General features: G+C 42.9%; 3 protein-coding genes across 12 annotated transcripts in view; 2 read left to right on the top strand and 1 right to left on the bottom strand.

Moving 5' to 3' along the window:
• Window positions 1–2,260: 2,260 nt before the first annotated feature.
• On the top strand, window positions 2,261–9,344 carry LOC309525159 (histone-lysine N-methyltransferase SETMAR). The gene is made up of 2 exons (XM_082210621.1): window positions 2,261–3,786; window positions 7,426–9,344. The coding sequence occupies exons 1-2, from the start codon at window positions 3,712–3,714 to the stop codon at window positions 8,224–8,226; spliced, it is 876 nt and encodes a 291-aa protein (XP_082066747.1). The 5' UTR covers window positions 2,261–3,711; the 3' UTR covers window positions 8,227–9,344.
• Window positions 9,345–11,896: 2,552 nt separating this feature from the next.
• On the bottom strand, window positions 11,897–88,269 carry SUMF1 (sulfatase modifying factor 1). Of its 3 annotated transcripts, none has more exons than XM_082210431.1 (9): window positions 88,003–88,268; window positions 78,000–78,173; window positions 76,142–76,216; window positions 56,083–56,165; window positions 52,698–52,820; window positions 51,281–51,395; window positions 47,871–47,984; window positions 31,488–31,563; window positions 11,897–12,281 (listed from the first exon to the last, which is right to left on the bottom strand). In XM_082210431.1, exons 1-9 carry the CDS (start codon window positions 88,228–88,230, stop codon window positions 12,277–12,279), a joined length of 993 nt encoding a protein of 330 aa, XP_082066557.1. In that variant the 5' UTR covers window positions 88,231–88,268; the 3' UTR covers window positions 11,897–12,276. The 3 variants fall into 3 exon arrangements, with proteins under 3 accessions (XP_082066557.1, XP_082066556.1, XP_082066558.1); XM_082210430.1 differs by lacking the exon at window positions 11,897–12,281 and adding an exon at window positions 20,680–23,661 and having other exon boundaries at window positions 31,504–31,563; window positions 88,003–88,264; XM_082210432.1 differs by lacking the exons at window positions 11,897–12,281; window positions 31,488–31,563 and adding an exon at window positions 36,141–36,817 and having other exon boundaries at window positions 88,003–88,269.
• A 38,463-nt stretch (window positions 88,270–126,732) lies between these two features.
• Window positions 126,733–132,862, top strand: part of ITPR1 (inositol 1,4,5-trisphosphate receptor type 1) — a 217,209-nt gene continuing 211,079 nt past the window's right edge. For 6 of the 8 annotated variants that reach the window (XM_082209117.1, XM_082209119.1, XM_082209121.1 and 3 more), the window contains exon 1: window positions 126,733–126,937. The gene's annotated coding sequence lies outside the window, so the exon portion shown is untranslated. Of the gene's footprint in view, window positions 126,938–129,855; window positions 129,963–132,862 lie in introns of all 8 variants that reach the window. The other 2 variants (XM_082209116.1, XM_082209122.1) reach the window with 2 other exon arrangements.

Here is a 132,862-nt window from a genome sequence, read left to right as displayed (position 1 = left end):
GGAAAATCTGGTGTCCATAATGAGATTAGATTATTTATTAGAGAATAGTTTGTTGGAGGAGGTGTGTGATGTTTGGTTTGTATCACATGTGGTGGACCTGTGATAAGGTGGCCACAATCTGGGAAATAGTATTCAAAGAAATTAGATAACTGGACAAAATATAGAAAAAGGACTTGACTTTGATTGGATTTGATGGGATTGTTTCTGCATTCTTGCTATTGTTGTGATTAAAGGTGTAAGTCCTATATACCTCGATTGGATTTACTTCTAAACAGACATGTCTAAGATTGCCCTAATAATTCTTAATGTTTAAATACAAGTAAGAAATTACCCTTATTTATGATTGTGATACCACTAAGCTTAGGGTTTTTTTAAGCCTGGTGTTATGGACTACTTTTGTGATGTTACACAGGATTTTCACTCCCCCCCCCCAAAAAAAAAAACACCACGAACAACAGTGAATTTCAATAATTCATGCATCCCCCATTAGTCAGACTTGTCTGGACTACTGAACCCTACTAAGTACAGTAGTAAACCCTTCGTTGGTATTACAGTGAAAATTTGAGATATACTGTTACTATGGCAATAGCAACTTGCAGAATTCAAGGTTGTTGAGTGTTATGTTAAAAGGAGGAAATCCAGTTGAGAAAAACACAACATTTGGGGGAAGAAGAGAGTGGGGAGAGGGAGTGGGGGTTGGACTCGATGGCCCTTGTGGTCTCTTCCAACTCTATGATTCTATGATTCTATGAAACATATTCTTTTATATAGTGTATGTGTGGGGTTTTGTGTCTGCGTCAACTGAGTAGGTTCTCTATTCACTTATTACACTTCCTTGACAGTGAGAGGGATTGGGGGGGAGTGCTTGGTTAGTTGTCTTTAGTTGGCTACATTGAGGTTTGTTTGCATATGTGAGGGGGATATTGTTCGGTCCAGTTAGCCGTATTGATTCATTACATTCGTATGCTGTTGGGTGGTTTTCATTGAAGCAAAATCCTTACCACAGGAAATATAATTTTTTTAAAAAAAATGATTTCTCCACGTAGGCCTATGTGATTCCAGCTTTCCTCCAGAGCAGACTGCCCAGACTTTCAGCTAAACTTTATGATGCAATGTGTTTGCTCCAATTTCTTGGGCAGGGATTCTATCTTATGTCAGACATTCTTAAATATTCATTATTGGACCAGATAACACTAGAATTACTTTCGGATGCTTTTTCAGCTGCAGAGTCCTCTAACGTGATCTACAACAGTGGTCTTCTGCTGCTTACATAAGCCAAACTGAATTATAAATTGCATAGACAATCTGATATGATTGCCCTCAGTTACAACTGGGACGAGTTTCTCACAAGAGGCAGACATTCTTCTCCATCAAGTGTTAAGATTGTTGCGAGTCTTTGCTTTAAGCAAAATGAGGCAACCAATAGTCTTGGGCTGCAATGGGGACACCTAGTTGGTTTAGCGGCTAGTTGGGAGTGGTTACCCTAACTATCATTGCTTTTGCCTTTGGACAAAGAAAAGTCAAGTGACATGCTGACTTATTTGACTTTGCTATATTCCATTAATTTGATTGTGGTTCCAGCTCTAGTTTTGTTCATTAGGGCTGCCCATCTCATTAGTAAACAGCAGGAAAGCACTATTGCTTGTGAATGCCTTGGAAGTGATCTTTGACTTCCTTTTTGCTTCTCAGATCAGGAGAAGCCAGCTGTGACCTACAGATAATGAGCTTGCCCTTTCAAAAGAGGGGCATGCTGACAGCCCAATGGCTCTGCAACATTTCACAGTAGAGGGACTACACAGAAGTTTATAAAATGAGCAGCTATTAAGTATACTTTCAGATACTTTGCGAGCTAGAAAATAATTAATGGAGCTAAAGGGTTGACTGGGATTGGCTTTGCAACCGAATTAATGTTCTGCATTAATTTAGCTTTTAGAGAGAACACACATCTAGCTGTGCTGGGAGCAAGAAAATGAAACTTTGAAACCTACTTGTAATAGCTGAGGCATCAAAAACTAGTAAAACAATTATTTCCTGTCATTCCTCCCCCTCGCATCTTCTCCAACATCTTTTCATGGTCTATGCAGTCTCTATCGCCCATACAGGTGGGTAACCACTCACCATTGCCAGAAGGAAGGAAGGAAGGAATTTAACACATCACCAAAAAAGGCAAGTATTTTCACACCAAAAAATGTTAATACGTATAGATGCAAAGTTAAAAAATAATTGCTATAATTTTAATAGAAATGCAATGTATCTTGCCATAGTGAAGAAGACTTTGAGTAGGTAGCCTGTGTGCCTGTTCAGTCTGCTGTCTAGGTGCTCCGTTCAAGGCCCCCCTCTCCCTTCTCATGTTTCTTTATCTTTAATTTAGATTTAAACCAGACAGCACACTTTTTTTGTTTAGGCTCACTACAAAATTTGTATGGTAGTTTCCAGAGGGTGATGCTTGGGGAATGCTCTTCAGGCCTATGGTACCCCAGATTAGATGGAGGTTGCTTGCTCTTGATGGGGTTATACTCCCTTTGAAGGAATGGGTACACAGCTTGGGGCTTCTTCTGGATGCTTTGCTGCCGCTTGAGGCTCAGGTGGCCCCAGTGGCGCAGATTGCCTCCCATCAACTTCAGCTGGTGGCCTCTGCCTGGACAAGGATAGCCTAACTTCTGTTGCCTATGCTCTGAAACTGTTGTAACAGAGACATGGCAGAGGGTGAGAAGAGAAGCGGGGTTACAATAGCCCTAATATAGCCGAGTAAGTAATCCAGAAAGTTTACAAGGTTTGGCTGTGGCTGCTTTGTTCCCCCCCCCCCAAAAAAAAACGATCACCACAGGTCCTACACACTGCCTCTCAATTTGCACCAAAGGAAAAATGTGACCTTCTTCTCTCCTCCCAGCCTAAGTTCAACACATGCAGACCCAAGTGCTCAGCAGACTTTTCTGAAGATGCCTTATTCTTCCACTTTAAATTTTGTGGGGGTTTTGTGTGTGTGTGTTTAAAAACCCTTTTTCTTTTGGTTGGGGTGAGACACACTGCTGCTATGCTTAAAAAGTACGGTGTTTTCCTACGCATACAGTTTTCTACAGGTAGCTCTCAAATGCCTTCACTGTACTCTTCTCAGTACCTGCAGTAAATATTCTTAGAAATCCGAGGTAATTTTAATTGTAGAATCACAGAAATGTAGAGTTGAAAAAGGGTCCCGAGGGTCATCTAGTCCAACCCCCTGCAGTGCAGGCATCTCAACACGCAGTCACCCATCCAATTTGAAATCAGCCCTGCTTAGCAAATGTGACAGCAGTTTTATTGCTGCTTTGTAATGTTTTAAAATACACCTATGGTTTTTTTAATGTTCTTTTATCGTTTTATCTTTTTGCAAACCTGCTTTGAGCGTTTTGTTTTTGTTTTGTTTTACAATCAAGCGGTGTGCACATTTTACAAAATAACTAAGGAGAATGCCTTCCTGCAACTTACGCCCGCAAGCGATATTCCATGCGCAACTCTCGACTCAAGTCTTTGGCTCTTTCTTCCATGGAAGCTTCCGGCGTCCATCTCCAGCTTGTCCTTCATTGGTGGCTTGGCCTTTCATTGAACGAAGCCTTGCGCAGAGCTGACCAATCCTAAGAGAGCAGGGCGGGGAAAAGAGTAGGGTTTTTTTTAAAAAAAAAAAAAAAAGCCCCGGCCGTATTGGCTCTTCGGGTTGACCCTTAGAGGCGAAGCATGGACGTGAGTGGAGGGCTGGAGAACTTCCCCGTGGCTGTGTGGCCGCGGCTGGAGGAGCCGCCGGCGTTCCAGGTGAGAGCGGCGGCCGTTGAAACGGAAGGGCGGGGGACTGAGAGGGCGAAGCCAGTTTCAGCAGCTCTGCGAAAGCTGGTGGAGGACGGCGGCCATGTCTCTCTCTCGCGCAAAGGTCGCTGGGAATTGTAGTTCTTTCTGGGTCTGCCACTTACTCTGGTAAAGAGAATTTCCCCAGGTCTCTCAGTACAGAGATGGAGAACCGCTGGTTCTTCTAACTGCTGTTCCTTCGGGGAGAGAGTTCACAGGGGATTAAATGATGAGGGTGGCCGAGCTGTGTATGCCACATTGAGTTCCTTTGGAGAAAAGGGGTGTGTATATTATTATTATTATTATTATTATTATTATTGTTGTTGTTGTTGTTGTTGTTGTTGTTGTTGTTGTTGTTGTTGTTGTTATCAGTATTTTTTTCTTAAAAAAACCTGTTTAGGGGTATGCTTCCCCCCAGAAAAAAGCACTGATTATTATTATTATTCACTTACACAGATGTACTCAGAAGTGTTGCATAGCATTGGGCTGTTCATGTACGGGTGTTGTACCTGCAATGTTTGGGACTGAAGCCCATGTATATATCACCCATCACTGCAAGAATAGTTCCATGCAATTTCACTTAATCGGTTTATTGCATTTGCATGCCCTCTTTTCCCCCCACCTCCAAAGGAGCTCAAGGTGGCACACATGGCCCTTGTGCTCCCCCACCCACCCTCCCCATTTAATCCCCCACAACAACCTTGCAAAGTGAAACAAAATAATAATGATAATAATTCCTTCCAGTAGCACCTTAGAGACCAACTAAGTTTGTTATTGGTATGAGCTTTCATGTGCATGCACACTTCTGTTTCAGTGTATCTGAAGAAGTGTGCATGCACACAAAAGCTCATACCAATAACAAACTTAGTTGGTCTCTAAGGTGCTACTGGAAGGAATTTTTGTTTGTTTCGGCTATGGCAGATTACCTACCTATAACTCGCAAAGTGAGTTAGGCAGAGATAGAGAGGTCACCCAGGGAACTTTGCAGGTGAGCAGGGGTTTGATCCTTGGTCTCCCAAGTCCTAGTCAAGTGCTCGAACTACTACACCACACATATATTTAGTTAGCACATTTATAACTTGCTTTTCTTCCACCATGGAACTTTTGCTTGGTTTCCCACCCAGGCCCCGAGCAGACCCAGACCTGCTTTCAGCAAGGTGTCCACTTCCTGTGGCCTCTCTAAAGTCAAGTGTGAAGTCAAATTACAGATAGGTAGCCGTGTTGGTCTGCCATAGTCAAAATAAAAAAAATTCTGAAGAAGTGTGCATGCACACGAAAGCTCATACCAAGAACTAACTTAGTTGGTCTTTAAGGTGCTACTGGAAGGCATTTTTTTTATTGTGAAGTCAAAATTTGTTTTACTTGGAATACTATTCCACCTTAGTCCTAAACATATTAACGTATAGAATCATAGAATGGTAAAGTTGGAAGGGACCCTGAGAATCATCTAGCTCAACCACCTGCAATGCAGGAATATGCAGCTGTCCCATATGGGAATAGAACCTGCAACCTTGGTGTTATCAACACCACACTCTTAACTGTGCTATCCAGTTGGTCCCAGTTAGAAAGATTCCTGCATCGCAGGGAGTTGGACTTGACCCTCGTAGTCCCTTCCAACTCTGCCATTCTATGATTCTAAGTAGGGCTGAGTGATGTAAGTTTAATTCACTTAGGTACAGTGGTACCTCGGGTTACAGACACTTCAGGTTACAGACTTCACTAACCCAGAAATAGTACCTCAGGTTAAGAACTTTGCTTCAGGATGAGAACAGAAATCGCGCAGTGGTGGCAACAGGAGGCCCCATTAGCTAAAGTGGTACCTTAGGTTAAGATCAGTTTCAGGTTAAGAACGGACCTCCAGAACGAATTAAGTTCTTAACCTGAGGTACCACTGTTTTGCAATCTCCCCTGTCTTTTAAAAGTATAGATGCCATTGTCTTCTGGCAGGTCTCCTATAACTTTAATCCTCCTGTTAAGGCAGAAGTTCAAAAGTTGAAGGTATTTGCACTGCTATTACCTCCAGTTCACTTTCCAGCTCTTGTGCGGATGCTAAAGCCGCTGGAACCCTTCCAGACACCAGCCCATCATTACGTGGAAAAGCAGGCAGGTTTCCTTTGCTTCCTCCAGTGAGTGCTAAATGACCCTGCAGTATCAGTTACATCCATGAGATGTCACTCTTATCTTTGGCAAAACCGTTCCATCTTATTGCTTAAATTATTAGTGTTCTTTGAAAACGTAATTCACAGGCAAATGTTTAGATTTCCTGTTGCTGTTTGATTTTAAAGTTTGTTAATATTAGATGTGTTGTTTGTATGAATGCTGACCTTATTATAAATTGATTTAAAAAGGGTTGCGATGACATGTTTTTCCAATATGTGTGTACAGTGTGTACCAAGTAAAAATATTCTTACATCAGTCATCAACATGAGATGCTACAAAAAGTGGGTGAACTTTTGAAATGTTTTCTTATTGAAATATAGTTTGAAATTACATAATCTTAAATTTTGGAATAGGCATGATACATCAGAAATTTATTCCTCCCAGTCAATTTGTAGTGAAAAATCATTACAAATTTAAATTTTGATTAAATATGGCAGGGAAAGGGGAAAAGAATAAGAGACTTATGGAAATATTTTATTTTTCAACATCAACACAATCCCTTCTGGACTATGTGCCATCTATTTCAGGGATGGGGAAACGTTGGCCCAGTTCTCCGAACTGTTAAGGTCATAGTGAATCCCGATTCTGTCTTCTGTGATATTAGCTACCCCAACTACACTCAGCTTTCCTTTGTCTCTGAAAATGAAACCTAAGAGGATATGATCACTTCCTCCCAAGGTTCCCAGTACTTACACTTTGTCAATCAACTCCTCCCTGTTGCTGAGCACCAGGTCCAAGCTAGATGATCCCCTTGTTGCTTCTTCCACCTTCCGGGAAATGAAACTAGCGAAGCTGTGATAAATCAGTATGTACATTATCACAGCCACGTATTGATGAAAATTAAATAGGAAACTTCATTAAGCTTCAGCCATCTCCTTTCTGTATTCTGTCATGTAGAAATAAAGCAAACTTTATTTCACATTCTTCTAATGTTCTTAAAGGATCCATTTGCCATCCCAAACACGCTGAATCATGGCTGGTCCCTTCAGATAAAATTAGAAGCATGAGATTTGTGTGGGCTTGGCAGTGTAATTTTATCCTTGCTTTGGCTAATGAGCTACTTTAGAGGAATTAAATTATTAGTGCATCCTCAGCCATTGCATGTGGACTAGCACCTGCATTGTAAAAATAGATCTCTGCAGAAATCCTCTAGGGAGCAAGGCAAAATCAAAAACGCAAATGCAGAAAAGCATTTAGTTGTGTATGCTTGTAAACATCAGGATGTTTACATTTCATATGTTGATGTGTATTTCAGCAAACATACTGGCAACCTTGAATGGAGAATTCAATTGTATATGTATTTACCCAAAAGTAAGTCCTGTTGAGCTCAGTGGTGCTTTCTTCTCAGTAGACATATATAGGAGTATGCACTATTTGTATCATATGCTATGGCTGATTTGTTTTTTTTAATGTAGAAGACACTACACAATGATCTGTTTTCTTTTGCAGTACAGCCCAGATCATGTGGCTGGAGAGGGAGGAGGACCGGACCCATCTGAAGTCTCCCTTAATGGCTGCAGCTGTCACTCCTCTTCCTGTCTTGCCTCCACGTGTTCCTGCCTTCATTATGGGGGAAACTATAACAATCAGTGCATTAACTGTGAAGGAAATGAACTTGATTTTTCGAAGCCTGTTTTTGAATGCAACACTATGTGCCATTGTGGAGAGTTGTGCCAAAACAGGGTGATTCAAAGGGGCTTGCAATTCCGGCTTGAAGTCTTCAGGACTGCCAAGAAAGGATGGGGTCTCCGCAATCTGGAGTTTATACCCAAAGGAAGATTTGTTTGTGAATACGCTGGGGAAATACTCAACTTCGGAGAAGCATGTAGAAGGATACAATCGCAGACCTCAAGCGATTCAAATTACATTATAGCAGTAAGAGAACACTTCTGCAATGGACAGATAATGGAGACATTTGTGGATCCCACTTACATTGGTAATGTTGGTAGGTTCCTGAACCATTCCTGTGAACCAAACCTCTTTATGGTCCCTGTCCGAGTAGACTCAATGGTACCTAAATTGGCACTTTTTGCCAACCGTGATATTTGTGCCAATGAAGAACTTTCATATGATTATTCAGGTAGATACCATAATTACTCACCTGAGAAAGATCAAGAAGAGCTGCAGCAAGTGGAAGTATCTAAGAAACCCTGTTATTGTGGGACCAAATTATGTGCAAATTTTTTGCCTTATGATAGTTCATTATTCCACAAAGATGACCTAAGAAGCCGTGCTGTAGAAACACTCTGAGAATAGAACCAGTAGCATCTAATGCTGTATATATATCAATTACATTGCAAAAATACTAATGCCCTATTCTGGTATGAGGGATCAGTGCATGGAATCAGCATTCCACACAGGTAGATGATGGAGGTATGTTTCCCTATCTAACATTGCAATGCTGATTGAAGTGGCTGGATATACCTTTTGATGCACATGGAACATGTGACTTCCCAGGCCACTACTAGCTGTCACATTTGACTAATTGCATTCAACCAGAGCTGGATCAGGGCCTCTCTTCCTGAAATAATCATTTGGGGACTTAATGAACTTTCAAAATATATTACTGTGGAATGAATGACTCACCATATTTATATCCAGAACCCAAACCTAGAAATGGGACGTGATGATTTCATTGAAACTTGCTTTTGTGTACATGTGATTAGCAGTACATACGTATAACCAGTAATTTTCTGGTCTTGGATTGTACAGCAATAAGTTATTCCCCTTCTATATCTTGTTCTAGTCATAAAAGGATAGTGCATGGCCCTCCATAGGTTGCTGGACTGCAACTCCCATGATCCCTGAACATTGACCATGCTCTCTGGGGCTTATGAGTCCAACAATATATGGATGGCCACAAGTTTCCAACTCCTGTTGTTAAAACATTAGGGACATAACAAATGAATGCCAGTGTGACTAGATTCCTCATCAGACCTAAAATCTATCAATATATAAAAAATTATGAAACAGTCTGTGTATACTATTAACCGCTTAACATAAGCTGCTGTCTCATATACCTTTGTAATCTGCCTGGGGTTATCACCAGGCCCTTGCCCCTAGAGGTGACTTGGTAATCTCAAATGACTGTCTAATAGGCAGTCCACTGAGTTCACACCCATCATAATATCTAAAGTAAGTTACCTCTATCACTACCTCCTTTAAATATCCTTTACTTTGCTAATAAAAGCATGGATGTGGGTTGAGATTTATTATCCATCCGGACCAGAAGGCATCAAGTATATGAGCCAGGTATTTTATTTTATTTAGGCAACAAAAGCAACTCTGAACATAAACAAGTGAAAATATGCAGCCATTCAGTAAAGAATAGGAAATAATTCTACCCAATAAACTGGCACAGTATATGACACTCCTTTCCACTCACCATCTTGCTCATCAACTTTCCCCCCTGCCCTTTTTTACTGACTTGTTTGACTGTCCTCAACAGATATTCTCCACTGATCACATTTTCTGAGTCTTCCCACCATTCCATCTTGCTCTCTTTGTTGCACTTCTGCAGTCCTGTTTTCAGAAACACATACTGCCCTTGCTTTTTCTTGTCTCTGTTGCAGTCAAGTCAACATAAATTATACCTAGTGATTATTCTAATAACTCATTCAGTGGGGACTGGAGGCAGAGCTCTGCTTCTGTCTTGGCCATTTTCCTGCCTCCTTTGAATCTCACATTCCTTTTTCAGAATGGAAATGTGTCAATCAGTGCCCCGACATTGCATACCAGTAGAACAAATACCCTGATACTGGTGTTGAATACACAAGAATGTATATTATTATGACGGTTTCCCACCCCTTCAATTTCGGCTCCCTCTAAGCAGAGAAAGGAAATCACTGTAAGCAATAGCACTGCTGCACAGTTATTTTTAGGAAGTGAAATATTCAGTCTCGTCCCATATATATATATATATGAAGCCTTATTTCTATGATCATTCAAGCCTGCCTTCAGCAAAAGCCAAGGGGCCTGTTTTCCTATTTTGTGAATTTTTCAGTCTGACTTGGAAGCAGCAACAAGCTGAATGTGGCCCTGTCTTGCTAAATGCAAGGAGCTTCTTTTAATGAGATTCAGAAGCAATACAAACACAAGTGAGTGAGAAGATTAAAGATTTTATTCTAAACAGCAAACATTACCAAGCAAGAACTTCGATCTGCCACTGGGAAGCCCTCAAGAAGTGGCAAAGTAACCCCCAGGTAGCCTTCAGTTTTTGCACGACCCTCTGGCCATTGGTTCATGCACGAGCTTCTCAGAACCATGCTCCAAAACCATCCAATTTATAGATAGCTAACTTGCTAGCCCACGTGCCTTGCCCGACTAGCTAGTGCAGATTATTAATTAGCTAGCCCCCTCTTCCGATACTGCATGTTCTTCCAAACAATGTCTAACATCAGAGAAGGTACCCTGCGTTACCACTTCTTCCTTCCACCAGATTATACATTAAAGGCTGATCTCAGCCACCAAATAAGTTTAACAAGAGATAGGGGATGTAAACAGAGGCAGGAAGAGATGACCATGTCAGATCACAAATTTATTTGTTTACACACACACACCCCATCCATATAGCCATCTGTTATCACGTCTAGTTATTCCTGAGACTGAGATACGGTTTATTATAAGGCATTAAAAAAGAAATGAATAAAATATTATACCGTGATGATGCCCATGTTTAAACCATTTGTGTTTCAAGCCTTAAAGACATGAGCCCTGCTGGATCAGACCAAAGGCCTCCCTCATCTAGTATCCTGGTTCCCGCAAAGGCCAAACAAATATCACTGGGAAGCCCACAAGCAGGACACTGGAATGATAGCTCTCTTCCACTGTTTCCCCCAGAAACTGTTAGGAACATTATACTGACTCAGGCCCTTTCTCCACCTGGCTGTGTATTGTCTACACCGACTGGCAGCAGTTCTTCAGGGTTTCAAAAAGGAAACCTCTCTCAGCTCTACATGGAGATGCTGTGGATTGAAATTGGAGCCATTCTGCAAGTAAAGCAGAAGCACTGCCTCTGAGCTATGGTAGCGTTACCAGACGTCCCTGTTTCCCAGGGACAGTCCCCGGACTTCATCTAATGTCCCCAGGAAACATGGCAGCGGCAGCCTCAGCAGCCCAGAGCCAGCCTTGTAGTGCAGTTAGCTCTGGCTAGCTTCAGGAGCTGCCCGCTACAGTGGTGCCTGCCATTTTGCCTCGCTGGAAGTCCCCATATGATGTGTTGTGCACAAGACACATCATATGGGGACTCGGAGTAGGGGCCGAAGACACGGTGCTGGGTGCCGTCGGCGGGGTCGTTGAGCTCGGTGTGCCGCTGCAACTTGGCGCTCAGCTTGCTGTCGGCACCATTTCCCAAGGCCATCGGCTTGGGCTCCAGTTCAGCCTCCGGGTGGTGCTTGGGCAGCTGTGGCTGCTGCTTGGCTTCACCATTGTGCTCCTCTACTTGCAAGCGGTGGCTCAGCTTGTTGGCCAGCTTGTCATTGGCCACTGCGTATGAGAAGTGAGCAGGAGAAGAGCTGATCCGGCCCAAGCGCGCCTCCCGCTTGCTTGCTGCCGGCTTTGCCCCAGACCCGCTGACTGGGCATGCCACGGCACGGATGGGTGGCCACTGGACAATATCTGGGCAGGAGACACCCAAACAGACAGGCAGGGCAGCAGCAGGAGGAGGGGGTTCTGCTAATGCTTACTCCCGAGTAAGCCTGTGGGGGATTGCAGTGCAGGGAGGGAGGGGGGAAGCATGGCTAGCGCTCCAAGAAAGGCTGGGACCCAGAGGAAGGCCGCGCAACAGAGGGGACCACAGAAGAGAAGATATTATTTCTTTATTTTTTTAATAACCTTTTTCCTCTTAAAAAAAATATGGATTGATTGTGTCCCCGGGATTCATGGAAATAAATCGGGTAACCCACCAAGAGCTATGCTAATTCTTGCAATGACAAGCATCATAACTAGCTCGGCATCTATCTGACTTTGTAAGATAAATCTGAACTGTCCCCTTGATCGCATCTCTGCTGCAAAGGCTTGGGTGAGGGTATGAGCTTGCCAACCTCCCACTTTTACCACCAGGCTGACTCCTGAAGCAAAGCACTCCCACACCAGCAATTCATAACAACTTCATTACCGCAAAAGACCTCGTGTTTCGGTGGATGGAAGGGAAGGTGGAGGTGGGCAGAGGAATCTCATTTTCATCACAACTCCATACTGTATATTTTTTTTAGCTGGGAGAATACAGTTCCTCAGCAGCCGAGTTCTGCTCTTCAAAATGTCATCTGGATCAGCTGTGCATTCCAGTTAGTAAAGGAAAGTTTACTCTATGCTTATACAGAGGAAACAAGGAACAAATTGGGGGGGGGGGGTGTTGGGGTAAAGAGAGAAGTTTGTTCTCTTTGAGGATAATGGGTGTTGCTCTCATTTCCGGTCTGCCTGTGACAGGTTTACTTTACCCAGTACCCTTTTTTTCTTTTTTGCGAGACAAGTTTGGGAAACCAACTGGGTCACAGTGGACAGATGAAGATTAGCTAATCTTATCATAACATAACTGCTACCATTGCCTTTTGAGGCGCCACGTAAGCAGCCTGAAATTCAGTGCCCTGTCAGACATTTCCCTTTTCGTTTTATACACTGACATGTGTCTATTGTATTACCTCAAGTATTAACCACTTTTGGGGAGGGACCACTTCCCCCTTTAAAAATGAACGTTCACTTACAATGTAACACTTTTCCTCTTCCCTTTTTGTGTCAAAATCCACAAGCACAAACAGCTTGCGTCGTTGTTATAAAAGCATTCAGAAGTATTTTATCTGCTTAGATTTTTGATACAGAATTATTGTAATCATAGAATCATAGAGTTGGGAGAGACCACAAGGGCCATCGAGTCCAACCCCCTGCCAAGCAGGAAACACCATCAGAGCACTCCTGACATATGGTTGTCAAGCCTCTGCTTAAAGACCTCCAAAGTAGGAGACTCCACCACACTCCTTGGCAGCAAATTCCACTGTCAAACAGCTCTTACTGTCAGGAAGTTCTTCCTAATGTTTAGGTGGAATCTTCTTTCTTGTAGTTTGGATCCATTGCTCCGTGTTCGCTTCTCTGGAGCAGCAGAAAACAACCTTTCTCCCTCCTTTATGTGACATCCTTTTATATATTTGAACATGGCTATCATATCACCCCTTAACCTCCTCTTCTCCAGGCTAAACATGCCCAGCTCCCTTAGCCGTTCCTCATAAGGCATCGTTTCCAGGCCTTTGACCATTTTGCTTGCCCTCCTCTGGACACGTTCCAGTTTGTCAGTGTCCTTCTTGAATTGTGGTGCCCAGAACTGGACACAGTACTCCAGGTGAGGTCTGACCACAGCAGAATACAGTGGCACTATTACTTCCCTTGTAATTATTACAATCGTGTGTATGGGTGCACATTCATACCTTTAAGAACACAAGAAGAGCCTGCTGGGTCAAACCTTGTAGTTCACTGTCCTGTTCTCACAGTCACCAGATGCCTGTGGGAAGCCAATTCCAAGCGACTGGTGTTCAGAGGCATGCCCCTTCTAATAGTGGAGGTAGCCATTGTTAGCCTTGTCCACGATTTCTTTCTAATCCTTTTTAAAAGCCATCCTAGTTTGTGGGTGGCCCTTCTGTGGGGGGTGAGTTCCATAGCTGAACTATGCAGTGTGTGACGTGATTTATTCTCTCTGTCCTGAATCTTCCGACAAATTGCTCAGCCACGATCGAGAGTGGCACTATGGAAGTACTTTTCAGATAGTCTCCCACCCCCACAAAGTGCAGAAACTCAGAAGACGTTCCAAAAACCTGTGTGTAATATGCCAAAGAAAATAGGCCAATGTAGCAAAATGAGTTAACATACAGTTAAAGGTAAAGGGACCCCTGACCATTAGGTCCAGTCGTGGCCAACTCTGGGGTTGTGGCGCTCATCTCACTTTATTGGCCGAGGGAGAGGGATACAGCTTCCGGGTCATGTGGCCAGCATGATTAAGCCACTTCTGGTGAACCAGAGCAGTGCACGGAAACACCATTTACCTTCCCGCCAGAGCGGTACCTATTTACCTACTTGCACTTTGGTGTGCTTTCGAACTGCTAGGTTGACAGGAGCAGGGACCGAGCAACGGGAGCTCACCCCGTTGCGGGGATTCGAACCACCGACCTTCTGATCGGCAAGTCCTAGGCTCTGTGGTTTAACCCGCAGCGCCACCCGTGTCTCTCAACATACAGTTAGGCAGGTCTGGTTATTATGATGCCTTTTCTGGAAAAACTGGAGCTCCTTAGTAGGTGGGAGCATCCCAATGGAGAAATGCAACTTGGCCGCAAATAGTTCTCTCAACTACACCTGCTTTGCGCTTAAGGGTGTAACCTATGACTGCCACTGAAATGAATAATGGTTTTGTGCCAGGACCAAAGCCAAAGCAATTTGTTTCATATAGCATTTGTAGTTGTGGTTTGGATTTCATTTTTTATTGACTGTGCAATTTGTACCTGGCTTGGGATCTCTTCATAGGCAGGAAGAAGAGATCTTTCAAACAAAGAAGTGATATGAGCAGTGCAGAAGTCATGTACTTCCCAGATAATGTTACAGTTGGAGTGAACGCAGCAAGTGTGATGAGCAGGGAAGGAAAGCAGCAGCTGAGTCAGCTGTAATTCTGCGCCATATTCAAGTGTGAGATCAAAAACACCCCCTTTATGAGCTTTGGCTTTAAGCAGCTAAGAGTCAGTACCAAAACTGCAGTTCTTCTGTGGTGTTTACTCCAGGCTTAGTTCTCAGCAATGACGTGAATACACTATTGCCTCTTCTGAACCACCAGTTTCCCTAAAGTTTCTTTACTTCTCAACCAGTCTTTTAAAAGTGTAAAAAGAGAGCTGCTCTTTCTGAGCACAATTCCAAGTGTTGGTGCTGACTTTTAAAGCCCTAAATGGCCTCGGCCCAGTATACCTGAAGGAGCATCTCCACCCTTATTGTTCAGCCCGGACACTGAGGTATAGCACTGAGGGCCTTCTGGCAGATCCCTCACTGCAAGAAGCGAAGTTACAGGGAACCAGGCAGAGGACCTTCTCGGTAGTGGCACCCGCCCTGTGAAACGCCCTCCCAGCAGATGTCAAAGAGATAAACAGCTATCTGACTTTTAGAAGACATCTGAAGGCAGCCCTGTTTAGGGAAGTTTTTAATGTTTGAAGTATTATTCTGTTTTTAATGTTCTGTTGAAAGCCGACCAGAGTGGCTGGGGTATGTATTAACAAACATAATAATAATAATAATAATAATAATAATAATAATAATAATAATAATAATAATAATATCAGTTCAAGGGCCCATCTGATCCATCTTTCTGTTATCCCATTGGCCAAACATCTGTCTGCAGGAAGCAGCTCTTAAGCCCAACAGCACTTGTGATTCTCAACAGTCATTCAGAAGCTAACTGCCTTCAATACTGGAGATTTGCTGTGACACCTTAATGCTGCCATTCTGCTACAGGGCAGCAAGACAAATAGTGCAATGCACTCACCTTCGTATTCCTTTCCAAACATAAGGAATATAGCTGTGTCTTTCATCTAAAAACTGCAGAGGTCATCAAATGAAATCTGAGCTAGTGGGGCTGAAAGCTTTCAAAACAGTAAAGTAATTTCATGGCCCTGCTGATATTTAAACATAGTATACCAGGGGGCAGTTCTAGTGGTATCCAAAGATGACAAATCACTTTGTTTATACATATCTAGCTGTTGTTGCTTTTTAATTCCTGCTCTGCAGAAGACTTCCTGTATCAGTGAACATAGTTTACTGAAAAACCATATGAAAGAATTGACTGCACTATGCTTTAATACCAGGTTTTGATTTGGCCATGCAGAGCTGGCTTTGTTCTAGTAAGCAAATTTTTAGCAATCTTTTCTCTGGTATGGACACCAGTCAGAATCAACAGTTAAAGAGGTGCAATGGAGCTCCTATTTCTACCATCTGGAAGACTTGCATATAGGTGCACCTTAGAGTTTGCTCTAAGCATAATAAATCTATTTGGAAAATACAAATTAAATGGTGGAATAATCTAGTGGCAGAGATTCATGAGAAGCAGCTGCGATCTCTCTTATCCCTGCCTCAAAATCGAAATCACAGCCCCTTCTCACAAATCTCTGCTGCAAGACTGTTCCACACTATCCCATGTATGATCTAAGATTTATCATGCTTAGATAACTGTTGTCCTACAGATGTTGCTAGATTCCAACTGTTACTGGCCTTTGGCTAATTAAACAATCTATGGCCTTTTAAACTGGGGGTGGGTATGGTTTTTGATTGTTACTATGGTATGTATTAGGGACGCGGGTGGCGCTGTGGGTTAAACCACAGAGCCTAAGACTTGCCGATCGGAAGGTCGGCAGTTCGAATCCCCGCGACGGGGTGAGCTCCCGTTGCTTGGTCCCTGCTCCTGCCAACCTAGTAGTTCGAAAGCATGTCAAAGTGCAAGTAGATAAATATGTACCGCTCCAGTGGGAAGGTAAACAGCGTTTCCGTGCGCTGCTCTGGTTCGCCAGAAGCGGCTTAGTCATGCTGGCCACATGACCCGGAAGCTGTACGTCGGCTCCCTCAGCCAATAAAGCGAGATTAGCGCCGCAACCCCAGAGTCAGCCATGACTGGACCCAATGGTCAGGGGTCCCTTTACCTTTACCTTATGGTATGTATTGTTGTGTTTTTATATTGTAAGCCCCCTGCAATCCTCAGGTGAAGGGCGGTAGTAGTAGTAGTAGTAATAATAATAATAATAATAATAATAATAATAATAATAATAATAATAATAATATCAGTCCCAGTCTTATGGACAACAGATAGATTATGGGATTTGCACTCCAACATCTGGTGGGCCACAGGTTCCTCAGCCACGTTTCCACTCATTTATTCCTAGAGTGTGATCTTATTATTATTTCCCCTACCTTCCACAACCGACAGTGCTACACTTTCGTCTTCCATAGGATTTTTTTTTTTTTAGGGGGTAAAATAAAAATGGCATTGAGATGCCATTTATTGCTTATAAATTCTAAGATGCATGGAGGAGGACCCAGAGGGATAGACATAGATCAGCACTGCTAGCCACTCAACCAAAAAAATAATGGCCTAGTCAGGGCTTTGGGGTGTTTTTTTTACCTGCTCAGATGATTCTTTCATAGCCATTTTCCATAGGCTCTGTTGAGCTGGGATAGCTAGAGTAGCAGACTGGAACGAAGAGAGGTTTACAGCAACAGCCGATTTGCTATACATTCCTCCCTGTGTTAGAACCTAAGGGCAGACTCATTGCTTCACAGCTGCCAGCACCAGCCGCAGGCAGCAGAGGTGTGTGTTTCGGGGTGCTATTGGAGTTACTGCTGCATATGGGGGATGGGGAATGATTGCTCCTTCCTGTTCACCCACATGGACTCGACCTCACCACCCTGCTGGCCCAACCGTGTCCAGGTAAGTGTCAGCAGGGTGCACCACTACTGGCACAAGAGTCTGCCAAGTCCTGCTCCCTGCTGGACTAACTCAAGATATTTTGCTGCCTGAGTCAAAGGAGCAGATAGTACCCTCACCCAAGCCACATACAGAATTCAAGCAGATCAGCATGTTAATGTGACCTGGGTGATCCTCCATTGTACCTGAGGGCAGCAAGTTAGCTCAGGGAGTGTAGAGCAGGCTACCTCAGGGGGAAAGAATGGCAAGCCGCTGTGGTCCCCAGCATCGGCTGTCTGTCTCATGGCCAAGCTAGCCCTGGTTCCCTTCCTTAGTATCAGTCTGCAAGTTTGCAACCTTAGGATACAGCAACAACCACAGAACGGAAAAAAGGATGAATTACCTACCCTTAACAAGGAGATTTTCAAAAAGTTCACTACTCAGATGTAAAATGTGACAAATGTCTTCTAGAATATTCTCTAGGTGAATGAAGTGTCTTTGTTCATTCCATCCCCACCAGTCTGTCCCCCCAATTGGTCCCTAGATGTTGGACTACAACTCCCATGATCCACTTCCAATGATCCACTAGTCAATGATCAGAGAAGATGGGAGTTATAGTCCATCAACATCTGTAGACCCAAGGCTGAAGAACAGCCCTGACCTACCAGGTGCTGCCACAAACTGAATGTAAGATCAACAAATGCTGAGGGACTAACTTGGTTTCTTTACCTACAGTTTCATTCTATTAAACATACAAATTTTCAAGAGATGAAGGTTGCAGTCCTATATTCACCTTAGGGTAAGTCAGTTTCCAATGTGTAAAACCGGAGCTGGGAGTTCCTGGATGCCAGAGAATCAGCTATCTTGCACGCCTCTGCTCACCCAATACTTACCATTACCAATACCTCTTTAAAAGCAAGATTGCAACTGACAGACACCAGAGCAAGAGAGAGATGTCATGCTTACCAAATGCATAGCTCTACAGGCATGAAATCACAAGCTACTGGTTCAGATTGCCATCCATTTCACTTGTGTTCTGATTTTACAGATGAGTGGGTAGATCCAAGAGCAAGGCTTTTCAGACTTGTTAATAAATATATTCAAGAGGCTTTAGTCCCATACAAGAGATTTGTTCAGCCATATGTCAGGAGCTTGAAGGGAACATTTTGTTTTGTTTCATACTGGTGGAATATTAAACAGCAGAAAGTACCAGGAAACCAATGCTTTGAACTATCTATAAATGTTCTAAAGTAGGATTTAGTGACAACTGCATTTCTTTCAGCACCCCTGCTTCCCAATTATCTTTCAAAATTAGATTTATCTGAAGAATTAATATTCTGCTCTGTTAAAAATATATATCTTCATAGTCTTGAAATCTACTAATTGTAGGGATTAAGCACAAAAAGGCACGTAGAAATTTAAGATTGGATATGATTAGATTAAATCTAAGATTGGACCTTTCAAAATACTTAATTGACTTGAGTTCTGCTTGTGCATAAACACACACTCAATTTTAAGCATAAACGGACAAAGTGGATCTAGATTACTGGTACATTCAGATTGGCTCATGCACTTCTCTTTGCTCTCTTACTGTGTGTGATTAGTACATAACATTGTAAACTGCTTTGAAGGGTTTTTTTTTTTTTTTACATTCAAGCAGTGTATAATTTTTATGAAATAAATAAATGGCACACCAATAACCAGACTTGTGCCAACAGTAAGGCAGACTTTCTGGCTTTACATTAATCAGAAATGAACACTGTCCACCTGCTTTGATCGTCCCCTGTCAAGAATCAGATAAAGCAGGAAACCCTGGCTTAACACAAACCAGGGATCATTTATTGTTGCTCCTTAACATGTCAGAAGAAGCCATGGCTTGTTGTTGGTTTGCTGATGGTGGCTTGTTCAGGAGCAGCAAACCAAGAATGCTGGTTTGGATGTACTACAAAGCCAAGGCTTCCTGGTTTGCTCATCTCACTCACAACCGGGGAGGAGAGAAACAGAAGCAATCAAGTACACTGTTCATTCCTGCTAACCCAAGATAGGGCAGAAAATCTGCATTATCATGGCATACAAAGGAACCAAGGTGAGAAAAGAATCCCTCTGTTTAAGGGTCTCTTACACCTAAATGATTTGCATATTAACTAGTCAGATTGAGCCACATCTGTGCTTATCACAACTGGGAAATTACTTGCATAGTGCAGGAGTAGTGTCCCCCACATCGTTGCCATTATGCTGGTACATTGTAGACATCTGTGGTCTAAACCAGTGTTCCCCAACCTTGGGCCTCCAGCTGTTTTTGGACTACAACTCCCATCATCCCTCGCTAGCAAGACCAGTGGTCAAGGATGATGGGAATGGTAGTCCAAAAACAGCTGGAGGCCCGAGGTTGGGGAACACTGGTCTAAACCACTGAGCCTAGGGCTTGCCTATCGGAAGGTCAGCGGTTCAAATCCCCGCGAAGGGGTGAGCTCCTGTTGTTCTGTCCCAGCTCCTGCCAACCTAGCAGTTTGAAAGCACGTCAAAGTGCAAGTAGATAAATAAGTACTGCTCTGGCGGGAAGCTAAATGGTATTTCTGTCCACTGCTCTAGTTTCGCCAGTCATTTATGGGCATACACAAGTAATTGCTAGATACACCAGCAGGAAAGACCAAGGAATGGTTTTAAGCTTGTAGATATGTTTTGCATTAACTGAGACAGGTTGCAGGTTGTGGGTATAGTGCAAAGGATCACTCTGTGCCAGTGGAGAAGCAGGAATTGTAATTTCATCCTGAAATCCTATTCATACTTGAGAGCAAACCCCACTGAACATAGTGAGACTTACTTCTGAGTATACATGCACAGGATCAAGCGGTTTTCTCAGATTTCAGGGTGTAGCTGAATAAACTTGAAGGATGGGATTCAAGGTTCTACTTACCTAGTCACTTCTCAGTTACTGCCGTACGAATCAGGGTTCATAACCGGAGAACTGCACTAGGCCACACTTCCCAACACAACTTGCCTCCTGCAGTGTTATGCCATAGCACAAACAGGAAAGCCTTTGATGATAGCTTTAGACAGCAAACTTTTGCAATCAAAGGCTACGGGATGATACAACAGCTGAGCACTTTCCGTTATGATCAAAACAACTCCCTCTGACATAATCTAACACAACAACAAAATCCCCATCTCCATCTTTCCACGTCTCCAAATCTTGCTGGGGCACTTCTTCCCTAGTAGAACACAGGGCAATTTGCTAAATTCACAGCTGGACTGACAACAATGCAAGAATCACAACTGAGAACAGAGTGTTTAATTAGAAGCCATGATTTATTTATTTTGATTTTGTATTTTCAAAAGAAAATTGCAGGACCAGGAAGAAAAAGAGAAAGCACTTTTCTTGCCCAAAGAAACATGGAAAACAAAACACATTGCTTGATCCAGGCAACAGTCTTTACTGGGTTGTCAACCTTTAAATGTATTTGCTAGAAAGCTGAAGATGGGTGAAACTGCTAAATAATTACCAATGGATTTCAATATGAGATCCAGTATAGCGAAGAAATCCCTGAGCAATATAGTGGCAGGAATGAGTGCTGGACCTGTTCAAATTTCTATGCTAAACTGCTGACATGGACTTCTAACTGCTTTTCTTAACAAGACAACTAGATAAAGAAGTATGTTACTAATTTCTCAGTGTGTATTTGTGGTAAAGGTTTGCTTCATATTCTGTGCATTTTGTGAAAACTGGCATCTGAAGATGCCCTTGCAGAGGTCGTTGTGGGTAGCTGGTGGCTTTAGTGATGATTAACATGAGGTATAAAGCAGTGCCACTCTTGCAAAAAGTTATCTGTTGCAACACAAGTTCATGCTACTCTTATCTGCTTAATAAGCTTCTCTGCTAACAATGTAGTCTAGACAGTACCAGATAGTCAAAGCTATTTCTTCTTCAGTTTTCCAGCACTTTGCTATAACTTGCCCCACTGTCAGCAAAACAAAAACAGGGCTGGCCCTACCATTAGGCAGAATGAGGCTGTGGTGATTGTTAATCCTTCTAGCACTTTAACATCCTTGTCTCATTCACCCCAGAGAAAATTCTTCTTACTTCCATTTTACACATGGGAACCAAGACCAAAACTATCCAAGTGTTTGCTGTTGATTAACTTAGTTCATCTCAGTTTTGTGCTATTTACTAGGCCACATCATGTGCAGGTATATACAAGCTAATACTGACAGTTTCCATTACACACAAGTCACTTTGATGGTTTGGGTTGGTTATTCTGCCAAGGTCAAAATCTGTACATTTACTACCCAGAACTCCAGCATAAATGGTTTTAGAGTGAAAATGTCTCTGTGGTATCCAGTTCTATTGTACCAAAACACCAAACAGATACAATATCCTACTTTGGAAGAAGAATGGAAAACAGTAGAATAGATAGGCAAAAATGAATTGAATTAAATTCACTTTTAAATACTTGAATTAAATGAATTTAAAAACCATGTATTTTACATCATGAAATGTGAGAAGCTTACAGCACACCAGCTTGCTTAGCATTAACAGATGCTTAATTCATATGATTAGAAACATTTTAAGTCAAAGGTGGGGAACTTGTGGCCCACCAGATGGACCCCCCAGCAGCCAATGGTCAGGCATGACAGAAGTTAGAATTCAACAACAGCTGAAGTGCCATAGGTTCTCTATCCCTAAGTAGTAATGGCATTTCAGGGGTTAACAACATGGTGCCCACCAGATGGGCTTAAGACTCCAACTCCCATCAGCCCCATGGCCAATGGTCATGAATGTCAGGAGTTATAATCCAGAAACATCTGGAAGGCACTCCATTGGTTATGCCTGATTTATTGTATTTCTTACCCATCATAAGGTTCCTAAGTAGGTTACAACTACCTGTATATAAAATGCAGAATCAAAATAAGTTAAAAGTTCAAACCATTTACAACCAGAAGACTAGTGTGTACACACACTCTCTCTCTCTCTCTCTCTCTCTCTCTCTCTCTTTATAGTAACTAGAAACAAGACAGAAATTTTAAATTCTTACAGCAAAATGTTTTGGCTTCCACCTTTATCAGTTCTCAGACCGAATGACATCAAAGATATTAGTTAACTGCTTCAAAATTCTATAGCTAGGTCTCAATATTAGCACATTTAAGCCTCACAGCTTATTTTCATCATCATTTTCCCTATCATTATTTTTTATGTATTTTCCTCCCAAAAGGGCCATTGACTAGAGAAAGAACTTTTTCCTGTTCTGCAAAAGGAGTATGCTTAGTATAAGTCAGTGATGTGCAAAAGTTCAATGGCAGTTTGGTAGGAAATATCCAAAGACACCTAGAGGGTCCAAGTTTCCCATCTCTGGTGTACACTGTGTCTGATTTTCACCCTACCCCTCCTCATTCCACATACCAACACTTCAGATGTCCCGTTCATTCAACCAACAATCACATTTGGTCCAGAAATGCCAACGTTACTCCTAACTAAATGTATATAGGTTTCAATCCTTAGTGAAAGTACCTTAGATTTGGCAACAAGGATAAACTGGAAACATTAAATGCATTGTTTGTGCACATTTTTCTAATTTGGGTCATTTGTAGCTCCTATAAGGATTCTACACACTCTATGAAAACATATTTGCAGCTAATTCAAACTGTATACACTGATGCCTGCATCTTTAGGACTGTAAACCATGAGGCTAATTAAAAAAGGTTGATTCCAATATTGCAGGAAGTTGGCCACTGAAGGCCATATCTGGTATTGGGGGGCCACTTGGAAGCCACACACTGAATTATTAAAAGAAATAAAGCAGCATTTCACTTCCTGCTTTTGTAAATCCATCTCCTAGTTGAAGCCAACTGCCTCTAAACATTTCTTTTCCTTATTAAGAGAGAACCCCCTCAATTCATGACCATAATTCTTCTCAGTTCTCAAACATAAAACAATCAAAGTTAATACTCCATACATCAGTGCTAGATTTCCGGAAACACAAATGGAAATCCAGCCCGTTTCCCCCCTTGCGCCGAGGTTCATTAAAGCAGAAAGTTCAGCATTTCAATTTTCATCTTTCCAAGCAAGACATCCTTCACTGAGCCAAGGTCCTTCTCTTCCTTAAGCGCTTCTTGCCTCGGGTGAGATCTTTCGGTCCTCCACAGCTGCCAGCCAGCCTTTGTCACTTTAAGTAGTCAGGCAGAGTGTCAGCAGCGCAGCGGAACCCCAGGTTCGAAGCAGAGCTGTCAGGGGTGTTTTGGCTTCGGGCTGTGCATCGATACCTATAGCAGTAGGACTGAGAGGGACAATAGTGACATTACCACGGGTGTCAATTAAAGTGTGCCAATTCATTAGCTGAACATGGCAAAGTAGCTCTGCACTGGGGAGATCCTATATCAGCAACAAGGAACATGTGTGGTAGCCTCCTAAAAAATTGGTGCCTGCCTGAAACGAAAAATCATAAACTAGATAAATTAGCCCGTCTGCTTAAGGGATGGTCTTGACAGCCTGCCTCTTTAGGATGAGAAGAAAAATGGTTAGGTTTTCTCCTGTGCACTACTGATGTAAAGGCTTGGCACCAGTTTCACATTTCATGGCTTTTTCACTCAGGCAAATATTACTGGAGCTCAACTCCAACAAGCAAAACAACACCTTCTGACTTTGAGAACATCCTCCAACTCTACAATTTTATGGTTCTATTTTGGAAATGGTTCCAGATCATCCAGTACCCTGACTCTCAAGCAGCCACAGATTAGACTCCTTCACTTTTTCTGCCATAAGTAAAGGGGCCCCTGACCATTAGGTGCAGTCGTGCCCGACTCTGGGGTTGCGGCGCTCATCTCGCTTTATTGGCCGAGGGAGCCGGTGTACAGCTTCCGGGTCATGTGGCCAGCATGACTAAGCCACTTCTGGTGAACCAGAGCAGTGCATGGAAACGCCGTTTAACTTGACGTGCTTTTGAACTACTAGGTGGAAAGGAGCTGGGAGTGAACAACGGGAGCTCACCCTGTCGCGGGGATTCGAACTGCCGACCTTCTGATCAGCAAGTTCTAGGCTCTGTTCTAGGCCAGCCACGTCCCCAAACCTGTAATGTTTTCCTAGGTGTATGATTCCCCTTGCCTAGCAGCAGTCAAGCCAGGGCTGCTTTTAATGCGTCTCTTGGCGCGTGATCTGAAACCCCTTTAGTAGTCAGGGGTCTTGGTGCCAATGTTTTACCACCTTTGAATGAGCCTCTAACAATTGTCCCTTTCTCTCCACTTTAGCTTCTTTTAAAATCCTCCTCCACACTTTTTGCCCTTTTTTTCAATTTTATTCTGTCATGGACTGCGCCTCCCTAGCAATCGTTTCAATCTCCTTGGGGAGGCCTGCCTTATCTTTTGAGAAGTGCAGCTGTAAGAGAATGATAGGAATTTTGTTGCCATAGTGATCTCAGCCCCTTGTAATCCTTTAGCATATCTGCTGCGGCGATATGTAAGGCAGCCGTATCTGTGTGATACAGTGATATATTTAGAGATGGGGAAGTGGTAACAGAGAAATGCTGTTGGTGTCCATACCTGATGTCCACAACCACATACCTAGTAGAGATTCTGGGGTCATGGGGTCTATCTGTAATATACATATACATATACATTCCCTCTAATACAGCTAATGGGACACAAATTTTCCCCCTCATGCTTACAGAGGACACAGTTTCAATATTTGTTACCTGCTCACCCCCAATCCACTGCAGCCATCCAAAAGATGTACTGCTGAGAGTTGGAGGGACCCTCTAGAACAGTTTGGGAAATGATACTGAAGGTGGTAGGAGTGACTGGCGAAATGCTTTTCACTAGTGTAAAGCACCCATTGGATACAACCCATTAACGCAAAATAAATCCCAATATTTTATTTACATATTTATAAAAACACATTAAAATCAACAAAGTTGGCAGTTTCAACAGGATGGAGTGTATTTATCTGAGAATACTTCCAACACATCTGTAAGTGTATCTGTAACCCTACTGTAGGTATGTGCTTTAAGAATTTGCAAGGCTGGCTCAGCATGTACAGATCCACTGAAATCAACTAATTTGGACTTTAATAGATAGCTGCATGCATTGGCTTCAGGTTGCACAAAGAAGAAAACCTTAGTTCATGGAGCAAAACTCAACCACCTATTACGTTCAGCCCGGACACTGAGATCTAGCACCGAGAGCCTTCTGGCGGTTCCCTCATTGCGAAAAGTGAGGTTACAGGGAATCAGACAGAGGGCCTTCTCGGTAGTGAGGCCCACTCTGTGGAATGCCCTCCCTTCAAATGTGAAGGAAATAAGCAGCTATCTTATCTTTAAAAGACATCTGAAGGCAGCCCTGTTTAGGGAAGTTTTTAATATTTAATGCTGTGTTGTTTTTAAAACTTGATTGGAAGCCGCCCAGAGTGGCTGGGGAAACTCAGCCAGATGGGCGGGGTATAAATAATAAATTATTATTATTATTATTATTATTATTATTATACAGCTAAACTCTTTCTATTGATCCTATTTAGAAGCTATGTGATAGTATAGCAAATTTTAAAATCCAATTATCCATTACCATTCACAGAAAGACATAAACCTGCATTTCTTGTATGTGTCTGCCATACACACACACACACACACACACACACACACCAATCTGCATTTCATGCAAAGACTAGGCCTGCTGTCCTGGGATTCTTGGGAGGAAGGGTAGGATACAAATCTAATAAAATAAAACAAAAAATAGACCGCTGGTTTGTTTGTTTTTTGCCCACAGAGGCTTATCTCAAAGTAGTACACACATTATCACAATATACCATGTGAGATCTTGATTAGAGGGGCCATCCAGTGCCTAATCCTGCAGCACATAATCACATGTGATCACAGCTGGATCACTCATAGTCTATAGCCAGTAACCCCCAATGGGATTTATAGCTTAATAAACAGATTCAACCTTTCTGTCTGAGCTGCAGCCCAAAATGTTTACTTAATGACAGTGATTAATGATAATGACCTGGTGCACTTTGTAAGGCAAATCCATAACTGGATTTGGTTTGCCTGTGGCCACCCTATTAATTTGTGGCAGAAGACAGAAACTTACCGAATAAGGCAGAGGGTTCTGCTTTCAGTTTTTCGTGTTTGGCTATCTGAGCAGCACTACATTTAGAAAAGCCAAACATTTCCTTATGTGACTGATTAAATTGATACAGTCAGCAGTTGTTGGGACGCATGACATCAAGATGACTTTTCCCATTAAACGAGATCAGTCATCAACACTGACTATTCATTTTCCTTCTGCATTAAAACTCGGCTCACGGGTCAACAACTGACTTTGAATTAAGATGACCTGGAACAGAGAGGTAATGACATATGTCTAGGAGAATCTTATTTAATTGACTGTAAACTTAAGAAAGAGGAAGGGTGGACCATACAGCTGTGCCCTGGGATTTCTAAAATTGCCAGTCAGTGTAGAGATTCAATTAATTTGATATAGCAAGGATGGGCTAAAAGTGACATGCCAGAATGTACAATACAACTATGAGCTACAAGACACACGTCAGTGTAATTTCATATCTCCTCTCAGCTACTGTTGATGCCGAGAATCCGCTTTCCCTCCGGAAGCTTCTCTCAAACTCATCACAGTCCCAGTTTTCTTCACTCCCTCTGCCCCTGGACACCCACTGCTTAATCTATTTCCCTTTCCCCATTCCACAATTCCCGAAGCTAGGCCTGCAGCCATAAGGTTACTGCTGCATTCCTTCTTCTGGCATTAATATTTCTGTACCCAGAACCTGTAGGCTGTTCACGTACCTCAATAGGCAAGCTCTGTGTATTATGGTTGTTTCCTTTCCTGACCAGCAAAATCTAGCTTCCCCTCAACAGTATCACTGTTGCTGTGCTCTCCCTTAGACGCTTCTGCTTCTCCAACACACCCTGCCCTGGGTTATTGCTGCTGCTGCAGTGGCAGCACTGACTTCCTTGCATCACCCTGCCACTTCAAGCCCCCGGTCGCTCCCTCTTCTCACTTACAAGTTCATTTCGGGCACGTCCCTTTCCATCTCTGTGTTGCTGTGGTATGTTGTCAGTGTGCCTTAAACGGCCTCCCGCAGTGCCTCCAAGAGACCACCTCCCCTATTTCTCTTAAGTGCCTCCTCCATGACAAACTGGGGGGCAGCTGCAGGACTGTAAGACCCCAGGGCCTCCATGAATTGGTGGGCAGAAGAGAGATTGTAAACCAGCCCGCCACAATTGGGCAGGTGCTTTACCCTCACACTGAAGCAAACAGGACGGGCAACCCAGGCAGGCAGAGGGCCTTTTCAGTGGTGGCGCCCGCCCTGTGGAATGCCCTCCCATCGGATGTCAAGGTGATGGACAACTACCTGACATTCAGAAGACATCTTAAGGCGGCCCTATTCAGGGAAGCTTTTAATGTATGATATTTTAGTGTTTTTTGGTTTCTGTGGAAGCCGCCCAGAGTGGCTGGGGAAACCCAGCCAGATGGGCGGGGTACAAATAATAAATTATTATTATTATTATTATTATTATTATTATTATTATTATTATTATTATTATTATCATATTCATGCACTGCAGAGGTCTTGAAGTAGATCACCCTTGGGATCCCTTCCAACTCTATGATTCTATGATTACTCTGAACAAAGTCGCAATGAATGAGTTCAATAGGCCCTTTAAAAATGTGTAACCTTCGTCTAGATCGTGTCTGACTTTTGTGTTTTGCTCTTTTTTGCAATTTTAAAATCCTGGCGCAAACCGCATATTATAATGTTAAGCTTGGGACTGGCAAGGTATAAGGTGGGAAAACACAAGGCAATACAAGTGCAAGGTTTGTGTGGTGCTCCTTACAGGTAGATCACTTTGATTGCTTCATAAAGGCAAGTCATGTTGAACTGTTAAACTTGGAGACATCTTTGGACAGCAAGGAAAAGTGTTGTATTAGTATGCCTGCTTTCTATCATAACACTTTGTCAGTTTCTCTGTTTATAGGTTGTTTTATTTTCACACCCAAACCCTGTTTATTGACAGGCAAAAGACAAAGAACAAATCTGCATATAAGATCTCTAAGTAAACTTATGCCATTTGACCTCTAACATTTATTGCTGGGCGTATGAAATCTTTTGTACAGTTGTCGTGCTGAAACAAAAGCGGCTTTGAAGAGTATTCTACTATAAGTAATAGGAGGAAAGGGAGGTTGGGAATTTATGGGCTCAGGAGGGGATAATTCAGGTTGGTACTTTCAGAATTCAGAGAAAGTTTCTTGGCTTATTTCAGATAATCTCCTGCAGATTTAGTCTCAGTTACCTTACCTATGTCTAAACCCTAGAAATGGATAGGCAATCCAGGTTTAGTAAAGGCTCTGCACTGCTTTGTTATACTGTGCTTTCCGACCCTGAGATAACAGATGACTTTTCACATCCTTAAAAAAAAGAAAAGAAAAAAGACTACACTATCTTCAGTAGACTCTAAAATGGGCCATATTACTCATCTGTAAAGAAAACTGCAATGCCGCTGTTAATTTAATCAAATCTGCTAATTAATGTGTGACATTGATTTCACCCCAAAATAAAACCTGGAACATGTGATCTGAAAGTAGGAAATGTAAGCTTCCTATGGAGGATAGGTTACAGATGAGAATCTTAAAGTGTGTTTTAAAACAGGACCTTTCAAAGCACCCAAATGAAAAGATAAACACAGTAAGATTAATTTTTAATTAGAATAAATAAAATTGGGGTCATAGCTGTGACTTAGTTGTTGTTTTTTTAAGAATTATGCTGTGTGGTTCACTGGAATTAGCCAAATGATGGAGATGGAGAAGCATGCATTTCCTATTACAACACTGTGCAAGAAGTGTTTCATATCAATTACTGGTTGCTAAGGACGTAGGATTTATTTCTTTATCATTAGCCTCACTTATATTCTCAAGTCGTTTTCACAATCTATTTAACAACTTCTCCCAAAACTTTCATATTTAAGATGAGAAGAATGCAAAGGTAGACTGCTTGTCTGTCTTGTCTCTGTACTCAATTCTTCACCATAAGGCAAGGAGGGGAAACCTGTGGAACCTCAGATGATATTTGAACTACAGAGCCCATCATCCCTGACCATGCTGGCTGGGACTGATGTGGTTTGGAGTTCAACATCATCTTGAGGGTCATAGGTTCTCCTCTTTTTTTTTATTTGAAGGTGAGTAGTCCAGCTCTAGCAAAAGCTGGCTTCATAAAAATTATTGGAGATCCCACAATCTTAAATTTAGCTTTGTGGCTGAGGTGGCTTACATTCCTACCTGCAATAACTTTCCAGGACAGAAAGCGTGCTATTTTAAAAAAGAAAAGAAGGGAAATTAAGCATTAAGCTAAGATTTTCTCTTGGTTTCCTCTTAGGTTAAAACACATCCCAACACCCAAGGATGGGTGTGAACTACTGTAGGGTCAGCTGAGGGCTCTGTTTAATTACATAACCCCTGCAGAATATAGTTCGCTATCATATAAAAACAGCTAGCATCCTTGATTTTGGAGGCCTAAAAAGTACACTATCACCAGGCTCAGCAACTGAGAGTCTCCGCATTAGAAAACCAATCGCTCGGCTGTCATCCTGGCATTGTAGTGGTGACAGGAGCCAGAATCTTAACTGGTTGTAAGACCATGTGTTAAAAAATAAAGTACAGGTGTCCTGGGATCTTCGAGAGGTGGTAGGTACATATACACAACCCACCAATAGCTTCTTCCCTCAATAGTACACTCCTCTTATTCCAATCAAGGGGCACAGGTGGCACTGTGGGTTAAACCACAGAGCCTAGGACTTGCCGATCAGAAGGTTGGTAGTTTGAATCCCCACGACAGGGTGAGCTCCCATTGCTCGGTCCCTGCTCCTGCCAACCTAGCAGTTCGAAAGCACGTCAAAGTGCAAGTAGATAAATAGGCACCGCTCCGGTGGGAAGGTAAACGGTGTTTCCGTGTGCAGCTCTGGTTCGCCAGAAGTGGCTTAGTCATGCTGGCCACATGACCCGGAAGCTGTACGCCGGCTCCCTCGGCCAATAAAGCGAGATGAGCGCTGCAACCCCCGAGTCGGCCACAACTGGACCTAATGGTCAGGGGTCTCTTTACCTTTACCTTATTCCAATCACCATAGCTCTAAATCAACCTGCCAAAGTAATCTTCTTCTTCTTCATCATCTCCTTCTTCTGGGGATGCGGTTGAGGACTCAGAGGGGGAAAGGAATGCAGTGCCATCCCCAGAAGCCCATCCACCAGATGAGTCTGTGGGGCTGGCTTAGATTTGTCAGCAGTAGGGAACCTCCAACCCACAGGCCTAATTAGCCGGCCAGGCTTTTCCAGTTGGCCTAGAACCCCCATTTTGGCCAAGCTACACCTACCTGCTCTACATCTGATGTAACATCAGGTACAAGGAAAGTGCAGGCATGGCTGGACCGTAAGAGCTGCAGACATTGCTGATCAGCTGGAGGACCTGCAAAGCCCAGAACTTGCATAGATCCACGTGACAATCAGAGGGTTTTTTGGGGGGAGGGAGGCCTTCAAACTACTGCACAGGTGAAACTGAGTTGCCTGGCATCCTTGTGACATCAGGTGGCTGACATCAGGTGGCCATAACTAGTTGTCAAACTGGGGCAGGGAGACAAGGATCTGTCTCACCCACCAGATCCAGTTCCTCACCCCTGAGAGTGAGATGGGCCTTGTTTGCAATTCAGCATTGTTCTCCTTATATCCTTACACAGTTGCACTTGAAGAGGCCTCAGCAGAAGCTCGATTTAAAGAAGCACTTGTGCCAGCAGTTGTGTGGGTTGGCCGCTGGAGTAAAAGGAAGATTGTAAAGTTCCTTGCTGTCTTAACTATGCAAAAGTGGGACAGCTAAATTGCCGTCAAGCTAAAATTAGGAGACAACTGATATTTTATCTCAGCTTAGATAAATGGGAATTCAAATTAACAGTTCATTGTTTTATCTCCCCCACCCCACCCCGCCACATTTGTCCACCCAGAAGTGCTTCTTTTCAGATGTGCACCACGAGATGCAATTCTCTCTGTGTGTCATTTTATGCCACTAATTCTCAGGCGCACAAAATAAGAGCCTATTGCACAGCAGCAGATTGACAACTGCCTTTTAGCATTACCTTGTGGCACATATAGGATCCTCCTTTCTTCACTCGGTCAGTCCCGGTCGGGGGTCCTTTCTGTGGATGGAAAAATACCAATGATTGATCATCTCTACAAAACTAGGAGCAAACACCACCCAACCGAGGGGTAGAAAGGAATTAAGAGATGTTCTAATCTATGTGTAAGCAAACTACAGCTGCTTGGCAGACGGGAGGGAGAGGGGGGTTTGAAAAAGCTTGAAAATAATTACATTGCTCAGGACTAGAAGACAGTCCAGTGTAATTGCTCCAGCCAAAGCACAGCAGTGACTGCATCAGTGTCTAATTGCTGCTTTCTTCTGTCAAGTCTGCAGCAAGCATGTTATTTTGGTTTCCCTGGGTAAGTTTATAACATGTGCTCAGAGCTCAGTGACACTAAAGAAATTGTGATGATGGATTGAAAACATATTAACATTTAGTATAATTCTGTCCAACTTGCTGTGCTCCTATGGCATATAGCTTTAAGATTTGTGCCAATTTAAGAGATGCATCACTATGATACGTTCACCTATTTGGTGGTAGTCCATATTCCCATTGCCGATCAGAAGGCTGGCGGCTCGAATCCCCATGACGGGGTGAGCTCCTGTTGCTTGGTCCCTGCTCCTGCCCACCTAGCAGTTCAAAAGCACGTCAAGGTGCAAGTAGATACATAGGTACCGCTCCGGCGGGAAGGTAAACGGCGTTTCTGTGCACTGCTCTGGTTTCACCAGAAGTGACTTAGTCATGCTGGCCACATGACCCGGAAGCTGTACGCCGGCTCCCTCGGCCAATAAAGCAAGATGAGTGCCGCAACCCCAGAGTCGGTCATGACTGGACCTAATGGTCAGGGGTCCCTTTACCTTTACCATATTCCCATAATGTGTGCCGCTACCAGCATATCACTGGTGGTGTAGTGGTTAAGAGCGGTAGTCACGTAATCTGGGTAACCGGGTTCACGTCTCCGCTCCTCCGCATGCAGCTGCTGGGTGACCTTGGGCCAGTCACACTTCTTTGAAGTCTCTCAGCCCCACTCACCTCACAGAGTGTTTGTTGTGGGGGAGGAAGGGAAAGGAGATTGTTAGCCGCTTTGAGACTCCTGAAGGGGAGTGAAAGGCGGGATATCAAATCCAAACTCTTCTTCTTCTTCTTCACTCGGGACCTGAGAAGCATATAGATCTTGCCCCACTCCCTCTTTCAGACAGGTAAAAACGACGTGCATTAACTATCACATGATTAAACAGATATTGTACAACTAGAAAATGGCAGAAAACTAAAATGAACCATGCTCCTGCGAGGAAAGGTTATCACATCTTGGGCTTTTAAGTTTGGACAAAAGGTGAGTAACAGGGGGCAGGGCAGAGTTTTATAAAATTATGCATAGTGAGGAGAAAGTGAATTCTCCTTTTTTTGTATCGCTAGAAGTCGGGTCATCCAATGAAGCAGAGTGTTGGAAGATTCAGAACAGACTTCTTCACACAGCACATACTTAAAACTATGGATTTCGCTCCCACAAGGTGTAGCGGTGGCTACCAAGTTAGATGGCTTTGAAAAAGTATTAGACAAATTCAAAGAGGATAAGGCTATGCCATACCTCAACTGACATAGGCAGTGTACTTCTGAATAGTAGTTTCTGGCAATTGCAAGTGAGGAGAGCATTGCTGCACTGAGGTCCCCCTTTCCCACAGGCCTGGTTGCCCACTATGCTGGACTTGATGGGTCTATGGCCTGATCCAGCAGGTCTCATCCTATGCTCTTAAACAGCATGGCTCTGGGGAAATTTTGTTTGCTTTCAAAAGTACTTGCTTTCTGAGATATCACAAATGGTCAAAGCCCTGGAAAGCCAGTATTCTACTACCAACACAACCTTGCTTGCCAAGGCACAAAATAAAAGGCCTGGAAAGAGATTATTCAGGAACAATTGCATAGCTGCTAATCAACCCAATTTTGAATTGACAAAACACGTCATTCCTCAAAGGGTATAACTGGGTAAGAATCATTCCCTTGTGATTTGCCAGGTGCACGTACTTTAGCATTCTGTGATTTAATAAAGATTACAGGTCAGGCAGTAGATAACAAAACCCTGTGTGGAGTTTAATTAATTAAGAATTAAGGTTTAAAAGGACTCATTCACCTCAAAAACATACTGGGCAGAAACTGTAATAACCAACTAATTCTGGAATTTATCTTGAGCTACCTTAATTCTGTCATTTGCGCTATGACTAGGCTACGTGCTCTATTCCATTTTTTAAAAAAATGACATTCTGTACTAAAGTAACCCAAATGATGCTCCAAGAATAGCCGAGCTTTACAACCTGTATAAACAAGGCAAATTAAATGAGCTGGTAAAATTATATTGGTTTTTTTTGGTTTGGGGTTGTTGTTGTTTTAAAAAAGAAAATCATTGCTATCTTGAAGATTGATTCAGTAGAAACTGCTGCATATAAACCTTTTAGTAAATATATCTGATCGTGTGGGTTTTTTTTTGTTTATTTGGCTTCTGCTAGTCAACATAGAAGTGGGAAGAGCTACACAAAGGATTAAATCCTTAAGCAGTGGAAATCTGACAAAACAACAACTGGCCCTTTCCTGCTTTGGCTCCTGGGACCCTCAGAAAGCTCTGCAGCCCTGGGGAACTGCAGCTTCGCAGCAGCTGCCAAAAGGTGATGTCTAAAGGAAATTACTAATGCCGGGAACCTACAGCTTTGTGTAAAAAGAGTGCTTTAGAGCTGAGGGGAAAATGGTGTGCTGAAAAATGTACCAAACAGGGCCAACAAAAAATACCAATGGGCTGCAGGAACTCCTCTGTGAGGAAAGATTAAAACATTTGGGAGTTTTTAGATTTTAAAAGCTGGGGAGTAAGGTGAGGACAGGATAGAGGGTGAATAAAATTGTACATGGTGTAGAGAAAATAGACAGAAGTTTCCTCCCTCTCCCATAATTCTGGAACCCAGGAGCCATCAAAGTGAAGCTGAAGGGTGTAAGATTCAGGATACAATAGAATTTTCTACCACAAGATGTATCTTACACAGCTTTTAAAGGGGGGAAAACATTGAAGGTAAGGCTGTTCAGGGGTAGCAGCCATTATGGTTGTGTACTACGTCCAGTATCGGATTTATTTGGAGATTTTTGCATAGTAGGGGTAATAAATACCAAGCGTATATCCCCGTAGAAATGGCAGCGTAACAAGGCATGAGGGACAGTTTCTACCTCCATCAAGTCGCAGGGGCAGACTTGTTCTGCGTATGGTTTACCCTCAAATCTGCCCTTCAATAAGGCAGATGGCAGCACGTTGAATCTTGCAAGGGTAAATGAGCTGTGCTATCATAATCATTAAGGCCTTAAATGATAATTTTAGGTTATATGTTAAGAACTAAGTTTTAATTTTTTTTAATATATATATATTAACTGTTGCTATATCTCTATTGTCCCTGTTATACCTAAATGCAAATTCAAATGTATCCCTATTGTAATTTATGACTTCCTTGATATTGTATGTGGGCTGGAACTGGTCTGTGACCAGAATACAGTGGTGCCTCGCAAGACGAAAAGAATCCGTTCTGTGATTCTCTTCGTCTAGCGGTTTTTTCGTATTGTGAAGCAAGCCCATTGACGGATTAGCAGATTAGCACTATTAGCGCTATTAGCGTTATTAGCGGCTTATCTGCTGATCGGATCAGCTGATAAGCGGCTTAGCGGCTTAGAAAAAGGGGGGGAAAGGGGAAAAAAACCAGCAGGAACTTGCAAGACATTGTCGTCTTGCGAAGCAAGCCCATAGGAAATTTGTTTTGCGAAGCACCTCCAAAACGGAAAACTCTTTCGTCTAGCGAGTTTTCCGTCTTGCGAGGCATTCGTCTTGCAGGGCACCACTGTAATAAATTCATTCATACGTCCAGTATCAAAGGTGGCATGCCTCTAAACACCAGTTTCTGGGGAGCACAAGGGCAGAGAGTGCTGTCATGCTTCAGGACTTCCCAAAGGCACCTAGTGGGCCACTGTGAGAACACATGGAATTCTAACATATGGAACACATGGGCCTTTGGCCTGATCTACATAGCAGGGAACAGTTCCCTTGGGAACAATTTGCAAAATGGTGAAATGGGATAGGGTTTAAGATGCTGGCAAGGCAAGGACTGTAACAGAACCATACTCTACAGTGCAGGCTACGGTGTTGTTGGGAATGGCAAGGAGGGAGAAGTAAAAGAAAGCTTTCTAATATTACAAAGTTAGGGAAACTTATGGGTGAAAATGATCAGTATGTTGTTATTTCATAATGTCATTGGAATTATTAGTAATTAGCATGGTTAGTACTATTAAGTGTTCAAAATGCATCCAGGGGACCAAAATAATCTCAACAAAAGCTTGTTAGCAAAATAAATAAATAAATAAATGAAAAGAGAGATCTATGCAGAAATAACTACATACTTCTCTCTTTTCATTTTTTACTTATAGGCATTTAAAATGCAGAAAAATAAGGCAGAGGAAAAAAATATGCACCCCTCTGTTTCTAGTATTATTTGGGAACTCCATTTAGGTCCTTTAGCTACATGCAAGTAGCTGGAGCATCAAGTTGGGTTTTTATATATATATTAAAAAAAAACGTAACAAAAAGTAAAATAAAGTCTGGAGTCAGAAAGAACATCAATGCTTGTCTTGCTTCTGTTTTTGTTTGTTGATGCTGCTGAATCATAGCATCTGTGAAGTCCTTGATTTCAGAACTGCAGGGAATGAGCATGATTCATGCTGCGGTTCCACCAAGACTGAGCTGGAGTCCTAAGAGTCAGAGGAGAGGACAGAGAGATACTGGGGCAATGGTTTCATCTTGAATAGGTGCTTCTGGTTTGGTATGCACACCTGGGGCTGGCCTTGAGGACAATTCCATCTTCCCACTCTGAATCCTTGGGCGGAATCGCCTGCAGAATGCCAGGATCACGACACCATACTTGCTTCAAAGGGTACTGCCCACACACTTTCAAGCCTACCTTCAGTCAAATGCTCTATATACAAGAATTAATACACTGATGTGTGTTTTATATAAGAAGAACCTGTGGGATCAGACCAGTAGCCTATCTATCCCGGCATCCTGTCCTCACAGGAGCCAATCAGATGCCTACAGGAAGTCCACAAGCAGGACCACAATGAGTACAACATTCCCCACTTCTGTGGTTTCCAGGGACTGGTATTCAGAAGCATAATGCCTCTGTCAGTGGACATTTGGATCCCATCTTTCCTTCCTTGTGACTGGCCCAAAGTCACTCAGAAAGCTTGACGGCTGACTGAGAATTCAAACCTGGGTCTCCTTTGTTTTCGTCTGGCACTGTAAGCAGAAACCAAAGCAAATTGTATAATTCTCTGCCTGCTACCACATCCCAATCTTTTTCTCCCCTGTACCCACTCAGAAGAACGGCAGTTTGTTTGTTTGTTTGTTTGTTTGTTTGTTTCACTGGATATGCGGAGGGTTGCGAGATAGTCTCATTGTTCCCTACAAAAGAGTTAGTTTAGGATTGTATCCAACATACAGTGGTACCTCAGGTTAAGTACTTAATTCGTTCTGGAGATCTGTTCTTAACCTGAAACTGTTCTTAACCTGAAGCACCACTTTAGCTAATGGGGCCTCCTGCTGCTGCCACACCGCCGGAGCACGATTTCTGTTCTCATCCTGAAGCAAAGTTCTTAACCCAAGGTACTATTTCTGGGTTAGCAGGGTCTGTAACCTGAAGCGTATGTAACCTGAAGCGTATGTAACCCGAGGTACCACTGTACTCAGAGTAGACCCAATGAAACTAATGGACCTAACGTAGCCATGTCCTTTAATTCCAATGTGTCTACTCCGACTAACATTTGGCTACAACTCTTAATGTCACCAAAGGTTTCAGGTTCATCCTACTGGTTTCAATCACAATCTGCTGAGATATATGAGTCAGGCAAAAGTCCTTCTAGAGGTACTTGTAGTTCTCAGGGTCTGTGCCTGTTAACTCCACTAATATAATTTCCGGGAGTTCTATTGCCATAAAGAACTCCCACCTCTCAAACTGTGTACAAAATGTGGAAAAGGACCTGACCACTGCCTGAAATGGGGTTCCCTGTAGAAACATTGTGCCGTCAACAAAAAGTGTGACTGAAAATCCAGAAGGCATGTCTATCAACAGCAACACTGAATGTGACCCGATCTTAGGGTAGTCAGTCTTTTGCTGGTGGAAGAAGAGCAACTGATACGAAAAGCTTTGCAGTCTCTGATTCCACAAAGGGCTCAATCTCTCACAAATATGGTACGTGCTCAGGATTATAAAAGGATAACCTCTGCTACTAAAGCACAGATACAATGAGCAGGGGGTTATTTGGATTAAGTGCCCCCTCGAAAGCTATTAATTATATGAAGAGAATGCAAGAGAAGAGAGTTTTGGCAGCAAAGCAAAAATTAAAGTGAAAACTGCCTATTGCAAAATAGGATTAGTACATAGCCACGCATTACTGAGCCACTTGAGCTGTACCTTCTTCAGGCTGCCTATTGAATTACACAACATTATCTCCTTAATGGAATCCCCTTTCAAGTACAAACAGTATTTATTACAGTAGAGGGAATTCACTGGTAAGTAGAAAATATCTCATCCTAACAGATCCACTCCCTCAGCTTATTGGCCTCTATTTATTTAGCCGCAAATATGCTTCTGTACTCAATCTCTCTTCACACATACCCTGACTCTAAAAAGAACGGTTAAGGGCTGGTTCTGGAATGGCTTACCTTTTAAAAATAAAAATACCCTCAATCATACATGTGTAGAAATACCATGCAGAATCTTAAAACACATTCTGGAAAAATCTAGGATTAAGCTAAGCCCTTAAAAGTTCGCCTAAATTTAAGAGTGTAATAACCACAACCGATTTATTTTTTAAAAAACAACGCTATTGTTTTATTTTGTTACCATTCTTATTGATTAAAAAAACCCCTCTCCCTTTCCAAAGACTGCCATTTCTCCCAGATAACACTTGCAGGTCCTCTAGTGTCTTTGGCGACATTTGCATGTAATACTGCATCGTGGTTTAATGGGAGGAGCTGCTGCTAGCCTCTCATTCTCACGATTTCCCTCTCCTCTTCCTGCATGGCCAGGAGAACGACTGCAGCAGTTTCATTACGGTTCCCACGAAATCTGGCTTTTCGTTAGAAATGGGACCATAAATCGTGGCTTAAAAACTTGCCAGAGCTTGCTTTAAACAAGCCAAAGCATGGGTTATGAAGATGGCATGTTGCAAGCCTATTATGGGCAGGCTTGTATATGTAGCTGTATCGCTGAATCTCCTGTCACCCTGACTGTTCCTTTCACTTGCTATCCATTAAACCATAGTTTACCCGAAGGGGTAGCTAATGTGGTACTCTTCAGACGTTGTTCGACTACGACCCCCATCAGCCCCAGTCAGCATGGCCAGCAGTCAAGAGTGATGGGACATGTAGTCCAGTTACAACACATGCCGTTAGGTTATCCGCAAGGTCACAAAAGCAGTGGCCTGAATACAGAATGTATTTGTTTTTCTGCTGGTTTTTATTTAAATTGCGGCGACAGATGGGCTTCATATATCAGTCATTCATATCAGGATGATCTGCCTGTAGTTAAAAGAAACCTGAGTAAACAAGCTGTTTCTGAAATATAATTTGCAAGGAACCCTGACAGAGTCGTTTAGATAAACAATCCTTGAACTGAATTGGCCTTTCCTTTTTAAAAAAGAGAGATTTTTTTCCCTTTGTTATTCTTTTATGCGGATTTTTTTTTTTACAATATTTACTAAAATTCCCACCAAAACTAGAAATCAGTGAAGACTCGGAAGCAGGACTGCTTCAGAACTGCAATGTGATCCAACAGATCCAGCAGGCACCCCCATCACTGGACTGGTCCTATATAGAGGCCCCAGCGTGCCATATGGGTAGTATATTATTGTTACAGCAAGCACTGAGTCAAGTTCCCACCTAAGTTTATATGCAGGTTAAGGTCATGAAAAGCTAATATTTACTTGTGCTTGCATCTTGCTGCTTGTTTGCCTTCAGTCATAACGAAAGCCTGGAAATCAGCCTGGCTGATTTGAAAGAGACAAACTAAGGACCCTATTTGACACCTCCTGAAGACCTTCTGATTATATGTCATTATGCATGCACTGTTATTAATTACTTCCAATTCTTAAGTGCCAGCTTGCCGCTGTACAAGCACAGACTTAAAAATAGTTCCCTGCCTGAAAGTGGCTTACAATTTAGCTCAGAGGAGGGAGACCAACACTGGAGGGACAGAAGTTAAGACACACGTTACAAGTACAGTACGCTCTGCAATAATCCTGGGAGAAAAGAACTATGGAGAGACTAAATTTGGGTTGGGGGGTGGGGAGATAAGGTGCACTCTAAGGGAAGAGCTGAAAATAGATACCTAAACTGAGTTGAAATACTTTTTAGAGAAAGATTTTTGGATGAAGAAAGAGTAAAAAGATAAGAAACAAAAGGTTGGGCGGGTAAGGAAAATGAAGGAAGAGTTTTGTTGAGTAAACACAAAGAATTTATCCCAGAAAGGAAAATTGGATTGAAAAATTCCACAGGCAATTTACTCTGGACTGGATTATTTTTGGGGTGAAAAGTGAGGTATAATTTATTAAAGAAAAAGAAGGAGGAGGAGGGGACTGAAAATGCCATCCCACTCCCCTGTCCAATTTAGGGAGGGGGTGTAGTTTTGCTTTTTTTTCAATTCAGATTTTCTTATGGAAATGGTAAGCCTGGATTAAATGGGGAAATGATGTCAGATGGCACATCGATGAGGATGGTGCTTCGTGAACATTGCACAAAACTTGCATGCATGTGATACGCCAAGCCCCAAACAAAACTGCTGTGTGGAAGTGCACCGAGTGAAGGAAACCAATGAATGATGGCTAATTGTGGCAGCAGATGAGAACAAGGAAGGCCAGGGAAAGAGGGATGCAGTAACCAAGGCAGGCAAATCGATCAGAGTCATCTATTGCAGATTTAGGCATAGCCAGATGTTGGCTATTGTAGGAAGAGACAAAAGAAAGGTAGAATTTTATATTTTATTGATAGAATTTTATTCCTCCTTCTGGTAACCCAGAAACTGATTCAAGACTCAGGTGGCAATAACCATACATCATCCAAGAGGGAGAGCTCCCCAGAAGATATAGCAAGGCTATACGGGAATTATTCCCCCTCTTGGGAATAACTCTACCCACGATTCCAAGGGTGGCTGGGTGGACAGATGCCTGGCACCAGGGACGCGGACTTATAAAAAATATTGGGGGGGGGCCCGGGAAAGCTCGTGAAATGTAAATAAGCTCATGAATATGCAAATAAGCTCATGAATATGCAAATAAAGTGGCGCCGCCCCCTCGTGAGCGTATAGGGGAGAGCGTGCTGCTGCCTATCAATCAGCTCCGGAACAGCTGATATGCGGGAAACCTGGGGCTAGAGGCAGGAGCCCCCGCCCCCGGGGATTCCCTAATCTCGCGGGGGACGGCCGGGGCTCTCCGGCTAGGGCGTGCGGCTGGCTGGCTGGCTGGCTGGCGAGGGAGCAGGTGGGGAGGAGGCGGGGACGGCGGCGGCGCTCTGCTGAAGGGCGCCCGAGATTATTGGGGGGGCTGAGCCCCCCCAAAAAAATTTTTGAGGGGGCTCGAGCCCCCTCAAGCCCCATGGAGTCGGCGCCTATGCCTGGCACTCTGGTTGGCTTCCTTTGAGAGAGGGATCCCATTAAGAACATAAAAGGAGCTGGCTGGCTCAGGCCAATGGTCCATGTAGTCCAGCATCTTTTTCTCACAATGGCTAACCAGAATCCCCAAGGATGCTTGCAAGCAGGACCTGAGTGCAACAGTGCTCTACCCACTTGTGACTCCCAGCGACTGGCATTCATCGGAACACTGCCCCTGTCAGAGGAGGGACTGCACAGCCACTATGGATAGCAGCCAATTCACCACTGGGATCCTATAGGACTGGGGAGGTTTCTTCTGCTTTTCCCATGTAGAATCTTGAGGCAGGGGAGTGCAGCTTTATCTGTCTGGCCTAGAGTTAGTCAAGAAGAAGAAGAGGAGGAGGAGGAGGAGGAGGAGGAGTTTGGATTTGATATCCCGCCTTTCACTCCCTTTGAGGAGTCTCAAAGCGGCTAACATTCTCCTTTCCCTCCCTCCCCGACAACAAACACTCTGTGAGGTGAGTGAGGCTGAGAGACTTCAGAAAAGTGTGACTGGCCCAAGGTCACCCAGCAGCTGCATGTGGAGGAGCGGAGATGCGAACCCGGTTCCCCAGATTACGAGACTACCGCTCTTAACCACTACACCACGCTGGCTCTCAACAGCGTGCTCTTCAGAAATTGTTAGACTGCAACTCCGATCGTCCCTGACCATTGGCCAGATGGCCTGGGCCTGGTGGGATCTGGAGCACAACAACAACTTGAGGGTACAACATCAAGCTGAACCCTAGGAGTACCCAACAGTGAGCCTAGAGACAAAATGGAAGCAGTGCAGAGCCACAGAAAGAGTTTTCTAAAGATAATTCCACACAGGGAGTCTAAGCAGCACTGCTGAGAGCTGGAGCCCAAAATAGATTGGGGGGAGGGGAGGTATCAAGTTGAAGCCTGGTCTAGGGGAAACAAAGCCGGGGTGTGTGGGTGTGTGGGTGAGAAGGCCAATGAGTATGTTTACTACAGAAATTAGGCAGGCTGTGGCCCTTGTTGGCAGACTACAGCCCTGCATCTGCTCGGCTTCTTTGCTGGTCACAGTGCATCTTGTCTGTGAGCACACCATGTATTTAAAGCACAATTAAAACTCTCTCAAAGAATCTGGGAACTTCGTCTATTAAGGAGGCTGGGAATTTTAGCTCTGTGAGGCATAAACTACAGTTCCCAGGATTCTTTGGAGGAAAGGTGTGTGCTGAAAATGCGCTTTAAATGTATGGCGTGCACACAGCCCTGGTTTCTGTGGGCATTGTATCCCTTCCATTCAGAACCTAGGTCCATCCCTGAGGCCTAGACTCAAGAAGGAAAACTGAGGGGAAAGTCTTTAGGCCAGAAGGTGGTACTCAACCTGGAAGCCTGCTTCCCTCCTTTAAACCTGCCCTGCTTCCCTCCATAGACCAGGAAAGGTCCCTGCTAAGCCTGGAAACTGGTTGAGGTGGAATATGCAAAGACAGATTCAAGGGAAAGCAAGTCTCATTACAGCACCCATAAAAGCTTGTTTTACAAGTGCTTCTTTAAACTGTCCCCCATCTGCTAACACTTATGAAACAATCCAAAATGCATTTCAAAACACCAATCTGTAACTGTCCACGTATAAAAATGGAGAGCTCTAACTTGCTGTGGCGCCACAAAGCTAATTTAGCCTTTCGGTGCTGAACTGCATACAGTTCTGCCCAGCAACCACGCATTTCCAAGAGCGGAAAAGGGCTGGAATTAAAAGCCATCTCTAGGTTAAGAAGCACGGTTCATTTATCACATTCATGCTTGGCTGCTTCTCTGCAAGCTGATAAGTTATAGTTGACAAAACAGGAGGAGACAGTCGTTCAAGTCCTTCCTTTTTCTCACATACAACGGTACTGTTAACCAGCCCTCGCTCCACTGGAACTATCAGGAAAATGGCTTGGTTTGCTGCTGATAATTCAAAGAAGCTATGCTGTTTCATTCACAACTCTGTTAGCAAGCATGATCAGGAAACACCAGAAACTGAAACAATGCCATGTCAAAATACTAAACTCCTAAAGAAATAACCTAGGGTCCTTGGAGCTATGCCAGCAGGTCTGCAGAGCTTTGCAACTAGTGCCCCTCAGCTCATTTTCCCCTCAAGGGGAAGAGACAAAGGCTATCCCATTGAGATTGCCAGATGTTTCCTGTTGTCCTTCCCCTGAAGGGGAAAACGGGTGGCTCAGAGTTGGGCAAGGGTACCCCAACTCCCTGGGGAGAGCAGCTGGCCCATAGTTTGAAAAGGGGAGTGGGGCAACTGGTTGGATGCGTGTGTGTCAGGTAGAGTGGCTCTCACTGCTTCTGTATGAGTGGGTATGAGGAGCAGGAAAGAGAAATGAATGGGTTTTCCTTGCACAGACACCCACATCCATCCGTCCGTCCATCCCCTTCTCCCTTTTCCTCCTCCCTGGTAAAGTGACAGATGCAACCCCTGTGAGGTTCTCCAACTGTATGATCCCAATGAGAGCTAAAGTTACTACAGTGGAGGCGGCCCTTCACAGTTAGTACTATGGCTCCCTTCTAAAGAAAGAGCTGCATCTCATTTGCAAGGGATGGGGAAAGAGAGGGAGAGAAAGAGAGAGCGTTCAGATAACCTGGAGAAGGGGAATCAAAGCTGAAAATCTGAAAGTTCTGTTGGCATTTGGAACCACTGATCTAGTCCACTCCCTGCCAAGGAAGTTGTCATGGACTTTGAAGACACTCAAACTCAGAACGCAAAGGAGAAACGTGCTAAGAGGAAGGCACACTTGGCAAACCCACACCGTGATCAACTCCCACCCGGGAACCAATGTCCCCACTGTGGAAGGACGTGTGGGTCCAGAATTGGCCTCCACAGTCACTTACAGACTCATTGTTAAAACCGTGTTTATGGAAGACAATCTTACTCGGCTATGAGTGATTGCCGAAGAAGAAGAAGAAGAAGAAGAAGAAGAAGAAGAAGAAGAAGAGGAGGAGGAGGAGGAGACTATGGAATCTCTCATAGGTGGCCATTCAGCCTCTACTTGAAAAACTAACTCAAACAAAGAAGATTGCACCACCTTCTGCGTCATTGCCAAGCAGCTTGTGCCATTAAGAGTTGTTCCAAATGTTTAGTCAAAAATTATCCTTTCTCATCATGTGAACTCATTTTTTCAGGGTCCTACCCTCTAGAGCAGCAGAAAACATAATTTGCTGCATCATCTAGGTCACAGCTCAGTATTTGACAACATCTTATCTCTCATTAATAGTAATCTCTTCAAGGCTAAACATAATTGGCTCCTTCAACCTGTCCTAAACTGATAACTTGTACAAAAAAAATAAAAATAAGGATGTAAATCTCCTCCACAGCAGAAAGTGAGAGAGATGTTGCTCTAGCCAAAGGCCCTAATCCCATGCACCTTGCTCTAATCCCATACTCCAGGGCTGCCTACTGGCCTAGTGTCACGAGGAGAAAACCAGCATGGGCTAGTGGTGGGAAGCAGAAGGAATCGCAAGGGGGTTGTTAGGAAGAAAAATAAAAAGAAGAAAGTCTTTGAAAGTGGGAGATGTGCATTAAATTTGGAAAGATATTCCAGTATTTACACAGCTGTGTGCTCCCGGTCTGTGCCGCAGCAGCCTTGCACCAAAATGAAAAGAGAAAAAAGACAGAAAAAGCTACTGTTCAGGATGGTGCTTAAGAGCCCAACTTCTTCCATTCCTCAAGCTCTGATGCCTTGACCCCAGCATGAAAACAGAAAGCCTCACAAAAACAAAGAAGCGGCCTGATGGAAATCTTAATTAGAGTAATGAAGAATTCTTGATTATTTAGGCCACCCGGAGAATTTGTGTTTACTACTTGACGGCAATAGTGTTTTGTAGGTCTGAGCATCAAGCTTTGCTTGCGCTTTCTGATTCAGCGGCTAATTAAAAGTTCCTGTTCCAAGCTAGCAGGTCTGCAGAATCTTTACACGTTGAAGAGGAACATGGCACGACAGGCTCCTGTTCCTTTGCAAGAAAAAAACCATTTTGAGCACCAGCTCATCTAGATAAAGCCTATCTAGTTTGCATCCTGTTTCCCACAGAGGCCAACCAGATGGCTCTTGGGAAGCCTATGCTCAGGGCATGAAGGCAATGTAGAGTCTTTAAAACTCGCCCTCAGAGGAAACAACAACCCCAAGGACAGACAGACCCCCCATGACAGGAAGGGTGAGGAGGGATGCCGCCCTCCACCCCCAATGTGTTTCAAGAGCAGCTCTTGACAAATGAAAAATTCACTCATGAGAGATAATTGGAAAATCAGCTAGTCCATCTCACAGAGCCCGAAGTTTTCATTTTTTTAAGTTTGGTTTAGTCAACGTGTCTAGAATCTGCAAATTTCTTCAAAACCGCTCTTAAGCAGATAAATGAGACAGGCTGGCAACTTCAGATATATTTTCAGAGATAAGCAGATTCTAACTGCCTCAAATTCAAACACGCATATAAGGCTCCTGTCTGTGGGGATTCAGACTGTTTTCATGAGTGAACTTGTTAAAAACCTTAACCCTGGGGGAGAAAAGAGAGTTGACTCTGAAACACATCAGGGATAAGGGATGTGTTCTATACAGCTGTTTTAACATTCTTTTCCCCTTGGATGCTTCTACAGATGTTTGTTCTCTGCTTTGTCTCCAGACTGGACCATCATTCACTTTGAAAGACGCCTCTGCAGTGTAACACCTTTGCAGGAAGGAAATAAACCCAGACAGGTGCCACATCCACTCTTTACTGCAGGACTAGCCAAGGTGGGGTGCCCTTCAAATGTTGGTAGACTACAACTCCTATCATCCTTGACCACTGCCCATGCTGGAGGAGGGCTGATGGGAATCCACATTTGGAGGCCACCTGCTTTCCTAGCTGCTGCTGCACTGGTGTTCCACCCCTAATACTGGGCTCAGGCAAACAATGAAGCTCAGAGCTGCAGGGAGGTAAAGCAGCCACAAACCCAAGTTGAGGTGATGAGGATCCTCAAAAGTATTCAAAAATGGTGCTTCTTTCAGATAATTCCATAGCATTAATAGGACACGGGTGTATCAACAACGATAGGCGTCTAATGCAACAGCCATGTTGAATAATATGAGCCTGCATATATATTTCAATCCAATGTCTGCATATCAAACAAAACAGTACAAAGGAAGAATGGAAGACTCTCTACATCGGGGGCTGCCAAGGTGGCACCCTATAGATTTTGTTGGACTCCAACTCCTATTGGCCCCAGCCAGCAGAGCTGTAGTCCATAGTAGTAGTCCAACAATATTTGGACAGCAACACCGTGGCTACTTTTGCTCAATACAGAGGTGGTTTTGTGTAGACACCCGCCCTCCTGGTTTGCCCTTGCTACCCACCATTGGCATGTGGCCCTGGGAAACTTGCCCAGCAAAGAATATGGCCCTCAGGTTGAAAAAGGCTGCCCACTCCAGGTGTATAGGAGTCCCTGCGTGACCTTCTATGCAGCTATATTTGAGCGTGCTGACTTTTTAACGCACCATAATCTCTAGAGGTGAAACATGACAAGGATGTGCTGCACTCCTTTTTCCAACACCTTCACTGCTGAAAGCTTTACACCCCAGATAGTCATCTGTCAAATTTTAATTCCATCAGAGATTTCATGCAGGAGCACAGACAGCAGGCTGGTATTTATACCACATTTCCCATCCAAGGTTTGTGAAGCTGCTTATAACTAAGCATACAAAAAGTGCCCTTTGTCCTCAAAACCACCATAGAAGGTAGATTAGGCAGAGAGAGAGAGAGAGAGAGAGACAGAGACAGAGACAATGAAATGTATGCCAAGGTCATTCACTCCAGCATGCAGGTGGGCAAGGATCTGAATGCTTGTTTCCCTGGTCCTTTTCTCACTATCTATGGTACCACTGGTCTTTAACTGGTGGGTCCGGACTCGTTTTCTAAGGCAGTGAAGGGGAACCTGTGGTCCTCAAACAACCCTTTGAGGACCACAGGTTCCCCACCACTGCCTTAGAAACGACACCTCCCACCCATCACCCATGATCATCGGCCATGCTGGCTGAGATTGTCAATCAGAGTATTAGGCTAACCATCTGACTCACTGAAAAGAAATCACCTAGAAACACTCAAACCTGAGGCTGCACAGATAGGACAATTCAACAGAGCCGTTTTGTGCCAACTCAAACATAAAAGCAGACAGACAAGTGGTGTGTGTGTGTGTGTGTGTGTGTGTGCGCGCGCACAATCTTTAAAAAGAAGGCACATGTATGATTGTTATTTGACTGCAGCAGATTTCACTTTTCTTTCTAAAAAATAAGAGGGAAGTGAGCATCCTTCTGGAAAACCATTCCACAACCTCAGGGCTACGAATGTAAATTAATAAAAGGCTTTAAAGGTCAATTCTAGCACCTTGAGTTGGGTCCCAAAGCAAATTACATATGGAGTGGGTGGCTGTGGAAAAGATCCTGGGGCTCCTAGTGTAGACACAGCCATTGTATTAGGCGCAACCTGTTGGGAATTTTCCATTCCACCTTTAGTTACAGACATGGAGCTGTTACATGACACGTGTCTGTTTACAATCCAGCATTGTTTTACAAGGCTTTACACCGGAGCAGGACCTGTACTGTCACATGCAGAGATATAATCAGAAAAGGAGCAAAGCAACAGATGAGTGCCTTCTGATATGCTTATCAGTAACAAAATGCTCACCGGATTGTATGTTTCATCTGCAGAATGCCTAACACCCCACCAATCCGAGGTCCACTCCCAGGCATTTCCCACAATGTTGTACAAGCCATAACCATTAGGAGGGAATGATGTTACCTGCCAAGAAAAGAAAAGAAAAAGAACAAAGGGTATTGGAGAACAGAGAGGTACACAAGCCAATACAATAATGTTGTTTTTATTTTCCTCTTTTCATTTTATTTCTCCCCTGATCCAGAAGATAAATAAATCTGGTCCCTGTTTGAAGACCTCATACCTCACTGGCCATTTCACTTATCCGTATATATGACATTAGTCATTAATGGGCAGAGCTATCCAAACCCACCATCAGCTGGGCAAGGTGGGGTGACTGGGGAAAACTGTCCCTCCAGCTAGCCCAACTGGGCTTTACTGGCATCTTATCGGTTGCTGCCTGCCCAGTGGCACCAGTGGCACTCTGCTGGTGCAGAGCTCTCTCTTCTACTTGCCAAATGTGTGGGCAAACGTCTCCTCTAGACCTGGGCGATTTTTCAATATATCGTTCAAAATCGGTTATGCAGGCCACAGCACGATAACGGTTTCATGTTATCTGGCAAACAGCGCAATTTTGAGAAAAACTGTGCAGCCGGCCCGTGCTTCTTAGTGCTGCCTCTGCCTCCTGCAGCGAGCGACTCACAAGAGCAGGCATGGCAGCCGTCACTTTTTGATTCTGCAATGAGCCCCAGCTCAGCTCCTTTGCCTCTGCAAAAGCCGGTGATGAATATCAAAGGAGCTGGGAAAGCAGCAGCCAGCCAGCAGCAGAACTTATCCACCCTCTCCTTTCGATTTTGAAGCATGGCCTGGCTCAGGAGGCTAGTAGCCTGCGTGACAGGTCTGTAGATATGGTTTAGGTATGCTGGTCTGAGCCTTTGCCCCTTCCTTACCCCCGTTAAAGAAGAAACTGGGGTTGCTTTCTTCAGAGTAAAAACAAAAAACATTGCCCTGTTACTTAACGCTTTTTATTTACTCCCATATCCTCTTCTGCCTATGTTAGTGTGTGAGTGCATGTGCTCTGCCCCTTCCCACCACTCCCGTGTAAAAGGACAAGAAACCAAGTTGCCCTGTTATTTAAGGCTCTGTATATTCCTGTCTCCCCTTCTGTCTCTGTGTGTACGAGAGTGAGAGAGAAGCCTTTCTCTCCCCTCCCTGAAGCCTTTTACTAGCATCGGAGGCTTTGATGGAGCCCCTTTCCCCCGTGTAAAAGTAAGAAGAAGAAAAACAAGCTGCTGTGTAAGACATTGTAAGACCTTAAATAGCTTCCCTCATATAAAAAAGGAAGTTAACAAAAATATTAAAGGATGTTATCTCATTGCTTGCTTGCCCTTCTTCCTTCCCTTTGATAAAAAGGGAGAGATTGGTAGGATGGGGGCTTTGGAGCCTTCTGTGGGTGGGTGGAATGGAGGAGGCAAGATTTAACAGTTGCTGCCTTATGCTGAAGTGGGAGATTGGAAGGTTGTTGTGAGGTGAGAATGATGGGGAGGGTGGGTGCTTATATTTAAGCAGTGCAAGTAAACGTGTGTCTGCTCAGAAGCAAGCTCTACTGAATTCAATGGGGCTTACTCCCAGGGAAGTAGACGTAAGTTTAGTTGAACTGAGTGGGGCTTACTCATACATAGAATTGCAGTTTGCCCTCTGAGTAGGGAAGGAGACACTAGTAAATTACTGATATTACTCTTAAATTGGTAGAAAATCATATGCATGTTAAAGTAATATTTTTACTAAATCTACTACTTCTGAAAATTTTAAATTTGCCCCTGAAACTGCAAAGAACATTAATATATTATCCATAAATCTTTAATGGTTTAGTTGAAGCATACTATCATTGAGTTAATTTTCATATAATTATATACATTAAATTTAGATTTTTGCTGTTGTTGTTCAACATTTTCCCAGATTATTTGTATTCACCATGAGTCACCACTGTATTCTGGATTGTCCTGGACCTGAATATATATTTGGTCCAAACCCCAAACCAAAATCCTGTTTGGATGCATTTTGGCTTGCCTGCTGATGAAAGTGATGATTTCATCAGTGTGTGGTGATTTAGACCCATAACTTAGTAGGAGTTCCCAGGACATTACCATAGCTCCATCTTATTTCAGATACCTCTACATAGCTCCATCTTATTTCAGATACCGTGATATATCAGTATAACGTGATGGTTAGCTGGTGATATACAGTGGAACCTCGGGTTACAGATGCTTCAGGTTACAGACTCCGCTAACCCAGAAATAGTACCTCGGGTTAAGAACTTTGCTTCAGGATGAGAACAGAAATCACACGATAGTGGCGCAGCGGCAGCAGGAGGCCCCATTAGCTAAAGTGGTACCTCAGGTTAAGAACAGTTTCAGGTTAAGAATGGACCTCCAGAATGAATTAAGTTCTTAACCCGAGGTACCACTGTATTGTGATACAGTGGCAGCGAGAGGAAAGACCCAAACAGGGACTGAACCAGCCTGGGATCTGCTGGATCCTGAGCCAGCCTCGCTGCCATCAAATGAAAGCATGAGAGCCAATCTTGGTCCAGTCACTGCACCAGTTCCAGGCTGCTTACCTGCTTTCCTGCCAACTGCGTATCTAAAAACCAACATTTCCAGATTGGGCCTTGGCAGAAGATTAGCAGCAGAAAAGCAGAAAGGAAATATGCAAGGTCATGAACAAGGACACCATTCAGGTGTGGAATGATGTCTAGGCGTGGGTTTGGCAATGTAAGAGCAAAACAATCGAATTACAAAATCCTTGACATTTTTTCTTCCTAAGCGACAATAGGCATAAATCACCATCATGGATTGAAACAACTTGTTCTCATTGCATTTACAAGAACAATTGTTAAGTTGTCAATCGTCTACTTGCTGATCCTGACATTTGTGACCAGAGAATGATTTGTAGAAAGAAAAATGACACCCTGCATAGGGCAAGCAGACAGCCGGATGTTTTCATCAACAAACCGGTTAGTAACTTCATTTGCAATGTAATAGGAATGAGGCTTCAGTCATCAGTTCATAGAGCCAAGGAGCCTACATCTTGAATACATGCCTTTTCTACACAAAAAGAAAGGAAAGGAAAGGGAGACTACCAACTTCCTGCTTCTCATCTTGTTCCAGTTTTGTCTCTTCCTGCATTCATACTAAGGATTAGTGTGGCATGTGGCCATTTTTTAAATGGAAAAGTCACCACAAAGTGACTTTTCCCCATTTTCAGGTGGGGTAGATGTCATGGGAAAGAATTTGTTCCTCAGCTTTTCAGCAGCAAAAAAGCGAAAAGGGCCAAATTGCACTCTATGCCTTTGCCTGAAATTGATTTATGTTTCCCATGATCTCCCAAGTTTATACACCTTTGCACTGATGCTTCCAGTTTATTTCATCCACCACACTTACAGGTGCAGTTCCTTGGTATCCATCTTCCCCAGTGTTGCTTGTAGGGAATTCTCCCTGCCAGATATTAGCATAGTGCCGACCACTTGGGTGAAGCTTGTTTCCCCAGGGGAAAAGTCTGTTGGGAAAAGCACAGGCAAGTGTTATTCAGGCCAACAGTGGGCTGCTTCTGGCTTGGTGATGAGAGAAGGTTCAAAAATGAGAGAGAAGAGTGGCTATGAATTTCAATGATAGTTTTACAGCTCCCAATGACGTACAGAGATAAGTGTTTTTAATCCATAAGAAGTAGGTCAAAAACATGTGCCCAACATTTTCTACCTATGTGACAGTTTTTGCAAGGCAACATTTTAACATATCAAAAAGCAACACTGTTGATCCTATTACCCAAAACGTATCTCTGAAAAGGAACAAGAACTGGGAATCTGGAACTCTTATATAGTTGACATCCTGGGGGTCCAGATGAACAGGATATACAAAGCAGAATGTAAGTCATACAAACAGGAGATTAAGGCTGTGCTCTTGTTTACAAAAAGGGGACACTGCATTATCCTTCTGATTTAAACACAAAGTGGCTTTAAGAAACAGAAGCAATAATGGGATTAAATTTGGAGATTTAGACATCATGCCTTGTGGGTCACAATTTCCACCGTGCAACATAAACGGCAGAATTTAGCCACTCCCTGGCATTAGGAAATGTTAAAACCTGTATAAGGCAGTCCCTTCACAGTTTAAAGGAATATGGGAAGGGACTGGGCCTCGAATGACAATCCAATCCAATTCCTTTCCTCTTCCCCCTTTCCACACATCCCCATGTGCATTTATTAAAGTTCTATTATGTTGATGCTTCTGCATATAGCTGTTTACCATCAAATATTAAAGGCCATTTCTAATATGGCAGCTACTTCTCCCCATCCAGATTTTCCAGGTGCTAGAATAATCAAAAGTCCCTTCATCACAAGGTGATGGGTGGGGGGAGTCTTCGTTAGTTGCAAGATTTGTAGGACTCATATTTAAACTTAAACAATTTAAGTTATTAGGGGGTTGCATGTTGTCTATTTAGAAGGTGAGACTAGCAAGACTTAAAGACCGAGGGGAATATCTAGGATCAACTTAAGGAAGCATATACAGTGGTACCTCTGGTTACGTACTTAATTCATTCTGGAGGTCCGTTCTTAACCTGAAACTGTTCTTAACCTGAAGCACCACTTTAGCTAATGGGGCCTCCTGCTGCCGCTGCGCCGCTGCTGCATGATTTCTGTTCTCATCCTGAAGCAAAGTTCTTAACCTGAGGTAATATTTCTGGGTTAGTGGAGTCTGTAACCTGAAGCGTATGTAACCCGAGGTACTACTGTATAGGAAAGGGCTTTCTTTGTTGTTTTTGCTTCCACTTGCAAAAAGGAAAGGATCAAAAGTAAAGAACCTATTCTCAAGGCCCCCTCGACAGCTATATTCCCATTCAGCCTCCGTTGGTAGCCGTTTTCCTGCCCAACTGCAAAATGCCACAGCGTCATTCCAAGAAACATGAAGAACTGGATGATCCATTCTGAAAGACAAATAAAACAAAAAACAAAATGGTGTGATCAAGGGCATCAGAGGTGCTAACTAACCTCAGCACAGGTCCTACACGGTGAAACACTAAGAACGTCACACCAAACCATGAAACTGCTTGACACAAAAATGTACGAGCCCACCGAAGCATATTAAACAAATGCAACCTGCCTATTGCTAGTATTCCCCCCATTAGGCTCAAGTGGGTAGAACGACAGAACACAACACGAACATACAAAGATGACTGGAGGAAAAAAGAAAGTGAAGCAATGGCTCAGAAAAGCGTGGAAGGTGGAAATGGCAAGGGAAGTAACAAAACTGATTTTGGCGTATATATGAGCAAAGTAGAGTCACTGAAATACAAAGGAGATCAGGTACCTAAAGACCAATATGGTGGCACTTTTTTGAAGTGTTATTCAGACCTTTGGAAACCACTTTCATTTTGTGTGCACAACATAATGTCTAAAACGATATGGCAAACAATACTCTGATGAGTTCTAAGCAATCTTTGTTGAATGCTCATCATTATCCAAAGTTGCTAGAAAAAAGAAAAAAGAATGGGACATTGAAAAATTCATTTTGGGTTGAATATACGTAGCTTAATAAAACAATAGTTAATTAAGCCAGGAAATAGAAGTGCACACTCCCCCTGTCATCCCTCACCTGACTTCCTTCATTTGTGCTCTCACATTGGCCCAAATCTGGTTGATCTGCAACTCTACATGATGTCCCAAATGGAGATTTGTGGTTTAATAATGTCCTGTTTAGTCCTGTTTAACAATGGTCAAATTGCGGTTTGAGATCCTGGTTTAGTAAACAGACATTAAACCACAGAGGAGGCAGAGGGAGTATGTGTGGCATTCTGACACCCACTTCTAGCTTAATACATTATGTTTTCTTCAAGAAGAAAAGCAGGAACATTATGTCCAATCCAAGCCAGAGAGTTGCACCGCTAACTTGATTCACAGAGAGCAATGACGTGTGCGCATGCCACAAGACCAGCCAACAGTAACCAAAGTGCATTTAGCAATGCTCACTCATCTCTCCCCTCTGATTCTCCCCCCTTCTCCAACGCACGCACGCACACACACATACACACACACCTCCCTCACATGCGGACTACATGTTGTGAGTTTTCACTCCGGCAGTCCCAATAAGATAATGGTCTTGCCAAAACAGTTTGTCTGAATCTCCCTTAGCAAACAACACTCCCTACACGTCACAAATTCAGCAACCCATTTTATTCATCTGTATTTGGCTTCTTTTTTCAGGTTTTTATAAAACCTACAAAGGAAAGTATCATAGAACGCTGCTCTATAATAAGAAAGTGTCTTACACTGCCTTCTTATTATAGAATACTATTCTGGAATAGCATGCCTTTGACCTGTCCTAGGTCAGGATGACAAACTTCCAAAATGCAGTAGGAAGAAAGGGAGCAGCTTTCTAGAACTGTTATTTAGCACTAATTTTGACCTCTTTTTTATTATTATTAATTATCTCCTGGCAACTGGTGTAACTATTTTTGATGTCAGTTCATTCTCATTCCGTCCCATCGGAGAGCAAGTGACGGAATTGTCCTGAGGAGCAAGCATCAGATGATATTACAGTGATGTGGTTCTTGTCTTAAAGGATTTGAAGAATACGCCAAGTTTTGCCAGCCCTGAGGGGGAGAATCTGATTAATGCATGCTAATGACAGACTCAAGGCCACTTCATTTGTTGTAGCATTCCGCAAAGTGATTCAGGTAAGAAAAATAAAGGGTGCACATTGTGGTTACACATAATAATAATGGAAAGGGGTGCAGGGAGGAGGGAAGGCATAAATTTTGATAATAAATGAAGTAGAACAAAGCTTTCCATGAATGTTTGAGGCCTTTTAGGCCATTTTCTGCTCTTCCATCCCTCTTCTCCTGCCTTGCAGAAGCCACTTCCAGCTCCTTGGCTTTTTGTATTTTGACAATATAAATGAGATTCGTTACATACTTGATTTAACTTAATAAAATAGTCTAACAGAAAATGTACCTGTGAGGATGCTTAACAGCTCACATTAAAATTGACAAGCAAAAACTAATATAAAAATACATACAACTTCAGATAATAGAGCAAAAGCAGACTATTCAAAGTAGCAAATATGAAGAACCCAAACAGCTGTGACACAACTTTTAACATATTCTACAAACAGCCCCAAAAAAATCTCAAATATGTGTTCTTGGTGCTGGGGATTAGGAGTGGCCTTTTTATTTTATTTTATTGATTGAATGAATTTATATACCGCCGTATACCAGCAGGTCTCAGGGCGGTTCACAGAATAAAATCAGAATATAAAAGTTTCTCTTAGGGTTTGTTTTTAAATGTCCTGTTTTTATCTGAAGTCGTATGCATCTTTAAGTATTTTTTGCAGCCTTTCCCAGTTTGGCATTCTCCAGATGTTTTTGGCTACAAATCTCATCAGCCCCAACCATCACACCAGGGCTGATGGGAATAGTGGTCCAGAAGGCCTGGAAAGCCCATGGTCTGCTGTTTTCATAGCACACCAGAATACTTCACCATATTACAGTGCTCCCTGGTACAACATGGTAGCTTTATTGGGGGGAAATGAAAAGAAACCCTGCATGCCCTCCTCAAATACTCTGTAAAGAACATGAGAAGGCTATAAACAGAAAATAGGTTCACAGATCCTATGGTACTCATAATTCCTTGCCTTGTGCATCTATAAAGCAATGCGTATCAATAGGTTAATGCTGTTCACTAGCCATGGCACCATGGTGCCATTTTTCAAAGAAGGTCTTAATAACATACAATGAAATGTTTTGTTTATGTTTATTATTATTATTTGTTTTTATTAAGCAAAGAAACACTTCTACCAATGTTCACGGAAGGAAAATGGAAGAAAAACATAGAAACCTGAAAGGAAATTGATAGGTCAAATAGCAGAAAACCAAATACCCTAGGGATCACATTACTCACAGGAAGATGATGTACTTAAGGGCCCTTTCTCACTAAGTGTTCAGTATCTGGGCACAGATGTCGATGAGCAAAGTATATGCACCCTACATCAATTATGGGTACAAATGGCTTTCAAAAAGTGCTGCTCTTCCTTTTAAAGGACAGAGCAAAGCCCTCTACCTCTCTTTTAAAAGCTGCATTAGAAATAATGTGGCTTTCATAATTGCTGAAATGTAATCCTTAATTCAAAATATCCAGTGAGAAGCAGCCTTAAATACCCCAGCTGAATCCCAATACGTATCTGAGGCTCACCTGTTTGAGATATTAGAATCAGGACCCTCAGGGTGCTTCCAGTTAGCTCCTTTAACAGGCAGCCACCAAGGAGCAACAGCCACCTAAAACAAAACAGGCAAAGAAAGTGTTGGCAGCCTATCAGAGGTCATTCAATAAGGAAGTTATCATTGGCAGTAAAAAGAGGGGTAGGAAATGACTGGCGCACATTTTTGACTTAGTGGCAGTTAATGGTCCATTTCAGATAAGTGTACATGAAACGGCTTTCAAACAAGCACCTTGCCTGTATGCACAATTACTTTATGGAAGCTGTGATTTGTCCAGGAAGAAGAAGAAGAAGAAGAAGAGTTTGGATTTGATATCCCGCCTTTCACTCCCCTTCAGGAGTCTCAAAGCGGCTAACATTCTCCTTTCCCTTCCTCCCCCACAACAAACACTCTGTGAGGTGAGTGGGGCTGAGAGACTTCACAGAAGTGTGACTGGCCCAAGGTCACCCAGCAGCTGCATGTGGAGGAGCGGAGACGCGAACCCGGTTTCCCAGATTACGTGACTACCGCTCTTAACCACTACACCACACAGGAAGTCTCTAATTAACCATAGTTTCCTGTTTCGTCCAAACAAGGAAACTATGGTTACTAGCTTTGGAACAAGCCAGGATCATAAAACCGTACTTTGATGTTAGACTATTGTATGGCCTCGTATAAAACAGCTTCCTATGTTCCATTATCCTATTCCGTTGATCACCTTTGGGTTTCTTTTCTGCCTTCCTCTGTCTGAAATGCTACACCATGAACATTTTCTCCCATTTGGAACGCTTCCAGCAGCAGTCCCAAGAACATGGCTGAGTATACGTCATCCAACCTAATTCCAGTTGCAAGGGCTCAGAATATCCATAAAGCCCTGCCTAGGGATTTCTTACTAACCTTCCCCACCCCCAACATGTGTGTAAACATCACAACAACGTCCCAGTTTAAAGTTCCACCATTGTAAAAGCTTCAGGTTTTTCAGTCATCAACAAGGATTAGAGCTTTAATCTCTATTGCTTTCGCCCGTATTATGTTTCTAAAACTGAGAAGAAAGCAGAAACAGGGGGAGGGAGCATGTTAACTCCCTGGCTGCTGGGCTTCTTTTTGCCCAGGGCCTGTTGTTTCCCAACCCGTGCTACTCAAGATCTTGCTTTTCCTTAAACAGAATTTGAAAAGTGCAGGTGCACAAATGGCAGGGGGTGATGGGAGTTGTTTTCCAACAACACCTGGAAAATTCCACATTGGCTATCCATGCTTTTTTACATGTGGGGATGCTGTGATGAGATCCAATTCATACTCTGCACTGGAATAAAGAGAAAATGACAGTCACCCATTGCAGGTAAGCCATGTTCCAACGTGAGGTACGTCCACAATTCACAGGACAGTGCCTCTGCCGAAACAATGTCGCAACCTCAGAATGAAAGCTTCCAAGTGCCTATTAAGTCAATTATTTTCCAGCATCCTCTAAGTATGCTTCAAGCTGCTCTGTTCAAAATAGAGTGAGCTGCCTAAATCTTACATCCTTCCCAAAAAAATTCTCAGAATGCTGTAAAGCTTCTAATTGTTATAAATCTAATTAGCCTTTGTACTAATGAGGTAAGAGATATAAGAGCCCCAGATCATTTAATACCACAATCCTTCTCTTGCAACTAAGGGGATTAATTGCTTTCCTAATACCTTGCATTCTCATGCTTCGGATCAAAGGAAATGTGTTCTACAACAGAAGCAGCAATACGTCGGAAAGGGAAAGGGTTGGGGCAGAAACACAGATGTAGGGAGTATTGACTAGAGCAGTGTTTCCCAACCTTTTTTGGGCAAAGGCACACTTGTTTGATGAAAAAAATCTCGAGGCACACCACCATTACAGCCCCGTGACGTCAGCGCGCAGCGTCACGCCGGGAGGGACACACGAAAGTGTAAGTTTCAATTTTTTTCCCTCCCCCTTGCCGGGGAACCTCCAAGCTTTGGGGGTGGGGGGGGGAGGAGGCAGCAAAGCGAGGCAGAAAGGAGAGCGCGGCTTGGCTGGGTGAGCTTTGGCAGGGAATGAGAGCCGCGAGGCGGGCGCTGCGGACGGAGGCGCTGCCCGTCGAGCTCGCAGGCAGCCAGGCAGGCAGATGGCGAGAGCCCCGCGCTGGGCGGCCTCTCCTCGCCGCCACCGCCCCGCCTCTCGCCGCCCGACTTGCCCGCCTCCCTACAGGCAACATCTCGCGGCACACCAGGCAACATCTCGCGGCACACTAGTGTGCCGCGGAACAGTGGTTGGGAAACACTGGACTAGAGAGAAAAACATGGACTTCACTGTGTTCGACTCTCTGTAGAAGGGCTCTATAGATCAACAGACGCAATCCTCTACTCCAAAGATAATGTATTCTGCACCTAAACACTTTCTGCCTTTGGTACTTTTTGAGTAGTTTTGGATGTTGCCCTTTCTGTATTTGCCCTAATCATTCAGTCACAAAAGAACAATTGCAATCTGGTTAATAAGCAGATAGATTTTTATTTTATTTTCCTGCAGCAATAACAAAAATCTTGGCTCTGTAGGTTTATAGGATGATCTCTTGTAGGGTCAGGAATGGTGTCATTTAAGGCAGGGGTGGGAAGCTGTGGACCTTCAGGTGTCGTCAGACTCCAGCTCCTATCATCCATGAGCACTGGCTAGAAAGGGCTGATGGGAGTTGGAATCTGAGAACATCTGAAGGGCCCCAGGTTTCCTTTTTTTTTTATAAGATTTTTATTGGTTTTACAAAGTTTTTTAAAAACAAACACACACATAAAAAGACATACAAACACGTATAGTTTCATAACAATTTTTTCATAAACCTCTCTTCTCGGACTTCCCCATACCTCCCCTTTCTGCATCCCAATGTCCATGGTTTTTTAACAACTTCTAAATATTTCTTTCCAACCTCCGTCATCTTAATCTTTTCTTTAATCTAATCTTATATCACTGTAACCCTTTCTTTCTGAAAACCTCGACATTCTAGCATTCATCAAGTTTATAGTGGTCCTTAAGATAAATTTTAAATTTCTTCCATTCCTCTTCTGCCGTCTCTTTTCCCTGATCACGGATTCTGCCAGTCATCTCGGCCAATGTCATATAGTCCATCACTTTCATCTGCCATTCTTCCAGGGTGGGTAGCTCTTGTGTCTTCCAATACTTTGCGATAAGCATTCTTGCTGCTGTTGTAGCATACATAAAGTAAGTTCTATCTTTCTTTGACACCAATTGGCCGACAATGCCCAGGAGAAAGGCCTCTGGTTTCTTAGGGAAAGTACATTTAAGTACCTTTTTCATTTCATTGTATATCATTTCCCAGAAAGCCTTAATCCTCGGGCATGTCCACCAAAGGTGATAGAAGGTACCTTCAGTTTCTTTACATTTCCAACACTTATTATCAGGCAAATGGTACATTTTTGCAAGCTTGACTGGGGTCATGTACCACCTGTAAATCATTTTCATAATATTTTCCTTTAAGGCATTACATGCCGTAAATTTAATACCGGTGTTCCACAACCATTCAAAGGGCCCCAGGTTTCCTACCCTGGCCTTATATAAACTTAAGAGCATTGGGCTGTCTAGTCTAGTGCTGACAAACAATGGCTCTAAAGCAGGGGTAGTTAACGCACGTCTCACAGGCTATATCTGTCCCGCCCCAACCCTTGTGCCTGGTCCCCTCAATGTCTAATTAATAATAATAATAATAATAATAATAATAATAATAATAATAATAATATAGCAGCCTTTCTCAACCATGGGCCCCCAGGTGCTGGACTACAATTCCCATCATCCCTGGTCCTGGTCCTACTAGCTAGGGATGATGGAAGTTGTAGTCCAACATCTGGGGATTGAGAAAGGCTGATACATGTGGTACTGTGAGGCCAAACCAGGTTTTGTGGCCTTCAAGTCCCCCCCAATGTGCCATTATGTTTTTAATTTTTTAGAAAACTTACTGCTTCTGCAGGTCTCCTGCTGGGATTCTATGACCCCCCCCAAAAATTTGTGACACTCCCAAACCCCATTCAAAATTTGTAATTTTAAAAAATGGGGGGGGGGACCTCTGTTTAATCATGAATACATGATAAAAAACATTTAATAATGAATGAATGATAAAGACATTATTTAAAATAATTGGAAACCTTTGGAAGACAGCATTCAGAACTGCAGCTTTTGTCATGCCCATAATTACACTTTGGCTACACCCACTTTTGATATGCAGCTCATAGAATCATAGAATCATAGAGTTGGAAGAGACCACAAGGGCCATCGAGTCCAACCCCCTGCCAAGCAGGAAACACCATCAGAGCACTCCTGACATATGGTTGTCAAGCCTCTGCTTAAAGACCTCCAAAGTAGGAGACTCCACCACACTCCTTGGCAGCAAATTCCACCGTCGAACAGCTCTTACTGTCAGGAAGTTCTTCCTAATGTTTAGGTGGAATCTTCTTTCTTGTAGTTTGGCTCCATTGCTCCGTGTCCGCTTCTCTGGAGCAGCAGAAAACAACCTTTCTCCCTCCTCTATGTGACATCCTTTTATATATTTGAACATGGCTATCATATCACCCCTTAACCTCCTCTTCTCCAGGCTAAACATGCCCAGCTCCCTTAGCCGTTCCTCATAAGGCATCGTTTCCAGGCCTTTGACCATTTTGGTTGCCCTCCTCTGGACACGTTCCAGTTTGTCAGTGTCCTTCTTGAATTGTGGTGCCCAGAACTGGACACAGTACTCCAGGTGTGGTCTGACCAGAGCAGAATACAGTGGCACTATTACTTCCCTTGATCTAGATGCTATACTCCTATTGATGCAGCCCAGAATTGCATTGGCTTTTTTAGCTGCCGCGTCACACTGTTGGCTCATGTCAAGTTTGTGGTCAACCAAGACTCCTAGATCCTTTTCACATGTACTGCTCTCAAGCCAGGTGTCACCCATCTTGTATTTGTGCCTCTCATTTTTTTTGCCCAAGTGCAATACTTTACATTTCTCCCTGTTAAAATTCATCTTGTTTATTTTTGCCCAGTTCTCTAATCTGTCAAGGTCATTTTGAAGTGTGATCCTGTCCTCTGGGGTGTTAGCCACCCCTCCCAGTTTGGTGTCATCTGCAAATTTGATCAGGATGCCCTTGAGTCCATCATCCAAGTCGTTGATAAAGATGTTGAATAAGACCGGGCCCAAGACAGAACCCTGTGGCACCCCACTAGGCACTCTTCTCCAGGATGAAGAGGAACCATTGATGAGCACCCTTTGGGTTCGGTCAGTCAGCCAGTTACAAATCCACTGAGTGGTAGCATAGTCAAGACCGCATTTTACCAGCTTCTTTACAAGAATATCATGGGGCACCTTGTCAAATGCCTTGCTGAAATCAAGGTAGGCTACATCCACTGCGTTCCCTTCATCTACCAGGCTTGTAATTCTGTCAAAAAACGAGATCAGGTTAGTCTGACATGACTTATTTTTCAGAAATCCATGCTGACTATTGGTGATCACAGCATTCCTTTGTAGGTGCTCACAGACTGTTTGCTTAATGATCTGCTCCAGAATCTTCCCTGCTATTGATGTCAGACTGACTGGGCGGTAATTATTTGGGTCCTCTCTTTTCCCCTTTTTGAAAATAGGGACAACATTTGCCCTCCTCCAGTCTGCCGGGACTTCGCCTGTTCTCCAGGAATTCTCAAAGATGACTGCCAGTGGTTCTGAGATCACATCTGCCAGTTCTTTTAATACTCTTGGATGCAGTTCATCTGGCCCTGGAGACTTGAATACATCTAAACTAGCCAAATATTCTTGTACTATCTCCTTAGTTATTCTGGGCTGTGTTTCCTTTGCTGAATCATTTGCTCCAAATTCTTCAGGTCGGGCATTGTTTTCTTTATTGGAGAAGACTGAGGCAAAGAAGGCATTGAGGAGTTCAGCCCTTTCTGTGTCCCCTGTTTGCATTTCACCATCTTCTCCTCTGAGTGACCCCACTGTTTCTTTGTTCTTCCTTTTGCTACGAACATACCCATAAAAGCCTTTTTTGTTGCTTTTAACCTCTCTAGCAAGCCTGAGTTCATTCTGTGCTTTAGCTTTTCTGACTTTGTGTCTACACGTGCTGGCTATTTGTTTGAATTCCTCTTTGGTGGTTTCCCCCCTTTTCCATTTTTTGTACACATCCTTTTTTAATCTTAATTCAGTTAAAAGTTCTTTAGATAGCCACCCTGGCTTCTTTAGGCACCTTCCATGTTTCCGTCTCATTGGTATTGCCTGACGTTGTGCTTTTAGTATCTCCCTCTTAACAAACTCCCAGCCATCATGAACTCCCTTTCCTTTTAGTATTGTTGTCCATGGGATCTCACCCAGCACTTCCCTAAGTTTTATGAAGTCGGCTTTCTTAAAGTCAAGAAATTGAGTCCTAGTATGCTTGGCTGCTCCTTTCCGCTGTATAGTAAACTTCAGAAGAGCATGATCACTCGCGCCTAATGATCCTTCCACTTCTACCCCACTAACCAGGTCATCAACATTGGTTAGGACCAGATCTAAAATGGCTGTTCCTCTTGTTGCTTCTCCCACTTTCTGGACAATGAAGTTGTCTGCAAGGCCAGTGAGGAATCTGTTTGACCTTATGCTCTTGGCTGAGTTTGACGTCCAACAAATATCCGGGTAATTGAAGTCCCCCATTACTACTATCTCCCTTCCTTTTGCATGCTTGGCCATCTGTTCCAGGAAGGCATCATCTATGTCCTCCGTTTGGCTTGGGGATCTATAGTAAACTCCCACAATGAGGTCTCTGTTATTCTTCTCTCCCTTAATTTTGACCCAAATACTCTCACTTTGGCTTTGAGGATCTAAATCTTGGATCTCTTCACAGGTATACACATCCCTGACATATAACGCCACTCCTCCTCCTTTCTTGTCTGGTCTGTTTCTCTGAAATAGATTGTATCCCCCCATTATTACATTCCAATCGTGGGACTTATCCCACCAGGTTTCAGTGATGCCTATTATGTCATATTTAGTTTGCTGTACCAAGAGCTCAAGCTCATCTTGTTTATTTCCCATGCTTTGCGCATTAGTGTACAGACATTGAAGTCCATTAATCATTCCCCCGTGTCTCTTATTTAAGGATTTTTTCCTCCCACCACTAGGTCCGCGTGCTGTTTGCTCCATTTGGTCTATGACATTTGGATGATCATCTTCATTAATTGATAGACTCCTACCTTCAGGAGCACTGTCTCCCTCCCCCACATTAGTCAGTTTAAAGCCCTCCTGATGAGGTTTCTGAGATTTTTGGCAAAAACATTTCTCCCAACCGTTGTGAGGTGCAGCCCATCACTTGCCAGAAGTCCATCTTCAAGAAACTGCAGTCCGTGATCTAAGAATCCAAACCGTTCCTGTTTACACCATTTGCGAAGCCAGCTGTTCACTTCCACTATTTTCCCCTCTCTCCCTGGGCCACGTCGTTCAACTGGGAGGACAGATGAGATGACAATTTGTGCATTTAGTTGCTTCAATTTCCTGCCGAGAGCCTCGTAGTCTCTTTTGATCTTCTGGAGGCTATTGCTTGCAGTGTCATTGGTTCCCACATGAACCAAGAGGAAGGGGTATTTGTCATTGGGTTTTATGATTCCTTGCAGTCGTTCAGTTACATCTTGGATCTTAGCCCCGGGGAGACAGCACACTTCCCGAGACATCTTGTCAGGCCCACAGATCACTGCTTCTGTTCCCCTCAGTAGGGAATCCCCTATCACCACTACACGCCTCCTCTTGGGTTTGGTCGGGGTTCTTCCGTGAGCTGTCCGTTCCAAGGTCGCCTGCACATTCCCTGAGGACTGACTTTGCTGCTCGTCTTCATATACCTGATCGACTGTAATGAGGGAGAGATCCTCAAATGGAGTCTGCTCTTCGTCTTCCATGCTAGGGGAGAGGACCTCAAAGCGATTGTGTATTTCTAAGCAATCAGAGTGAACCCTGGGCCTCCTACTTCTTTGAGTCACGTTTCTCCATATATCTGGCTCCTGTGTTGGTGAACTAGACTCCTCAGGGGAGTCCCCTGTCTCCTCCTTGGTGGAGACGGTGTGCTCTGTTGCTTCCAAGAAGAGCTCCAGCTCTCTAATTCTTTGGAGCGTAGCTACACGTTCCTCCAGTTGCTGGACTTTGTCTTTTAAGAGGGCAATCAACATGCAATTGCTGCAGGTAAAGCTGCCTGCAACCTTTGGCAAGATGGCAAACATTGCGCAGGAATCGCAGGCGACTGCAGCTGTTCCCTCCCCTTCCATCTTGAGATCGTGTCGTTGGGGTTGGCTACAGAGGTCCTCCATCATAAAAAGCTTGGAGACAGGACAAATACACAAAAAAAACACCTAGATCTCCCCTAACAACGTTTGAGACTAGCTCCCCTAAATCTAAAAGATGGATTTAACTGCGCGCGCCACTAGGCGCGCGCCGCTGCCCTGCAAACTCTGATAAGCTCCTCCCACAGCTAATCCCCTGCCTCAACAGAAACCCTGCCCCCTCTGACCTTTACACAGGGAAAACAGCTAATCAGCCACCAAGAAACACACACACACAAGAAAACCCTTTTTGCTCCTTCTTCAACTGCTTCCCTGCTCCGGAGAACCTGCCCTGAAGATCTCTCATACCCAAAGTGAGAATCAGACCACCAAGCCTGGCTCTTTCTCAAGATTTAGCAGTGAAACAACCTTCCCAGGAAAAACTGACATCAATGTGAAGTTACAACAGAGCCTTCCAACAGACCCACTCTGACCCAAGTGGAGCCAGCATTTATAATCAACCTGTTTTAACAACAGTGGCAACACCAGACAGCAACATGGAGATAGCACAGAGGGAGAAGTGGCACATCAATTTTGAAAGAAGTAGATGGAAGTCTACAAAAGAAGCTGGGAAACACAAAGAACAAGGTCCCAGAATTGGGGGGAATGGGAGTCACTTGTGGGATTCTGTGATAGGGCATTAATAGGGAAACTGGAGCACAGATGGTGCTTTGCAGAGATGCTATGGGGTTGCAGTAAGTTTTGACATGTGCTTTGGATTCTGCACTTGGGTTCAGGGTATCAAGTTTGAAAGGAAAGTAAGGGTAGATACCGAAGTATAGAGGAGGGTTCCGGTCTACCTCAGGGTCATGCTTTCTGATTTAGTAGTCTTCTCTCTTTACCCCAGATTTTCATAGACTGGGTGTGACTACTGAGTGGTGAGGAACTTATCCATACTCAGTTGCATTCTCTTACGCCTTCATGTAGACCGCACAGCTGAAACTTGGCACTGAAACAGGTCCTGCTACTTTGCCCTGGCTCAAATTAAACCCTGCCTCTGTTAGGGTCTTGGCATATGATTGTGACCGAGTCCTGATCCATTAACAAGCACAGGCTCAAGATCTCGGAGGGAAATGCTTGCATAATTGCAAATGCAGAGATATGGTGTGATGTATTTCACAGGCAGAAACCTCCAATCAATCATTTTGCATTCTTGTGCGTGTGATCAGCTTACAAAACCCACATCACCATGACCACAGATTAGCTCCATCACTGCGCTCGCAAAGAAATCTGTGTTCTGTCGACAGGGCATTATTAGCCTTGCCAAGTCATCAGGTCACGGCCAAGCTTCCTTTAAAATGTTGAAACATAGCAATCTCACTTTTCCGTAAAGGCAGTTTATTTTCTGAAGTTACATAATGCCTAAAGCTGGCAGCTGCATACCAAATACTTGAATTCAAAGCTAAATGCAATACATACTTGGGGTAGAGGGAATTGGGGCGGGGGGGGGGGAGAAGAAAAGTCACAATTTGTTTCCTCGGTGTCCACCCCTACTCCCAAATCTCATTTAGGGTTTGAAACTTCTTCCAGGAAAAAGAAGTGCGCCCAAATAGGGATGATGGGTAGACAGTGGTGTGTTTGTGTGATTACATATCCATTTATTTACTTCCCACCCTTTGTCATAGTGTCCCAACACGGGCTACAACAATAAAATGCAATATTAAACTCAGTTTAAAGCAACTTACAATAACATCTGTCATGGATGCTATAACTGAGATTCCTAGGGATGCAGGTGGTGCTGTGGTCTAAAACCACTGAGCCTCTTGGGCTTGCTGATCGGAAAGTCGGCGGTTCAACTCCATATGGTGGTGGTGAGCTCCGGTTGCTCTGTGCCAGCTCCTGCCAACCTAGCAGTTTGAAAGCACACCGATGGAAGTAGAGAAACAGGTACCACTGTGGCGGGAAAGTAAATGGCGTTTCCATGTGCTGTGGCTTCCGTCACAGTGTCCCGTTGCGTCAGAAACGGTTCAGTCATGCTGGCCACATGACCCAGAAAGCTGTCTGTGGACAAATGCCGACTCCCTTGGCCTGAAAAGCGAGACAAGCGCTGCACCCCATAGTCGCCTTTGACTGGACTTAACTGTCCAGGGGTCCTTCACCTTTACCTTAATTGAGATTCCTGTATTGTAAGAGGTTGGACTAGATGACCCCCAGGATTCCTTCCAACTCTACTCTTCTATGATTCTTCTATGAAATAGAGGCACATTCCCTAAACACCTAAGCCAGGGGTAGCCAATCTGGCACCCTCCAAACGTTCTGCCCATCCAATTCCCATCATTCCTGCCCATTGGGCAAGCTGGCTGCGGCTGACAGAAGTGTGTGTATATCAAGCTTATAACAAAGCACACTTTAATCTGCACTCAAACAACCCAGGCTATGTCTTACAACAAGATCTTTAATTCTTTTGTGGGCCAGGTTCCACACAGCCTTTGCTTACTGTGAAAGGTCTCAAAACCTCTTTCCTCTCAATGAAACGTTTGTGATGATGGAATGTACTAATGGAGAGACTGTTGCTTGTGCAACGCAATACTTAATCTGATAAAAAAGCTCCACGTCTGATAAAAAAGCTCCACGTCCTGTACAATGAGAGTTCCTGCTCTTTCAGCTAGAATCAGGACTGCAGCTTGCTCCCAACAGCTGCAAGAATGAGAAACACACAGGTTGGAGCCTACAGCTGAGGAGACCACACCTAAAAGGAGTCATGTTGTTCTAGCAACTGAGCTATTGGCCTCGGTGCCACCAAAGTATGGCCCTTTTCATGTGCAAATCCATACATCTTTGGCATAAAAGTGTGCAGGCAACAAAACATGTCTACAAACACCAGTCTCCTACAGAGATGCTAGTCATGGAGGCAGGTTTGCTGCCAATGCAATGTTGGCCGGAGAGGGAGTGACTCCTTTTACGCTCTCTGTTGTCCACCTACAAAATAAGTATGGTAGTAGCCAAAGTTCTTAATAGTACTAACTTGAGAATGATGTGTGTGATGGAAAGAGGATAAATATACCAGTTGTTGGGAGGGAGGGGGGTCGTGACTTGGCAGAGTCAAAGGAAATGTATGGTGCTATTACAATTTGTTGGAAAAGAATATGTAAGGAAAACAATAAAAATTCGCTTGCAAATAAAGGTACAAACATAGAGTGCCATTAAATGCATTTTTTTGCCAAAAAAAAAAAAAGTTCTTGGGAAAACATGGGGCAAAAAACCCTGCAAGAACATTCCATAGCGCTTTGCTAACTTAAAATATGTCATATAAATCATCAATAGTAAATCTATTTTTTCCCTACAGGTCTTGGGATACTTGCCACAGTTGCATGTTCAAGCTTTACTCTGCCAGAGGCAGGGCTTATAAATTACAAAAAACAAAAAAGGTTTTGGTCCCTTTATTGTACCATTGCTAACCTGTTTACTTTGATAATTTCGATTCTTACTAATGCAATACTGTCATGCTGTTGCATTAAAAAAATTATGGAACATCGCTGGGGTACATTTGTTTTGAAGCTGGCTGTTTACAGAGTGGTTATTTACAATATCATGAAAATACTTCTAATTCCCTTAGGTTGGCAAGACTGTGTGTTCTAAAACTGGAAATGGTTCCAGATTCAAAGAGAAAAATGTCCATTTAAAGAGACATCGTTGCTTTGTTTACCACCCTTTAACTCACAATAGCACCCATGTAATACATAGCAGCTAATGTTTGGAAATCCAAGGAAAGTGCATTTAAGGATTAGGCATTCTTCTCCCTCCCACCCAAAACTGCCATCTTATGCATAGTGACATCAGGAATTAGGCATGCATGCACACACACACACACACACACACACACACTTCCCACCCATCCATGCACTCCCTTGCAGAAGTGACTGTCTAAACTGTGGTATCTCTCAAAAATGGATATCAAACGTTTTTAGTTTATCAAATAAATGTAGGCTTTCTCAGTTCAGGCATTTGTTCTGATTCAATATAAGATTCATACATGTTGGTAAATGCATGAGCCTGAAGCACACCCAGGGTAGAGTGCGGAGATAATAGCCAAACAGCTTCTTAAGTCTTTTCACTTTGACATCAAAACCAAGACCATTTACTGAAAATAAAGCCAATAAAATGAGGTCCGATATTCTAATGCTGGATGTGCCTAACTGTAGAAAACAAATCCATTAAAATGCCACTTTTTAATAAAAGAAAACGAATGTTGACATTCTGTTTGTCCTGTTTGTTAGGAAGCTTTAGTGCCTTAACTTTAGTTATTTCCCAAAAGCTCAATTAACTAAATTGAAGTGAATTCTATTGTATTCTCTCACAAAATTTATTGTATTGAATGTTACCTATCAGAAGTAGCACAATCGAGAAAAAGAAGAATGAAAGCTGGACTCTTGATTAATGCGACATATTTTGGCAATTTTTGTGTATTAAAAAAAAAAAACCTCTCACAAGTGATCCAAACTTAGATTTTGCAGTTGAAGCAAACCAGAAGTGACTCTGGAAATTATATGACTCAGTTTTTGGTTGCTGATATCAATGGACGCAGAAACAGTGCGTGGAGAAGACAGTGAAACCACATGTTTGCTTGTGGGCTTCCTAAAGGCATCTGGTTGGCTGCTGCAGGAAACAAGAAGAGAGGCTAAAAAGGGCTTTTGGTCTGATCCAGCAGGTCTTGTCTTATGGCTAATTATATCAAATCAACCTCTTTCATACAAAGAGGTGTTTTCTTCCCAAGATGGAAGATAAGGCACTGCAGTGTAACCTCAGGGTAGCCACCCTTAAGGACAATGTCCAAACTGTACATGCTGTACAATGCAGCTGTCAGCCTCCTAGTAGGAGCAGGGAAGAGAAAGGATAGAAGACCAGAATTCTCTCAGACGAAGGAACATCCCAAGATGTTTACCCATGAAAGGGGGTGGGGTGCACAGCTGTCAAATAAAAAAAGAATGGGAAAGGAATCTAAAATGATAGGAAAATTACTGGGGAGGGAAACAGGTAGCTTTGTTGATGTTGTGTTCAGCATTAAGCTTCTTTAGTACAGTGGGAAAGCATTCATCCTTCTGGGTAATGATGTGGTGTTTTTTAAATGTACTAAAAATGGTGTGGGCATGGGGAGAAACTGTTGCCATGAGCACTACCCAGCTGGTTTTAGCATCACTGACTCAGGGCAACCTCCACTCATGTCTGCCCGCTTGTCCTCTAACACTACGGAGAAAATTTGGGAAGCATGCTCGGGGGGCCAGGGAGAGGAAGGTAGAAGCTCTTTTGGTCAGCAGATACCAGTTTACACCATATTTTATCTCATCCTCAGGCTGCCACCCTTTGCTCTCGAAGAGTGTGTCTTCATTTTCTGTGAAGTGACAAGCATAGCATTTTCTCTACTCAGGAACAGGCTCTGCAACAGGCAATACAATTATCCGAGTCTCATCTGTAGGATAACACCTCAATAAGTACCTGCCTGTCTTTTTCACTGCCAACCTCAATTCTGTCTCTGACCCCAAAGTATATGGGATCAGCTTGCACATTATCATCATCCCACGTACCCAACAAAGCTTCCCTGTCACTCTGTGGGCAACAACCGATGTGGCAGCTATTTTATTTTCAGTTTTCCTCTTCCAGAAGCCGGAACGGAGACAGCCTGCACAATTCCCATTGCTCAACCCCACCTCTGTCAACTAAGGCAACAACAAGTCTTCTTAGGATTTCAGGCCCAATTTATTTTTTCTACCAACGCAAAGTAAACAAGACTATCAGCCCACCTGTCTCACGGCACGTTCCCTGTCCACTTCAGCGTATTTGACAGCCCCGATCAGAAAGATATGAACTTAAATACAGGTACATGTGCTCTTCCAAACAGACTGTCCACAAGGCAAGACACCTTTGGTGCTCACCTGATCCACATTTCTCTCCAGCTAAGCTTCTCTGCTTCCCAAGCACATCAGACCCTGTACTGAATTGACCTACTTCTGTTCAACGTTCTGCCTCCATAGCAACAGAATTGCGTTAAATTTGAAAACAGCAGCCACCGACCATACAGAGATACCACAACGCAAATAATACCAAGAGGGAAGAGTTGCTCAAGACAAAAAGAAGAGGGCCTTCTCAGGTTGCGCTAACCTATGCGGATGAGATATTTCCAAGAGATTTTATAGAACATTGTTCATAAAAAAAAGGTAAAGATGAAAAAGTTACAGTCACACAAACCAATACACACATGCTCCCCAGACCTCTAGTTCAAATACAGCAATGGAGAAACCAGACACATATTACCCCATGCCCCCTTATTGGTTGATATGCAACTAGTTCATCTTCCTAGTGGTAGGTTTTCTTCTGTGCAACAGGACTTCCCATGCAAAGGCATACAATGACACCATATAATGGGTTGATGCTGAGTTGGTTTGGAAGTAGTGCAGAACAAACAGCATTAAAAAAGGCCATGCAAAAGCCATCATGGAGAAGTGTATACAAAAACCCAGCATGTGTGGAAGCAGCAGCCCAGGGGATATGGCAGGCAGGTTTCTAGGCTAGAGTAAAGATCAGAAGATCTAAGGGGGCCACATTTTATAAAGTTTTGATAAACTGCTGTCGTAACCAGCTACTTAGAAGAATAAAAACAAACATGTCAAACTATCCTCCCTTTGATCCTTATTGGTCTGTATTCTTGTGCTCTGCAATTTTTCCACTGATTATCCAGTGCCAAACAAATTAATCCTGCCTGCTTTTTGGATCCAACTTTGCATCCTTGGACTGGGAACCTGATGCAAAGTTGACTTGCCTTTCCTAATGCCTGTGCAAATCAATATTTTTAGGTATGACCCTTGTTAGTTCCTTAGATGGTGTCAATGACTGTGATCATAAAGCCTGAATGTCAATTGTATGAATAACTCAGCCCTGGCCTTGCCAGCACCATCCAATTTATATCCGGGGGGGGGGGGTGCAGGCACAGTATTAAATTACATACAACTGAGCGCTCAAAGTTTAGAAAATTAGCAACAAAACTGCATTGTATTTAATGCTTTAAATGTAAGGATATTTAAAAAAAAAGACAAGCAGCAAATCTTCCTCCAGATGTTGCTTTTGTATTCTCCATTCCAGCCTACATACTTGAAAAGGGAAACACTTTGGGGTGAACTGTTAAATAACAGGTTAGGAATGCCAAACCACAAGAAAAGCAAGTCCCTGCATCACTAGGCTGCTGGCCAAAGTCATCAGAATAATATCATTTTTCCATGCCTACCCAGATGATGTTCTGCATGCCAGGATGTCCTAATAATACATATTGAAAAACAAGGCAAAGGACAGTCCTCTAAAAGTTACTCTAACCAAATAGGGGAAATCGCTGGAAAGAAGCAACAGCGTTTTAACACTTTGGGCCATGAGCCAGTTCCAACTCACTTCCAATTGCAAGCATCAGGGACAATGCTTGTTGAGTTAGGCCAAGGACCGTGACATACAGAATAGCTGCTTTTTTTAAAAAAAAGGCATTCTGCCATTTGACTCAGGGTAGTACAGTAAAATGTGGAGGCACAGATTAGCAAACAGAATATTAAAATGGTTGTTTCCTGAATAGCTCTCTAAGGGAGAGATGGACAATCTCCCAATGTTTATTGCAGGGTTTTGTGATGGTATTTCACATGTGTTTGTTTTATAAGGCATGCAAACAAACAAGGGGGGGGGGCTTAATTACAGCATTTCTACTTCCCTGCCAAAACTGACAATTCCTTGAGGGGGAAAACAATACGGCAGGGCAAATATTTTTAGAGAGGCATGCATTCCCTGCCTGCCTGCCTGCCTTTGAGGGGATCATTTTGTTGCCATAAGGCAAATGTCACTATCACCCCTGCCCAGCCACTACAAAACAGCAGGCCTTGAAGTGCTGGCCTTTGTAGTAATAATCAGTTTTGGGTTCAACAGGCCATGCCATTTTGAAAAACTAAAATTGTGCTCTAGATACAAATCCATAACCTTGAGTGTATGCAGCCCTCCCCTATTATGTGCCTGTGTGGTGCTGAGAGTCAGCATGTTGTAGTGCAGGCGTAGGGACCCTTTGACCTGCCAGAGGTTGCTGAACTACAACTCCCATCAGCCTCAGCAAGCATGACCAATGACCAGGGGTGATGGGAAATAACTGACCTTGAACTCCCAACAGGTTTAAGCTCCAGAGCCCCATTTGGAAGCAGTGACGCCTCTTCAGGCTTCTGAAAACCAGAGCTTGACACTTAATACTAAGCATTTCTGGAACACACACACACTTCCCAGCTTTACCATATGTCTGTCAGACTTGCCCAATTCCCCTCCATCCCACGAACAGGAGCAGAGTCTGGCAATCACAGAATCCTTTGCCATTCAGCATTTATCAGAATCCTTCATCTTCAAAGGATGCAAAAACAACAACAACAAAACCATGGAGGCTGCTGAACAAGATCCTTCTAGCTGAATTTAAAATAGGCCATCTATCTTGCCCTACAAGCAGCAAGCACGTCACCTCAAAGTTCGTCAACAGCAGAAGCAGGGCCCATTTCCCCAAAGAGTTGAGGGAGGTGAGGGAGTTTTGTTTTGCCACATGTATCGGGTCAGAGTCAACACTCCGTTGGTTTCTTAAACTGTGGCTTAACAGATTTGTTAAGTTTCCTCTCTCCCCTTTTCTTCACAGCTTCCACTTTCTTCAACAACAAAGAATAAACCCGGCGAGGTCTAATTGCACCTAGAAGCTCTGCACACAATGTGCTCCAGTGTGTGCTATTATTTATCCAATGCATAATATTTTCCTTTGAGAGCACAGTGGGAGCATGGTAAGATGAATCACTTCTGCGAAAGCTAAACTGATTAAGGTACAAAAACACTAGGTCACCTGGCGCTCTCCCCGAACAGCCAGCCAAAATGCAACTGAAAGCCCACAAGAGGCCCCCTACATGTGTTTAAGGGGAAATTAATGTGTTCTTGCCCCTCTCGGCAAACTGTATTTCTCAGGTGAAAAGCAGAAGCAAAACAGAGGGACAACATCTGTATAGCACTGCAAGGCACTTATCATGACTCTGAACAGCTTATCTGCTCTGCAAGCCTTCAAGTCACCTAGCAAGGTTTTGTTTTTGTTATACAGGTATAATCACCACCAGGGTTTTTATTCATAGAAATGTAGAGCTGGAAGGGACCCCAAGGGCCATCTAGTCCAACCCCCTGCAATGCAGGAATCACAGCTAAAGAATGACAGGTGGATGGCCATCCAACCTCTGTTTAAAAACCTCCAGTGAAACCTCCACAACCGAGGTGGTAGCATTAAACAGCTCATTCACCAGTGCAGGGATTTCTCCTTGAGCAACGGAGCAATCTCTCCCCCCCCCCCATCTGTTCTGGGAGTTCCTACAACCCTCTGGAGGTGATTTGTGGGCAGCAGTGGCTTCACATGGGGTTGGGGAAAGAGAGGGGGGAAATTGTATCATGCTAGTTCTATTCCTCGGGATGCGGGTGGCGCTATGGTCTAAAACCACTGAGCAAAGGGCTTGCCGATCGGAAGGTTGGCGGTTCGAATCCCCACGATGGGGTGAGCTCCCGTTGCTAGGTCCCTGCTCCTGCCAACCTAGCAGTTTGAAAGCACATCAAAGTGCAAGTAGATAAATAGGTACTGCTCTGGTGGGAAGGTAAATGGCGTTTCCGTGTGCTGCTCTGGTTTCGCCAGAAGCGGCTTAGTCATGCTGGCCACATGACCCGGAAAAACTGTCTGCGGAGCGGACAAAAGTCAGCTCCCTCGGCCTGTAAAGTGAGATGAGCGCCGTAACCCCAGAGTAGTTCGCGACTAGACATAACTGTCAGGGGTCCTTTACCTTTTTTTTTTTTTATTCTATTCCTTGCAACAATTTAGTCAAATGCCACCCTTAGTTTTCAGTATCACAGCCCATTTGCACATCACATGTTTGTAGATGCTGGCCTATAGGGATGTGTGAGTGCATGGGCTATCTAGCAGTGCTGCAGTAACACTGCTAGCGCATTTGCAAAGATAAGCAGTGTCTGGTATAGTTTCAAACTGGATAGGGGAGGGGCCATATGTTGAGATTCCTGCATTGCAGGAGGTTGGACTAAGATGACCCTCTGGGTCCATTCCAACTCTATGATTCTATGATTGGAAGTTGGCTTCCTGATAGTAGCAACAGCTGGGTTCACTGATGTCGCTGTGGATTACCCAGAAAGTGTTGGGAAGAGGCAGCAGCGACATAGAATCATAGAATCATAGAGTTGGACATGGAGGAGGCATGTACACTTCAGTGGAGTCAGTCCAATGCAACCCCAACTTCACCACTGCCCCAGGACAGTCTACGTAAGCTGCAGCGATGCTGTTGCCAGGAGGGTGGCTACGCCACACCGACTGCTACAGCATTGTGCAGCTCAGGATACCAAGAGCCATCTTTCCCCACATGAACAGATCCGGACCCTGCAATCGTCATCTGAGGCCCTTTTCCATAAGCCTCCTTCATGGGAGGTCTGGAAGCTGGCTACAAAAAAAAGTGCCCTGTCAATGGCAGCTCCTTACTTCTGGAATGTTCTCCCCAGCACCAAGCCAAAAAAATTCTTTTTTACTGGGTTTTTGGCCCTTAACTTTAAGTGTTTTTAAGTATTTGTAGCCTCTTTTAGACCTCATTTATATAGCTGGTTTTCTTTTTATAAAAGTTATTATTCATTGTGTCTTTTCTAATTGGTTTCAGTATTTCTATTGTGTTTGTAGATCACTTTGAGTAATTTCTATGAGTAAAATGATCAATAATTTTGCACACAAAGCTGATGCTCTACCACTGAGCTACATTTCCTTTCTAGGAGCTCTCCAAAAGCACCTTGTAGGTGTCAACCAACTAATTTGCAGGCATCTTCAGAGCCTGTGAAAGCCAGATGGACAGAGATGACAATAACATCACAGGCGGTTGGACTAGATGACCCTTGGAATCCCTTCCAACTCTACAATTCTATGACTCATATTACGGCTTACAAGGAAAGGCACAGCTCTGTTTGCATGGGTCACTGCATCAACCCCTAGAAAGAAGAGAAACCCCAGCCATCGTTAGAATTCCTGCTCCATGATTGCAGTCATGGGATTGTTGTCTATCACATGACGGTATAGGTTTTGACTCCACAGAGTGGGAAGTGACGGAGACAGGATGTTTGTGTTACTGTGTTCCGTGAAGTGGGACTGTTGTCCTTTGTTTTGTTTTGTTTTTGCTGTCTGATGCTAGAGAAAGAGGGAGCCATGTTGCAGTACTCTGTGCGTGTTTATATGTAAATAAAGTAGATTAGCCAAAATGCTGAGTTGCTGAGGTCTCTTACGCATGATGCGCAAACTCGGCGGATCCCTAAGTGTGCCGATGTCTGTTGGCATCAGTCGCTGTGATGTTCAGGCTGAAGAAAGCTTTTGAAGCTCCCGAACGATCGACCAGGAGGGAGAGTCGGGCATGTGTCTCTGTCAGGGTTCTACTTGGAACTAGAAAGGAGCTAGAAAGGAGAGAAAACCCAGACACAACCTCATTTACTTCTGATATACTTTTTCCTTTATACTTGTATTTGCTCTTCTCCCAAGGCGTTTGAGGAATACAATGGACAAAATTAACATGAACTAATAATCCTTGAAAATAATTCTGATAATGTTTCCTGTACTGAAATCTAACACATCTTTGCAGGTTCCCACATACTTTGATTACAACAGACTTATTAGTATTATTACTATAAAATGTTCACAGCCTTGAATTATCAGGCCAAAACACAATAGCTAGGAAGGTATGTGACTCACAGCTTGATGAATTCCAGTCTTCACTTGTTCACTCAACACACCTTCAAATACAAAGGAATCTCCAAATCTTTCTGCCTGAGAAGAAGAAAGGGGGGGGGAGGGGAAGAGAAGAAGAGGCAACTCTAAGTCAATTGGATTTGCATGCTTGCAGCACCAGTGTTTTCATTTCCAAAATGCCAAAAGAAGAAAGCCTCAAATCAGACAATTAAGCGCACAATGGCCTTTACTTAATCCTCCCTAACAGCAATTCAGGTTTTGTTGTTAAAGGAAGTAATACGCCATGCGGCAGACTCACAGGGAGATGACAAGATCGCTCTGCTCAAGGTCATGATCGTTCCTAAAGCTATTTTTCTCCCTCATAGACTACGAAATAAACCCTACCCAGTGAACTAAACTGTGGTCTAAACCTCTCTTTAAATCCATCTCAGCCAAAAGAAGGGAGCTGACCTTGAAACATATCTATAGATGGTTCTTAACACCACAGAAGTTGGCGCTGATACACCCAGGAACTTCCTAAAGCCATTGTTAAGATATAAACTGACTTGGACCCCGAGATCATCATCTGAGGCCCTTCTTTGTATGTCTCCTCCAAAAGAGGTCTGAAGGCTGGCAACATGAGAACGGGCCTTTTCTGCGGTGGCTTCCTGCTTCTCGAACACTCTCCCCAGGGAGGCTTGGCCCTGGCACTTTTGTACCAGGCAAAAACATTCCTCTTCTCTTAGGCCTTTGGCTAATTAAACAATCTATGGCATTTTAAACTGTGTGGAGGGAGGGTATTGTTTTTATTTATTACTATGGTGCGCATTTTTGTGTTTTTCTGTTGTAAACTACCCTGTGATCCTTAACTGAAGGTCGGTATAGAAATAATAGGAAATAATAGTAGTAGTAATTATTATTATTATTATTATTAATAATAATAATAATAAACAACTGTTGGTTTTGATTAGAAGAGCAGATGGCAGCTGCAGCAAACATTTCTACTTCCACTGATTGGGAATGCTATTTTATAATGTTTCAAATTCAATTATTGTTATCATTTAGAAGTTTATTTTTAAAAGCTGAAATGAAACTTGAGGGATACAGTCATGCTCATGTCAGAGATATTATTAAGTAGGGGAGAAGCTGAAAGAAAGCAGCCTGATCAGAAGCATCTAATGAACTTGTCATTAAGGTGGGATTTGAAGACCAGCAAATCCATGGGAAATGGTTCACTATGCAAAAACATTTTATATATTGTATTATTATTAAGTAGGGTGCATCTTCTCAGGGCAGGACCAGAAGTCAGCAGCTATCACATATACTTGTGGTGCCGGAAAATAAGCCAGTCAAGCAAGCAATCCTGGAAATGGCGAGAAAGAGCTGGAAAGTCCTCAAGGCTCATGAGGAGTCTCTCCTCAGAGCCTGAAGAGAACGTCAGTGAGCCAAAAGTCCAGAAATAAATATTTGAAAGGCTTTTTAAAAGGAACCTATGGGCTCCCAAAATGGCGCACGGGACCTCTCACTGCTGCAGCGCTACCCCGCTCAACAGCTGTTGGGCAGGAAACTGTATTGCAGCAGGATCAGAAGAGCTGTTCCCTGCCCTTTCTGGTGATCGAGAGGCAAAGGTACAGTATAAAAGAAAAGGTTATTTCTGATGCCTCTTAAATTGCCCTTGTTCCCTGATCTGATGAGGCTCCCCATTTCCACACATTTTGCTTATGTGCACAGGGGCCCAGAACGTAATCCCCTATTAAGTGGGAAGTCGCCTGTATTATATTATTTTATTTTATCTTAATCCATCACATACAATCGCTTTGTAAGTTACTGTTTTCCTGCAAAGTTGCTGTGAAAAAATACCCCAAACATTTCTATTCCCTACCTCTGTGAGGTAGCCAGTGGCATTCACAAACTTCTCAAATTCTGCATTGCTGACTTCATAGCGATCCATGAAGAAATGGTCAATGTGGACTCTCCTGGCGGGTGACTCTCCATCTTGTTGTATAGCTGGCTCATCAGTTCCCATCGTGAACACTCCAGCTGGAATAGAGGCCATCTGCAAAATGAAGAAGGCTGTTTCAGGAAAGTACATATCTATTTCTGAATAAAATTTGGATGTCATCTTGAATCAAGATGGTAGACAGGACCTTTCAAAACAGCACTAATATATTTGGTTTATTGTAAGTCTCAAGCAACAAGGCTGTCAGTGAACAAAAACTGCAGTCTATATTCAAATAAACCTCCACAGCTCTGCCTTCAGTTCCAAACTGTTGTGCTCCAAGACTGGGTCATGTTTTTATTTTCTATTTCTTTCTTTATCCCTCCTGTGCCTGGACACAACCATCTAACAGGCAAAAATCCAACAGGTAGAACATTTCCCAGCACAGAGATTCAGCTCCATCAGATTTCTTTATAATCAAGCCAAACACAAAATGGGCACAAAAGTTAGCAGCACACCCAGAACTGGGAAGTTCCCTAAAGAAAAAGAGACACACATGCTTTCAACAGAATTCTGTTTATTTCCTAAGCTTGGGCTGGATTTAATATTAGGAATACCTCCTGCATCTCTCAAGCGCAGCAGTTGCCTAAATGCCTTGTAATCATCATCAACAGAACCCATCAGCTGAGGAGTTCTGTGTTCTCTCTTCCTTGGTTTACTGCTTGGCGGGGCGCAATTATTTGTGTGCGCGAGTTTCTTTTGATCTAAATAAAATGCAAGACTCTGATGAAGGTATGAACTGCAGCTCTGCCTATCTTCCCATTTCTTGCTGACTCACTACTGCTAAGGTAGCTGTTCCAAGTTGGCTCAGAAATCACAGATTAATAGCTCACCCCTCGGTTATCTCTGGAGCACACACAAGAACAGGAGCATTTCAAAAACTAAAGGCAGAAGAACAAAAACCCTTCTTTTATGCTTCAGCGACTGAATCATCCCACACTGACGTATGAAGGCAGATTCTCGCCCGTCAATGCACAGTTTAAAAAACCCCCCAAAAAACAGCCTCTCAATATTGTCCTTGAAGCTAAATTTCAGCATACCTTTAATTATGTACCTGCGTGGATTATTTTCAGCCTTAGCTGTAAAGGAAATATAGCTCCTAAAGTGCATGCTCTTCATTTCAAAGAATCACAGGACTGTAGAGCTGGAAGAGACCCCGAGAGTCACCTAGTCCAACCCCTTGCAAGGCAAGATTCTCTACTAAAGAATCCATGACAAATGGCCATCCAACCTCTGCTTAAAAACCTCCAAGAAAGGCGAGTCAACAACATCCCAAGGGAGTCCAATTTGTATTGCTATTTAACATCAATGTTGGTTTTAAGTCTCCACTAGAATTCAAACTTGTTTATGCTATATAGAGGGGTGAGGGATCTGCTTGCAGGCCAGATATGGCCGGCCAGGCCTCTCCCCCTTGGTTTGCCAAGTCCCCAAATGACACCCACCTGTCACACATCTGGCATGATGTCAGGTGAGGGGGGCAGGTAACATAAGCTGCTTGTGTAGCACACATACCCATTTTGCTTCTCCCATCACATGAGTGGGTCGACTAGCCGTGAAGAATAGTACAATGGCTGAACCTCAGACCGGGTTTTGTTTTGCTCCAATGAAATATGATCGCTGGGAGGCCTTAAATTATGGCTTGCTGTTGAATCCATGGTCGCAGCTTGTTAAGGATGGAATAGACCATGGGCCCTGGATTCAGAAGTTACACTAAGATAAACTGTTTTTGGTTTGTTTACTTGCTCATGAAGAGCAGAAATGCTGTTCACAGCTTCTGAACAGCGTGGTGCATTAACACACTTTATGGCCCAGAGCAGGGGTAGCCAATGCGTCGTCTCACTGTTGTTTGACTCCAGTATACCTGAAGGAGTGTCTCCACCCCCATCATTTAGCCCGGACACTGAGGTCCAGCATCGAGGGCCTTCTGGCGGTTCCCTCACTGCGAGAAGTGAGGTTACAGGGAACCAGGCAGAGAGCCTTCTAGGTAGTGGCACCTGTCTGTGGAACGCCCTCTCGTCAGATGTCAAGGAAATAAACAACTATCTGACTTTTAGAAGACATCTGAAGGCAGCCCTGTTTAGGGAAGTTTTTAATGTTTGAAGTTTTATTCTGTTTTTAATGTTGTGTTGAAAGCTGCCCAGAGTGGCTGGGGAAACCCAGCCAGATGGGCAGGGTATAAATTATCATCATCATCGTTCCCAGCAAAGCCAATGGTCAGGTATAATGAGAACTACGATCTAACAACATCACAAGAATTGACTCTGACTTAGTGTTAATGTGAAAATATATAATATATTAAAAATTCATTAGAGATGCATTCTGGACATTTCACTGATCTTCCTTCCCCTCCCCTCCCCAGCCTTATGTCATAACAACAAGTGTCAACTGTTGAATGCCTGCTGGAAATTTTTCTATTCCAGCAGGCCTATGCAGGTGATTATGAGTAATCCCCCACAATGGCTTACTGATTTGTTTTTATTTATTTTTTTCCATTTTAACTTGTTTTTAACTTTTCATGTTTTTCACTATATGGTTTTATACTGTTGTAAACTGCTGTGATATATTTTTATGACACAGTGGTATAGAAATACTTTTTTATAAATAAATGAATTTTATGAGCAATGTAAAGGGGACGGATACTTGGGAATGAATGACTGCAGGATGCCAATTTATTGGCATGTCAGTCAGCCAATTCCAATGCAGCCACCAATCATTCCGAGACTGGAAAACCATACAAGAGTCCAATTTTTAGCAAGCGAAGAAAGAGAAGTTTCTTATATAAAAGCTTCAGGTGTGGGCAGTGCAAACAATATTTACTTATCATAAGAATTTATATACTACCTTTCATTCTGACAGAATGAACATCAACAAAAATTTGGATGACACGTGGTATAGACCTACAGGTGTTACTAATGAATTAGCACACTTAAGATATTCTACCTGCATGTAAAACACAACAGCTGAGGCATGCACAATTTAGGAATGGTTTTTTCTTTCTTTCTTGGAAGGCAGTATACAAATTGATTAAATAAATAAGTTGGAAGACCAAGTTTCTAAATTTTGCAGGGAAGTTCCTTGACTGCACATGTTTTCTCGCTTCAGAAATTTAACCTCCAACACGTGGAACGGTCAGAGCTTTGCACACTTGTCTCCAAACTGACTGTTGGTTTAACATGTGATTTATACTGTAAACCGCCCTGTGAGTGAGTGAGTGAGTGAGTGAGTGAATGAATGAATGAATAAATAAATAAATGTGAGTAGGGTGCCTGAGGAGATCAATCATGGAAGCCAAATATGAGGGAACAGCAACCATACCACAAAGATAAATTACTAGAACAAGCTCCAGTTCAAAATTTCAGACACATTCCAAGACTCAGGATAAAAAACCAGAAGTGTTATCAGCACAGAAACAAAACATGCAAGCATGCCGTTTCATATATTAGCCCTTCGCAGAAAAACTTGGAGTCTTTAAACTTCTTAATAGTGAAATTATTTTCCTTTTAGTTTGTCCTTGGCATTCTAAGGTTTGCTGCCAATGTCTGAAAGAGCTGGAATGAAGGGAAAGATCGCTTTTTATTTTATAGCCTCTGACTTTTATTTTTTCCCCTATCAAATGAACGATAGTTGTGCTCAATGTATTAGCTAACATGCAAATATCTAATGTACAAATGGGAGGGGAATGTAGGGGAGGATTATGTTCACAAATCATATTTTCCTCAGTAAAAATGAGTTTTAGGAGTTGAGACATCCAATTAATTAATATCTTCCTGGCACAATGCCAGAATGTGCTGAGTTTGCAAAGCTCTTTGCAAATGGAAAATTGCTTTTGATCAAGCCAAAGTTGTTCTAAAGTCACGAGGAAAAGTTAGCAAGATAAATAATGGTAGCTCAAAGACACAACAGTGCTTTGCAGTTCACCCTCCAGTCACCTCATAGTGTACTCCTTTAAAAATAGGGTAATCCAATAGACAGTGACTTGTCTAAGTCACACAGTAAAAGGCCAAGAGGAGATTTGAACCTGCGTCTCCCAAAACCAAGACACAACATGGGGAGCCAATGCAATGTATCTCACAAAGTGACCCTGGACCAAGCACTATCTTCACAGGGGTTTTTTGCAAGGATAAAACTTAAGGAGGAGAGGATGGGCAAAACCATGTACGCTGCCTCAAACCCCTTAGAGGAAAAGCAGGATAGAAATGTAATGCAGTGGTACCTCGGGTTACATATGCTTCAGTTTACATACGCTTCAGGTTACAGACTCCGCTAACCCAGAAATAGTGCTTCAGGTTAAGAACTTTGCTTCAGGATGAGAACAGAAATCGTGCTCTGGAGGTGCGGCGGCAGCAGGAGGCCCCATTAGCTAAAGTGGTGCTTCAGGTTAAGAACAGTTTCAGGTTAAGTACGGACCTCCAGAACGAATTAAGTCCTTAACCCGAGGTACCACTGTATGTGAATAAACAAAACACTCTGATCACAGCACCACACTGCCTTAAAATGTTGTTTCTATCCAGTATTATGTAGCATAAAAACACCCTTGAGTATTATTATGACGAATACTTGTGTACCTTGTTTTGTCTTTAATAAGGAATCAGCTACATATTTCTCTAAACCAGGGACTACAACTCCCATCATCCCTAGCTATTGGCCATGTCAACTGGGCCTCATGGGAGTTGCAGTCCAACATCCTCCGGAGGGCTACAGGTTCCCCATTCCTGCCCATAGCAAATATGTGGTGGCAAAGCCACCTGCACTTGCTGCAGCTATATGGGGTGGGTATGGGTGGCCCCAGCTCCTTAGCTTCGCCATTTATAGAAGTTTCTGGCGTCACCTACTCAGAATATGAAAACTTCTAGGTCCCAGGAACAGCAGCAAAGATAGCTGTACTCACCATACTCTATTGGGAAAAGGAAGACTAGAGAGAGATTCCCAGCCATCAGTTCTGTTCTAGTCATTTCCAGACAATGAATGATAAAACGTTGAGAGATAAAGACTGGCTGCTCCTGCAGTCCTGGACCACTAGCACTTATTGCTGTAACTTAGAATTATGGAACAACCAACAACTGAGACTGCAAGTTCAGTATGAGAGGTTGTGTGCAGTTCTGGGAAGCATTTATCAAAATGCTGCTGTGCAACAAAAGAAACAGCCAGGGGCATTCAGCAAAAAGTAATGACATGAAGGGGCATGCTTGTAAAAGTGCTTGCCACAAAGCCGCTCAAATTAATCAGGACAGAATTGGCAGAGCTGAGCAAAGCATCAAATATACTGCCCAATTACACAATTCATCCTCTTGCATGGTGTCAACCCCCCAATTCTAATAACTCCAGCAGCACACAAGATCCATCTACCAGTAGCTTTGCAGATCCAATTCCTATTCAGCAAAAGGCATTGGCAGGCATACGCAATATTCTGTATAGCATCACCCAAAACAGTCCTCCATTCTGCACCAGAGCCCTGCCAGAACAGGCGCTTGCTCCTTCAGCAGAGCAAAGGCAGCAGCTGGGCTTTTGCTGACAACTTGAGATTGCTGGTTTGCTGATCAAGTGTCTTTTCACTGTGTCAACTCTGTACTTCAATTTGAAAAAAGTTTTCAGTACATTCAGAAACACACCCTACTATCTGTATCCGAGATATTAGGGAAGCACATGAGTATGTGCTGTCCTAAAATCTCGGATACAGAAGATAACAAAATCTAGAAGGTTCACGGAGTGCCCGGGTTTTATTTTGCTTACAACTGAAATTAACCACTAGAAACACTGACTGCACATTTCCATGCCATCTTTCCTGAAGATAATTTGGAAACCACTAAAACCAGACCACAGTGTGGTTTATAAGGTCTTTCAAGCTAGCAACTTTGCAGTTGCTTCAAATTAGTTCTACTGATTTTACAGAAGCATGACATTGGAAATGACCTGATAGGTAGCAAAAAGAAGGCCTTTGCTCCTAAGCTGTGGTCCACCAATGGTCCACAAACTTCATTCAGCTGGTCCACAGCTTGTCTGTGGATTTCTGGTTAAAGATGGGAGATGGCACATTAACCATATTAAATGTTTATGGAATTCAATCTGTAATACAATAAAATATAAAGGTATATAAATATACCAGGATGTGGGTGGCGCTGTGGGTCTAAACCACCGAGCCTCTTGGGCTTGCCAATCATAAGGTGGGCAGTTTGAATCCATGCAACAGGGTGGGCTCCCATTGCTTTGTCCCAGCTCCTGCTAACCTAGCATTCGAAAGCAAACCAATGTAAGTAGATTAATAGGTACTGCTGTGGCAGGAAATTAACAGTGTTTCTGTGCACTCTGGTGCTCAACATGGTGTTCCGGTGTTTTGTGCACCAGAAGCAGTTTAGTCATATTGGCCACATGACCCAGAAAAGCTGTCTGCGGACAAACACTGGCTACCTCAGCCTAAAAGCGGAGATGAGCGCCACACCCCATAGTCAAATTCAACTGGACTTAACTGTCCAAGGTTCCTTTACCTTTACAATGAAATATAAGAAATAAAAGAAGCAAGAAAATACTATTAAAAATCATATAGCATCTCGCATAGTGCATTACAATTGCCACAACAGGCAGAAAAATCATTGCATGGTCTGCCAAGACTCTTAGCAATTATTGGGATGGGGAGCTTCTTCAACAAGCACTGCCAAACTGTTATTGAAACCCTTTAAGGAACTAGATTCTAAAGCCCTACTTAAGTTTCTTCAGTTGAATTGCTCTTCCTTAAGTAAATTCAGAACTGCTGTGAACTGTATTCTCCTCAGTAATGCAAAGATGAGCAATTGCAAGGTAATAAGGCAAGCACTTATACCTCTTCTTCCTGGAAGCCTTTTAAGTATTTGAAGGCTCTGCAAATAAGATGCAGAGTGAACCCTGCAATTTATGAACATATTGTACATGTGTGCTATGTAATACATTCTTCCTCTAGCAGAAATTGCCCACCAGCTCTTAGATAACTACCCACTGCCCATACTGCAGTTGGCACACGCCCTCCCAAAGACACCTACTATATGCAAAAAGCAGCTGCAGGCTAGAAGTCTGATTATATAATATAGTAAGAAGTAAGAAGGTATCTTCAAATTGCCAGAAGCCCCAAGAATAGGACAGCCACTGAATTAAATGTATGCTTCCTGTCTTTATTTAGTGGTCTTAGGAAGCACTTCAATGACTTCAACCATGGAGACTTGGGAAAAGCTAGGGCACCACACCTGTCCAGATGTCACGTTCAGACACCATGAGGAGACACCACTGTCAGGACTCTTTCTTTGCCAATGGTGTGTGAACGGGTCCTGGGATTCAATTTCACTTCTTTTGCAATCATATGGTCTTCTAGAAACTTGCTTAAAATCATATCCACACAAAATACAATCATGCCAATAACCTTAGATTTGCCATGCTCCTTCCAGAATCCTAAAAGAAAGTTGGAAATTCTAATTACCTTACAACCAACCCAAAATAGACTGGCAAAACTGTACAAGCATTCTCAGAAATGAATTCTATTTAGCATTGACAGTGGTCATCCCACACCCAGTCATGCTTGCTAGATATCAGTCTTCCCATTAAAATTAACAACGCAATCATATATCTTTTCATTGGGATAGACTCTTTATCAAGCTGCACTTAGTACCATGCAACCGGACCTTTATTCTACTAGACAGTTCGGAATTCAGTGGTCAAGACAGCAACAGCATCAAACTCTAGGGTAGCTGTGTGCAGATCTGAAGACAGTTTCATATCTTATGTGTGGGCTAACATATTTTTAAGGATCTGAGCATTCCAGCACTGGACTGCATGCATGTTCTGCCTGAATGAAGGAATCCCATTTGCAATCCTCAGTTTCAGAGTCCTGGACTCTGCATTCATCATCTGAGACCCTTCTTCCTGTGCCTCCTCCACATGAGGTCTGGAGGATGGCAACACAAAAACTGGCCTTTTCTGTGGTGGCTCCCCGTTTGTGGAATGCTCTCCCCAGGGAGGTTCGTCTGGCGCCTTCATTATATATTTTTAGGCTCCAGGTGAAAACGTTCCTCTTCAACCAGGCCTTGGACTGATTAATATTCTACAATATTTTAAAAGGTGTCTGTGGGAAGGGGAGTATTATTTTATTGTTTTTGCTTTAATTATTTACTTGTGTTTTTATGTTGTATTTTATTATGTGAACCACCCCAAGATCATGTGATGAAGAGTGTATATAAATTTAATTAATAAATAATATAAATAATACCCATTGAGGGCTGAGAAAGTGATTTGCCTGAGATCTTTGAATGTCATCACATTAATGGTGCTCCTGTTTCAAATCAATGAGTTGTTAGGCATTATTACTATTATTGTAAGTATTATAAGGCCTGATTAAAGAGAAATGTTTTCACCTAGTGCCTAAAGATATGTAATGAAGGCACCAGACAAGCCTCCCCGAGGGAGAGAATTGCACACGTGGGGAGCCACCAAAGAAAAGGCTCATTTTTATATTTCCACCCTCTGGACCTCTTGTGGAGAAGGCACATAAAGAAGGGCCTCAGATGATAATTACTGGTTCTGGGTCAGTTCATATGGGGAGAGGCAGTTCTTGAGGTATTGCAGTCCTGAGCCATTTAAGGCTTTATAAGTCAAAAGCAGCATTTTTAATTGGGCTCAGAAACTAACTGGCAGCCAGTGCAGCCGGGCCGGCGTGGCTATACCCAACAATGAACAGGAGAATCTAAATTCCAGACCAGATCAAATCTGTGAAGCAATCAAGCTCCTAGGATCCTCATGAGCTGTGAAAAAGAACTTGTACAAATCATTCCATTTCTGCTTTCTGAGGTATAGAATGGTGATATTATTGATAGAAATAACAAAAAGTCCACAAGATGTTGTGGATGTGGGTGTTGTCACAGTTACTTAAGTTTATTAATGAGAAAATGTGGCCTTTTAACAACAAACTAAACAAAGGTAGCTGGGGAAATGGTATTTTGATCAACCCAGCTCTCATGTGATATGTTAGATGAAGAGGAAAACCTATGGCTACCTCCACAATAAGGGCTTATCCCCATTTCTGTTTGCCCCATGCCTAGAGAGCACAGGGCCAAGAGGTTTTCCACTAGTCGTGCTTTCTAGGCACAGGTCTGAGTGATTTTGCCTTTGCCCAGCCACTTCCCTAGAGCTCCTCAGCAGTGGCGTAGCATGGGTTGTCAGCACCCGGGGCAAGGCAAGTAATTTGCACCCCCTAACCCGTGGATTTGCGCCCCCTAACCCTAACCCCCAGATGTTCCGCCCGGTGCGGCCGGCCCCCCCTGCACCCCCCACGCTACGCCACTGCTCCTCAGTCAGCCTGGCAGGCAGGAAAAGATGATGCGAATTGTAGCCCTAATTATCTGGATGAAACCAGGCTGAGAAATGCGAGTGGTGTTTTTTTTCTGGTGGTACTCAAGGATACACACAGAGGAAGGCTATAATATGCCTTAGACTTAGGCACACAGCCACACTTGTTCACATAGCACTTCTAAGGATACCTCCTGGGTAACCTTGCTTGAGGTCCTCTTGGGATCATATTGTAGAGTTGGAAAGGACTCTGACTGGGTCATGTAGCCCAACCTCCTGCAATGTAGGAATCTCAGCTAGATCATACATGACAGATGGCCATCCAGTCACCAAGGAAGCCGGCCAACTCTTGTGGGAGTCTGTTCCACTGCTGAACAGTCAGAAAGTTGTTCCGTGGTAATCTCCTTTCTTATACCTTGAAGCCATTGGTTCGGATCAAATGCCATCCGCAGAGTCCACTGGAACAAGTTCACCAGAATTCGCCGTGCTCTTAATCTGGTCTCTGCGGTGCCACCATCTGTACCGCCCGCCCCCTTCTTCTCCCCACAGCTATCCTTCGGCCGCTTTCGCTTGACCCACCTACCTGCCTGCCCTCCTCTTTCGATTGCGGGCTTTCCGGCCCGCCTCTTGGCTGATGGGCGACATTCGCCTCCAGGGAGTACTTCCTCGCGGCTGCTTCTTCGCCACTCGCCCGGTTGGCGCTGCTGCAGCCACAAGTGCCTTGGCCTCCCTCCAAGCACACGGCGGCGCGGAGCCACACAGCCCAGCAAGCGAGAGCGAACCAAAGCGGCCTGTGCCTGGGCGCAGCCATGTTGACTGGGACGTCACGTGAAGCCAAAGCGGTCAGCTGACTTCTCTCGGCGTCTCTTTCTCCCTCTTCCTCCTCTGGCTTCCCTCTGGAACTTTAAGCATCTTTCTTCGGGATCGCGGATTCCAAGGGAACTGGCTCCCCGCTGTTTTCGTCTCCCGCGGCAAATGATTGGGGCGGGGGGGGGGGGAGAAAGAGAAAAGTAAAAGAAAGGGCTGGGAGCGCGAGCCCCGCTCCTCAAAGAAATGCAAACCTGTTCCTTCTTAAACCCACTTCCTGCTTTTATTCTCGCAGTCGCGCTTCCTTATGCATTTCCCTCCTGACCATGTTATTCGCCTTCTCTCTCGCTCCACTTGGCGCTGTGAAATCAGACCCATGCGCGCAGGTAGCGGGCTGGGTTAAAAGCATGCGGCAAACGGCTCCAGAGGTAAAAGAAGCTGAACACCTGCTGAATTTTGTTCTAGGTTAATTTGAAAAAGCGCAGGAGCCCGGCTTCCGTTGCATCTGGCTAAGTATTGCCCTTGCCACTTTGAAGGCTGCCCTCTTTTTCTCATTAAATACGAACGTGTGAAGCGACCTTGGAAGTAATCCTTGGTTCTCCCTGCCCACGTTATTCGGGCTCTATGAGCGTCTCATCCGTTCCCCCTCTTACGACCCTTTTTGACAGCATCTCAGAGCTTTGTGAATGCAAAGCACGAGCGCCTTGTGAATGCAAAGCACGAGCGCTTTCCCTGACCTGTGGCTCTTCCCGGAAGCTTCTGCTGCATAAGAAATGCATCAGATGCCACTTAACATTCTAACCTCAGATTAAACCGGATTGCGTAGGATACTCACAAAATACATACAGAGAGAATTAAATATTCCAATCTGTTTAAAAACTTCATTATTAACCTGAGCTGGATCCTGTGCACAAGCTAAAATGAAAGAATAAACCCTACCACCTTTGCTTGCCTTGGGGTATCTAGCTGACAGATATTGATTCAGTAATACAAGTTTGGTCTCTAATATTGATGAAATGTTGTTATATTTAGATATACAGTATGAAAGGGGCCACAAGGGACTGTTATCATAAACTTTTTTGGGAGTAGTAGTAGATAGGTAGCCGTGTTGGTCTGCCATAGTCAAAATAAAAAAATTCCTTCCAGTAGCACCTTAAAGACCAACTAAGTTAGTTCTTGGTATGAGCTTTCGTGTGCATGCACACTTCTTCAGATACACCATCTGTATCTGAAGAAGTGTGTATCTGTATCTGAAGAAGTGTGCATGCACACGAAAGCTCATACCAAGAACTAACTTAGTTGGTCTTTAAGGTGCTACTGGAAGGATTTTTTGGGGGGGGGGGGAGTATTACAGTTGCGGGGAAAACTAACACACGAACAGAATGGCCAAGGGGAAGATAAATGTTTTGACTTGTAGAAGTCAGTTGGCCCATGAACCTGTTAGAGCAGGCTTCCTCAACCTTGGCCCTCCAGATGTTTTTGGCCTACAACTCCTTTTTTTATATAAAATAATTTTTATTAACCGACCAATCAAATCAAATCACATCAGATAAATTCCGAATTACAAAGCTGAATTTTAATTTTTTGTTGAGGGGACCCATATTTCAAGTTCCGAAGGGGGATTCTGATCATCTTCTTGCTACTGCGTTAATGTCCAAATCAGTCCAAATAAAATTCATAATTCTATCCAGTCTTATCTTGCTGTTTCCACATCTCATCTTGTTCGTATGTTTTTTCTTTTTTTCTTTATGATCTCTTCTGATAATCTCCTTAAGCAGATAAACACCAATTATATCCTGTGTGGATTTTTCCGTTCGTCCAATCCTCATATCGAGATGGTTTCCATATATCATCACTTTCATAAATAACATCGCTCTTTCCATCATTAATCTCAGGATCTGTCGTTCTTAAGTCCCACTGAGGAGTCTCACCCACAATATAAAAACAGCTCTTTTCTTCCTCCCAGACTCAAGTCCTCCGACAGAGCTTACCAACATGGCGACGATATTTTTAACTGCGTCATTCCAAAACTCTTAAACTTTCCACGCTCTTCTTAAAACATGCTTTGGTTAGAAAATTCATCTCCACACAGTCGTAAATCCACAGCTTAAGTCATTAAAACGGCATTTCTGACTTGTGGGGGGGGGATTCTTGTTTAATCACATAGAGGAAAGAAAGGAAAGTTTTTTTTCCCCTCCCCCATCCAGTCCCTTTGCCATACCGAGTCTTGGCATATCTTCTCATGATTGATTCTTGTTCCTCCGACTCGTCTTGTTTATCAGAGAACTCTTCAGTTAGCAGTCTTTACTCCCCCTCCTTCCTTGAAATATGTGCATTTGCTTCTTCCTAATTGTTCCTTTTGAAGTTCTTGCAGCTAGCGGCGCAGATCAGAAACAGCGTCCAGGAGCACCGAGATCCCCAGGAGGGCATTTTGCATAGTGCCCTCATCCCCACAAATTCGGGGGTGGTATAGGGCACAGCAGGCAAGGGCAGCCCCCCCATAACCTTGGGGGGGTAGGGAGGCTATTTACTCTGATCACAGCCTCCTAATTACCTCCTGTGGGTCGGAGAGATGTTATTGACAGCCATCTTACGATGTGCCCCTAGTGGCCCCTCGTTTTTGGCCTATGATCCCTAGCTAGCAGGACCAGTGGTCAGGGATGATGGGAATTGTAGTCTCAAAACATCTGGAGGGCCGAGGTTGAGGAAGCCTGTGTTAGAGACTTGGGCCCACAATCTGTTGTTGATATTACACCACCCTGTCTCTTGCCTCCCATTGCCTCCCATTGTTGCAATGTCTACTGTGGCACCCTCTCAGCTTGGTGTCCAGTGTGGGAGAACTGGTTGTGTTCCCCTAAATCCATCTCTGAGCAGAGTGTTCCAGCAGAACATCAGAGTTTTCCTGCTCTCTAATAGTCAGCCTTTTCCAGAGTTCCCAGTTAAGAAAACTCCTATCTCAATCAGTTCAGTTTAGAATATAAAGTCTCGTGGCACAAACATAAACACGCTAGCTACATAAACTTTAGGAGATGCTGACACATCACAAACTAATCTACTATAATACAGTTCTTCTGGTCTTAAAAGTAAACCTTGTAAAGATACAAGTATACAGAGAAATCCACTAGCACTTTACCATGCTGGCTCACCATACTATATTGAACCATACAGTATGTAACCTTTAGCTTCTTTGCTGCTACCTTGCACTGAGCAAAAACCCCATGTACATACACACATTCCTTGGAGTAGGTGAGGGTAAATGAATTGTGTTCCAGGCATTTAGCCTTGGACTGTTTCTAAGCCACCCAGTGCAACTGGCGTGCTAACTCTAAACCATCCAGACATGGAGAATGAGCAGCTCAAGACATAGACTAGTGCATTTTCACCCATTTTTCCAAATTAAAGATGGACTGTTTTCCCCACAAGAAGCATTTAATGTTATTGTGTATGTTAACTAAAAGGACAATGGCAGAGGACCACTATCTCAGTATACTAATGTCTGGAATTCATAATGGCTTGTTTATGCTGAATTAAAGAGAAATATATTCAGTCAAGTCAGAAATGGGAAAATAGTAATTAGAAAAAGCTGTGAAATTACAATGGACCAGATCTTCCAAACTATTGATGTACCTAATTGTTTCTGAAACACTGTGCAAGTTTTGCATTGTCTTGTGTTTTTGTAATTATGAAGTTCGTTCAAAAAACTTGTATTGTTTCCTGTAGCTCTTAAAACACTGCACACTTTTTGGAAGTTCTTGCAACGTGATCATAAACAGATTTATTGAGTTCAACAGAACATAGTCCCTAGTGAGTGTGTTTGGGACTACAGCTCTCATGTATTATTCATATTTTTCCCCACAGTGAATCCCAATATCAGAACTACTGTTTACCAACTTTAAGCATAATTACAGTTCATTACTTTTTGATCAGGTATTGGATCCTTTATGTTTATCTATTTATTTTTGGTCATATTTACTTTACAGATTGGGGGGGGCAGGGGAGGATTAATATGCCCTCGTGGACTGTAAGACTTCAGCATAATTATAATTTCTAAAGGAGTGGCCATGTTAGTCTCCTGTAGCATAAGCAACTAAAAAGCCTTGTGGCATTTAAAAACTAGCACATTATTGTGCCATAAATGTGTGTGCATCACAGCTCACTACTTGAGATAAATAAAGTGTTACCCTGTGTTTATACACACACATTGTTAGTGAGGCCCCATCTGCACTATACATTAAAAGCAGTATCATACCACTTAAAACAGTCAATATTTCCCCCCAAAGAATCCTGGGAACTATAGTTTGTTAAGAGTGCTTAGCATAGTTAGGAGACACCTATTCCTCTCACAGAACTGCAATTTCCAGAATGGTTTAACAATAAATCCCTATTCTTAGTGAACTGGAAATTGCAGGAGAATAAGGCTTCATTCACCTGATGAAGTGGACTGCAGTTGGCAAAAGATTGTAATCTAATAAATTTCTTAGACTGCATGCACAGTTATGTGGAAGTAAATCCCACTGAAATCAATAGCAGCTGTTAATGGGTAATCTTGCTTATGATCTCACTGCCACATCCCCTGCCAGCCACATCCCACACTGTCTATATTTGGGGCAAAGTCTGAGGAAATGAGTCTATAGGCTCCCCCACCCCATCACAGAGACTCATCCTATTATCTCCATTTTACCCATAGTGTGAATGTGTGAGAAAGAAGAGGAGAATAAAGCCTGCAACCTAGAGTACGAAATCAATATTTCTGGCTATGCTTCTTGTAAATAGATAGTAGTTAAAGTATTTTGAAGGCCTGTGAATTTGTGACATGGGAGATAATCCTTTAAAACAGGGGGCACTACCTAAAACAGAAGCCATCTGGAAACCCTAATTCTCGCCATTGTAACAATTAGATTACAGCTTAATATTTGCGAGAAGTGAGGTTAAAGGGAACCAGGCAGAGAGGGACTTCTTGGTAGTGGTGCCCGCCCTGTGGAATGCCCTCACATCAGATGTCAAGGAAAAAAACAACTATCCAACTTTTAGAAGACATCTGAAGGCAGCACTGTTTAGGGAAGTTTTTAATGTTTGAAGTTTTATTCTGTTTTTAATGTTGTGTTGAAAGCTGCCCAGAGTGGCTGGGGAAACCCAGCCAGATGGGCAGGGTAGAAATAATAAATTATTCTTATTCTTATTATTCTTATTATATTTTCTGTTAGCAATTCAACTCAAGCTCTGAGCAGCTTTGCAACCACTGGCGTCCCTTAATCAGAATGTGCACGTTCACCTACATGAAAAGCCATACCCAGATGTTGCAACAGAACTCAAGTAATAATTACAGGGTAGAAAGGGGTACTCATCCAGATGTACATCCAAAGCAGCTAAAGGTGTTGAAAGCCTGCCACCATGAGCAGCTCACCCAGGGTAGACTTGGTAATATGGCACCCTGATCAAGGACAAAATATTCTTATTTTCACAATAATTCCTTTTTAATCTTCTATTATTTGCACCTCCTTCAGCTCAGCACCCTGTGCAGGGGAACCACCCACACCGCCCTAAATCTGGTGCTGGCTCACCCTTGTTGCACTGGGATGAGTTACAATTTCGAAAGCAAAAGCTATCTCCCGTCTTAAGGGTCTGCACATAGTCCTGGTTCTATAAAAACTCCATCGCACTTGTCAGGGTTACTTCCAGATCCGAGCTCACAGAGGATCACGCTAGCCAGCGGTCGTTAAATAAAAGTCTTTATTGAGTTACAGTCTCCATTCTCGAGCTGCTGCGTGCAACCCTACGTCTTATGCTTAGATCGGCGAAGCTCCGTCTGAGTCTCCGCCCCTTGCGCACCAACTTAATATCCTAGCCCTGCTCCACCTTTTCCGCCTGACAGTTCTCCTCTGGGTCCCTCTGCCCCCCTGGGTCTCTTCCTTCCGGGATTCTTCTGACGCTGACCCCCCGGACCCTTCTGTCTCCTTGCGCCGGGCTTTAGGACCTGGCTCCCTTTCCGGGCTGCCTACTGCGCCACCTTCCTGTGCATTTGAACTTGGCGCGCGCGCCCAACCTTCCACTTTCCGTCTAATCGTCACTTCGCTCCCCGATGAAGGTGTGGCCACTCCTGACTCGTGCCCTCCCTCCTGTTGCGAGCTGCCAGCGCTTGCTCCCTGGCGCTCTTCCTCTTTCCTACTCTCTGGCGGTGACGTTGGTCCCGATCTCCAACTGCTCCCCTCTGAGTCCCCTCTGGCTCTTTCTTCCTGGGGTGTCCCCCTAGTCTCCCCCCTTGCCCTGGCCACTGGTGCTCCTTTTTGTGAATCTTCTGATTCACTGGAAAGGCTCGGAGATCTCGGGTCGTCGTCATCACTCATCCTTTCGTCTGCCTCCTCCCCCTCGCTCTCTGTTTCCTCCCTTGCCCTCGCCTCTGCTCCTGAACCCCTGACAGCACTTAATAGAAAAACTCATGATGTGTCATAAAGAGGAAATGAAGACATCAGACATTCACTTTTAAGCTTTCATTTAGATCACTAAATCAGCTAAAAAGCAAGGTACGTCCAACTGCATTTGCAACAAATAATTTCCCTTCAGCTCATTTCTATCCAAGGCAAATGCAACTCCTTACAATACTTTGAGATGATGGGATCCAAAGGCACAGAGCTGCCAAACTGAATTTCAACCATTGGGTCCTACATGCGCTAATTGGGATCTGGGTATTTGCCAGTGGTAGCATGGAGAAAAGCAGGACTAGCCAAGGCCAATCCTAGGTATGGGGAAACAGAGCCCCAAACAAGGAACATGCAAGGCTATGCAAGGGCATGTTCAAGTGGGGTGGTCCATGAGGCAAACAAGGGTGTAGAAAGATGGCCCAGTTCAGATTGACCAGACTGGACAAAGCACAATACTGATACATAGTTCTAATGGGAGGCCCCATTAGCTAAAATGGTACCTCAGGTTAAGAACAGTTTCAGGTTAAGAACAGTCCTCCAGAACGAATTAAGTTCTTAGCCTGAGGTACCACTTTATTTCTATTTCTTCTTTTTTGCATCCTGTAGTTTTTATTTGGGGTGTTCTATGCTTGTTTACCTAGATATTATAATTTTATTATTATTATTATTATTATTATTATTATTATTATTATTATTATTACTACTACTACTACAGTGGTACCTTGATTCTCAAACTTAATCCGTTCCGGAAGTCCTTTCCCAAATCAAAGCATTCAATAACCAAGGCGCGCGTTCCCATGGAAAGGACTGCAAAATCGACTGATCCGTTCCAGACTTTTAAAAAACAATCCCTAAAACAGCAAATTAACATGAATTTTACTATCTAATGAGACCATTGATCCATAAAATGAAAGCAATAAACAGTGTACTGCAGCCATACAATCAGTCAAAAAGAGCCGCCAAAACAAAAATGCAAAATAAATAGCAAAAACAGACAGACGTCGGCATAACACTCAAAATGGAAGTGTGGCACTCAAAACGGAGCATGTCCAGCTTCCAAAAAAAAGTTCGCAAACTGAAACACTGACTTTCGGGTTTGCAGTGTTTGGGTTCCAAGTTGTGTGAGTACCAAGGCGTTTGAGAACCAAGGTACCACTGTATTACTACTACTACTACTACTACTACTACTACAGGAAAAGAGGTGGTGCTAGTCCTGTGCACCTTACTTACTTACTGTAGTTTTGAGGCATCTAATCATAGCCTGCATTTTTATCAAGGCTTATAGTTTGATTAGGGTCTGTATTTTAAAATGAGCTTAAAGATTTTCAAATGTTTTATGCCAGGCAGAAGACCAGCTGCCTAAGTACTTTGGCAAGATGTTTATCCTCCTGGACAAGGGGGCCCCCTGATTTATAGCAGAAAACAATTCTCAAAGTCGTAAAAAGGGAATTACAGGCTGAGAGTAAGGTTACACTGACCCTACATAATTAAGAGTTGGTAAACAGTAAAATAAAACCATGTGCCTCCCATTAAACTTGAGCCATATCTTCCTAGAAGAAGAAGAAGAAGAGTTTGGATTTGATATCCCGCCTTTCACTCCCCTTCAGGAGTCTCAAAGCGGCTAACATTCTCCTTTCCCTTCCTCCCCCACAACAAACACTCTGTGAGGTGAGTGGGGCTGAGAGACTTCACAGAAGTGGACTCAACCATTAAAAGAAGTTTGTAATGAGACTTCCGGTTTGGATCGCCAACAGTATGGGAGCGCGGAGAAGTTGCTGATCGACCTCTCCGGACTGCACAGGGGTTTTTGAGGGGCAACGCGAAGGCACCGCGACCCCTGAAACCTCAAGGGGGGCCCCCTTGAGGGAAGCGCAACCAGCAGCGTCAGAGGGTCCTGAAACTCTTTTGAGCTTTCTCTATTCTGGGATGGACTCAGGAGCGACGGGACTGAGAGACGCATTATGGTAAGCTCTGCGGACCCCGTGCAGCAATGCCTCAAGCTCCCGCTGGAAAGCGGCGACAAATCCCCGTAATTTTAAGAACAGCCGCCTCTGGGGCTGTTTAATAAATGCTGGAACTGAAATTTGAAAAATAGAGCCCAAGGTGTGCTGGATGTGAACAGATTAAACTGAGGCACCCGACCTGTATTTCGGATCTAAGATGGCGCTGGGACGCTAATCGGGAGAGTGAAACAAAGAAACCTTTACTCACCCGCTGCAGAAACGAAGAAGGGAAAGTCCCCGGCGGGAGTCTTGCGGGGCAAAAGCACTCAAGTAAGAAAGTTACAAATTTATTGGAAAACTTGGGAAACTTTGTATTGCATAGGCTTTTGAAGCCAAGTTCTGAGAGAGACTTAAAAGGAAGAAAAGGAGTTTTAGGAAGACCGAACGGAGGCGTCTACTGGAAGGGGCAGGAGGGGGAGAGGAGAGACGACCAGTTTGAGGCATAGGGGAAAGGACGAGTCTCATTACCCCCCCCCCACTGCCTCGCTAACCTTAATAGCGGCACAAAAGCAATTTTGGACCTTTGCTCTTACTCCTCCTTTTACAAGTCTTTTTTCTTTTTTTTTTTTCTTTTTCGCCTTCCTTCTTTTTTGTTTTTTGGCTCTTGCCCATATTTGCTGTTCGTTAGTAACGGGAGGAGAGACTTATAAGAGACCGCGCAGATATCAGACGCCAGTCCTCACTCCCACAAGGCAGTAGCTAAGTTGGAATTTTGATATTTCGATATTTGGACACTTGGCTGGACTTTAAAAGACTTTAAAGGACCTGACTATAGTTTTGGACTTAAATTGGCTTATTTTAAGCTACGGAAGTTACAGCAGGCCAGGGACTGTTTAAGCTACGGAAGTTACGTTCTCCCTCAGGTTTGATTAATTTGTAGAACTTTTTTTTTTTTCTTCAGGAAAAGCAGAAGCCCCGCCCCCTACACCATTTTTGTGGTTCTCTCAAGACCTGTAGTGAGACTTGGAAATTTGTAGGACCCTCAAGCCCTATTCTATTTTTTACCCCCCCTTCCCTCCCCACGCCTGGCCCCTCCCTTTTACCTCCCTTGTTTCCAACCTTGACTGCTCCTACGGAAATACCATTCTGACAAGAACTCGAACACTGCCTGTAATACGCAGAATTGGATTAGGCCAAACAAGTGGCTGAAGTCAGTTTAAAAGAAAGACATTCAATTTTTTCACATATCGCATTTTGATTTTTTGTACGTTCTCTCTACCTCTTTTCTATTTGTTCTCTTATTTTCCCTTTTATTTTCTCTTATTTCTTTCTTCTGTATTACCCCCTTCTTTTTCCTTTTCCCCTTTTTCTATTGATCTAAGGAGCAGGTCAGGGAAATCTTCCCTGAGATAACTAAAATCATTTAAGATTGTGCGCCCCCCAGGGGAGAGATATAAGAAACATAAATCTGCCCACCTCTAAAGATAGAGTGTGAGGACGGAGCGGACCGGGCAGATGGCGGGAAGGGACGGGAAAAAGCCGGTAGGAACACCAATAGAGAGGAAAACTTCAAGGCAAGAGGAAATAAGAGATCTAGATGCCTTATGGTTAAAGATAAAAGAAGAATTTAGACAGAATGAAACTCACATGGGAAAAAAGTTGGGAGAAATGCAGGAATCATTTGATAAAAAAATAGAAGAAGTGGTAGGGGAATTGTCAAACAAAATTAAAGATTTAACGGTCCGAACAAAGTCCTTAGAGGATTCAAACAAAAAAACACAAAGAGAATCGAAAGATCAAAGAAGAGAAGTCGAAAAAATTAAAGAAAATTTTGGAGAATTAAGTAAAAGCCAAGACCAAGTCTTAGACAACTTAGCTTTGATGGAAATGAAACAAAAACAGTTAAACTTAAAATTTAGAGGAATAGAGGAAGTGAGAGATGAAGATATAAAAGGAAGAATGATTAAAGAACTGGCGAGATGGTTAGCACTAAGAGAAGACGAAGTTGCACAAACGATAGAAAACGCCTTTAGAATAAAAATAAGACCAAAAAAAACCAGACCAAAAAAGATCTCAGGAGACTGCTTGGTAATCTTTAAATCAATAGAAATGAGAAACACAATTTTGAGAGAAAGTTACCAGAAGAAATTGGTAATGGATGGGAAACCAATTATCATTTTTAAAGAAATACCAATCAGACTCCTTCGCAAGAGAGAGGGCTATAAACAGATAGTCAACACGTTGAAAAGGAATGGCATACAACATAGATGGGAATTCCCAGAAGGGATTTCCTTTTTTTATAAAGGAAAAAGGTTCAAGATAACAGAGAACCAGGAGGTCAGCAAATTTCTTCGAAGATATGAAAAGGATCTCGGGGGGACGGTGGAAAGATATGGAGGGAAGGGCGGAGAAAAAGAGGAGGAAGGGGGTACAGGATTGAGGGAGAGATTGGAGGGTGGAGGGGAGGAGGAAGAGAGGGGGGAGGAGTATGAGGGGGAAGAGGAGAGGGAAGAAGAGGTAGGAGAGGAACAAGAAGAAACAGAGGACAAAAGTACCCGAATCTAAACTGGTTAAAATCTAAATCGACAAAGTACTGACCTTTTAGTAGATAAAAGTGATAATGAACCTTAAAATTTTAACATGGAATGTAAATGGAATGAACGAAAAAACAAAAAGGAATAAAATTGTAAATGTGTTGAAAAAGAAAAAACTGGATGTAATTTGTATACAAGAAACTCATATAGCGAAAAAGCATAAACATATATTAGTAAATAAGAATTTGGGAATAGAATTTACAAACGCCGCGAGAGAAAAAAAAAAGAGGAGTGGTAACATACGTCAATGAAAAATGGGAACCCAAACTGACCTACAAGGACGAAGAAGGAAGAATACTGGGGGTCCAAATAAGTTTCCAGGGAGAGAAGATTAATGTGGTAAACATCTACGCCCCAAACTCAAATAAGTCAGAGTTTTTTAAAAAACTAGAACAAGTGTTATTAGAACTAGGAAATAATAAGACGATATTATTGGGAGATTTCAATGCAGTACCGACACCAGAAATGGATAGACAAACAGAAAAGAGAAAACGAAAACAAGGAAAGTTACCGAAATCATTTCAAGATTTGGAAGAAAATATGGACCTAACAGATATATGGAGACACAAGCACCCAACAGAGAAGCAATTCACTTTCTTTTCAGAAGTACATAAAAGCTGGGGAAGAATAGACCAAATCTGGGCTTCGAGGGAAATTACCTTAAGAGTTATAAAATGTGAAATACAACCGAGAACCCTTTCCGATCATAACTCAATAACATTGGAAATAAAAGGGGAATCGCAAGGAGGCTTTAGATGGAGGTTGAGTGAATACTTATTAAACAATGAAGAAGTTATCGAAAAAGCTAAAGCCACCCTAAAAGAATATTTCGATCTGAATCTCAATACAGGAACAAATATTGAAACAGTCTGGGACGCCAGCAAAGCGGTTTTAAGAGGATTCTTTATCCAGCAAAACAATCATAAAAAGAAACTAAGGAAGCAAAAGATAGATGAAATACTCAAACAGCTAAGGGAGCATGAGAAAAAACTAATAGAACACCCGAGAGATGAACAAAGCATACAACTAATAAAAATATTACAAACCCAATATTCAATGTTAACGAACCAGGAAATAGAATGGAAAATCAAGTTAATGAGGCAGAGATATTTTGAGTCAGCGAATAAAACGGGGAAATTCTTAGCCTGGCAACTGAGAAAAAGACAAAAGCAGAATGTTATAAACAAAATAAAGGTAGAGGAAGAATTAATAGTAGACCCCAAAAAAATACAAAAAAATTTCCTTAAATTCTATGAAGAGCTATATAAGAAAGGAGAAGAGGACCCAGCACAAATAGAAAGATATTTAGAGTGCTGCACAGGGAAGACTGTTACGGATGAAGAAAAAAATGAATTAAACAGACTTATAAGTATGGAAGAAATCCAGAATGCGATAAAAAAAATGAAACTGGGAAAAGCACCAGGACCGGATGGCCTATCGGCTAAATATTATAAAGTTTTGGGAAATCAACTGGCACCAGCGCTTTGTGATACTATGAACAACATTTTAAGAGGAGGGAAAATACCCGAGTCCTGGAGGGAAGCCTTTATAACACTAATCCCTAAGCCAGACACAGATAAAACGAGTATGAAGAACTACAGGCCAATATCCTTGCTAAATAATGACTATAAAATATATGCGGATATTATGGCAAATAGATTGAAAAAATGTTTAATAAATTTGATTCATAAAGATCAAGCGGGTTTCCTCCCAAACAGATTCCTGAAAGATAATGTGAGGCATGTTATAAATATAATTGAATATTTGGAGGTCAACAATAACATACCTGCGTCCCTGATCTTCATAGACGCGGAAAAAGCGTTTGATAATGTTTCCTGGAGGTTCTTACTAAAATCCATAGAGAAGGCAGGGATAGAAGGCGAATTTTTAAAAGGAATACAGGCAATATATTCAAACCAACATGCCAGACTGGTAATAAACAACAATCTTACAAATAGATTCAAAATCGAGAAGGGAACAAGGCAGGGATGCCCTCTCTCCCCGCTTTTGTTCATTTTGGCCCTAGAAGTTCTGGCGAATAAAATAAGGTCAAAGTCAGAGATAAGAGGGATTAAAATTGGATGTAAGGAGTATAAATTAAAGGCATATGCGGACGACCTGATGCTATCTCTAGAAGAACCACAAGAAAGCATTGGCAAAGCACTAGAGACATTGGAAGAGTACGGCAAATTAGCAGGCTTTAAGCTGAACAAATTTAAAACAAAAATGCTGATGAAGAATATGAGAAATGAAGCGAAGGAAAAATTAGAGAGACAATATGGAATCAAAATGGCAAAAAAAATAAAATATTTAGGAATTTGGCTCACACCTAAAAACATAAATTTAATTGAAGATAATTATATGACAACATGGAATAAAGTAAAAAAAGATCTAGATGTTTGGAATAGAGTGAATCTCTCGTGGTTGGGTAGGATGGAAGCAATAAAAATGAATATACTCCCCAAGATGCTGTTCTTATTTCAAAATATTCCTGTAATTAGAGGGCAAAAAATTTTTAAAGACTGGCAGAAAGCCCTTTCAAGGTTCATATGGCAGGGAAGAAGGCCAAGGATCAGATTCAAATTACTTACAGATCGAAAGGAGAGAGGAGGATTGGCAGTACCCAATTTAAAATTATATTATGAAGCGGCCTGTCTATGCTGGGTCAAAGACTGGATAACTTTAGAGAACACTGACCTTTTGGACCTGGAAGGGGCAGACAACAGGTCTGGATGGCATGCTTATCTTTGGTCAAATAAAGAAAAAGCACACAAAGGGTTTTCGAATCATATTATCAGAGGTCCCCTGTATGAAGTTTGGGAAAAAAACAAAAAATTGTTAGAAGAGAAAACACCCTGGTGGCTGTCACCAACAAACATCTTAACAACTAAAAAGATAAACCTGGAAGAGCAGAAATTGACGTATGAAGACTTATTGGTAAGATCTCAAGATAGCTGGAGATTAAGATCGTATGAAGAACTAAAGGATAAGTTGACGGGATGGATACAGTATCATCAGATTAATGCAAAATGGACAGAGGACAAAAAAACAGGAATGAATGAAAAGAAGTCTAAATTTCAGATCGAAATAATTGAAAGTAAATCTAAGATACTGTCTAAAATGTATAATATACTATTGGAATGGGACACAAAAGATGATAAAATGAAGGAAGTCATGGGCAAATGGGCGATAGATCTGGGGTATAATATAGAATATGAAAAATGGTCTAAATTGTGGAAGGAGGGAATAAAATTTACGGCAAGCGCTGCAATTAGAGAGAACTTAGAAAAGATGATATATCGATGGTATTTAACACCAGAAAAATTAAGTAGGATGTTTAAAACTGAAGATAAGGCCTGCTGGAAATGTAAAACAAAAGAAGGTAGTTTCATACATATGTGGTGGTCATGTGAGGAAACAAAAAAATTTTGGAACCAGATATATAATGAATTGAAAAAGATATTTAGATACACATTTCCCAAAAAACCAGAGGCCTTTTTATTAGGGATCATTGGAAATGAAATCCTAGAAAAAGATAAAACCTTATTTCAATATTTAACAGCAGCGGCCAGAATGCTAATCGCCCAAAATTGGAAGAGCACAAACCTCCCGACGGTGAGAGATTGGCAATTAAAAGCATATGATTTTATAGAACTGGCTAGAATGACGCAAAAAATTAGAGATCAAAAAAATACAAAGCTGAAAGAAGATTGGAACAAATTCATGGCTTATTTTGAAGGAAATTACAGCAGGTTTGCTATAAAACTCTCGATGTTTAAACTAAAAGTAAACACCAGCAGTAAAAATGAAATCTTTGAAAGTAGAAACCCGAAATCAGTAGGGAAGGAAGTTGACGTTGTATGTTAATTGTGTTGTGACTCTCTTTTTTTCCCTTTTTTTTTTTTTAGTGCCTAAGCTTTTTTTCTTGAATATTTTTGAATGTTTTTGGTTTTTCTTTTTTGTGTGTGAAAATGAAACTTAATAAAAAGAATTTATAAAAAAAAAAAAGAAGAAGTTTGTAATGAGATCCTTGAGGGAAAGAAGGCACCTGAATCGTGGAAAGAAGCATATATTTCACTCATACCAAAGACAGAGACTGAAAAGACTCAACTGAAGAACTACCGCCCAATATCACTACTTAATGTGGATTATAAAATTTTTGCAGATATTTTGGCAAAAAGATTTAAAAGAGTGTTGATGGAAAGGATTCATAAGAACCAAGCAGGCTTTCTCCCTAAAAGACACCTGGCAGACAATGTAAGGAATGTAATAGACATTTTGGAAAAGCTAGAGGTGAATATAAACACTAAAGCAGTATTGATTTTTGTGGACGCGGAGAAAGCCTTTGATAATATTTCTTGGAGCTTTATGATGAAGAACCTTCATGGGATGGGGGTAGGCCAAGGTTTTGAGAATGGTATGGCTGCAGTATATTCTGAACAAAAGGCTAAATTGATTGTAAACAACGTAGTAACTGAGGAACTTAAGATAGAAAAAGGAACACGACAGGGGTGCCCAATTTCCCCATTACTTTTTATTTCAGTTCTGGAGGTGTTGCTGAATATGATAAGGAATGACCAGCAGGTTAAAGGAGTGCAGGTCGGAGCTAAACATTACAAGTTAAGAGCGTTTGCAGATGACTTAGTACTGACTTTACAAGAGCCAATCACTAGTACGAAAAAGGTTTTAGAAATAATACAACAGTTTGGCCAGGTAGCTGGATTTAAGTTGAATAAACAAAAAACCAAAGTTTTAGGAAAAAACTTAACAGACATGGAAAAGGAGAAATTCCAAGAAGAGACAGGGCTGACAGTGGTTAAGAAGGTGAAATACCTAGGGGTTTATTTGACATCTAAAAATGTGAATTTGTATAAGGACAATTATGAAAAATGTTGGTCAGAAATAAAAAAAGATCTAGAAATATGGTCAAATTTGAAATTGTCAATGTTAGGCCGAATTGCGGTGATTAAAATGAATGTATTGCCTAGAATGCTATTTTTGTTTCAGACCTTGCAGATTCTTGACAAGATGGAATGTTTCAAGAGGTGGCAGAAAGATATTTCGAAATTTGTCTGGCAGGGCAAAAAGCCCAGAATTAAATTTAAAATATTGACAGATGCAAAAGAAAGAGGGGGTTTTGCCCTGCCGGACTTAAAATTGTACTATGAGGCAGCAGCTTTTTGCTGGCTGAAAGAATGGATGCTCCTCGAGAATACGGACATTTTGGATCTGGAGGGTTTTAACAATGCTTTTGGTTGGCATGCATATTTATGGTATGACAAAGTTAATAGTGCCTTTAAAAATCATATTGTTAGGAAAGCACTATATAATGTTTGGATAAGATATAAAGATCTGTTGGAAAACAAAACCCCTAGATGGGTGTCACCAGTGGAGGCTAAAGCAGTGAAGAAACTCAATATGGAGGTCGGATGGCCGAAGTATTGGGAAATTTTGGAACAGGATGGAGATAAGCTTAAACTACAAAGCCATGAGAAATTGAAACATAAAGTACAAAATTGGTTTCAATACCGTCAAATAATGGAGTTTTTTAAACAGGATAGGAAAATTGGCTTCCAGGTGGAAAAATCAAAACTAGAAACTGAGTTATTAGAATCCAATACTAAGATTTTATCTAGAATGTATAACTTGTTGCTGAAATGGAGTACACAGGACGAAACAGTCAAATCGGTTATGATCAAGTGGGCACAGGATGTTGGGCACAATATCATGTCAGCTGACTGGGAATGGTTATGGAACACCGGTATTAAATTTACAGCATGTAATGCCCTAAAGGAAAATATTATGAAAATGGTTTATAGGTGGTACATGACTCCAGTCAAGCTGGCAAAAATTTACCATTTGCCCGATAATAAATGTTGGAAATGTAGAGAGACTGAAGGTACCTTCTATCACCTCTGGTGGACGTGCCCGAAGATTAAGGCTTTCTGGGAAATGATCTATAATGAAATGAAAAAGGTACTTAAATGTACTTTTCCTAAAAAGCCAGAGGCCTTTCTCTTGGGCATTGTCGGCCAATTGGTGTCAAAAGGGGATAGAACTTTTTTCATGTATGCCACAACAGCAGCAAGAATACTCATCGCGAAGTATTGGAAGACACAAGATCTACCCACTCTGGAAGAATGGCAGATGAAAGTAATGGACTATATGACATTGGCGGAGATGACAGGCAGAATCCGTGACCAACGAAAGGAGACGGTGGAAGAAGAATGGAGAAAATTTAAAAGCTACCTTAAGGACTATTATAAACTTAATGAATGTTAAAGTGTTGTGGTTTTCAGAGACAAAGGGATACAGTGATATAAGGTCAGAATATAGAGAAGACTAAGATGACAGAGGTTGGAAGTAACAATTGGGAGTTGCTAAAAATTATGGACATTGGGATGCAGAAAGGGGGGGGGAGGGGAAGTCCAAGAAAAGAGGTTTATGAAAATATGGTATGAAACTATACGTGTATGTTTGTCTTTTTAAGTGTTTGTTTGTTATTTAAAAACTTTGTAAAACCAATAAAAATTCTATTAAAAAAAAAGAGAGAGACTTCACAGAAGTGTGACTGGCCCAAGGTCACCCAGCAGCTGCATGTGGAGGAGTGGAGACGCGAACCCGGTTTCCCAGATTACGTGACTACCGCTCTTAACCACTACACCACACTGGCTCTCTCCTAAGGTTAAAGGCCAAGAGCAAATGGAAAAGAAAGCAATTGGCTGGAGAAGGGGAGTGTAAATTTTATTTTGAGGCTGTAAACTGGTCCTTCCTTTTACTTTGAGAAGGTTTATTCTTCTAAAAAGCTATCTATGATAATGTATGAAATATACTGGCTTAAATGTAATTATGCAAAGGATCTAGAAAGAAAGAAATGTTAAATTCTTATTTCATAGAGTCATATTGCTGTAGGAGACCAGGGGGGCAGATGAGCCCAGCCCCCTGCCAGACAGGAGACGCCATCGAGCACCCCTGACATATGGTTGTCAGGCCTTTGTTTAAAGACCTCCAAAAAAGAGATCCTTCATTGATGATGCATGAGAATGTGAACCCAAGAGCTCTGACATCTGTTTAAGATAAAAATTTAAAACTATTAACCATCTGTTTTGGAGGGCAATAGGGCAAGGAGGGCAAGAGGTGAGCTGGTAATTAAGGTTCCTTGTTGAGACAAATGTAAGATATATGACTACTTATTTGTCATTTATAGATAGAAGAATATATAGCTTTTTGTATCCCATAAAAGACAATAGGAAATGGGTGTATCTTTTAGGATTGGTTATAGCAATCAGCCAATAGGAAATTCAACCAGGCTGATTGGACAGAGGCAGCCAAAGGAGGAGCAAGGGGGCTGGGCTGAGGGAATATAAGTGCTGGCCATAATGGCAGGAGACCAGGCCAGAGCTTGGTAACCATATACCACTCATTTATTTGTCTGACAAATAAATTATTATTTTAATTTCTCTATTGCTGCGTTGAATATTTCATTCCAGCTAAGCGTTAACCACAAGCAGGGTGCTACATTTTATGGTGCCTGTGACTCGGATAAGTGGTCTGCTGGAACGCAGCCCCTTCGCCTTACTGGGCAGGGTATAAGAGAGAGGACCACTCACTGCTTACCCGCGCGCACTGGGAAGTTTTTTTCCAGGGGAACGCAGAAGTCTCATCTGTCTGATACCCTGCCCGGCGACGGACCGGGGGGAACCAGAGAAATAAACAGGCAACCAACTAAGGGTAAGTGCACTAAGGGGTTTTTGGCCCTCCAATTAATTGGGAGGAAGAGAAGTCTTGATCAAACTTCTGCGTCTCAGTAAAGGGGAACTGAGTACGCTAGGTGGTTGGGTACATCAGATGGTGATCTGGTGTAGGGAAAGGGAAAGGTTGGGAGGTAGAGTATGGTGAAGTATCCAGCGCATTGTATGTGTGAGAAAGTACAATTTGTAGCTGACCTGAGTGTGGAGTGGGTAGTACTTCGGTTCCCAGTAAGGCGACTTCACTGGGCAAGGAATCTCACGAAGCGTGTGTGTGAGTGACTGAGTGGATACTTCACAGGGCCATACAATGGGAGTTGGGGGTTCAAAGGGGGAAAATACACCTCTTGAATGTATGTTAAATAATTTTAAGAAAGCCTTCTCAGGGACATATGGAGTCAAAATGACGCCAGAGCGCTTGAGAACGTTATGTGAATTAGAGTGGCCGAAACAAAATACTGAATGGCCATCTCAGGGAACCTTTGATATAAATTTAGTAAGCAAACTTTGGTCTAATATCGCCAAAGAAACTGGAGGGTGCCCAGAACAATTTTCATATATAGATTCTTGGCTGAGCACATTAAATAAAAATCCTCCATGGATAAGGGAATGCAAAGTCAAACGATGCAAATTATTGGCTGTAAAAGCCGAAGCTAGGAAAGGAATATTGCCAAATAAACTCAAACCCATTTTTGAGGGACCAGAGGAAGTGGTGCTTCCACCTCCACCCTATGCTCCACATCGAAGGGAGCCTAATCCAAACACTCCACCAGTTGTAACCCCAAGGCAAGAAAGTGGAACGAATAATGGGGGTGGAGTCACAGAACTTGATTCCTTGATAGATTATGATAAATATCTTCAGGAGGCATTGGAGGCCTATAATAAAGCCCAAGCAGAAGTGGTTATTCCACCTGTGAGTCCCAGTAGAACTCCATTTACAGTCTCTTTTAGTGGAACAACTGATTGCCTACCCCAAACCCCTGTACATCCAAGTCCTAGAGAATTATTACAGAAGTTACAGGGAGACCTTAATCGGTCAGCAAGCAATACAGCCAGGCGTATAAGGCTGCTAAAAGAACGCCTTGGGACAAATACCATCCCGTATGATTTGAGGCCCCTAGAGCAAAGCGAAGAGAAAGATCACGTAGTAGCCCCTCTCAGAAGAGTATTTGATGCACTTGAGGAGCCTGTGCTGGTTAACGGGCAACTCGGACCACGGCCACCTCGAACTTCGACCCTCCAGTACATTCCATTCACAACTACGGATCTGATGAATTGGAAAACACACACCCCATCTTTTGCAGAAAAACCTCAGGCTATGATGGACTTGGTGACTTCAATAATAAATACTCATAGTCCTACTTGGACAGATTGCCGCCAGCTCCTGAATACTCTGTTCACCACTGAGGAAAGGAGAGACATAATTGAAAAGGCACAGATATATTTGCGTGAGCAGGCCAGAGTGGGAAATATTTTTAATATTGACCGTCATCTCCAAGACAACTTTCCCTTGGAAGATCCTAATTGGGATCCAAACAATGCAATTCATCTGGCCAGGCTTACCACCTACCGCCAAACGCTTGTGCAAGGTATCCGCAGGGCATGCCAGAAGCCCACTAATATGTCTAAAGTCTCAGAAGTAGAACAGAAACCAAATGAGAGTCCAGGAGACTTTTTAGAGAGGCTGCAGGAAGCCTATCGTATATGGACTCCTTTTGACCCTGAAGCCCCTGAAAACAGCAGAATGATTACTGCTACATTTGTGGCCCAGTGCGCTTCTGACATTCGTAAGAAAATTCAGAAATCAGAAGGATGGGAAGGGATGCTGATGAGCCAAATTATGGCCATTGCACGCCGAGTTTATCGGAATAGGGATGAGGCTGAGAAGCAAGAGAAGAAGAAGTGGCAGAAGGAAAAGATGGTAATGCTAGCCACAGCAGTGAAGCAAGACTACCGCCCCTTAAATGGAGGGAGAGGACGGGGAAGGAATCCACCACTGGGAAGGAATCAATGTGCAAATTGCAAGAAGGAGGGTCATTGGAAGCGGGAGTGTCCTGAACCCCTGAGGTTGGAAGTACGCCCAGGCCCAGGCCCAGGCTCCGGCCCAAGAAACCAGGGACGGGGACGGGGAATGATCCAAGATGGAAGATATCAGAGACCTGGACAAGGACGGAGTAGGGACAATTTCATTGGACTGGCAGAGGAGGATTTTACCCAAGACTAGGAACGACCAGACTCCATAAAGTTAGGTTTCCAGGAGCCCACGGTCACGATTCAATTAGGGAGCCATTTAATAGACTTTATGATTGATACTGGGGCTGAATACTCAGTACTCCCAGAACTATTGCAGAAAAAGGCATCCAAAAGTATAGTCATTAAAAGTGCCACTGGTCAGTCAGCTAAGAGGTCTTTCCTCCAACCTTTGGAATGCCAGATTGGGGGACATCGTTTAACCCATCAGTTTTTGTATATACCTGAGTGTCCAATACCTCTCTTAGGTAGAGATATGCTGTCCAAATTGCAGGCCCAAATCACCTTCACTCCTCGAGGTCCAGAAATGAAACTGCCATCAAAGGCAGCAGGAATAATTTCCCTCTCAGTATCTAAGGAACAATCATGGCGCCTAATGTCAGCCCTGCAAGTCCAACCCACATTGGATACAGAGTTAAACAAGCTCCTCCGAACCCTACAGGTGCCACCAGGAGTATGGGCCGAAAATAGCCCACCAGGAATGGCTAAGAATATAGCTCCAATTGTGATAACCTTAAAACCTATGGCTACCCCTGTATCTGTAAAGCAATATCCTTTACCCCGGCAAGCAGCAGAGGGCATCCAGAAACATTTGGACTGCCTATTAAAATATGGTCTGCTTAAGCCCTGCCAATCAGAATGGAACACACCTCTATTGCCTGTTCGAAAACCTGGGACAGATGAATACAGGCCAGTACAGGACTTGAGGCTCGTAAACCAGGCTATCGAGACCTTGCACCCAAATGTACCAAACCCATATACCCTGCTGAGTTTGATCCCACCAGAAGCAACATTTTTTACTGTATTGGACTTGAAAGATGCATTTTTCTGTTGCCGGCTGGCACCACAGAGCCAACCTATATTTGCCTTCCAGTGGGAAGACCCTTTAACAGGAACAAAAGGCCAGCTAACCTGGACGAGATTGCCCCAGGGATTCAAAAATTCCCCAACTTTATTTGGCACTGCCTTGGCGAAGGATCTAACAAGTTACCCCTCAATACCTGGAGAAAAGGTGGTTCTGCAATATGTAGATGACCTTATACTAGCAGCAAAGGATTTTGATACCTGTAAAGAAGGGACAGAGGAACTGCTCCACTTGCTCTGGGAAGCTGGCTACCGAGTTTCCCAGAAAAAGGCACAGTTATGTTTAGAAAAGGTCAAATATTTGGGCTTTGACATCTCACACCAACAACGAGCATTGAGGCCAGAGAGGAAAGAAGCTATTTGCCTTATCAAGGAACCTACCACAAGGAAACAACTCAGAGGATTCCTGGGAACAGCAGGGTTTTGTAGACTATGGATACCTGATTTCAGCAGTCTAGCCAAGCCCTTACATGAAAGCACTCGAGGTGCAGAAAAGGACCCATTCGTATGGGGACCTGAGCAGCAACAAGCCTTTTTAGTTATCAAACAACGACTTATGGAGGCCCCAGCCCTTGGACTGCCTAATTCGGAAAAACCCTTTCAGCTGTATGTACATGAACAGAATGGGATTGCAGCGGCAGTCCTGACCCAGAGATTAGGAAGTTGGAATCGTCCAGTAGCTTATTTGTCAAAACAATTGGACTCAGTAGCAAAAGGATGGCCTCCATGCCTAAGGGCAGTAGCGGCCACTGCAAGCCTTGTCAAAGAAGCTGATAAATTTACCTTCGGCCAGACGATGTATGTGAATGTACCTCATGCTGTTCTGACACTCATGGAATATAAGGGTAGTTATTGGCTAACGAACCCAAGGATGGCTAGATACCAAGGCCTATTGTGTGAAAATCCCAGGATTCATCTACGAGTAGTGAATATGCTCAATCCAGCAACTTTGCTGCCCCTACCAGAGGTAGATGATGAAGAATCACATGATTGTCTCCAAATAATGGATGAAGTTTATTCCAGTAGACCTGATCTGAAAGATGAACCATTGAAAAATCCAGATGTTGTGTATTATACTGATGGTAGCAGTTACCTGCATGAAGGTGCCAGACGAGCAGGATATGCTGTGGTCACCAATGAGGAAGTTGTGGAAGCTGAAGCTTTGCCTGCTGGCACCTCAGCACAAAAAGCTGAACTTATAGGTTTAACTAGAGCTCTGCAATTGGCAGCCGGATGTAAGGCAAACATCTATACTGATTCTAAATATGCCTTCTTAACCCTGCATGCACATGGTGCTCTATGGAAAGAAAGAGGTCTAATAGGAGCCCACGGGAAGGCCTTGAAATATGGACCTGAAGTAGAAATCCTGTTGGAAGCAGTATGGGCTCCAGAACAGATTGCTGTAATGCACTGCATAGGTCATGGACGAGGAAGGGATCCAATAACCAGAGGAAATCATGCTGCTGACAAAGCAGCCCGAGAGGCAGCCCAAAAGCCTGTGGGAGGATTTATAGCAGCCCTCATACCAGAGGTAGTTCCAGAAGAAGTTAAACCTCACTATACCCCAGAAGAGAGGAAGTGGGCTGAACAGGAAGGAGCGGTTGTGAAGGACGGTTGGATGATCCTGCCGGACAATAGGATTTATGTACCTCATCACCTAGCAGGCACAATTGTAAGAAATTATCATGAATCTACTCACCTTGGCGGTACTGCAACCAGAGAGAGTCTCAGTCGGAAGTTGTATATTATTAACCTATCACAATTAGCAACTTGCATTTCACAGAAATGTGTTCTTTGCGCTAAAAACAATCCCAGGCAGGGACCGGTACAACCTCCTGGAATCCAACATGTGGGATATGTCCCCATGGAAAGCCTAATTGTGGACTTCACAGAGCTGGTCCCTTCTAAGGGATTCAAGTATCTCCTTGTGTTTGTAGATACTCTTACCGGATGGGTTGAAGCTTTTCCCACCCGAACTGAAAAGGCACGAGAGGTAACTAAGAGCCTTTGACAATATTTCGTGGAGTTTTATGAAAAAGAATCTTCATGGGATGGGGGTAGGACAAGGATTTGAGAATGGTATGGGTGCAATATATTCTGAACAAAAAGCTAAGCTAATTGTAAACAATGTAATAACTGAGGAACTTAAGATAGAAAAAGGAACACGACAGGGGTGCCCAATTTCCCCATTGCTTTTTATTTCGGTCCTGGAGGTGTTGCTGAACATGATTAGAGATGACCAGCAAGTTAAAGGTGTACAGGTCGGAACTAAACACTATAAGTTAAGAGCGTTCGCAGATGACCTTGTATTGACTTTGCAGGAGCCAAACACTAGTACAAAAAGAGTGTTGGAAATAATCCAACAATTTGGGCAGGTAGCCGGATTTAAATTGAATAAACAAAAAACTAAAGTCTTAGGGAAAAACCTAACAGATATGGAAAAGAATAAGTTTCAAGAAGAGACAGGTCTGACGGTGGTTAAGAAGGTGAAATATCTAGGGGTTAATTTAACATCTAAAAATTTGAATCTGTATAAGGATAATTATGAAAAATGCTGGTCAGAAATTAAAAAAGATCTAGAAATATGGTCAAATTTGAGATTGTCAATGTTAGGCCGAATTGCAGTGATTAAGATGAATGTATTGCCAAGAATGTTGTTTTTATTTCAAACTTTGCAGATTATTGACAAGATGGACTGTTTCAAGAGGTGGCAGAAAGATATTGCGAAATTTGTCTGGCAGGGCAAAAAGCCCAGAATAAAATATAAAATATTAACAGATGCAAAAGAAAGAGGGGGATTTGCCCTGCCGGACTTAAAATTGTACTATGAAGCAGCAGCATTCTGCTGGCTGAAAGAGTGGATGCTCCTCGAGAATACAGATATCTTGGACTTAGAAGGTTTCAATAATGCATTTGGCTGGCATGCATATCTATGGTATGACAAAATCAAAGTGCATAGTGCCTTTAAAAATCATATTGTAAGGAAAGCGCTGTTCAATGTTTGGATGAGATATAAAGATCTGTTGGAAAACAAAACCCCTAGATGGTTGTCACCCTTAGAGGCTAAGGCCCACAAGAAAGTTAATATGGAGGACGGATGGCCAAAGTACTGTGAGATCTTAGAACAGGATGGAGAGAAACTGAAATTAAAGAGCCATGAAAAACTAAAACCAAAAGTACAAGATTGGCTCCACTACTATCAAATAATGGAGGTTTTCAAACAAGACAGGAAAATTGGCTTCCAGGTGGAAAAATCAAAACTTGAGACAGAACTGTTAGAACCCAATACTAAGAACTTGTCAAGAATGTATAACTTGCTGTTGAAATGGAATACACAAGATGAAACAGTTAAATCAGTTATGATTAAGTGGGCACAGGATATTGGTCATAATATTATGTCTGCTGACTGGGAAAGGTTGTGGAACACTGGTATTAAATTTACGGCATGTAGTGCTTTAAAGGAAAATGTTATGAAAATGGTCTATAGGTGGTACATGACCCCAGTTAAGCTAGCAAAAATTTACCATTTGCCTGATAACAAATGTTGGAAATGTAAGGAAACTGAAGGTACTTTTTATCATCTTTGGTGGACATGCCCGAAGATTAAGGCTTTCTGGGAGATGATATATAATGAAATGAAAAAGGTATTTAAATATACCTTCCTTAAGAAACCAGAGGCCTTTCTCTTGGGCATTGTCGGCCAATTGGTGCCAAAAAAGGATAGAACTTTTTTCATGTATGCAACAACAGCAGCAAGAATACTGACCGCAAAGTATTGGAAGACACAAGATTTACCCACCTTGGAAGAATGGCAGATGAAAGTGATTGACTATATGACATTGGCGGAAATGACGAGCAGAATTCGTGACCAGGGAAAGGAGACTGCGGAAGAAGACTGGAAGAAATTCAAGATTTATCTTAAGAACTATTATAAACTTGATGAAGCTTAGAATGTCGAGATTTTACAGAGAGAAAGGGTTGCAGTAATATAAGATTAGATTAAGAAAGGACTATGATGAATTAGGATGGGAAAGAACATTTATAAGTTGCCATAAAATTTGGACATGAGGATGCAGAAAGGGGAGGTATGGGGAAGTCCGAGGAAAGAAGTCTATGAAAGGATATTTTGAAATTATATTTGTTTGTTTGTTTGTTTTTCTTTTATGTTTGTTTGTTATAAAAACTTTTGTAAAACTAATAAAAAATTTTTTTAAAAAAAGAGAGGTAACTAAGAGACTCCTCACTGAATTGATCCCGAGGTTTGGGTTACCTAGATGCATTGGAAGTGATAATGGGCCAGCGTTCATTGATCAAGTAGTACAAGAAGTATGTCGAGTCCTACAAGTGAAATGGAGACTGCATGCAGCATATAGGCCTCAAAGTTCAGGGAAAACTGAAAGAATGAATCGGACTCTGAAAACCCAATTGGCAAAATTAACCCAGGAAACAGGATTGGGATGGGTGGATGTGTTACCCATAACACTGTTTCGTGTTCGGTGTGCACCCACAAAAAGACTTAAGTTGTCACCTTTTGAGCTCCTGTATGGGAGGCCGCCCTCCTTTGTTCAGGATATTCCAGCTGACCTCAAACAAATAGGAGACCATGTGACACAGGAACAAGTGCAATCTCCCGTGTTTTTGTTTCTCTTAACAGGTGGGCCCTCGAGCGCACGCCGTGCAGCATTGCCGAGCCGATTCATCAGTTCCAGGCTGGCGATAGCGTATGGGTGAAAGAGTGGAAACGAGATCCACTTGCACCTAAGTGGCGTGGACCTTACACCGTCTTGCTCTCTACTCCAACAGCGGTGAAGGTAGCTGAGGTGACCCCCTGGATTCATCACTCCCATTTGAAGAAGTCCGAAGGCAGTTGGACGTGCAAAGGTGACCCCTCTAATCCTCTTAAACTGACTCTCTCCAAAAACCCCTGTATCTAGCCCTACGGGGAACGGGCTAGGTCACGGGCAACATTAGACGACCGGCCTGCTGCAGCCACAACCTGGAAGCTGGCTGACCTGCGCACGCCTGAAGCTTGAGGAGCGTCTAAACCAGCAATTGTGAACGGGAAGATTCTCTAATACAATTAATTGACTGCCCCCCCTTGTGGAACAATTATCAAGGATATTACTCATTGGGGATCCTTGGGATATATGTTTTGGTCTTGGTGGTTCCCCATTTCTGTCACTGGGGGAATTATATTGGGTCTAATATTTTTATGCTATCACAATAAGGTAATCTTTTGTGGAAGGAATGCATATACTACACATCAACATGATTTTATTATTAATCCTGATCCCTTGGGAAGGGGAAGGGTCCTTGAATCTGACCAAATTTACTAAATATGGATTCCGCCATGACCACAATATGTGGGTAGGCTTAGCTGAGATGGTAGCCAATGTTGCAAATAGGACCAATTGCCTTGTTTGCTCTCTTGGGCCAGATGATTCAGAGGGAGGTATGCCCTTATTACCGATACCATTAAATGCCATTGGTATGGTAAGCGAAATGCCACACCAAACAGAAGTACAGAATTTCCCCGGATGGAACTCAACTAAACCACTACGAGTTATACCTGTACAAGGGGAATTCTGTGTACATAAATCATCAGAGGCAGCTGATCCTACCATGGTAGGCTCTTCTCATTGTCACTATACTTGGGATTACATTAAGAATAGTCAAACCTGGGTAAACGGTACTACCTATCGAACTCGGAATACCTTGCCCTGTGCACCTCCTTTTATTCATGCATGGAAAGTGGTATGGAACATAACTGTGGCAGAAAAAGGCAATCTAACATACTGCACTGTGAACTCTCTACCCCTTTTGATATTTCGCCTTATGCACTCCACATACCAAAAACCTCAGACCCGATGGTTGTGGTGGATATGTGGAGAATGGGCATACAAGCAACTCCCTTCCAAATGGAGTGGGACTTGTTTCCTGGGATGGATATTACCACCAATGTGGATTATGCCCACTAATTCGGCCCAGCGTACACGAAGAAACGCTGATATTTCTCGTATAGCAGGAGGAAGTACCCAAAGTTGGAGTGATACTGATGATTGGCCACCAGAGCGCATTATAGCCTATTATGATCCTGCCTCCTGGAATCCTGGTGAGCTCATACAAGGGGCACGGGATCATATTTATAATCTAAACAGAATAATTCGATTGCAAGCAGTAGTGGAACTTGTAACCAATGCAACGGCCCAGAGTTTGAGACTTATTGCACAACAGCTGGATGAAAGTAGAGCCGCCATTTTGCAGCTGAAAATGGGAATGGATTATGTACTTGCCAGGCAGGGAGGCCTATGTGGAGTCTTGAACTTGACAGGGAATGCCTGTTGCTTTAACATTTCTGATAATGGTGAGGCAATCCGTGTGTTGGCCACAAAGATGGAGAGTATAGCACATGTCCCAGTACAAACATGGGAAGGATGGGATATGGGATGGCTCACCAACTGGTTACCTAATGTTGCGGGACTCAAAGGGATACTATTGTCTTGCTTGTTTTTCTTGACAGTAGTAATAATGGTTTTATGTATGGTGCCATGTATCATTTCATGTTTTAGAAGTACAATTAGCAAGATGATTTCGAATGAAACTCTACCTCATATCATGGCCCTATATAGAGCTTTACCTCAGGAATATGACGAAGGTCAAGCTATCAAGGACACTTGGGATGAAGGTCCTTGAGCTTGAAAGGGGGGAATGAGGCATCTAATCATAGCCTGCATTTTTATCAAGGCTTATAGTTTGATTAGGGTCTGTATTTTAAAATGAGCTTAAAGATTTTCAAATGTTTTATGCCAGGCAGAAGACCAGCTGCCTAAGTACTTTGGCAAGATGTTTATTCTCCTGGACAAGGGGGCCCCCTGATTTATAGCAGAAAACAATTCTCAAAGTCGTAAAAAGGGAATTACAGGCTGAGAGTAAGGTTACACTGACCCTACATAATTAAGAGTTGGTAAACAGTAAAATAAAACCATGTGCCTCCCATTAAACTTGAGCCATATCTTCCTAAGGTTAAAGGCCAAGAGCAAATGGAAAAGAAAGCAATTGGCTGGAGAAGGGGAGTGTAAATTTTATTTTGAGGCTGTAAACTGGTCCTTCCTTTTACTTTGAGAAGGTTTATTCTTCTAAAAAGCTATCTATGATAATGTATGAAATATACTGGCTTAAATGTAATTATGCAAAGGATCTAGAAAGAAAGAAATGTTAAATTCTTATTTCATAGAGTCATATTGCTGTAGGAGACCAGGGGGGCAGATGAGCCCAGCCCCCTGCCAGACAGGAGACGCCATCGAGCACCCCTGACATATGGTTGTCAGGCCTTTGTTTAAAGACCTCCAAAAAAGAGATCCTTCATTGATGATGCATGAGAATGTGAACCCAAGAGCTCTGACATCTGTTTAAGATAAAAATTTAAAACTATTAACCATCTGTTTTGGAGGGCAATAGGGCAAGGAGGGCAAGAGGTGAGCTGGTAATTAAGGTTCCTTGTTGAGACAAATGTAAGATATATGACTACTTATTTGTCATTTATAGATAGAAGAATATATAGCTTTTTGTATCCCATAAAAGACAATAGGAAATGGGTGTATCTTTTAGGATTGGTTATAGCAATCAGCCAATAGGAAATTCAACCAGGCTGATTGGACAGAGGCAGCCAAAGGAGGAGCAAGGGGGCTGGGCTGAGGGAATATAAGTGCTGGCCATAATGGCAGGAGACCAGGCCAGAGCTTGGTAACCATATACCACTGTGCCTCTCATTTATTTGTCTGACAAATAAATTATTATTTTAATTTCTCTATTGCTGCGTTGAATATTTCATTCCAGCTAAGCGTTAACCACAAGCAGGGTGCTACAGTTTGTTAAAAGTTTGGGGAATTGTGTCTCTGTGAAAGGGAAACTACAGTTCCCATGATTATTATGGTATTTTTTTAATGTATGGCATGAATCTGCCACACTGTCATATTCATTTCAGTGGAGCTTTTTTCCAAATAAGGTACTTAAGATCTAAGCATGGAAAGCTACAGGGGAGATGGAAGATGTTGAGAATGGTGAGTTCAACAGGCAGGCAGGCAGCCAGACACTGGGAATGCAGGATCAGCCCTCAAAAGAAAGGAAATATTCATTAATTCATTTTTACAGTTAAAGCATATTAAATGTCATCTTAATTTGAACAGAACATTTATTTTGTCCTGTGAAATAAAAATAAGCAGCCTCTTATAACGAAGGCATAGGAATGATTTGTTGTCTTTAGGATTTGGATAGGAACATATTAACAAAGTTCTTTCCCCCAGCCTTGGAAGTTTCCAGGGAGTTAAGAATACAGAGCTGAAAGCTTGCACAAGCATGGTTTCCGTTTATCTGTCTTGGTTCCCTCCAGCATTGTGACATCTTTAGCAAAGCAGGAGAGTAAAACAAAAACAAACTGAGATCAAATTTAATTAGGAAGCCAATTTTCTCATGTTGTTTTTTGGGGTCAGGGCTGTGCTAAATATCCTTTCATCTTGTAATAATGAGTTGTTTGTATTCCCTGGTGTGAAGTGCACAGAACAATCATTCCACCTTTCCACCACTTTTTTGGGTGAGGAACAGAATTCAGAAACTACATTCAGAAAGGATGCGTTCACAGTATACCTCTAAAGCACATTTAAAACACATTCTCTCCCACAAAGAATTCTGGGCAATGTAGTTTACCCCTTACAGAACTACAGTTCCCAGCAACCCTTAGCAAACTACACTGCCCAGAATTTGTTGAGGGAAGGAATGTACTTCAAATGTTCTGAAAAGGTATAATGTGGACACAGTCCAAATGTGTATCCAATCCAGTAGGCTTGTTCCCAAACACAACCCTCTGGCCTTCACCCTGTGTTGCTGCTGATCAACAGGCATTTAATAATATTGTGATGAGTTTGACTTGTAATCCCTATAATACCAGCAACTGTGAAAATATAAATCAAGATATCTTTCTCATGAAGTGGTGAGCTGGGGGATGGTCCATTAAGAGAGCCAAGGAAAGGGGCCTCTGTGCCAAAGGGAGTGGGGGTCCTCTACCCTCTCTTGGATAGTTAGTGGGACAAAAACCAGAGTTTATAATTGAAAATGTGTAATGTGTCACCTGGAAAAAAAGCTATGGGCTGAAGAGGCAGAGAAGAAACTGTGGCTGATTTATGCTTGAATCAAAGCCTGTGGCTACTGGAGAAGCAAGACCCTTTTGGGATGTTAATGCTGTGAACACTTCCATCATAGGCTCAGGTTGTATATATGTGTAAATAAGCCATATATCATAAAGACACCACAGTCTCCACTGTGGCTCATTCCCTGAAAGAAACACGAACCCTGGGCAAGCACCTGGACCCCTGGAATCTTGCACTGCTCAGAGACTGGGGTGGTGTGTGACAATATATTGCTTTCATGGTTGCAGGCAATATATTTGTATGCTTCTCAATTTATATTGTATTATTTTATGTACTATGGCTTGCCATTGTTTTATTGATTATAGTTTAGAAATTATTTATTGTAACTTTTCAGTGGATTTCTGTTTAACTTTTATATGTTGATATTATTATTTTATACTACTCTAATAATTGTTGAATGTTACTTTTTGATGTAGGTTGCTTATTTTAAAGTTTTGTTTATCATCACATTTTTCTATTCCATTAGATTGTTATAAGATGTACGTTTTTTGTTTCTTCAGCTTGTAAACCGCCTTGAGTATTGTAAGATAGAAAGACGGTATAAAAATAATGAAAAATGAAAAAATTATGACATTGCTTTCAATATATTGCTTTCTATCCTCCACAGATTCACGCACTCTCGAATGCATCTATTCATTTATTTTATCCACTAAACTTTGTTTAATGACTTTTTTTGGTGGCAGATGAAGACATTCCTTTTCTCCCAGGTCTTTTAACATATTTTAACATTTTGATGTTGCTTTAGATTCATCTAATTTTAGTCTCTGTTTAAAACTGACAGCAGTTAGGTTTAACTTGCATGCTGGGTGGAGAGGTTTGCATAAGAGCATCCCTAATGGGTGTGACTAAAGGTCCATCTACGTCCAACATTCTGTTCTCGACAGTGACCAAACAGATCCCTTTAGGAAGCCCATAAAGCAAGACAAGAGCAGAAGACCTCACTCCCCAGCAACTGGTATTCAGAGGCACCACTTCTGATACTGGGGGTAGTACAAAGCTAGTAGCCCTTGGTGGCTTTAGATTGTATGTATTTGTCTAAGCCTCCTTTAAAGGCACCATCTGATAGCAACTTATGGCAGCAGATTCCATAAAGAAATTGCACGCTGTGTGACGATGTGCTTTCTTCTGCCTGCCCAGAATCTCCGGCCAATCAGGGGATGACCCTGAGTTCTAGTACTGTATTATGTGTCAGGATTATGACCTAGGGAGAAAATCTTATATATTGGCCTGTTAATCTCTATCAACCTTCTAAGTGCTAAGAAAGATTTCCCCACACATTTGATATAGGCATGCAAGAATACAGTTGTCTTGGTTGTACCGTTAAAGAATCAACCCTCTGTCCTGTTTACTTTGCTGAAATATGTCGGCATTGGATGTGATTCTGTTCTGCAGCATTACCTTGCATTCCCCACGTTTCCTTCTGAGAACATTTTTATGCTACCATCTGGTGTATTTCTGTTCCAATGGCCCTGGAGATGTTTGAATCAAATTTTAAAAATGGATTTCTCTTCTAAGAAGAATTGACACAGGGCATGAAAATGTCAGTGCGATGTAAGATATGCTGCTGCCACCACCGAAAGAGAGGTCCTGGCTCAAGTTCTCAGATGTGCTGGCTTAACATGTCACTGGTGCATCTGCTAAACGCTAGTAAAAGTCTGCTGCTGCAATGGCTAAAAAGAGGCAGAACACATTTATACCATAGTGCAGAGCTTTCCAATCTGTGTGTCGTGACATGTTAGTGTGTCAGCTGCAGTGTGTAGGTGTGTCCTGTGAACGCTCCCCACACTCCCCCCGGGGGCTGGAAAAGGGTTAGTTTAACGCCCGGTTGGCTGGTAAAACTGAATTACTGTGTCGCAGAATGATGCATGTCTAAAAGGTGTGTCACCAACATGAAAAATTTGGAAAGCTCTGCCATAGTCTATATCCCTCTAGATTGTCATGGGCCCTGGAGATGCTGGACAGGACAGGACAGACCAGAGGAGGGACCTGGGGTGGAGGAATCCAGTGAGCTGGGAAGATACCTCCCCAGATCAGAGAGCCTGAGGAAGAGAATCCTGGGGAAGGTCCCAGTGAAAGGCAGGTTTTCATCACCTTGTCCCATCTCCTCGCCAGTCTTGCCCTGCTAAGTTGTGCCCACCCCTTTCCCAGAGTTGCAGAGGACGTGATTGTTATGTACTGAAGTTCTCACCCTGGGCCAGCAGGGGGATACTGTAGATAGTTTTCACTCAGGTCCACATATGCAAATAAGGGATTGAAAGTGATGTTCAATGATTGGATAGTTATGGAAAATGGTTACTGCTGTGTTCTAGGGGAGGTCTATATAAGCAGGCTGGCTGAACCCTTCAGTTCAGTTCTGTTCTGGCCTGTGAATAAACAAGAGCTGTTTGAAGAATCGCTGTGTTGTCTGATATGTTCACCCACAACTTAACAGTGATATTGTTGGATCAACATCTTTGCTTGTGAAGGCATGGGCAGCACCTGCTGTGCCTCTGAAATACATCAAACCTATGTATCTCACTGACCTCAGACTGATGGCCCAGTTGTTGTTGTTGTTGTTGTTGTTATGCCTTTCATCTGAGGATTCACAGCGTGGTTTACAATAGAAAAATACATATCATAGTCACAAACAAAAACAATAAACACCCACTTCCTGAGTTTAAAAGGCCATAGTTTGTTTAATTAGCCAAAGGTCTGGGACAAGAGAAATGCTTTTTGCCTGGCACCTAAAGATATGTAACAAAGGTGTCAGGCAAGCCTCCCTGGGGCATGTATTCCATAAACAGGGAGCCACCTCAGAAAAGGCCCATTCTCATATTGCCACCATCCAGACCTTGAATAAGGGCCTCAGATGATGATTGCTGGTTCCAGGCTGGTTCATATAGAGAGAGGCTTTTCAACTTTACAGTGACCTCACGGCTGGCACAAGGAATTAATGGGAAATGAAGTCCTATTGGAGAAGAAAAAATTAATTTTACAATTACTATAGCAGCACACAGTTTCTCTCTGGAATTTGGTACCACAAGATGAAGTGAAGGCCACCAACTTCGATGGCTTTAGAAGCGGCTTAGACAAATTCATGGAGAATAAAGCTATCAATGGCTACAAGACACAATGGCTGTACACTGTACTTCCAGTTCCAGAGTTGGTATGTCTCTGATTACCAGTTGCTGTGAATTACACATGGGAAGAGTGTTGTTGCACTCAGGTTCCACTTGCTTGTGGACTTCCCACAGGCATCTGGTTGACTACTATGAGAAAAGGATGCTAGACTAGAGGGGTCTTTGATCTGGTCCAGTAGAAGAAGAAGAAGAGTTTGGATTTGATATCCTGCCTTTCACTCCCTTTAAGGAGTCTCAAAGCGGCTAACATTCTCCTTTTCCCTTCCTCCCCCACAACAAACACTCTGTGAGGTGAGTGGGGCTGAGAGACTTCAAAGAAGTGTGACTGGCCCAAGGTCACCCAGCAGCTGCATGTGGAGGAGCAGAGACGCGAACCCAGTTCCCCAGATTACGAGACTACCGCTCTTAACCACTACACCACACTGGCTCCACTTTTGTTCCTCTTTTGTTCCTCTGCTCGACATGTCGCTACAGTAGAGTATAGGATAGGGCATAATCACAGCATACCACCACCCATATGCAAATCCTATCCAGGGATGCTGTTAATTAGATGAGGGGCTGCACTGTATGGGGGAATATATTTTCTAGTCTCAGACATAGCTGTCAACGTTTTCCCCTTTTTAAAGGGAAATTCCCTTATTCCAAATAGGATTCCTCGCAAGAAAAGGGAAAAGTTGACAGCTATGGCAGATTGTGCACAGTTAGAGCACATTGGGAAGAACTCTACTGGTGGGAACCTTGAAGACAAAGCACTTTGCACACATAGCCTGTTGTCAGTGTCCCTGGATCCCCAGATTTTGCTGGACTACCACAACTACCATAATCCCCAACCAGTTTAGCCAAGGGTGAGAGACGATGGGAATTGTATTGCAACATCTGGGGCCCCGAGGTTGAAGAGTCCTGGGGAAGACACAAGGGAACATGAGCACATTTCATTCAGTGCATCTGCTTTGGTGGAACTACATAGAATAAGCCAGGCTGTGTGTGAATGTACTATATATTTAAATGCTTGTTTAAGAAAGAATGCCAGTGGGAAATTTTTAAACAAACGAGCATGTTCCTTCTTCCCTTGCCTGTGGGAAACTAAGTTGGGATCTGAGTACTGTGAACAAGTAGTAATAAGATTGCTAATGGGAACTGTGTCTAATCCTATTAGTGGGATTTTTGAATAAAATACACTTTTAAACAACAGTAAGTTCCAACTGATGGATGTTGGCTGTTACATAACCTTGTTTAGTGACAACTCCCCCTTTAAACAAAAAACAAAAAAAAAACCTGCAGCTACGTAAGGTCAGAGTGATTTGAACAATATAGAAGGGTGGGGAAGTATCTGTTAAGGATTTCCATTTTAAAAAACAAGCACGGCTCCTTGGGTTGCCAACCACAAGAAGTCTGTAGGGCTGCAAAAATGAAATAAAGCACATTTTAAAATAAGACATGAACTTAATATAAATGCACTAATATTCTAGTAGCCCTCTGCAGCATATGACATGCTTTACCATTATTACATAGTTCACTTATATCTACTCACACATAAGCCCCATTGCATTCAGTAGAACTTACTCCCTGGTAAGAGGATAATACAACTAGAAGGTTTCTTCAGGGTAATCTAACCCCATCTGCTACAGATGCAGGAAATCCATTTTTACATCAGCTTTGATCATCCACACCATACATTGAAAGCAAACTTTAACATTCATTGTTTCCTCCAAAAGAATCATGGGAACTGTAGCTTGTCCCTTGCAGAGCTTGAAATCTCTGGTTTAAGCCTAGATGTTTTATGCTGGGTCAAGCTATAGGCACATCTAGGATTGTTCAGTGTTGTCTATCTTCCCAAGGAGAAGTTATCCAAGGCTTCAGCCCATCCTAACTGAAGCCACCCTGTGCATCACTGGTGCAAATGTGAATATAAACAAAGGCTGAATCTTAACATACTACTTCCTGTGGTACATAAGTTCAGTGACCTTGTCCAGCTACTTGGGACAAGGACTCCAAAACAGTTCTGCAAACTTCACAGAAATTCAACAATGTGCCCATTGCTATTGCTAATAAAAGTAACTTTCCCTATTGCTTCACACTGTGCAGTGTTAGTCAAAAACCATTTAAGGGGGTTTACGATGCCATTGACAAACCACTTAAACCATCAAGCTTGCATTTAAATGGGATTAGATCTGTTGATTGCATGGGTTAGTGGAAGTGCTATGCATTATTAGTGCCAGTGGTTGGTGGATTGTAACCATAAAACCTTTGCTGGAAATTAAGGTAATCAACCACAGCCTGCTGCTCCAAGGTCGAATCCTGCTTAGCCTGATCCCCTGCAGAACTCTCAACATGACTGACGTACTTCTGGTAAAGCAACATACTATAAGCAGAGACCAGGACAGAGTTGGCACCAAGATGTCTTGATAGTTGAGGGAGGAAATCCAAATGGCATCATCCCTCCCATTAATTGGGAAGTTTTTCAGTGCAAACCCCATTAAACTGAAATCCTGCACTATTGCACAGCCCACATTTCTTTCAGGACAGTGTTTGTTTGTTTTTTTTTGCATAAATTTTTATTAATTTTCCAATACAATTATACAATTTTATCCAAATTTTAACAAATTATCTCTTTTTGGACTTCCTTCAGCTTCTCTGGTAACCATCCATATTTATCGTTTTAATACACATTCCCTTCATTTGTATTCATTTGTATTTCAGGACAGTGTTTTGACCCTCTTGACTTTGCCTTTCGACTTATTTTTTATCAATCTCATTTGGGAGAAGTTTCCTCTTTTGAAATAAAATGTGACCACATTGCATTTTCTGGGAAATTCACTATTTACATGTAGATTTAATTTAATAGCACTATGGTCACTGCTCCCAACTGCCTCAACAACACTTAGAATCTCATTCAAGTTATCCATCGCCACATACAGTAATTTCCCCCAGACAATCCTGAGAACTCACAGAGCTACAGCTCTCAGTAACCTTAACAAACTACAGGCCCCATTATTCTTTGGAGAGGGGGATATGTTTCCAATGCATTGTTAAATACCACCCTTCTCCACAGCAGTGCAAGATTCCAGGGGTACCAGGCATGCCTACCCAGGGTCTGTGTTTCCTTTTGGAAATGAGGCACAGCAGAGACTGCGGTGTCCTTATGATATATGGTTTATTTACACCTATATACAACCTGAGCCTGTGATGGAGGGGTTTGCAGCATTAAAACTCCCAGAGGTTCTTGCGTCTTCCATAGCCACAGCAGCTTTGGCATTATGCCAGCCATTGCTCTCAAATATTGCTCTCTGGCTCTCTCTCTCTCCAGACTAATTTACTAACTCTGTTGCATAACTCCTAACCACAATCCCTAAACTCTAACCTAAAATGCTAGCATTGTCTTTTTAAACTATCTTCTGTGGGGAGGGACGAAGCCCACTCATTTGCAGGTGAGATTCATCTTTGATCCTTGCTGTTGTCTTAATGAGTCATCCCCAGGCCATCACCTCAAAAGGAAATTATCCTGACTTAATTAGTTTTTAACACTTGTTGATTCCCTAGGATGAAAGAGGTGTCTTACACATGTGGGAACCGGACACACAGTTTTAACACACAAGCCTTAATTATTGGTCCCAGCCACAAACTCATAGCAGTATGGGGTGTTTTTATGTCTCTTTGTCACAAACCAGCATATTGCTGCATACTTTTACATCTGGCTGATCCTTAGACTAATGAGTTGTCTTTCTGTCATCACTCCCCCCCTTCCTTTCATAATAGTTATTACAAGGAGATTTCCAATATATACTACATATGCATGTTGCTCAATCCTGTCCCAAAACAGACTCTCTCTCTTTTTTAATGTCACAGATGGTTGAAATTCTTGGCTGATTCCAAGACAGCTCAAAGGACAGTTGACCGCCTCCAAAAAGTATTGGGAGGGGGGCGAGGAAATAAATGCTCCAAACAAAATTCCTCTGGAAGCATGTCTATGAAACTGAATGGAAACACATTTTCTTCGGGAAACAGGAGTACCCCCTCCCTACACTGGAGATGGGGAAGGTGGGCTGCTTTTGGGCCAAACAATTGGTTTACAGGCGGAAAGCGGGGAGGGGATAAAGGAAAAAAGCTCAGCCAATAGCGGCTTAGGAAATACTTTTGGCTTCCAGCGCTCATTTGCAACACATTCCTTTTGATCTGACACAGGGAGTGTAACACTGCCCCGTCCGCGAGCCTCTCTCAGCAGCCCACCCTTGGAGCGGGGTGCATGCTGGGAATCGTAGTTCCGCGGTGAGGCCCCGCCAGCTAGCAGCGGGCGGCAGGATCTTTCCGGCGGAGACTACATTGCCCATGGAGCCGGCGGGGACTATATAATCAGCCGCAGAGAGCCCGAGAAGTGCAGTAACCATGTGGATGTGCTGCTGAGCCAGCTCTTGGCTGAGGAGGGTTGGGAGCCGGAGCGGGGGCTAGCGAGCCTCCATCCCTCACGGAGCTCCTCGGCAGGGGCAACAGGGCTTCCTCCGGGAACATGGGATTACAAAGCGGCTCCTAACCCGCTCCAGCTCCAGGGCGAGCCGAGCCCCTTATGCAATCAGGTAAAAGGCAAAAGGCAGCGGGGGGCGGCAGTGACAAGAGACCAGAAGCAGCAGAAGTTGGCTTTTCCCCTCCAGGGGAGGGGGAGGCTCAGCTTCGACTCGCCTTAGTTTGCAAGCTTCTCGTTGCAGCCCTTTACAAACCTCCTGCGGTGGGTGGTTATTTAAAATATATATATATATTTGCTTTCTTATTATCAGATCACCCTGATCCTGTTTATACAGGAGGGATTGTGGCTTTGGCGGCGGCGGGGAAAGAAGCAACAGATCAAATAACGCTCCCTTTTCCTTCCTTTCTTGAATCCTAAATCCAGCCCCCCCCCCCCAAACCGCCCAAGTTTGCAACTCTTGACAGCGACAGGAAGAAAAAAAAAATGCTGCTTGAATCATGTGGGGAAGGCATCGACCTCTCTTGAAAGGCGGCGTCCCCCGGCTTGTTAAAACTTCATGGCTACTGATGCAGCAAACTGATAAGGAGGCGGGTGTTAGAGCGGGGATCCGAGAGGTGTGATTGTGTGTGTGCGGTTGGTGTTTGGGCAGAAAAAAAAGAGAGAGACGGGTTAAAACACGGGTGATTCCCAAAGGTCTCGGCAAGATGTTGCGGCTCGACATCCTCTCCCCTTCCGTTTTTAAACTCGCCTTCATTTTTTGGAAACCCTGGCAGATTTCCCCCCTCGGATCTCTGCTGTCGTCTTAAGCGAGAGCCTAGCCTTCTCTAGCCTTCTGTAGGTCTGTTTTTTTGGCAGCAAACTTCTGACTTGTGGGGAGCAACACGAGTTCCTAAGTTATTAACTTGATTGCTTTTGCATCAAACAGAGTGGAAGGAAGCTGACACAAATTGGCCCGAGTTAATGTGGGAAGGGCATGTGGAAGGTTGCCTTTTGGAGTTTTAATGGGTTCATTTTTTTCTTTTTTTTAAAGGTTCTTAAAATTCCTTTCACTCTAGTTCAGGGCAAGGATTCCAAAACTGTGGTCCGTGGACCACTCATGAACGTCATTCAGATGGTCCACAGCACACCCACATTACAGATTCATATCGGTTTTTAAATTGTATTTTTATGGCTTTGTATGTGTCACGCATTGCATTGTAGTTTGAACTCTGTGGGATCCAAGTTGTGATACATGGTATAAAACAAGCAATAAAAATACCATTAAAAATCATACAGTGTCTAGCACAGTGCATAGCAGTTGCTGCAACAGGCAGAAAAATCATCAAGTGGTCGGCCAAGATCATCAGCAATTTTCAAGTGCCCCCTAGGAGGGGAAAGGTTTGGGAAGCATCTGCTTAGAGATTTAGGTGTCTAGTTTTTTGGGGGGTGGGAGATTCCAATGCTGTGGAAGTCTGTCAGAATGATGCCTTCTTGGGAAAAGCAAACAAAACACCCAGGTTGTGTTCACACATGCAGTAGTCCATGGTGCAGTTCTCCTGTGGAAGTAGCTGAACAGTTGCGTACATGCAGTGTGCAGAAACTGAATGTTTGACGAAAAGGAGATATGTGTAATCTTTAAGAGACCTGTTCCCTACACCTGCACCTGTTGGCAATGAATGAAACAATAGGTAAAATGAGAAATAATTGTCAGGTGGTGGAGTGTTTAATGTAGTGTTTAGTTTTTATTAATGAGGGTGCTGGAACTGGATACAAAATTCCAAATGCAGCTGCACCATATATTTACATAAGGGCATTATGATACTGACCATTTTATTTTCAGTCCTTTTATTAATAATACATAGCAAGGAATTGTCCATGTTTACTGCCGCAGCACACCTTGATATTTTAGAATGAAAGTGGTCTATAGATGTTTAAATAATACTTTCACTGAGCTTGCCACCAAGACCCCAAGATTTATTTCCTGGAAAATTGCAGATAGATACCATCTGCATGTGTACATGCTTGTGTGCACTTAATATATAACATATCTAAGTTTGTGACTGAGAGTGTGCATTACTTTATAGTTGCTTATATAAAACAACATTTGCTGTTCTATTGCCCATTCAGCCAGCATGAAGTAATTCATTTAGAGCTCTTTGCATCTGTATAATTTGGTGTCATCTTGGCTATATTACTGTTCACCCTGACTCAGATTAAATAGCATTGGTACCAGTACAGATCCTTGCTGGGGTAGCACAGTATACATTCCTGCACTGCAATTATTGTCCACTTAATGCTTTATGATCTGTTGCTTGTTTGTTTTGACCAGTTGCTGATGCATAAGTGTACCTGTCTTATCTAGTGACTGCCACTTCACCTTTAGTGACAGACTTTTTGACAGCCTAAGTATGCGCTGTACAAGACCATCCAGTCAACCTGTTTATCACACTTAAATCTAAAAGACTAGTGATACAGGACTTCCCTTTAGCCAAGGCATGCTGATTCTTCCTTAGCAAAGCGTTTCTCTCTCCCACCAATCAGTATTTCAGAATTCCATCTTTAATACTTCTTTCTGCTATTTTACCTAGCTGTTAGGCACCACAGCACTTCATTTGTCAAAAATAATTCCAGAATGGAACCAGGAAACGGCAGGCCTCTTGGGCTGTCTTCCAGTCTGTAGGTAAAGAGACTGATGTTTGTAGCGATGATATTCCATTGTACTTTATAGCTGTTGTACAGTTTGTTGCAATAGGTAACACATCTGCACAACAACCCTATGAGTGTGGGTGTTCCGTTTTAAAGATGAGCAAGTTGAGGTTGAGGGAATTGCTGTGATCCTCTCCCCTTTGTTGCTGTTCGTAAGACTTATTAAAGGGTGTTTCCATATATTCCAAGTATCCCTAAAATTGCTTGGATGATGGGGAGAAGTAGAGAAAAACTTCAATTTAAGCAAAGCCAATATTTGCATGCATGGATTTTAATGCTGATCAATATTCCACTTTAATCATTTGTAAATGTAATATTCTCTCTCTCCCCACCTTCACTTTTTAGATCCTTGTGATAGGTGGAATAAGCTTCTCTTCCAAGAGTGGAGTCTACTTTCAGTGACCTTGCTAGATCTGTAGAGTGCACATTCAAATCAATGGGATATTGACTTGGTCAGTACTGCATCCTACCCGTTATTAATACAATCCTGTGCATGTCAATTCAGAAGGAAGCCCCATTGAGTTCACTGTCTGAATTCATCACAATGAAGTCTCTAGCTGTTGATCACATTATGCTAAAAGATTGAACTATCACAAAGCAGGTTGAGTATAATGATAAAGGCTCGATTTCAACAGTCACATTACCGTGTTTGGTATAAAATGAGGTAGTTTCCTTTGCAATTAGGAGTGGACAAGCATAGCCACTTTCTGTGGTGCCTTCTACATGTTGCTGGACTACAGCTCCCAGCAGCCCTCACCACTGGCCATGCTGGCTGGGGCTGATAGGAGATGGAGTCCCACGACATCTGTAGGAAGCACCATGTTGGCTCCTGCTGTACTAGAAGATGCATGTTAGGTGAAACTGGTGTACGTCGTAGCTTTCATTTTCAGGAGGAGAGGGAAAATGCTATATTTGCACCACAGTGGGGCTCTGAAAAGGTTGCATGCACCGTACCATTTAGGGCACTGTTCAGATTTCAAGGTGCTACCCTTGGGGGTGGGCAGAAGTAGGCTGCTGGGCGGATTCAACAACTGACTTCACTTAATGGAGAGTTGGAGATGGTGGAGAGCAATTCTCGCTGAGAGTTCCTCTGTCACCTGCAAGCTGAGTCAGTGTTACGTTATTTTCCAAAGTGCTTTACGCACATTATATTGTTGTTGATGTTTAGTTGTGTCCGACTCTTCATGACCCCATGGACCAGAGCACGCCAGGCACTCCTGTCTTCCACTGCCTCCCGCAGCTTGGTCAAACTCATGTTTGTAGCTTCAAGAACACTGTCCAACCATCTCGTCCTCTGTCGTCCCCTTCTCCTTGGGCCCTCAATCTTTCCCAACATCAGGGTCTTTTCCAGGGAGTCTTCTCTTCTCATGAGGTGGCCCAAGTATTGGAGCCTCAGCTTTAGGATCTGTCCTTCCAGTGAGCACTCAGGGCTGATTTCCTTAAGAATGGAGAGGTTTGATCTTCTTGCAGCCCATGGGACTCTCAAGAGTCTCCTCCAGCACCATAATTCAAAAGCATCAATTCTTCGGCGATCAGCCTTCTTTATGGTCTCTCACTTCCATACATCACTGCCGGGAAAACCATGGCTTTAACTATACGGACCTTTGTTGGCAGGGTGATGTCTCTGCTTTTTAAGATGCTGTTTAGTTTTGTCATTGCTTTTCTCCCAAGAAGCAACCCTGGAAGGTCTTGCTTCCATGTAAGGCAAATGAGTCTGTGGTCCCATAATACAGATGGGAAGCTGAAAGGTAGCAATTTCCTGGCAGCCACCTGGTAAGTTCACAGGGTTAAAGTGATCCCTAGGTACATTGTATCAGATAAATTCGAAAAGAACTATTAAAGTTGTATCTCAGCTGGGCAAAGAGGCAATATACTAGCAATATTCAAAGTTACTTTGAATATTGTTAGTAGAATTGCTGTTTTTCCTTTTTGAATCCTCCCTCAGCCCTCACCCTCCATGGTGCCTTTTTAAGAATGTGCAGTGCTGTGCTAGGATAGGCCTCTTTAACAGTCATTTGAGAGTGCATTGTCCCTTCTCTCAAGCTTTTAAGAATACTTGATACATAAGTTAAAGGATGTATTATATAAACACACATGAATGTTGTTGCAGATTTGGCTGCAGATGGTCTTAAATGGTCAAAAGATGGGCAGTTGCAGCTGGCTAGTTCTGAGGGTCTTGGTAACTAGTCTAACAGTCTAAATATTTAGTTGTTTCCTGGACTACAATAACTGGGCCTGAGGAGGGGAAAAAGCCACATACTTCTCAATTGTGTGTTCTTTAGCTTCCTGTTGACTTCTTTTTAAAGACTAATCAGACACTGCTCAGAATATTTTGTTGCTGGAGCCAGAAAGCACACAAAAAAGTCCCCACCTGTAACAGGAAAAATAATAATCAATATAATAATAATACACTAAATTGATCAGTGTATTACTCCTCTAATAGGGCTCCAAAATTTACAGCAGTATGCTGCCTGGTGAGAAGACTGGTACTACTGGCAATTGTTAAGAGACTTTTATTTGTGTCTGGATGTTAGGAACGTGGGAAGCTTCCTTCTACAGAGTCAGACTACAGATCCCTTTCGCCTAGTTTCGGCTACACCGATTGGCAGCAGCTATCTTAGGCAGGGGTCTATCCCTGGCCAAACTGGAGATGCCAAGGCCTTGATTGAACTGGGACTGCCACCTTCTGCATGCAAAGCATGGGCACCCAGTGTGGTTAGGTGAGAAACATAAATCCGGTCATTACAAACGTCCTGAGGCTCATAGGTGATGCTCTTGTGATTGTAGCAGGAGACAGACAATTAGGGGGTAGCTACCATGCAGAATTCTCACATAGACATGGACAGCATGAAAGCCCTGGGAGTGGATATCGTCAACAGGTTAATGGAGCAATAAGTACATCAAGTGTTTCTCCTCTGCTGAAATCTCATTGGTGAAGTATAAGCGGGAGAGTGAAGGTGCAATAAAAGCAGGAAATTAGGATGCGTGTGAGGAGGCAAGTGGAGCTTTGAGACGGATACAGCTTTTTATCCACTTCAGCCGAGCAAGTTTGGCTTAGGACTTCGTATGGAATCCTAGCTAAAAGCCAAGAGTATCCACAAAAGAAAAGCAACGAATCCTAAGCCATTCGATTTGTTCCCAAGTATTTGCTTAAGAGGTGTTCCCTCAGGTTCATAGTGGGCCTGGAGGGCAATTGCTTTCCTATGTGGGTGCCTGAGAAGCTAGACTAACTGTTATGTATCTTCTGTAATCAGTTTTTTCAGCTCTGTGAGGAGCCCTCTCACCCTGCTCTGAGTGAAAGTGTAGGCTATACTCCTTTTTTCAAGGCACACTTGTATTGCAAGAATCGTAG

This window comes from Podarcis vaucheri (assembly GCF_965113315.1).
Source record: "Podarcis vaucheri genome assembly, chromosome: 2".
NCBI lineage: Eukaryota > Metazoa > Chordata > Lepidosauria > Squamata > Lacertidae > Podarcis > Podarcis vaucheri.
The sequence above is the reverse complement of the archived record's forward strand: the minus strand, read 5'-3'. Positions and strand labels throughout refer to the sequence as shown.

Bases quoted from the DNA above. Each gene is read 5' to 3' on its own strand.
- LOC309525159 (XM_082210621.1), top strand. From the start codon at position 3,712: ATGGACGTGAGTGGAGGGCTGGAGAACTTCCCCGTGGCTGTGTGGCCG. The intron at 3,787-7,425 runs GTGAGAGCGGCG...TTTCTTTTGCAG, and splicing joins AGGAGCCGCCGGCGTTCCAG to TACAGCCCAGATCATGTGGC.
- SUMF1 (XM_082210430.1), bottom strand. From the start codon at position 88,230: ATGGCTGCGCCCAGGCACAGGCCGCTTTGGTTCGCTCTCGCTTGCTGG. The intron at 51,396-52,697 runs GTTCTTTACTTT...TTTTCCCAACAG, and splicing joins CGAGGGGGCCTTGAGAATAG to ACTTTTCCCCTGGGGAAACA. The intron at 23,662-31,503 runs GTAATGCTAAAA...TGTCCCTCTCAG, and splicing joins GATCCTATATGTGCCACAAG to TCCTACTGCTATAGGTATCG.